At 46.9% G+C, this 141,836-nt stretch overlaps 2 protein-coding genes, 3 long non-coding RNA genes and 1 pseudogene across 9 annotated transcripts; 3 read left to right on the top strand and 3 right to left on the bottom strand.

Annotated features, from left to right (window-relative positions):
• Positions 32,673-86,590, top strand: BLVRA (biliverdin reductase A). Of its 2 annotated transcripts, XM_021078651.1 has the most exons (9): positions 32,701-32,833; positions 43,152-43,209; positions 47,479-47,511; positions 61,557-61,678; positions 64,839-64,958; positions 67,371-67,468; positions 79,941-80,048; positions 82,773-82,944; positions 86,225-86,590. In XM_021078651.1, exons 3-9 carry the CDS (start codon positions 47,500-47,502, stop codon positions 86,481-86,483), a joined length of 891 nt encoding a protein of 296 aa, XP_020934310.1. In that variant the 5' UTR covers positions 32,701-32,833; positions 43,152-43,209; positions 47,479-47,499; the 3' UTR covers positions 86,484-86,590. The 2 variants fall into 2 exon arrangements, with proteins under 2 accessions (XP_003134937.1, XP_020934310.1); XM_003134889.4 differs by lacking the exon at positions 43,152-43,209 and having other exon boundaries at positions 32,673-32,833.
• Positions 56,559-82,897, bottom strand: LOC110257518. Its single transcript, XR_002340258.1, has 3 exons — positions 82,741-82,897; positions 78,371-78,470; positions 56,559-57,021 (listed from the first exon to the last, which is right to left on the bottom strand). It is a non-coding gene; the product is annotated as an uncharacterized LOC110257518 (long non-coding RNA).
• LOC110257557 lies at positions 87,882-95,841 on the bottom strand. The gene is made up of 3 exons (XR_002340342.1): positions 95,768-95,841; positions 92,330-92,411; positions 87,882-89,613 (listed from the first exon to the last, which is right to left on the bottom strand). It is a non-coding gene; the product is annotated as an uncharacterized LOC110257557 (long non-coding RNA).
• Positions 90,841-96,219, top strand: LOC106506868. Its single transcript, XR_001302486.2, has 3 exons — positions 90,841-91,875; positions 92,860-93,028; positions 95,602-96,219. It is a non-coding gene; the product is annotated as an uncharacterized LOC106506868 (long non-coding RNA).
• LOC110257529 lies at positions 123,496-129,216 on the top strand (annotated as a pseudogene).
• On the bottom strand, positions 126,812-140,321 carry POLM (DNA polymerase mu). 4 transcript variants are annotated; one of them, XM_013985828.2, is made up of 12 exons: positions 138,389-138,488; positions 138,015-138,129; positions 136,629-136,812; positions 135,862-135,960; positions 135,557-135,727; positions 134,567-134,638; positions 132,344-132,464; positions 130,673-130,805; positions 130,426-130,528; positions 130,078-130,323; positions 129,918-130,001; positions 127,257-129,673 (listed from the first exon to the last, which is right to left on the bottom strand). In XM_013985828.2, the coding sequence occupies exons 2-12, from the start codon at positions 138,023-138,025 to the stop codon at positions 129,587-129,589; spliced, it is 1,311 nt and encodes a 436-aa protein (XP_013841282.1). In that variant the 5' UTR covers positions 138,026-138,129; positions 138,389-138,488; the 3' UTR covers positions 127,257-129,586. The 4 variants fall into 4 exon arrangements, 3 of the variants coding, with proteins under 3 accessions (XP_013841282.1, XP_003134936.2, XP_020934318.1); XR_309140.3 differs by lacking the exon at positions 138,015-138,129 and having other exon boundaries at positions 126,812-129,673; positions 130,426-130,574; positions 138,389-140,321; XM_003134888.4 differs by lacking the exon at positions 138,015-138,129 and having other exon boundaries at positions 138,389-140,316.

Raw genomic sequence — 141,836 nt, 5'->3', positions numbered from 1 at the left:
GTATAATGAATAACATTTGTAGGTATCTACCAGATATTTATTCCCCCCTTTCTCCTTCATTGCAAAACCCATATTTTGTTCAGATAGCCACCATATTCCCAGCCCTAGAAAATGATACCGATTATATCTAAGCCAGTCCCATACAGAATTCCTCTAGGAATGGTTATTAGTCAAAGGATGAGTGAGTGACACAAGTTGGCTCAATCAGACTGAGGAAAAGTACTTCCATTTCATGCTTAGAAGAAAATTTCTAATACCTTCTCCTCTTGACATGGAAACATGAAGCCCAACCCTGCCACTGGGCTTATTGTTTTCTGAAAGACAGAATGAAGATTACATGAATTAGGAGTTCCCATCATGGCTCAGTGGAAACGAATCTGACTAGTATCCATGAGGATGCAGGTTTGATCCCTGGCTTTGTTCAGTGGGTTAAGGATCCGGCGCTGCAGTGAGCTGTGGTGTAGGTCGCAGATGTGGCTCAGATCCTGCATTCCTGTTGCTATGGCATATGCCAGCAGCTACAGCTCTGATTCAACCCCTAGCCTGGGAACCTGTATATGCTGTAGGTTTATGCTATGTGTAAAAAGACAAAAAAAAAAAAAAAAGATTACATGAATTAAAATAGTGACAGTTATGTTGTAAGTGCTTTAAAATGTTATTACTAAGTTGCCTTATTGTTTGAAATTGATTCTTTTAGATGTTGGAGGATTACAAACATATCATTGAAATAGTGATAGTTTTACCTAATCCTTTCCAAACTTTGATTTCACATTTTTTTCTTTCCAACTTTTATGCCTCTAATTTTTCATATCTAATTGCATTAGCTAGTATTTCTAGTAAAAAGTATTTAATATTAGTGAAGACAGTGAGTGTCATTTTCTTATTCCTACCACTAGAATTTTCCCACTAAGCATGTTGCTAGTTTTGGGGACTGAGGTTAGGTATCTCTTAGCATGTTAAGGAAGTATCCAGCTAGTGAGAGAAAATAGGGAAAATTTTGACACAGATGCTTTGAGAAAAGAGTTGAACAGGCCATCACATCTTGTCATAAAAGTATAAACTAGACTATTTACCATAAATACACTAATAAAATTAGCATTAGCTGGGTTGGAATGAATATCCTTTCGTAACTGCTAGCATCGTGGAAGTGAGTCCTGACTAGTTCGTTTACATGAAATTCCATGGTAATACCCTCAGTTTTAAAGCTGGAAAAGTTCTTTGTTACTGCTAACAAAATGTCACCTTTAATACAAAAATCTATGCTTGTTCTATACGTTTTTAATGGGAAATTGCATGGATCTACTATAGTTTTGTTATAGGAGTTGTATCTGTTCAAATATTCTGATTTTTGAAAATAGAGACATTTTATAATGATAAAGAGGTCAGGTCATCAAGAAGATATAAATCGTAAACTCTTATGCAACTTATAGCAGAGGTTTGATATACATGAAACAAAAACTGAAAGGAGAATTAGAAAAATCAACAATTATTGTGGGTAGTTTGAACATTCATGTCTCAACAATCAACAAAACAACTAGGGAGTTCCCGTCATGGTGCAGCAGAAACGAATCTGACGAGGAACCATGAGGTCATGGGTTCAAGCCCTGTCCTCGTACAGTGGGTTAAGGATCTGGCATTGCTGTGGCTGAGGCATAGGCTGGCAGCTGCAGTTCCAACTGGACCCCTAGCCTGGGAACCTCCATTTGCGACGGGTGCAGCCCTAAAAAAATAAAAATTAAATTTAAAAATAACAACTAGATAAAAGCCTCAGTAAGTGTATAGAAGACTGGAATAACATTATCAACCACCTTGATCTGTTGATATGTACAGACCATTTCACAAAAACCAAAATGCACCATTTTTTTTTTTTTTTTTTTTTTTTTAGGGCCACACCTGGGGCATATGGAAGTTCCCAGGCTAGGGGTCAAATTGGAGCTACCACTGCCAGCCTGCACCACAGCCACAGCAACACAGGATCCAAGCCTTGTCTGCAACCTACACCACAGCTCTTGTTACCACTAAACCACAACGGGAACTTCCAAATGTATCTCTTTTAAGTGTACGGAATAGTCACTTTTATGCTGGTTCATAAAACAAGTTTCAATAAATTTACAATAGATTGAAATCAATTGCAATATATTACCTAAAGATAATATAATTAAATAAGAAATCAGTAACAGAAAGCTATTTGGGTAAACTCCAAGCACTTTTAAATTAAACAGCACATTTCTAAGAACCCATAGGTCAAAGAAGAAATCACAAGGGAAACTTAAAAATTTAACTGCATAAAAATTTTAAAACATACTAAACAGTGTGGAACACAGTTAAAGCAGTGCATACAGGGAAAAATTATAGCTTTGCATGTTTATATTAGAAGAGTTTAAGTTATTTAAGCTTCCACTTAAAGAAATCAGGGAAAAAACAAAAAAATAGTAGGAAAGGAAATAAAGATAACTTTGGAAATCAATTGAATATAAAAGCTGGTTCTTTTCAAAGATTAATAAAATTAGTCAACCTCTAGCTTAACTGATCAATCAAAAGAAAGTGAGAGACACACAACTTACCAATACCAAGAATGGGAGAAATCAGTACAGATCCTATAGACATTAGTGGGAAACTAAGAGGTTCTGCTCCCAGTAATAGCTGAGTACTTCCTATTGGACCAATGCTCCCACAGGAAAGAAATGCACACTCCGAACAAAACAGAAAAGAAAAGATACAGGAGACACCCAAAGAAGACTCAGTGGAGAGAAGTCAATGTTTGTGAGAAAGAAATGGAATTCAGGGAGCTCCAGTTTTTACAGCTTTTTACTTGAGGGCAGGCCCCCATTTTTACCCTCCATCTTACTGGTTTAAAAAAAAAAAACCAGAAGACAGAGTGTGGGACAAGCTGTCCCTCCTAGCTTCCTGGGCTCTGGGAGCCAAGACACCATCAGTGGGGAAGCCACCCAGCAGGACGAACCATGTGTGATCACAGGACACCACACTGGCTAAGCCCAGTGAGGGCAAGAAGCACTGCTCTGTCTGTTCCTGGGGCCCTGTGGCCCTGAGCCAGCTGGAAAGTGAGAGAAATTTAAAAAAAAAAAAAAAAAAAGGAAATCTCAAAAAGGAGAGAGGTCAGCAAGGAAGAAGACTAAATTTTGTCTATAAAGTGCCCATACTTCCAACTGACACCCCAAACACATGTGTGCGGCAGACATTTGAGCTATCTAAGGCTCAAAAACTGAAAACAGACCTCATCTGAAGTCTGGTTAGACTGACTGAACTGAGACGAGAAAGAGACAAATCCACAATTATGGTTGTAGCTTTCAACACTCTTAGCAATTAGTAAAAACTCTCGATGGAAAAATTAGTAAAGGCAGAACACTTGAATAGCTTTATCAACCACCTTGAGCTAATTTATATTTTATAGAACACTGGGCTCAATAACTGTAGAATACATATTCTTTTTAAATGTCCATGATTTGTTTACCAACATAAACCATATACTATATGCTATGAAACAAGTCTCAATAAATTTTAAAAGACTGAAATCAGGAATTATGTTTTCTAATAACAGTGGAATTAAATTAGAAAACATATCTGGAAAACCCCTAAAGAGTTGGAGATATTTAGAGGATGAGTTAGAGCTTGAAATACTTGTTTTAAAAGAGAAGAAAGGGCAGAGTTCCCATTGTGGCTCAGTGGTAATGAACCCAACTCGTATCCATGAGGATGTGGGTTTGATTCTCCACCCCGCTCAGTGGGTTAAGGATCCAGCGTTGCCATGGCTGTGGTGCAGGCTGGTGGTTGCGGCTCTGATTCTACTCCTAACCTTGGAACGTCCGTAAGACGTAGGTGCAGCTCTAAAAAGCAAAAAAATAAAATAAAGAGAAGAAAGGTAAACAGCACCCATCTGGGTGTCCACCTTGAAGAAGCTGGAAAAAGCGTCATACACCGTCATGGAGCATGAGATGTTCCCTTTGCCTCTCGCCTTCCATCTGTAGCCAGTGAAATATCCATAACTCAACAAAGGCAGATCTGCCCAACACAGCAGGATGCCCGAGAATTTCACACGTCGGTACACCTAAAGGTGGGCGGACTAGAACCCACAGAAGAGGCCGAACCAGGGAAACAGAAAGGATGGGTCTGTGACCCCAGACCCTCAACTACAGAAGCTGAACCTGCAGCCCCGAGAACCCAGTAGCCTCAGGGGTAGGGCACACAACACCGGCCTCCCAGCCCCAGCAGTGACTTCAGCCACAGGGAAGCAGACAACAGCAACACCAGGGCCTGCCACCCTGTCCCTCCAGCCATGCAAGTGCCACATCGCACCTTCTCCACTGCCTGCGGTGGCCGTGCCCACAAACCCAGCCATCCGGAGAGAGGCCTGCAACCTGGGTCCCCCCACCCCCACCCCTACCCTCCTCCTCCTCCTCCCCTCACAGCAGCAGAGACCTTGGCTGTGGCAGAGGCACCGCCATCTCCGTGCCCCAAGAGGCTATGACAGTGACACGAGCAGCAAAGGCACCAACGACCCCAGAGGCACAAGCAGCCACAACGAAGGCAGGGAGCAATACCCTGACAGAAGTGGTGAAAGGTGTAAAGTGCTAGTTATCAAAGGTAACCTGAGGCAGCTCAGGTAGGAGCCCCCAAAAACTTGTTCTGCAGTGCCCCCTACTGGGAAACAACAAAAAAAAGGCCCCTAATCGCTAACCTGTTGAATTGCTGAGATCCCATGAAAACAAATGATAACAACAAAACTTTACCTAGAGAAGAAAAGCATTCACTACATCAAATGCACCGGCAGAGGAACAACTCAAAAAGCACTATGGAACTCCACCGTAACAGAGCTGTTTTGTTTGCACCTTTTCCAGCTGCACTCGTGGCATATGGAAGTTCCCAGGCCAGGGACTGAATCCAACGCACAGCTGCAACCATGTCAGATCCTTAACCCACTGCACCTGGCCAGGGATCCAGCAATGCCACAGAGACAAGCCAGACCATTAAGCCACTGTGCCACAGTGAGAACTCCTTTTTTCATTTTTATTTTTATTTTTAATTTTTTGGCTGCACCAGGCCAGGCCAGGATCTAACCTGTACCACAGCTGTAACCAGAGCCACAGCAGTGACAACGCCAGATCCTTAACCCACTGAGCCACAAAGGAACTCCAATCCATGGTAACATAGAAAAAGAAAATGACAGTTTCCCAAAAACCAAATTTAAGTCATGGGGTGTGGTGCGCTAACTGATAGAGAATTCAGAATAGCTGTCATGAAGAAATCCAAGCTATAAGAAACTCAGAAAGGCAGTTCAATGAGCTCAGGAATAAAATTAGTGAACAGAAGGAATGCTTTATGAAAGAAGTTGAAACTAAAAAATATCCCACCAAATACTAGAGTTTATGAAAATACGATGAAGAGCACAAGAAAGCATTCAAAATGGAGCAGATTATATGGAAGAGGGAATTAGCAAGCTCCGAGATAGAAATCTAGAAATGACACAGATTGAAAAGAAGAGAAAGTTAAGCTCTTTTTAAAAAGTGAAGAAATCCTATGAGAACTACTCAACTCCACTAGGAAGGGAAACATTAGGGTGACAGGTATGTCACAGGGAGACGGGAAGGAAAAGGGAGCAGAGAGTTTCTTTAAAGAAATAATAGCTAGGGAGTTCCCATCATGGCTCAGTGGTTAACAAATCCAACTAGGAACCATGAGGTTGCAGGTTCGATCCCTGGGCTCGCTCAGTGGGTGAAGGGTCTGGTTTGCTGTGGCTCTGGTGTAGGCCGGTGGCTACAGCTCTGATTCAGCCCCTAGCCTGGGAACCTCCATATGCCATGGGAGCAGCCAAGAAATGGCAAAAAGACAAAAAAAAAAAAAAAAAAAAAGAAAAGGAAAAAAGAAATAATAGCTAAGAATGTCTCAAACCTGGGGATGGAACTGGATATACGGTCCCATGAAACTAATAGCACCCCTAATCACCTCAATGCAAAAAGACCTTCTTCAAGGCACATGAACTGTCAAAAGTCAATGACAAAGAAAGAATTTTAAAGGCAGCCAGGGGAAAAAAGATGGCAATCCACAAACAAAACCCCCTTAGGCTACCAGCAGCTTTCTCAGCAGAAACCCTACAAGGCAGAAGGGAGAGGAATAACTTCCACAAAATATCAAAAAATTAAAACTGTCAGCCACAACTATTCTGTCCAGCAAAGTTATCATTCAGTATGAAGGATAAGTAAAGGCTTTCCCAAACAAACCCTGGGGAATTCCTTAATACTAGATCTGTCTTAGCAGAATGTTAAAAGGAGCTCTTCATCTGAAATGAAAAGGTGAAAGTACACAAAACTTTGAGTAAGGTGATAAATACACAGAAAGAATCAAAATTTTAACAGCTCTATATCAGAATAGGCTGTTAAGCAGTTACAGCAAAAAGGTTAAAAAAGAATAAGTAGTAAAAAAAAAATAATCATAGCTACTTCAACTTAGCAATGAACTCAATACAAAGGGAAAATTTGCCACCACAGAAACATAAAATGGGAAGAGGAATAGGATGGAGCGCATACAGGCCAATGAAGATAAGACGCCATCACCCGAAAAAGACTAGTTTATTTACAAGATGTTTCATATAAACGTCACGGCAACCTCAGAACATAAATCTAGAGCAGAGACACGATGCACTTAAAAAGAGAAAATTGATTTTAAAAAACCACAGAAAAAACACCAACAAAAATGGAAGACAGAGACACAGGACAAAGAAACATTGGCGACACAGAGCAACCAGAAAACAAGATACAATGGCAGTACTAAGTCCCGATTCATCAGTAATCACCCTAGATGCAAATGGACTGAATTCACCAATCAAAAGAAACAGAACGGCTGGATGGAAAAAAACAATAATAATAATACCAAGTGATATGCTGCCTCCAGGGGGTCCTCAGCTCTAAAGACTAATACAGGCTCAAAGCAAAGGAATGAAAGATGATATGCCCAGTAAATGGCAGCCAAAAGAAAGCTGGTGTAGCCATACTCATATCAGACAAAACAGACGTCATGCCAAAAAGAGGAACAAGAGACAAAAGTGGCCATCATATAATAATTAAGAGGTCAATTTCTCCACATACACATACATACAGTAGAGGGACTATATGTGCAATAACTCAGCAGTGGTAGGAAACTTCAACATTCTACTTACATCAATGGATACATCATCCAGACAGAAAATAAACAAGGAAATACCAGCCTTAAAGGAAATATGAGACTAAATGAGCTTGAGAGATTCATACAGAACATGCCATCCAATTGCAGCAGAATACACATTCTTATCAGGTGCACGTGGAACATTTTATTTTATTTATTTTTTAACATGCCTGCAGCATATGGAAGTTCTTAGGCCAGGGCTCAAACCAATGCCAGAGCAGTGACATGCTGGATCCTTAACCTCTGCGCCACAAGAGAACTCCAGAATATTCTCTCTCTCTCTCTCTTTTTTTTTTTTTTTTTTTTTTTTTTTGCCATTTCTTGGGCCGCCCCCGCGGCATATGGAGGTTCCCAGGCTAGGAGTCTAATCAGAGCTGTAGCTGCCAGCCTACACCAGAGCCACAGCAACTCGGGATCCGAGCCAAGTCTGCAACCTACACCACAGCTCACGGCAACGCTGGATCATTAACCCACTGAGCAAGGGCAGGGACCGAACCCGCAACCTCACGGTTCCTAGTCGGATTCATTAACCACTACACCACAACGGGAACTCCCAGAATATTCTTTAAAAAATAAGAAACACAGTCAAGCGTCGGTACAAAATGAACATACCAAGTCTGTTGCGTTTTTATACATGAACAACAAGCTAGCAGAAAGGGACCTTAAGAAAACAATCCCATTTATAATCTCGACAAAAAGGAAACACCTAGGAACGAATTTAACCAAAGAATTAAAAGACCCAGAGTTCCCATCGTAGCTCAGTGGTTAATGAACCTGACTGGTAACCATGAGGTTGTGGGTTCAATCCCTGGCCTTACTCAGTGGGTTAAGGATCTGGCATTGCCGTGAGCTGTGGTGTAGGTCACCGATGCTGCTCGGATCTGGCATTGCTGTGGCTGTGGCATAGGCAGGCAGCTACAGGTCTGATTTGACCCCTAGCCTGGGAATCTCCATATGCCACAGGTGTGGCCCTAAAAAGACAAAAGACAAAAAAAAAAAAAAAAAAAAAAAAAGGAATTGAAAGACCCATACACCGAAAACAGTTAGATATTGTTGAAATTGTTGAAAGAAATTAAAGATATAAAGAAATGGAAAAATATTTTGTACTCATGGACTAGAAGAATTAACACTGTTAAAATGCCCGTATTACTTAAAGCAATCTATAGACTCAATGCAATTCCTATCAAAATCCCAAAAAATCCCAAAATTTATATGGAACCACAAAAGACCTTGAATAGTCAAAACAATACTGAGAAAAAAGAGCCAAGCTGGAGGCATCATACTCCTTGATTTCAAATTATATTACAAAGCTAAAGTAATCATAACAGCATGGCATTAGCAGAAAAACAGACACAGAGATCAGTGGAACAAAACTGAGGCCCTAGAAATAAGCTTACACATACATACATATATATATGTATATATATGGACAATTAATTTACAAGAAAGGAGCAAAGAATACACAATGCGGAAAGAATAGTCTCTTTAATAAATGGTGTTCAGAAACTAGAAAAAGAATGGAACTAGATCGCTATCTCATACCACACACAAAAATCAATTCAAAAAGGGTAAAAAACCTCGAGTGTAAGAACGAAAACCTAAAACTCCTAGAAGAAAACACAAGCAGTACATACTCTGACGTAGGTCTTAAAAATATCTTTCTAGATATGTCTCCTCAGGCAAGGGAAACAAAAGCAAAAATCAACAAATGGGACTACATCAAATAAAAAGCTTCTACACAGTCAAGGAAACCACTGACAAAACGAAAAGACAACCTACTGAAGAGAAAAAGACATTTGCAGATCATATCTGATAAGGGGATAATATCCAAAATATAGAAAGAACTCCACATAAGAAAAAACCAACAACCAAGCAGCCAGATTAAAAAATGGGCAGATAAAAAATAAACAATAAATAAACTAAAAATAGGCAGATAAATGAATAGAAATTTTTCAAAGAAGACAAAAAGATGGCTAACAGGAACATGCAAAGATGCTCAGCATCACTAATCATCAGCAAATTCTGCAAATCAAAACCACAGCAAAATCACCTCCCGCCCATCCTAAGAGCTCTTAACAAAAGGACAAGAAACAACAGTTATTGGAGAGGATGTGGAGAAGAGGAAACACTCATACACTGTTGGTGGGGATGTAAACTGGTGCAGCCACCGTGGAAGGCACTACACAGATTCCTCAAAAAATTAAGAACAGAACTATCATTAGATCCAGCTATCTCACTTCTGGGTATTTATCCAAAGAGTATAAAAACGCTGATTTGAAAAGATATGTGCATCCTGCGTGCATCACAATATTATTTACAATAACCAAGACATGGAAACAACTTAAGTGCCCATATGCAGACAACGGGATTTTAAAAAGATGCTTTATACCCACACACACAAAATATGGACCGCTACTCAGCCATAAAAAGATGAAATCTTGCCGTTTTCAACAACATGGTTGGAGCTTGAGGGTATTATGCTAAGTGAAATAAGATGGAAAAAGACAAGTGCTGTATCATTTCACTCATATGTGGAATATAAGAAATAATAAATAACCAAAATATAACAAACACATAGATACAGAGAATAAAGTTGTGTTTATGGGGGGGGGACTGGGGACATGGTGAAATGGGTAAAGGAAGTCAATGTTAAGAGGACAGATGAGGAGTTCCCATCGTGGCGCAGTGGTTAACGAATCCGACTAGGAACCATGAGGTTGCGGGTTCGGTCCCTGCCCTTGCTCAGTGGGTTAAGGATCTGGCGTTGCCGTGAGCTGTGGTGTAGGTTGCAGACGCGGCTCGGATCCCGCGTTGCTGTGGCTCTGGCGTAGGCCGGTGGCTACAGCTCCGATTCAACCCCTAGCCTGGGAACCTCCATATGCCGTGGGAGCGGCCCAAGAAATAGCAAAAAGACAAAAAAAAAAAAAAAGAGGACAGATGACATCTAAACTTTCAGTGGTGAGCACACTGTCACATAAACAGAAGCTGAAATATATATTGTACACATGAAACATATAATGTTATAAACCAACTGAAATAAAACTTCAAAAAAAAAAAGAAACTAAAATAGAGCAAGGAAAGCCAAATAAAATAGAATGAAGGAAATTAAGGTAAAAGCAGAAATCAACGAAATAAAAAACAACTAACAGTATATTTACAAAACCAAAGACTAGATTTTTGATATATCAACAAAATCCAGACACTGCTAGCTAGACTGATCAAGAAATAAAGACAACACAAATTTACAATGCCTGGCATGAAAGAGGGGTTATCACTACAGAGCCTATAAACATCTGAAATTCTGAAGATGGGATGCACTTTTCAAGATATCCTGAGATGCGGAAAGAGGTCAGCTGCAGGATGTGGGCCAGTGCAAGGAAGGAATATGGCCCTGGGCGAGACAGCTCTTCAACAGCAGCCGTTGCAGGAAGGGAGCTCCTGGCAGGTGGGGTACTGGGTTCTTCAGTCCAGGTTGCCCTGGCAACCACCACCCACTTTTGAGGGGCAGTCGGGTTACATTCAAGATACATCCAGTTGCTGAACAGAAGAACAAGGAAAACGTTAATTAGGCAAAGCCGCCTGGAAGATGGCCTACCAAAAAAAACAAACAAACAAACAAACAAACAAACAAAAAAAAAACAGGTAGAATTTAGACAGAAGAAGGGAAGGACCTTTCCACCTGAGGACATACTATGACACAAAGCACAGAGTTCAGAAAAGGAGCGTCTAATTTCTAAAATTATATAAACTGAGTTTATAAACTCGGGGTTCCATACCTGGCCTCGCTCGGTGGGTTAAGGATCTGGTGTGGCTGTGGTGTAGGTCGGCAGCTGCAGCTCTGATTCAACCCCTAGCCTGGGAGCTTCCATATGTCACAGGTGTGGCCCTAAAGAGCAAAAAAAAAAAAAAAAACTTACCTCCAAAAAATAAAATTATATAAACGTGATGTAGATTAGCAAGTATGCACGTTGTCTTCTTTAAAACTTTTATTTCGAAATAACTTAGATTCACAGGAAGTTTGAACAAAAAAGTGCAAAGGGGGGGTCCTGTACACCCTTCGCCCAGTTTTCTGGGATGGTGAACATCTTTTGGACTGTGCTGGAAACTGACATTGGCATAATCCACAGAGTTTACTCAGACTTCAGTTTTCTAGGCCCTCATCTGCATGTGTATGTTTGTGTGTGTGTGCATGTGTGTGTGTGTGTGTGTGTGTGAAGTAATCTTCTCACATATCTAGGTTCGTGTCACCACCATCCCAGTGAAGACACAGAACAATTACAGCACAAGGATCCCTGGTGCTACCTTTTCATAGCCTCAGTCGAGGTCTTTTTGTTGTTATTTTACCATTTCTAGGGCCCCTCCCTTGGCATATGGAGGTTCCCAGGCTAGGGGTCTAATCGGAGCTGTGGCTGCCAGCAACTCGGGATCTGAGCCACATCTGCGACCTACACCACAGCTCACAGCAACGCCAGACCCTTAACCCACTGAGCAAGGCCAGGGATCGAACCCACAACCTCATGGTTCCACGTCGGATTCGTTAACCACTGAGCCATGACAGGAACTCCAGCCTCAGTCAGTTTCTGTCCTGTCCCACACCCTCTCTGTAACCTCTAGCAACCACTAACCTGATCTCTATAATTTTGTGGCAAGCATGCTGCCTTTTCACTTAAAATATAGCTTTCTTCACACCCAATGTTATTTTGTGAGAAATTTAGCAGCATCTTCTTCACTTGGAACTTTTAAAACTTCTCATGCATCATTTCATTTTACTAGTCAAGTTTTCCAAGACAATTTTTACCAAGGTGGTTGCAAACTTTCTATTCTCCAGTTTTCCTTACCTCCTACTCTGGAAGATATTTTACCCAGTACTTTACAAATTACCCATGACCATCAGGTGTGAGTGGTCTTGCTTTATTAGCTGTAAATGGTTTTCACCTTTGTTTTAAAACCGGTATATCTTCATTGAGTCTTTCTGCGACTCCTAAAGCACAGGTGTTCTTATTCCTCGCTATTTATCACGAAGGCTTTCTCTGAAAGTCGTCCCTCTTTCTCTAAGATGGTTTTCTACACATACCCTGCCCTCTTTTAACTGCTTTTATGGACAGGCATGTTTTTAACGCTATTACAAATCAATACTGATTGAGTATCCTGGTCAGAATAAGGTACCAGCCCCAAACAGTTGCCACCTTGCAAGGGAGATGCAACCCATACTAAAAGCTTAAATTCAGCCAGGGCACACCAGTGCGACCCTACAGGCTGCCAGATACCAAAATACTTCGCGACTCGTTAATAAATATCTCATGCCATAGACCCTGTACCCCCTACCCCACAACAACTACCTTAAGTACAACCAGGTCCCATCTCTGAGACCCACTAGATACCCCCATGATCCCAGCAACCAAAGGCCTGAAGTTACAGACAGGGTCTGTTTTGGTGTTTTGAACGTCACTCCAACCTTTACCACCACAAACAATAAAGTATGAGAAAATGCCACATTGGTGATTCAAGCAGAGTGTTATGAAAACTCAGAAGATGGAGTTCTCACTGAGGTGAGACATAGAGACAAGAGAGCATCCAGGAAAAGTTTACAGACTCCCCAGCTATTCCTTGACAACACTAATAACACCATTCGAGGTGCTTGCTACGTCATAGGCTCCATGCCAAACACCTTCCGCTAACATTTCCTGCGTTTATTCCTCATAAACCTGCAAAGCACACGTAATTACAACCCACTTTACAGATGAGCAGGGCTGTTCTTTAGCCAGTTCACAACGGTCCAGCTGAACCTCGTGTTCAAATCTATCTCTCTGGATGCGTCACAGCGGGTTTTGGTTTTTGTTTTTTCTTTTTACAGCTGCACCTGGAGCACATGGAAGTTCCCAGCCTGGGGGTCCTATCAGAGCTGCAGTGGCAGGCCTATACCACAGCCATGGCAACACTGGATCTGAGCTGCATCTGTGACCTACACTGCAGCTTGCAGTAATGCAGGATCCTAAAACCCACTGAGTGAGGCCAGGGATAAAACCCACATCCTCACAGACACTGTGTCGGGTTCTTAACCTGCTGAGCCACAATGGGAACTCCCAGGTCACAGTGTTTGTTGTGGTCAGTCAGCACCTGGACTCTACCAGTTATTAAGAATGTTGGAAGTTCCTGTTGTGGCTCAGCAGAAACAAATGTGACTAGTATCTATGAGGATTCAGGTTCGATTCCTGGCCCTGCTCAGTGGGTTAAGGATCCGGCATTGCCATAAGCTGTGGTGTAGGTCACAAATGCAGCTCGGATCCTGTTATGGCTATGGCCGTGGTGTAGGCCAGCGGTTACAGCTTGGATTCAACCCCTAGCCTGAGAACCTCCATGTGCTGTAGGTGTGGCCCTAGAAAGACCAAAGAAAAAAAAAAGAAAGAAAAAAGAAAAAGAATGTTGAACATCAGCCCCTACAAATAAGAAAACTGACACTAAGAATAAATCAGCTGCACAAGATCACATAATAAAGAACAGAATTGGGATTTCAATTCGAGACTAAAGAAGTTTTTACAATTCCAGAATAAAGACAGCATTAAAAAAAAAAAAAAAAAAAAAAAAAAAAAAAAAAAAAAAAAACAGGAGTTCCCGTCGTGGCGCAGTGGTTAACGAATCCGACTAGGAACCATGAGGTTGCGGGTTCGATCCCTGCCCTTGCTCAGTGGGTTAACGATCCGGCGTTGCCGTGAGCTGTGGTGTAGGTCGCAGACGCGGCTCGGATCCCGCGTTGCTGTGGCTCTGGCGTAGGCCGGCGGCTACAGCTCCGATTCGACCCCTAGCCTGGGAACCTCCATATGCCGCGGGAGCGGCCCAAGAAATAGCAACAACAACAAGACAAAAGACAAAAAAACAAACAAACAAACAAACAAACAAAACAAAACAAAAAAAACCATAAGTTTGCCTTCTTTGAATCTTCTGGGAAAATGACAGTGATACCACGTTTAGAATCTCCCCATAAACACAGAGGAAATGGGGTAGGAAGCCAAAAACCTGCAGGCAACATCCGCAGCGGACAAGGTGACTGGGGATCCCCACAAACTCTCAAATGGGAGTAGACAGGAATCAACCTCCAACAGTAACAAAACTCACGTGGTTTCGGCAGCGAAGGGGGAAGGCCTTCCGAAGCCGGAGCGCCCAGATCGCCACAGGCTTTCTTGGAAAGGCTCACAAGGCCAGTCTGCGAACAGCCACAACTCCACGGAGCTTCGCAGACGCTAAGTCCCACGGAAGAGCGGGAGAGCAGGAGCAGGGGGAGCCCTGGGAGCCTCAGCTCCAAGCGACCTTCTAACAGCGCAAATCCCACCTTAAGGAGAAACTGCTGGAGGCCCAATGCAGCAGAGCCAATCAAGCAGGTCAGAAACGAGCAAAAGGAAGCAGAAAGTAGGAGCACTTCGTGAAAACAACAGAAGAGGGCGCTCGAGATCTGAGCGGTTAGGAAAGCTCTCCTTCCCTTACCTCCTCCGCTCGTGCAGAAACATCTCACTGAAGCATGAGCAAGCAAGATCACACAACCGCATCTCAAAAGTTACTTCGAGAAAAAAAAGGAATAAGCCGAGTAACGTCCCTACAATGAAGGTGCGCTAAAAAAAAAACCCACAAATGGATGAAACATCATCTTTTATTCTAAAATAAGCCAAAAAAAATCAAATATTAGCCAAAAGTTTCTGAATCTGATTTAGAACAGGAACGACAGAAATACGCAACAGATTCAAGACACTCACAACACCCAGGACTTGCAGAAAAACCACACTTAGGTGTGTCATAATCAAAGTAATAAAAACCTGGAGGTCCAGTCCTGGCACAGCAGAAACGAATCCGACTAGGAACCATGCAGTTGCAGCTTCGATCCCTGGCCTCGCTCAGTGGGTTAAGGATCCAGTGTTGCCGTGAGCTGTGGTGTAGGTCGCAGACACGGCTCGGATCCCACGTTGTGGTGGCTGTGATGTAGGCCAGAGGCTCCAGCTCAGATTGGACCCCTAGCCTGGGAACCTCCATATGTCACGGGTGCAGCCCTAAAAAACAAGACGAAAGAAAAAAACCAAAGTACTAACAATCAAAAGGGAAGAGGAAATGAAAAACAGGGAGCGGAAAAATGGGTCACAAGTATAAGAACGGCTGTTTTCTCAGGCGGGAAGGAAAGGAAACACCCCTTGTATGGCAAAAGGGAAGACACGGTCAACCTACGATTCTAGATTCATATTTTGAAACCTCCTGCACCCTTGGTGAAAGGAAATGCAAACTGAATGTATAAGATTAAAAGGAATGGCAATGAAATACTACATATTGAAATCTATGGGATGCATGTAAAGTAGTGATCAGAGGAAAATTCGTAGTGTTAAACACTGTTAATCAAAAATGTTTGGGAGTTCCCATCGTGGCACAGCGGAAACAAATCCGACCAGGAACCATGAGGTTGCTCCAATTCAACCTGTAGCCTGCGAACTTCTGTATGACGCAGGTGCAGCCCTTTAAAAAAAAAAAAAAAAAAAAAAGGCCAAAAAAACTTAAAATGGATTAAATTTCCAGATCAAAAACAAGGAAAAAACAAAGCAATATAAGGAAATGGGAAAAATTAGAGCAAAAATTCATGAGGAAGAGAATAGAAAAGCAGCAGACATAAATCAAAATCCTATCTTTTAACAGCTCTATTGAAATGTAATTAACTATGTAAGTCGCTCATTTAAAGTGTACTATTTGGTGGCTTTTATATATTCACAGAGTTGTGAAACCATGACCACAACCGATTTTAGAAAATTTCATCACCCCGAAAAGAAACTCCACCTCCCTTAACAGCCACTTCCCAATATCCCCAGCTACCCTCCCAGCCCTAGGCAACCAGTCATCTACTTTCTGTCTCCATAGCTGTGCCTATTTGTGCCATGTCACAGCAGAATCAGACTGTTGTCTAGGTGACTGGCTCTCTTCACTTAGCATAACACGTTCCGTGTTCTTCATTTCAATGCAATGATTTATATAGTCTACAGATTAAAAAATTATTAGAGAGGCTGAAATAAAATCATGCATATGGATTTTAACAGTGACATTCTTTATAATGAAAATTAGAAAATTGCCAAAATGTTTAATGGCCAGAAAATGGTTTTTTTATTTTTTATTTTTTTGTCTTTTTAGGGCCGCAGCCGTGGCATATGAAGGTTTCCAGCCTAGGGGTCGAATCGGAGCTGTTGCCACCAGCCTAGGCCACAGCCACAGCAACGGCGGATCCCTAACCTTCTGAGTGAGGCCAGGAATCAAACCCGAAACCTCATGGTTCCCAGTCGGATTCGTTTCTGCTGCACCACGAGGGGAACTCCTTGGCCAGAAAATGATTAAATTGATCTAGTTTACCCTTAAGATAGACTATTATACTACCTCTTAAAATTCTGACAAACATAGGGAGTTGCTGTCGTAGCGCAGGGGAAACGAATCTGACTAATAACCATGAGGTTGTGGATTTGATCCCTGGCCTGGCTCAGTGAGTTAAGGATCTGGCGTTGCCCTGAGCTGTGGTGTAGGTTGCAGACGTGGCATGGATTTGGCATTGCTGTGGCAGTGGTATAGGCCGGGAGCTGTAGCTCCAATTCAACCCCTAGCCTGGGAAACTCCGTATGTCGCGGGTGCGGACCTAAAAAGACAAAAAAAAAAAAAAAAATTTGGCAAATGTGAGGAGTTCCCTGGTGGTGCAGCAGCTTAAGTACCCAGTGTTGTCACTGCTGTGGCTTGGACTTCCTCTGTAGCACAGGTTTGATCCCAGGCTTAGGAACTTCACATGCCATGGACACTTTTTTTTTACAACTATGAAAAGGAATACACTCAAAACCACTCATTTTAGCATTATTTGCATTAGTAAGACTAGGTTTTACTGAAATATTAACTGTAGACTAGTTGAATAAATTATGATACATCTATTTAATGGAGTCGTGTGCAGCTATAAAAAGAAATAATGAATATCTCTTTGCAGGGCTATGGAGTGATTTCCAGGATGTAGTGTTGAGATAAATCAAGTCAGAAGAGTATGGATAATATGCTCCACTTTGTATAGGAAATGGGGGCGGAGGAGAGATATGAATATGTATTTGCTAATATTTTAGAAAAAATAGATAAATAAAACATGACGATTTTATAGGAAGAGAGGGAGGAACAGAGGACAGGAAATAGGGATGGATACCAGATTTCTACCAGATTTTAGAGTTTTTATTTTGGAAGCAAGTATTATTTCACATAATTAAAAAAACAAGATTAAATTTTAAAGTATTTTTTCAAAAACTCATTTAGGAGTTCCCACTGTGGTACAATGGGATCAGGGGCATATCTGCAGCTTCGGGATGTAGGTTCGATTTCCCCTGGCACCATGGGTTAAAGGATCTGGTGTCACTGTAGCTGCAGTGTAGGTCCCAACAGTAGCTCAGATCTGATCCCTGGCTGGGGAACCCCACATGCCACAGGGCGACCAAAAAAGAAAACACATTTATTATTATTATTATTATTATTATTATTTGTCTCTTTTTGTCTTTTTAGGGCTGCACCAGCAGCATATGGAGGTTCCCAGGCTAGGGGTCCAATCAGAGCTGTTGCCGCTGGCCTGTGCCAGAGCCACAGCAACACCAGATCCGAGCCGCACCTTTGACCTACACCACAGCTCACGGCAGCGCCAGATCCTTGACCCGCTGAGGAACACCAGGGATCGAACCCGCAGCCTCATGGTTCCTAGTCAGATTTGTTTCTGCTGTGCTACAACGGGAACTCCCAGAAAACACATTTAAAGAAAAAATTAAACAAATGAACCTCTGTATAAAGTTAATGTCTATGTGTATGTATCAGTATAAAAATCAAATGAGTAAGCAATTACATTAGCGTTGTTGGGAAACCATTTTTTCACAATAAGAAAATGAGATGCAAAAACAAAATCAAAGAATTAAAAACTTGACATCTTTATTTTTAATAAAAATATGGCTATAAGTGCAAGCTTTGTTTATTTTTCTTTTAATTCCCAGCCCTGTTCGCTAGAAAAACTTAGAAATAAAGACAATCCACTAGCACTGAATACCTCTAGTGCTTAGACTGTGGTTGCAAAATACTATTTCTTCTTAAAAGAAATCAGGATTTTTGAAGAAACAGCTGACACCAGACACCAGAATATGAAAAATGTACCTGGGATATTTTATGATGTTTGGAAGAAAGGGAGCAAAGACTATTGGAGTTACGTTAAAAGCACACAGTCAGGAGTTCCCATGTGCTGGTGCAGCAGAAACAAACCCGATTAGTATCCATGAGGATAAGTGGGTCGGGGATCCAGCACTGGTGTAGGTTGCAGATGCAGCTCGGGTCCTGTGTTGCTGTGGCTGTGGCGGAGGCGGGTGGCTACAGCTCCAATTTGAACAAAGGTGAGACCAATTTGAAAAGGAATGACCACATAAGAAATGCAATGACTACACTGAATCAAAATGCATTAAGCGTATTCAAATCTGATGTACTTAGACAAAATGTTCCAGCTTTATTGAGATATAATTGACATGTAACATTGTATAAATTTCATGTATACGACATGATGATTTGATAGACACACATCTTGGGAAATGATTATCATAATAAATTTAGTTAACACTTCTATTATCACACACAATTAGCTTTTTTACGTGTGGTGAGAAGATTTAAGATCTGTTCTCCTAGCAACTCTCAAGTTCGGAATATAGCATTGTTAACCGTAGTTACCGTGCTGAGTATTTGATCCCCAGAACTTACTCATCTTATAATTGGAATTTTGTACCCTTTGACCCACAACACCTCATTTCCGCCACTGCCCAGCCCCTGGCAACCACTATTTTACTCTGTTTCTTTGATTTCGGCTTCTTTCCGTTTCCACGTACACATGATACCATGCGGCATTTTTCTTTCTGTGACTGACTTAATGCCTTTAAGATCTGTATATGCAGTCACAAATGGCAAGATTTCCTTCTTTTTTATGGCTGAACAATATTGATGTATATAATAATTATTTTTTTCTTTCTTTCTTTCTTTTTTTTTTTTTTTTTTTAGGGCCACACCTGCAGCCTATGGAAGTTCCCAGGCTAGGTCGAATCGGAGCTGTAGCTGCCTGCCTTCACCACAGCCACAGCCACAGCCACGCCAGATCTGAGCTCCATCTGCGACCTATACCACAGCTCACGGCAACACTGGATCCTTAACCCACTAAGCGAGGCCAGGGATTGAACCCTCATCCTCATGGATACTAGTTGGGTTCATTACCACTGAGCCATGACGGAAACTCCGTTTGCCCATTTTTGGATTGGATAATTAATTTTTTGCTATGGAGTTGTAAGAGTTCCTTATCTATGCTGGATATTAACTTATCAGATACATGGCTTAAAAATATTTCCCCGCATTCCGTGAAGGTTGCCTTTCACAGAGTGGTTTTCTTTCTTTTCTGATATAATGGAAAATATAATAATCCCTTCCCAGCTGTGTGTTCCCTCCATTGGGAATTTTAGAATATGTCGTTACGCTTCTGAGGTCCTCAAACCTCCCTGGCCTGTGTGTAAATAAGGTCACATCTGCATTCACTCTCCGTTGTTTTCTGGCTGACCACTCCGACCTACACAGCCAGGACCTTAGCCGGTGCCCCACGCTGCAGGTGACACCTCAGAGACGTTCATAAACAGGCCAGTGCAGGCTGGATACAGCAGTCTCCTGCCTCTGCCCAAGACTCTTCCAAAACGCCAACATCCTCAAAGCAATGCCCTCTAGAACTGTTTCTTTAATGTGTTTTCCCAGTACCTGGTGCCATTGCTCACACAGCATGTGCTCAATAAAAATTTGTCAAATGATGGACTCCATTACGCCCTCGGGTGGCAAAGAGAGCAAGACCCACCAAACGTTCCATTCAGTCTCCCATACTTCCCAGTCAGCCCTGGACTTCGATGGAGCCATGCAACTAATTCTAACCAGCGGGCCATATAAAGCCTTAAAATTGCACTTAGATGTCCTTGGGGAGAGGGAACTGAATCTTGGAGCCAATGTATTTTGATCTGCACTAAAATGAAGTTATTGTTTGGGCTGAATTTACAGGAGCCTTTGTTTTGGGATAGGCACAGAGTGACAGAAAACTGAGTAGTTTCAATAGAGGTTTCTTCCCAAACCTTTAACTATCCCAGGTTTCCCAGTGATTCTGCATTTCTGGTACGGGTCCAGAAGTGGAACGCTTGCGTCTTAATATCTAGTAGATCTTGGGGGAGTTCCCATCGTGGCTCAGTGGTTAACGAATCTGACTAAAAATCATGAGGTTGTGGGTTCAATCCCTGACCTTGCTCAGTTAAGGATCCGTGAGCCGTGGTGTAGGTTGCAGACACGGCTTGGATCCCGCGTTGCTGTGGCTCTGGCATAGGCTGGCGGCTACAACTCCAATTAGACCCCTAGCCTGGGAACCTCCATATGCCGTGGGAGAGGCCCTAGAAAAGGCAAAAAAGACAAAAAAAAATTTAAAAAAAATATCTAGTAGATCTTGGGAGTTCCCGTCGTGGCTCAGTGGTAACAAATCCAGTATCCATGGGGACTCGAGTTTGATCCCTGGCCTTGCTCGGTGGGTTAAGGATCAGGCATTGCTGTGAGCTATGGCATAGGACAGCGCTGCAGCTCTGATTGGACCCCTAGCCTGGGAACTTCTGTGTGCCACAGGTGTGGCCCCTAAAAATACAATGAATGAATCAATCAGGGAGGTCTTGACATTTGAATGGAACAAAAAATGCAGGGGGAAAAATACCTCTCACTTGCAAACTTTCTGCAAGAGAGCAAAATAAGGAGTTCCTGTTGTGGTTCAGAGGGATAAGAACTCAACTAGTCTCCATGAGGATTCGGGTTCCATCCCTGGCTTTGATCAGTGGGTTAAGGATGTGGCATTGCCACAAACTGTGCTGTAGGTCACAGATGATGAGACTCAGAGCTGGTGTTACCATGAATGTGGTGCAGGCCAGCTGCTGCAGCTCCCCTTCAACCCCTAGCCTGGGAACTTTTATATGGTGTGGGTGCAGCCCTACAAAGCAAAAAAAAAAAAAAAAAAAAAAAGAGAGAGAGAGAGAGCGAGAGAGCGAGAGCAAAATACATTTATAAGCAATTTTTCTGATTCTGTGAAAGAGGAGGATCCTGCAACGGTTCTGACAGGCAGGGAATAAAAATGAACCTAATGGAACAGCTCCTGTTACAAGATATTGAGATGTTACATGCACAACCTTAACCTTGGACTGGGATTTTTACAGACTCACTGGAGATGACCTTCCCTGAGGGCCTCTCTGCAGCCATCCTCCTGCCCAGGCAGAGGCACTGTGGCTCCTTCCCCAGTCCCTACAAACCGGCCATTCACCTCCAGCATCTTCCTGAGAGGATCCCTCTGCCCATCTAGGCGGCTTTATTGGACTGGACCCATGAGGTCTGTCTCTTGGGCACGTCCCACACCTGGTCCACGGGAAACACACATGCATCCTGTAAACCCACCCTCTGTGCCTGCCGACCAGCTCCTGCAGAGCAGCATGTGCTGCTGCTGGCTCTGCCTCCCCAGCTGTCTGCAGCCTGTTTTCCCCAGGCAAGAGTAGGTATCAGTCCAGAGAATGCCCCACCTCTGCTGACATACTTGACAAGCTCCCCAAGTGGTCTCTTGGAAGCCTGTAGGCACGACGTGAGGGAACAGGCTGGCCACAGCTTCCCTCAAACAGGGAGAAAGGGAATTCACGACACGGCAAGAACGCATCTGAGATTTCATCGGCAAATCGTCCCTCTCCTCTGATTCCTTCTTATATCCTTGGAGATCTGGTCCTAGAATTTCACATCTGGTGTGTCCTGATGTCTTAATCAAAAGCTATGCAAATCTATTCAATATCTGTTACTCCCTGGGGAGAAAAAAAGAGCAAAGAGAATGACAGAGAAATGAAGCTGGAGCCTTAACATAGGTCCTTATTGTTTGGTTGGTTGTTGGTTTTATTTTGTCCATTTGTTTGGTTTTGTGTCTGTTTTATTGTTTTGGCTGCCCTGCAGCATATGAAGTTCCCGAGCTGCAGGTTTGAGCTGCAGCTGCAACCTAAGCCTTAACCCACTCTGTGGGGCCAGGGATCAAACCTGTGTCCCAGAGCTCCCAAGATGCTGCTGATCCCGTCGTGCCACAGTGTGAATTCTAGCCCCTTATTGTTTAATGCTGCTTGAGTGGGGGCTTCCTGCTACTGCCCCCACCTCCACCTGCCACCAAGTCCTTCCAGTTGGAGAGGGTTACTACTTTGCATGATGGAAAGTTCTTAATCAAAAAACAAGTAGAGGAGTTCCCTTCATGGCTCAGTGGTTAACGAATCCAACTAGGAGCCATGAGGTTTCGGGTTTGATCCCTGGCCTTGCCCAGCGGGTTAAGGATCTGGCGTTGCCATGAGCTGTGGTGTAGGTAGCAGACACGGCTTGGATCTGGGGTTGCTGTGGCTGTGGCTGTGGCCGGCAGCTGTAGCTCTGATCGGACCCCTAGCCTGGGAACCTCCATATGCTGCGGGAGTGGCCCTAGAAAAGGCAAAAAGACAAAAATAAATAAATAAATAAAAGTAGAAGCTGAACATAAAATCAGACTTCGCAGGGATTAAGATAAACCAACACACTCACGACACATCATTACAGGAAAGTTAGGGTGTTGACAGCCTCATCCTTATGCTCTACACTTGAAGACATGCCTGGCTGCTCTCACAGGCTTAAGTGCCTGTGGGTGTGTTAGTCTGACTCAGGACGTGAACATCCATGGGGTTGGCCTAGCCAGCATCTCTTCTCCTAATAACAGAACCCAGCATTGCCTTTTGGGCACCACCTCCTCTCTGTGTGGTTGATTTAGGTGATCTCACATTCAGGCCCCCAAGTGTGGCTTGTGATCTATCCCGGTGCCGCCACCCCGCTTCTCAGCCTGCACCTCCAAATCCTTGTTGCGTGTAGGCAAGGACTGAGGGAGAGAGAGCGCCGAGCAGACGAACTTGACAAGACTACAGGAAGGCTAAGAAGGAGAAGACTTGAGTGACTCAGGCGGGAGAGGAAGGTATTTACGGTAAGAAGTCATCAGATTGTATATGCAAGGAGGGTCTCTTGATCTATGCATGTGGGATGAGAGCGAAAGATGAGTCAAGGATAACACCAAGTTTTTGGCCTGAAGAACTGGCAGGGTGGAGCGGATAATCACGTGGGAAGAGTAAATGTGGGGAGAAGACCAGGGGCACTGGTTTGAACAAGATGACATGGAGACTATTTCAGATATCCAAGAGGAGATACTACGCAGATTGCTGAGGAGTTCAGAAGACAGGTACGGGCTGTGGATAACAATTTAAAACCAAGATAAAAAGACTTGCCCTCTCTCCCTTCACTTAGTTAAGCGTATTTGTCAGGTCATAGAATAAAGGATGGGACCTCTCTGTGGAGGGAAATGCCAGTCAACCTAATGAGTCAGAGTTCTGATTCTGAGAAGATGGTGGAGTAGGTTGCACCATGAATATGTCTCCCCATCCAGACAACAATGACAGTGTCAGAATCTGTCTGAACTGACTCTTTTTTTTTTTTTTTTTTTTTTTTTTTTTGCCTTTTCTAGGGCCACTTCCATGGCATATGGAGGTTCCCAGGTTAGGGATCGAATCGGAGCTGTAGCCGCTGACCTACACCACAGCCACAGCCACAGCAACGCCAGATCCGCACCGCATCTGCAAGCTACACTGCAGCTCACAGCAACACCAGATCCTTAACCCACTGAGCGAGGCCAGGGATCGAACCCACAACCTCACGGTTCCTAGTTGGATTCATTAACCACTGAGCCAGGATGGGAACTCCTGAAGTAACTCTCTGGGAACTCCAGTCTGCTGAAGACTCTCAACTTCCGGGGGAAGACTGGGACAGTAAGTTGGGGTTAATTTCAGTCAATTTCAACTCTTAGCACAGTTGCAGCTACCCATCTCTCATCCCCAGCTGCATGGCAGACAGCTGTGTACATGTTTCTGGAGCAGCTTACACACAACTTACAGGAGTCAGGGGCCTGTCCTCCAGATATCTGTTCTCTGATGACTGACTGCTGCTTATGATGACAGAGCTGTAGTAAAAGAGGTGGGAAGCCATCGTTGTTCACCTGCCCTCATTGTCACAAGCCCCTCCCTCCCATCAGAAGTGCTGTCCAGGGGACTAAAAGAACCAATGTCCTTTCCCACCCACATCTTCCTTCCCCCCCCCCTTGGTAGCCATACGTTTAAGACTAGGAGATAAAAAAAACAACTGCATATAAGAAGAAAGTATAAAGTGACCACACTTGCCCAGGAACTGGCTCATAAAAGACCTGAGAAAACATTAACTTTACACCTTAGGCTGATCCTCACCACATAGACAGCCTACAATTATCAAAAAAAACAATAACAGAAATCAATAAGCCACGGGGAAGGGGGGAAACCTGATCACCAGCATTACCACATCATTAGATTCAAATGATCAGTGCTCAAGAAGAAAAAAATCGCAAGGCATACAGAAAAACAGAAAAATACAGCCCATTCAAAAGAAAGAAATCAAAAGAAATTGTTCCTGAAAAAGATCTAATGGCAGATATATTAGGCAAATCTTTAAAACAAATCTTCAAAGGAAGATGTGGAAAAAGTCAAGAAAACAATGTGTGAGCAAAATGGAAATACCAATATATAGAAAGCCTAAAATGAAATCAAAAAGAAATTCTGGAGCTGAAAAGTACAATGACTGAAATGAAAAATTCACAAGAGGAATTCAAAGGCACATTTGAGCAGGCTGAAGAAAGAACTGGTGAACTTGACAGGACAATTAAAATGAGCAAGTATGAGGAACAGAAAGAAAAAATTCAAAAGTGAACATAGCCTAAGGGACCCTCAGGATAATCAAGCATAAAATATATGCCTGTGGGAGTCCAAAAAGAAGACCAGAGAGAGAAAGGGGTAGAGAGAATATTTAAAGATTTAATGGCTGAAAACGTCCAAACTTGGATGAACAATAGGAATACAAACATCCAAGAAATTTGATGAACTCCAAGTAAGATGAACTCAAAGAGATCCATACCAAGATACATAAATTAAACTTATAAAAGCCAAAGAGATAATCTTGAAAGCAGTCAAGAGAGGAGAAAATTATCACATACAAGGAATCCTCAAAAAGATTACCAGCAAATTTCTTTCTTTCTTTTAACTGCCACACCTGTGGCATGTGGAACTTACCAGGCTAGGGATCAAACTGGAGCTGCAGCTGCCAGCCTATGCCACGGCCACAGAAACATGGGATCCTAGTCACACCTGTAACCTAAGCCACAGCTCACGGCAATGCCAGATCCTTAACCCACTGAGAAAGGCCAGGCATGGGATCGAACCCACATCCTCATAGATACTATGTCGGGTTCTTAACCTGTTGAGCCACATGGGAACTCCTGATCATCAGTAAATTTCTTTTTTTTTTTTTTTTTTTTTTTTTTTTTTTGTCTTTTTGCTATTTCTTGGGCCGATCCCTCGGCATATGGAGGTTCCCAGGCTAGGGGTCGAATCGGAGCTGTAGCCACCAGCCTACGCCAGAGCCACAGCAACGCGGGATCCGAGCCGCGTCTGCGACCTACACCACAGCTCACAGCAACGCCGGATCATTAACCCACTGAGCAAGGGCAGGGACCGAACCCGCAACCTCATGGTTCCTAGTCGGATTCGTTAACCACTGTGCCACGACGGGAACTCCAGTAAATTTCTTATCAGAAACCTTGACAGCCAAACAGGCAAAGTGCAAAAAGGCAAAAAAAAGATATCAATAAAAACATAAATCTGACCAAATTGTCTTTCAAAAGTGAGGGGGAAATCAAGACAATCTTAGATAAACACAAATGGAGGGAGTTGGTAACCATTAGATCCGGCCTGCAAGAAATGCTTAAGGAAGTCCTGCAAGGTGAAAAAGGTACATGAGACAGTAACTCAAAGCTGTATGGAGCAATAAAGATCTCGGTAAAGATAAAAGGGCAATCGTAAAAGCTACCTCTTAGGGAGGCGTTCCCATCGTGGCTCAGTGGTAAATGAATCCGACTGGGGACCATGGGGTTGCAGGTTCGATCCCTGGCCTTGCTCAGTGGGTTAAGGATCCAGCGTTGCCGTGAGCTGTGGTGTAGGTCGCAGACACGGCTCGGATCCTGAGTTGCTGTGGTTCTGGCGTAGGCCAGCAGCTATAGCTCCGATTTGACCCCTAGCCTGGGAACCTCCACATGCCGCGGGAGCGGCTCAAGAGATAGCAAAAAGACAAAAAAAAAAAAAAAAAAGCTGCCTTTTAGTAACAGTGGTTTATAACTGCACTTTGCTTTCTACATGAGTTAAGAAACTAATAAAGAAAAAATTATTATTTGGTATAAAAGCTAGTATTATTGTATCTTGGTTTGTTACTTCCAATGTTTTCTACCTAATTTAAGAGACTAATACATTTGAAATAATTACTAGTTTATGTTTTGGGGGCACACAATGAATAAAGATGTAATTTTGTGGCATCACTAACTAAAGGAGCAGTTTTCGTAAGTCAGTGAAGTGAAGCCTGTATAAATTAAAATCAGAGTGTCATAACTTTAGGATGTTAAATGCAATTCCCATGGTAGCCACAAAGAAAACAGCTGTCGGAGTTCTTTTGTAGCAGTGGGTTAGGGGTCCAGTGTGTTGTCACTGCATCAGCTTGGGTTTCTGCTGTGGTGTGGGTTTGATTCGTAGCCCAGGAACGTCCACATGACATGGGTGAAGCCCTCCTCCCCCCCCAAAAAAAAGCTGTCAAATATACATAAAAGGAAATGAGGCGTTTCCATTGTGGCTCAGTGGTTAAGCAGCCAACAGAGTGTCTGTGAGAATGTGGGTTTGATCCCTGGCCTTGCTTACTGTGTTAAGGATCTGGTGTTGCTGCAAGTTACTGCACAGGCTGCAAATGTGGCTTAGATCCAGTGTTGCTGTGGCTATGGCATAGGCCTGCAGCTTCAACTCTGATTCATTTGACCACTCACGTGGGAACCTCCATATGCTGCAAGTGTGGCCTTAAAAAAGAATTTAAAAAAAAGGAAATGAGAAAGGAATTTGAACATTTCACTATGGACTAAACACAAAAGAAGACAGTAATGCAGGAAATGAGAGACAAAAACAGCTATAAGTCATATAGAAAACACCTAGCATAATGACAGAAGAGCCTTCTTATCAGTAATTACTTTAAATGTCAATAGATTAAACCCTCTAACCAAAAGACCCAGATTGGTGAAATGGATTAAACAAACACACAAACTTGATCCAACTCTATGCTGTCTACAAGACTCATCTGGGATCCAAAGACACAAACACATTGAGAGGGAAAGGATGGGAAAATATAGCCCACGAAAGTAGTAACCAGGAGTTCCCGTCGTGGCGCAGTGGTTAACGAATCCGACTAGGAACCATAAGGTTGCGGGTTCGATCCCTGGCCTCACTCAGTGGGTTAAGGATCCGGCGTTGCCATGAGCTGTGGTGTGGGTTGCAGACGCGGCTCGGATCCAGCGTTGCTGTGGCTATGGTGTAGGCCGGCGGCTACAGCTCCAATTGGACCCCTAGCCTGGGAACCTCCACATGCCGAGGGTGCGGCCCCGGAAAAGGCAGAAAGACAAAAAAAAAAGAAAAAAGAAAAAGATAAAGAAAGAAAGAAAATAGTAACCAAAAGAGACCAGATATGGCTGTAATAATATCAGACAAGATAGACTTTGAATTAAAAAAAAGTTTATAAGGAAGGATGTTACATATTAATAAAAGATTTGGTAAATCATGAAGATGTAATGATTATAAACATTTTCACAGCCAGTTACAGAACATCAAAATATATGAAGCAAGAATCAGGGAGTTCCCATTGTGACTCCATGGTAACGAACCCAACTAGTATCCACAAAGATTCGGCTTTGATCCCTGGCCTTGCTGAGTGGATTAAGGTTCCAGCATTGCTGTGACCGATGGTATAGTTCGCAGACACGGCTCAGATCCCAAGTTGCCGTGGCTATTGTGTAGGCTGGCAACTACAGCTCTTATTCGACCCCTAGCCTGGGAACTCCATATGTAACAGCATCAAAAAGAATAAAATACTCAGGAATTAAATTAACCAAGGGGGTGAATGGTTGCACAATGAAAACTACAAAACATTGCTGAAAGAAATTAAAGAAGCCATAAATAAATGGAAACACATCAAATGTTCAAGGAATGGAAGCCTTAGTACTGTTAAAATGTCAATAATACCCAAAGCAATCTACAGATTCAAAGTAATCCATATGAAAATTCCAATGATGTTGGAATTTGTAAAAGTAGAAAAAGCCACCCTAAAATTCACATGGAGTTTCAAGGAACCCCACCCTAAAATTCATATGGAATTTCAAGGGACCCCAAATTTCCAAAACAATCCTGAAAAAGAGCTACAGTGGAGGACTTTACCCCTGATTTCCTGATTTCAAAACTATGACAAAGCTACAGTAATCAAATGAGTGTGGTTCTGGAATAAAGACAGAGATATTGACCAATGGACTAAAATAGGGAACTAAAAAATAAACCCTCAGACGTGGTCAAATGACTTCTCCCAAGGGTGTCAGGACCATACAATTGGGAAAGAACAGTCTGTTCAACAAATAGTACTGGAAAAGCTAGCTATCCACACAAAAAAGGGTAAGCTGGACTCTTATGTAACACCACATATAATAATTAACTCAAAAAGGATCAAGGATCTGAATGTAAGACCTAAAACAATAAAACTCTTTGAAGAAGGAATTCCTGTCATGGCACAGTGGTTAACGAATCCGACTAGGAACCATGAGGTTGCTGGTTTGATCCCTGGCCTTGCTCAGTGGGTTGAGGATCTGGCGTTGCTGTGTAGCAGGCCATAGGCTACAGCTCTGATTAGACCCCTAGCCTGGGAACCTCCATATGCCAAGGATGAGGCCCTAAAAGGACAAAAAACAAACAACAACAACAACAACAACGAAACCTCTCTGAAGAAAAGTTTTCATGACATTGGATTTAGCAATGATCTCTTGTATATGACACCAAAGGCACAGGTAACAAAAGGAAAATAGACAAAATGGAGTTCACTCAAGTTTAGAAATTTTGTGCATCCAAAGACACCATCAACAGAATAAGAGGACTACTCACAGAATGGGATGAGATATTTGAAAATCATCTATCCAATAAAAGATTAATATCCAGAATATATATAGAAAATTCCTAAATGCAAAAGCAAAAAGCTGAACAACCTGATATAAAATGAGAAAGATTTTTCTCCAAAGAAGAGCTATAAATGGCCAGTAAGCACAGGAAGAGATGCTTAGCATCACCAATCATTAGGGAAATGCAAATCAAAACCACAGTGAGATACCACCCTACACCTATCAGGGTGGCTACCATCTAGAAAACAGATTGAGTGTTTCCAAGGACGTGGGGAAACTGGGATCCTTGCGCACTGCTGCTGGGAATGTAAAATGATACCATTGCTGTGGCAAACAGTACAGTGTTTCCTCAAGTAATGAAAAATAGACTTACTACATCATCTAGCAATTCTGCTTCTGGACATATACCCAAAAGAATTGAAAGCAGGGTCTCAAAAGAGATATTTGTATACCCATGTTGATAGGAAACTCATTTGTATGAATTATTTGTATTATTTCTTCATAACAATTACTCATAATAACTAAACTGTGGAAGCAACTCAAGTGTCCATCGGTGGATGAATGGACAAGCAAAATGTGGATACACATACAAGGGAATGTTGTTCTGTCTCACAAAAGATGGACATTCTGCAATGTGTTACGGCATGTATGAACCTTGGGGACACTATGCCGGATGAGATAAGCCAGTCAGAAAAGGACACATGTAATTGAGCTGGACCCTTTAGGGCCTTCGCAGGCCAGGCCCGTCCCCCATGTCCTCTGCTTTAGCTCCTCTCTGCAGTGTGACATGTTTCTTGTTGGAGGTTTATAGGCACATCATAACCTGACCTCTGCAGAAAGTTATAAGAACAAAGGATTTCTGCACCAGGCAGTTTGCAAAACCACCCACCCTCCTCCCTCACTTTGCCTTTAAAAATGTCTTGCAGGAGTTCCCGCTTTGCTGCAACAGGATCCCTGGCATCCCTGGAACTCTGGGAACAGGTTCCCCAGGCATAGAGGGTTAAGGACCCAAGGTTGCCACAGCTGGGGCTAAAGTCAAGACCGAGGCTTAGATCTAATCCCTGACCCAGGAATTCCACATGCAAAGCGTTTTTCCAAAAGGAAAAAAAAGAAAAAAGAAAAAAAAATGTTTTGCAATTTTGGTTTGGGAAATTCGGGATATTTAGGGGGAACAAAACACCGATTTCCTTGCATGGCCATGCAATAAACCTTTCTCTGCTCCACTTTGGTTTGTTTTGGCCTCACTGTGCATCGGACACGCAGACTTGGGATAACACACACACCGTATGATCCTACTTACCTGAGGGAGTTGCAGTAGTCAAAATCATAAAAAAAGAAAGGGAATGGTGAATACTAGGGCTGGGGGCAGGGAATAATGGGGAGTCATTTTTTAAAAAGAGTATAGAGCTTCAGTTTCACAAGATTGTAATAGGAAAGTGTTAGAAACATCGAGAGAAGAAGGAGGCAGAGACCAGAGCAGGGAGCTCTAGAGCAGGGGAGTTTATCAAAGGACAGAGCTAGGAGGAGCCCTGAGCAGAGAGAACTCAGGATCCCCTGAGCTTAGGGAGCAGCTAGTTATATATGGCAAGGGGTAGTTTCTGTTTTTAGCAGAGCTTCCTGATAGAGTAAGAAACAGGGAAGATACAAGTTCTATTGTTACAATTTAAGGGTTTCTCCAGCTATTCTTGTCTTGCAGCTTTGTGTTTCATTGTATACACTTACCCCCTAACAGAAAGAACATAGCTCTACCTCAACTCTGTTCCCTTTACCTTTGTGCTTTGTGCCTGTGCTTAGTCATGCTGGCTCAGCAGCTTTTGTAAAAAGGATGTTACCTATGGCTTGAAATATTCAGGATAGCCTATTCTGGGGGCTCTGAACTTGAAGAACCCATTCATATAGAGATTAAAAAGTTGCGGAACAGAGACTAACAACAGAGTCTTGGAGGAGGTTTATAGGAACTTGGTGAGCCACCTACAGTGGACAGCCATAGGAAGTGTCCCTCACCAAGAAGTTTGAAACTAACCATGCTCCCTCACCTTGCGTTTAAAAGTGCTTTGCTGAGGGAGTTCCCGTCGTGGCGCAGTGGTTAATGAATCCGACTAGGAACCATGAGGTTGCCGGTTCGATCCGTGGCCTTGCTCAGTGGGTTAAGGATCTGGCGTTGCCCGTGAGCTCTGGTGTAGGTTGCAGACGTGGTTCGGATCCCGCGTTGCTGTGGCTGTGGTGTAGGCCGGAGGCTACTGTCTGATTGGACCCCTAGCCTGGGAACCTCCATATGCTGCAGGAGCGGCCAAAGAAATGGCAAAAAAGACACCCCCCTCCCCCCAAAAAAGTGCTTTGCTGAAGCCCCGCAAAGAGTTAGGGAGTTTGGGAGCACCAGTCTCCTTGCATGGCCCTGCAATAAACCTTCCTCTGCTGGAAACTCTGATCTTTCCGTTTGTTTGACCTCACTGTGCACCAGGAACACGAACTTATATTTGGTAACGAGATAAAAGCGCTTGTGGGGATGGATAGTGGTGGGTTTTGCACAATGTGAACGTATTTAATGCCGCTGAACTATACACTTAAAAATGGTTAAGATGGGAGTTCCCATCATGGCTCAGTGGTTAAGGAGAACCCGACTAGCATCCAGGAGGACGCAGGTTCCATCCCTGGCCTCGCTCAGTGGGTTAAGGATCTGGAATTGCCTGTGGGGTGGTGTAGGTTGCAGACATGGCTCGGACCCAGCGCTGCTGTGGCGTAGGCTGGCGGCTACAGCTCCGATTTGACCCCTAGCCTGGGAACCTCCACATGCTGCAGGTGCCACCCTAAAAAGACAAAAGACAAAAAAAAAAAAAAAAAAAGGTTAAGATGGAAGTTTTATGTGTATTTTCACACACACACACACACAGAGCCCTTCGCTGCCTGTTTTCCGGGGCACTGGGGCTCCTAACCCAGAAAGGATCTAGTGGGTTCCATGGGGCAGGAGTAGAGCGGAGCAAGGGGCTGCTATGCCCACCACTAAGAGGACAGAGCACACCATGACTGGCCTGCGAGGCTGCTGAAGGCCCCGAACTTGGGTCCAGGGCTCCCTCTCCCCTGTGGACGAGAGCCCTGGGCCCACTCGCCCGGCGGAGCAGAGCGCAGCGACAGGGCACGAGCTGGGCGGGATACCCGAGCGGGGAGAAGGTCCCAGCCAGCCCTTCGAGTCCCATTGCGCCAGAAGGTGCTGGGGCCACGCCCTCCCAGGAGGAGGCTTGAGGCGGGACCCCGCCCCTCACGGCCCCGCCTCCCCCTCCCCCCTCCCCTCTCCCCCGCCCCTCCCCTCGCCCCTCCCCTCGCCCCTCCCTCTGGCTCCCCGACCCCGCGCTCCCCCGAGTCCTCCCGCCCAGCGGCCAATCCCGGCTGCGCTCCGGCCTGTTCTCTGCGCGGTGGTGGCGCCGAGCGCGGAGACTGCCCGGCGAGCTCAAGCTTTGTGCTCAGCGGCAGGTAAGGGCGCGCGGGGGATCGGGGTCGCGTAGAGCTTTGCTAAAACCCTCAGGCCGAAGCGTGAAAACCGCTGCCAGCCGGGGACCCGGTGCCCGATCCGCTGTCCTGCCCGAGCTTTCGGCGCCGTCCACCTCGCCCCGCCCGGGCCCGTCGCCTGAACGGACGATCGAGAGGCTTGGCCGGCCGGGGATCGCGAGGTGCTCTCCCAGAGAAGGCCTTTCTCAAGTGGCAAAGACCGACTGTTCAAAACATTGCATCTGTATTTCACTCGTAAAGTGGTTATGGTTTTGGGTGGGTGCTACGCGTGGTGCGGCGAAGTCTCGCGGCGCTGCCCCGGCATCTCCAGCCCGGATGAGGGTTCGGCCCGGCGGGGAATCGGAGGACCGCGCAGGCTGGGGTTCTGGCCCTCGGTACAAACCCTGCACGGGTCACTTAATCTCTCCTGGCTGCACTGTCCTCTTTGGAAACTGGAAAATGTTACGAATTTCATTTGTTGTGAGGGTTACATGAATTACGTGCACTCTGAAAAAACGAAGGTTGAGCTGCCCCCAGCAACAGGATAATCTAGACAGAGAGGTATTTCTAAGTACTGATACCCTGAATTGTTCTGCAAAGACAGTTGGCAGCAAAATCACGTAGAAGAGTAAGAAATCATATAAATATATATATAACCACATATTGGGTGCAGAGATCACGTAAAGCAGGAGAGAAGTGGTGGGGGGAGTAAAGTGGGATCTTTCTGTGAAAATGGAGATGCTCCGTATTTAATTAATTTACATTTAAGTAGCCAGTGTGTCTTACAGGACAATGCAGACCTGTGTTGTTTTTGGGCTTGAGTCTCAGATTTGTCTCTGTGAAAGTAGTCTTGGTCGGTTGCTTAGTTCTTGTCATTTGAAAGCAGAGTAGATTCGTTCATTCATTCATTCTTCAAATATTAATGGACTTGAAGAAGCAGAGCCATTTCTTGAGATTAGCTATAAGGGCAATTTTCTGTATTTCATGATTAGAGCACCCTGATGTATTGCCATGTAAAAGACTGTTCAGTTGAGGAATTGGGGCTGGCAGGGACGGAGCCAGTGGATATGGCATCATTTATAGCTTTTTTTTTTTTTTAAGGGTTTTGAATAATTTTCTAAATGTTAACCAGCCTTTATGGAAAAAATTTAAAATATGTAGATACGCAAAAAGAAACAAAGTCACTAAAAAAATTCCACCACTCAGAGACATAATGAAAGTTACTATTTTTTTTTTTTTTTTTTAGGGTTGCACCTGCCGAATATGGAAGTTCCCAGGCTAGGGGTCAAATCCGAGCTGCAGCTGCAGGCCTACACCACAGCCACAGCAATGCCAGATCCTAGCTGAGTCTGCGACCTACACCACAGGTCATGGCAACACCAGATCTTTAACCCACTGAGCAAGGCCAGGGATCAAACTCACATTCTCGTGGACACTAGTCGGCGGCGGGTTCCTTACTGCTGAGCCACTTGGAGAACTGCCACAGTTACCATCTTGATGTTATATTTCCAGGCTTTTGCCCCATGTAGCCATTTTATTTTCCCTGGCACAGGCCCTAAAGTATCCAAAACCCTCCAAGGAAGGAAAATCCAGCCTGGGGGTGAGTTTCTTTTTCCTTAACCCTTGGACCTCTCAGGCCAGCACTTGGCCCCATCTGAGAAGGAACCATCTCCCCGGTCCTTCCCCCATACGTCTGCCAGTAGCCTGGCTTTGGGGCATCTGAGAGCATTTCAGAGAGGAAGAAAGTCACAGCTGTGGTTCATTCTGCACGAAGTGTGATCCCAGAGTTTCTCATCCTTAGCATGGTTGATATTTGGGGCTGGATAGCTCCTTGGCGTGGGAGGGGGCTATCCTATGCATTGTATGATGTTTAGCAGCATTCTGGCTTACTCGCCTGTTCTCATCATGACAATCAGAAATGTGGATAGGAGTTCCTGTTGTGGCGCAGTGGTTAACGAATCCGACTAGGAACCATGAGGTTGCGGGTTCGGTCCCTGCCTTTGCTCAGTGGGTTAACGATCCGGCGTTGCCGTGAGCTGTGGTGTAGGTTGCAGACGCGGCTCGGATCCCGAGTTGCTGTGGCTGTGGCATAGGCCGGTGGCTACAGCTCCGATTTTACCCCAGCCTGGGAACCTCCATATGCCATGAGAGCAGCCCAAAGAAATAGCAAAAAGACAAAAAGACAAAAAAAAAAAAAAAAAAAAAAGAAAAGAAATGTGGATAGATGGAGTTCCCGTTGTGGCTCAGCGGAAACCAATCTGACTAGGAACCATGAGGTTGCAGGTTCAATCCCTGGCTTCTCTCAGTGGGTTAGGAATCCGGTGTTGCGTGAGCTGTGATGTAGGTCACAGAAGTGGCTCGGACCTGGTGTTGCTGTGGCTGTGGCGTCGGCCCGAGGCTACAGCTCTGATTAGACCCCTAGCCTGGGAATCTCCATATGCTCTGGAGTGAGGCCCTAAAAAAGCAAAAAAAAAAAAAAAAAAAAAAAAAGACCCCAGAAATGTGTATAGAGACCACTTAGCCAACAGATATCGCTCCATTTCAAAAGAGGTTTGTGTTCCAATTTGCGTGTAGGAGAAAGACTGAGACAGGCATAAGTCAAACTAAGGGAGCTGTTTAGTCCTGACTGTACCATTTATTTTTGGTGAGATTTCGATGGGCGTCAGGATGGAAACAGGACAAAAACCACAAAAATGAAGGACATTTTGGAGGGACTCTAAAGAGGAAGGGGGTGGGATTCAGGGAAGCAGCAGGTGACATCGAGGCACCCGGGGAAGAGGGTTGGTGGTGTGCCATTCCGCGCCCTGGTCTGAAGGGGCAGGGAAAGGACTTTGGAGTGAGAGCTTAGACGTGGGGGTGGGTTGGGGCACTGGAGGAGAAGCCGCCTGCCAGGGCTGCTGTGGCCTTGGCAGAACACAGCCACTGCCAGAGCTGCAGCCCAGCAGCACGGGCAGGCAGGGGATAAGTTCACCGCCTCTCCGCTTGTTGTGAGTACTGCTCACCCACACCACAGGCCGGTAAATTGAGAGATGAGATGTTGGGGTAAGGAACAGCAACTTTTTGGGAAAACAAGAAGACCAAGACGATGGTAGACGAGTGTCCCTAAGAACCATCTTGCTTGAGTTAGAATCCAGGCTGTGAAGGGGTGGGGGTGTAGCGGATTGTTACAGCCTTTTCCCTATGGGCCAGGCCAGGTGGGGGGTATGAGAATCTTGGAGTTTTTCAAGTAGGTCTGCTCAAGCTATTCCTGTGAACCGGCAATAAGGCAAATGTTAGTCTCTGTTCTGCAACTTTTTATCTCATATGAGTGAAAAGCATTATATCTTTAAAGGTCCAGCCTGGCAGGCAGCAAGGGCTGTTGTGTATATTTCAGGCTGTAGGCAACATTCTTTTACAGAGCCAGCAGGACTAAGCAGCAGGCACTGGCGCAGGAGGCTTAGAGCTAAAGGAATAGAGTCAATATGGAGTCAGGTGTGTTCTTCTCTGTACACCTTTCCCGCCCTCTGCCTGCCTTCTCCTCTGGCCAAACGCAAACCTGGGGAAGTCAGCCAGCTCCCGAGAGAGTGGGAGGAGGGCAGATGAAGAATGAATGATCTGAAGTCTTCCTGCCCCTGTAGAATGAGAGTTTGAGGGCGTTATAGCTTCTTAAGGGTAAACATGGGAGTAATCGGAGATAGACAAAAAATGTTTTTGAAAAATAAAGTGTGTACACAGGTAGGCTTTTTTGTGGGGGGGCTCACCTGCGGCATAGGGAGGGTCCCAGGCTGGGAATCAAATTGGAGCTGCAGCTGCCAGCCACAGCCACAGCAATGCGCCAGATAGGAGTTGTGTCTGTAACCTATACCACAGCTCACGGCAATGCCAGATCCTTAACCCAGTGATCAAGGCCAAGGACTGAACCTACATCTTCATGGATACTAGCCAGGTTCGTTACCACTGAGCCACAATGGGAACTCCCTCCGGTAGGCTTCTGCTCCTTTGGCCTCTGGCTCTGTTCCACTGCAGTAAGATCAAGTCATGGTATTTTATCTACCGCAGGATTTTTTTTTTTTCTTCAGTGTTAGCAAAGTAGAATTGACAAAAACCAAAAACCAGATGTTTAAAGTTTAACTTTGATACAGATCATGAAAGTCTTCCTCCATCCAGGGAATTAACACACGTTTACTGTTTCTTTTGTTGGTGAGAACATTTAAGTTTTACTGGCTGCACATTTCAACCATACAAGACAGTGTCCTCAACTGTAGTTACTATGTTATACATTAGATCCTCAGACCTTAGTTGTTTTGTAACTAAAAATGTATATCTACCCTTTTAACAATCTGCTCCTATTTCCCCCCTACCCCTGGAAACCACTTTTCTATCCTATTTCCATGAGTTTGATTTTTTTTTCTTTTAGCTTCCCCATATGAGAATTGCTATGCAGCATTTGTCTTTCTCTGCCTGGCTTATTTCACTGAGTGTAGTGCCCTCTGGGTTCACCTCTGTTGTCACAAATGACCAGATTTCCTTCTTTTTTAAGGCTGATGAGTGTTGCGTATATAGCGGTCCCTTGGTATTCGCAGGGGGTTGGTTCCAGGAGCCTCTACGGAGACCAAAAATCCTCAGATGCTCAAGTCCCTCATATAAATGGTATATGTTGCACGGTGAATACAGTTGGCCCTGCCTATAAGTGGGTTTCGCATCCTCAGAAGTGGAGGGCTGACTGTATAAGATGACATTTTCTTTGTCCTTTCATCCCTTGATGGACCTGGGTGATTTTCATGTTGTGGCTGTGGTAAATAATGCTGCAGTAAACATGGGAGTATGTCTGTTATCTCCTAGAGAGAGTTATTTTGTTTCCTTTGGATATATACCCGGAAGTGGGATTGCGGGATCATATGGTAATTCTGTGTGTACTTTCTTGAGGCATCTCCCTGTTGTTTTTCGTGGTGGCTGTACCGTTTACATTCCCATCAACAGTGTACAAGACACAGCTTCCCTTTTCTCTGCACCCTCTCCAGCACTTGTCATTTCCTTTCTTCTTGTTAACAGCCAGCCTGACATGCGAGATGATTTCTTTTGATGGTTTTGATTTCAGTTTCCCTGATGATTAATGATGTTGAACGCTGAAAACGTTTTTTGTGTATCTGTGGATCTTTTGTATGTCTTCCTTGGAAGAAGACCTGTTAAGCCCTCTGCCCATTTTTAAATCGGAGTGTTTGTGTTTTTTTCTATTGAGTTGTGTGACTTCCTTGTATATTTTGGATATTAGCCCCTTGTCAGATAATGTAGTGTGCCCATATTTTCTCCCACTCTGTGGCTTCCTTTGCTTTCATGTAGAAGATTTTTCCTTTCATGTAGCCCCTCTAATTTATTTTTGCTTTTGTTGCCATGGCTGCATATCAATTTTAGGATTGCTTTTTCTGTTTCTGTGATGTGTGCCATTGCAATTTTGTTAGGGATTGCATTGAATTTGTAGATTGCTTTGTGGAATATGAACATTTTAACAGCATTAACTCTTCCCGTCCATGAACATAGACTATCTTTTCACTCATTTATTTATTTATTATTATTATTCTTTTTTTTTATGGCCACATCTGTGGCACATGGAAGTTCCTGGGCCAGGAATTGAATCCACACTGCAGCTGCAGCAACACCAGATCCTTTAACCCACTGTGCTGGGCCAGGGGTCAAACCCATACCTCTGCAGCGACCCAGACCACTGCACTGGGATTCTTAACCCATTGTACCACAGCAGGAACTTCTATTTGTGTCTTTTTTAAAATCTCTTCCATCATCCTGCTGAATAGCATTGAGAACTTTGTCTAGATACTCATGTTGCAACAGAAGAAAGGGTGGGGGAAAAAATGTAATTGTAATGTATACATGTAAGGATAACCTGACCCCCTTGCTGTACAGTGGGAAAATAAAAAAAAAATATATTAAAAGGCTAATTCAATAAACTAATCTGATCAAGCAAAATAAATAAATAAATAAATAAATAAAATCTCTTTCATCAATGTCTTATAATTTTCTTTGTACAAATCTTCACCTCCTTGGTTAAATTTATTCCTATTTTTTGATGCTATAAATGGGATTGCTTTCTCAGTTTCTCTGATATTTTGTTGTTGCTGTATAGAAACACAACTGATTTTTGTATATTTATTTTGTGTTGGAGTTCCCGCTATGGCACAGTGGGATCAGTGGCATCTTGGGGGCACTGAGACGTGGGTTTGATCCCTGGCGCAGAGCAGTGAGTTGGGGGTCCAGTCTTGCCGCACCTGCAGCTTGGATCTGATCCCTGGCCCAGGAACTCCACATGTCATGGGGTGGCCAAAAAGAGAAAAAAAAAAAAAACCTTGTCTCCAGAAACTTTGCTGAATTCATTTGTTAGTTCTAATAGTTTTAGGGTAGGGTCTAGGATTTTCCACTCATTTGTCTGATATAAGTATAGCTGTTCCTGCTTTCTCTTTGAAATATCTTTTGCCATCTCTTCACTTTTAGTCTCTGTGTCCTTTAACGTGAAGTAAACATAGCTGAGGCTTGTGGTTTTGTTTTTTTAATGCCTCAGCCACTCTGTGTGTTTTGATTGTATGTAATCCATTTGCATTTGAAGTAATTATTCACAGGTATTTATATAATGTTGCTATTTTGTTAATTGTTTTCTGTTTGTTTTGTGGTTTCTTTGTTCCTTCTTTCTAGCCATTGTCCTTTGCGATTATATGATTTTCTGGGGTATTCTCTGATGTATTTCTCTTTCTCCTTTGTGCATCTACTGTAGGCTTTTGCATGGTAGGTGCTATGAGGATCTATAAACTAGGAACATGTTTATAATAGTCTATTTTAAGCTGATTGCACCTTCAAACATACGCTAAAGTTCTACTTTTATACATTTCCTCCTCCACATTGTATGTTTTGGTGTCATGGTATACATCTTTTTACATTGTTTTTCCATTAGCAGGTTATTGTAGTTACAGTTATTTTTAGTGCTTTTGTCTTTAAACCTTCATGAGAGAGTTATAAGTGATTTACCCACAATCATGACATTAGAATATTCTGTCTTCAACTACATACGTACCTTTACCAGTGAATTTTTCATGTCTTTCTCTTACTGATTAGTATCCTTTCATTTAAACTCGAAAAGCTCCCTTTAACATTTCTTTTACACCCAGTATAGTAGTGATGAACTCCTTTAGCCCTTGTTTGTCTAAATAACACTTAATCTCTCCTTCATTCCTGGAGGACAGCTTTGCCAGGTGGAGTAGTCTTGGTTGGCATTTTTTTTTTTCCCCTCAGCACGTTGAATATATCATCTCATTCCTTTCTGGCCTACAAAGCTTCTGCTGAAAAAATATCCTGATAGTCTTATGGGGGCTCCTTGTATGTAGCATGTCGCTTTCAGCTTACTGCTTTTAAGCCTCAATCCTTGTCTTTAACTTTTGAAGGTGTAATTACAGTGTGTCTTAGTGTGGGTCTTTTTGGATTTATCGTCATTAGTCTGTTTTGGGCTTCATGGATCTGGCTATTTGCTTTTTCCCCTAGGTTGGGGAAGTTTTCAGCAATTATGTATTTGAATAAGCTTTCTGCCCATTTCTCTCCCTCTCCTCCTTGACACCCTATAATATACATACAGATCCACTTGTTCCTGCCCGTAAATGCCTTAGGCTATCTTTGCTTTTTTTCATTTTTTTTCTTTTTGCCTCTCTGATTTTATTAACCCCAGTGTTCTTCGAATTCACTTATCCTTTCTTTTGTTGATCTAGTCTGCTGTTGAACCTCCATGTTGAATTTTTCAGTTCAGTTATTGTATTCTTCATTTCTGTGGTTTCTCTTTGGTACTTTTCAATATTTTTATCACTTTGTTGAAATTCTTACTTTGTTCATGTATAGCTCTTCTGCCCATGATGAGTGTCTTTTTGTCTATTTTGAACTCTCTATCAGGTAAATCATTTATCACTGTTTCTCTAAGATCTGTTCTTGGAGATCTCTCTTTTCCTTTGTTTGGAACACATTCCTCTGTTGCGTCATTTGCTGAACGTCTGTGTCGGTTTCTGTACATTAGAAAAAATAGCCACACCTTCTAGTCTTGAGAGAATGGTCTCATCTAGGAGATAATCTCATCTACCAACCTTGCCTGAGCACCTGGCTATTTCTCAAACATTTATAATTGTTGAGGCTGCCTTTTTGTTCACAGTGGCTCCTAGCAGTTGAGCATGTGCCAAGACCCATCAGTGTTTCAAAGGGGAGGACTGCAGTCAGTACCTAGATCCAGGCTTTTTAGATGTCAGACCAGCACCTGGGAAAGTATTTTGTTAAGCCCCTTCCATGGAGAAACTGGCAGGTGGGCTTTTTTTTTTCTACTCCCTCTATGCTGGGTTCAGATGTACAGCCATGGGGATTGAGGGGAGGAGATGTGCCCATTAAGAACTGCTTCCTTGGTGCTACAGTCCTCTGGGACTTGTGCATGCAAGCCACATGGCTCCCAGAGCCAGGTGAGCTGGGGGCCCAACCCTAAGGCAGTAGCCACAAAATCTGGGGGCCAGACATGTGTACAGGAGCCTTCCAGGGAGGTACAGGCAATTTGCTTTTATCGTTGGGGCAGGCTGGAAGGAGAAGGTGAGGGAGCTATATGCTGGCTTCCTCAGTCTCTGGGGAAGATCCCAGGAAGTCCCCAGGTATGTGCTTATGATAGAAGCCTGACCCTCAGGCAGCAGCTTGTAAAGTATGCAGATAAGCCCCTTTACAGGAAAGGCTGGCAGATGGGCATTTTTGCCTGTACCCTCTGTGTTAAGTTCTGCAGGGATGGCTACAGTGAACTGCTTAGGAACTGCTTCCTTGCTGTGCTCTTGTGGGTTTGCTGAACACAAGCCCCATTGGCTTTTACAGCTAGGTGTTTGGAAGGGGGCTGTCCATCGAGTTTGAGTCTTAAAATTTGGGATGCAGCATCGAGACCCTTCATTCCTCTGAGAGAAGCTGGGACTTGGGGGTTTCCTTCTGATGGTATGGCCCTGTGCTTGGGGGGGTTGGTTTTTGACAGGAATATGTCTTAGCCTTTCTTATCTGTTTTGATGTGACTATTTTCTCATTCACAAGATGTGTACGTGTCACTGGCCTCATTTCTGGGCCCCTTTCGGAAGGGCTTGCCCCACTGTAGCTGTACATTCACTGTGTGTGTGGAAGGAAGGGTGCTCAGGAGGCTTCATGTTGTTATCTTGGTCAACTTTTTTTTTTTTTTTTTTTTGCCTTTTCTAGGGCCGCTCCTGAGGCACATGGAGGCTCCCAGGCTAGGGGTCCAATCGGAGCTGTAGCCGCTGGCCTACGCCAGAGCCACAGCAACGCTGGATCTGAGCCATGTCTGTGACCCACACCACAGCTCACAGCAACGCCAGATCCCCAACCCACTGATCGAGGCCAGAGATCCAACCCACATCCTCATGGATTCTGGTCAGATTCATTTCTGCTGCACCCCACAGAAACTCCCCAACCTATCTTGAAGAGCATTATTATGGAACTTTTACATGTTAAAAACGAGAGTTAACTTACACTTTCTCTGCCTGTGTGGAAGATACATAGGCCTTTGCTCCCTGCCCCCACTTGGCATTTGTGCTGTGCCCAGGTGGTCCAGCAGTTCATGGCTCCCAGCAGCACTTGGCCAGAAATCTTTCAGCAATGGGAGACCAAGGTTTTGACCTGGCCTTTCTGGGGGATCGGTGCCTAATGACATATATGGGCCAGAATGTCCTGATCTCAATCGGTATTTAAAATTGAGTTGCACACTGTTTACAATTACTTGAGTTAATAAGCTGTTCTTCTGAAGAACAGTCACACCCTTAGGGGTTTAAATACAGGATGTCTGATGATCATTCCCTGGGGAGAACGCTTTGACCCCTGATAGAACGTTTCTCCTCTCTCAGTAAAAAGCAGAAGCTTTCCAAGTGGCCCTGAGGAGGAATAGAAAGGACCGGGAGCAGGTGGGAGCGGCTCGAAAGCTGGGGTGGGGAGGACAGTGGCTTCCGAGGAGCGTGTCAAGGTGAGCCTCCCCTGGCCAGCACTGGTGTGCCTGGGCCTTGGGGGCAGCAGCTTTCCTGGCACTGATAACCTGAGCTTTGTCCTAGTTTGCGCGGGTCTGTCTGCCCTTGAGAGGACGGGAAGAGAAGCGCATAACCTCCAGTCAACCAAGCCAAACGCAAAGAAAGCTAAAACACAGGGGAACAAAAAGAAAAGTAGAAGTGGGTGAGAATTCATGGCACATCAGCACTGGAAAGAGGGAGCAGAGGTCATCTAGGTACGTCTGAGCTCACCACCCCCCACCCCCTTTCTCAAGGTGCAGGAACCAAGGGCACTCAGAGATCACGTGCCCCAGCCCCTAGGTCACACAGCTGGTGGGTACCCAAGCCAAGGCCAGAACTCTGTTCTCTCTCTCTCTCTCTCTTTTTTTTTGGCTGCCTCATGCAGCAACTTGATGTAGGATCTCAGTGCCCAGACCAGGAAGTGAACCTGGGCTGCAGCAGTGAATGTGCTGAGTCCTAACCTCTAGACCACCAGGGAGCTCCCAGAACACTGGCCTCTTGAGTCACAGACAGGCTCTTTATTTCTCAGAGGGATCGCTTGTCTATGTACCTGAGAGTTCATACTCCAACCCCGTTTAGTGGACCTGCTGCAGTAGCTCTGGGGGGACAGAACGCTATTTGAAAATGCTTTAAGCAGGTTATTTATGCAAAAGCCTTAACTTTTTTCCTTTAATTTTCTAGTGAACCACTGTAGCCTGAGCTGTGGTTTGTGATTATGCAGGAATTCAGGAACTAACTCAAGGTTTTTCTTCTTCTTCTTCTTTTTTTTTTTTTAAAGTAGCTTCTCTTAGAGAGTCGTACCATGTATTTCTGGTTGGGAAGGATGAATGGTCAAACCTAATTTAATTTATAGACTTGATGCGGTCATAGGCACAATCCCTGTGGGATCTTTTTTTTTTAACTTGATAGAGCTGTTCAAAAATTAATCTAGAAATCTGAGCAAGTAAGAATGGGGAAGAATACTGGACAAAGGAATGAGAGAATTTGATCTACCAGATAGAAAACATATTCTAAAGCCACAGTTATTTAAACAATGTATTACAGGCATGGGAACTGAGGTTTATGGCATAACAGAAAAAGTGGAAGAAGGAATACCCATATTCAGAGTAATGTAGTATGAGCCACAGAGGAAAAGGATGAAATAATCAATAGATGTTGTGGGAATAACTATTTGGAGAAATTACATCAGTGTCTTGTCTCATGCCATATACCAAAATACATTTTTTTAATGGCCGCACCCTTGGCATATGGAAGTTCCCAGGCTAGGGGTCGAATCAGAGCTCCAGCTGCAGGCCGAAGCCGTAGCCATGGCAACACCAGATCCTTAGTCCACTGAGCAAGGCCAGGGATGGAGCCTCCATCCTCACAGAGACTATGTGGGTCCTTAAATTTCCCACAGTGGGAACTTTTAAATAGAATTTTTTAAAACTGAAGTTAGTTCACGTACAATGCTGTGTTAGTTACAGGTGCACAGCAGAGTGATTCCTTTAGAGAGTGATTCAGTGATTGAGAAATAGTTACGTATCCATTTTTTTCAGATTCTTTTCCCTTATGGGTTATTAGGAAATACTGAGCAGAGTTCTGTGGGCTGCACAGTAGCACCGTAGGCCCTTGATGGTCTGTTTTATCTGTAATAATGTGTATCTGTTAATCCCACACTCCTCATTTATCCCGCCCTCCCATTGTCTGTGCCTGTGCTTCTGTTTCTGTTTTGAATATAAGTTCATATTTATCTTTTTATTTATTTTTTTTGGATTCCTCATATACGGGATATCATATGATGTTTGTCTTTCTCTGACTCACTTCACTCATGACAATCTCTGGGTCCATCCATGTTGCTGCAGACGGCAGTATTTCATGCTTCTTGATGGCTGAGTAGTATTCCATTGTGTTTATGTGCCCCATCTTCCTTATCCATTCAGTGGACATTTAGGGTGCTCCCATGTCTTGGCTATTTATGTGTATTTATACATACGTGTGTGTGTGTGTGTGTGTGTGTGTGTGTGTGTGTACATATACATGTATAACTGAATCAGTTTGTTGTATTAACACAACATTGTAAATTAACTATACTTCAATTTAAAAAATGGTTAAATATTGGGGGGAAAAAGAAAGAAATGGGAAGCAGTGAGATTGCAAAGTCAGAGGTCACTTGCTTGCATTTGGAATTTTAATAGCCGTTGCTAAACCCCAGTAATATCTGAGAGCATCTCCCTCCTGAACCTTGACTTGGGCAAAGGTCAGTCTAGCAGAGCGTCTGGGTAAAGTCGGTTCATTGTTCCAGGAGTCACCAGATTTTCCTTTTCTGGAACTCAGAGAGCGGTCTAGAGCTGGGACAGACCTTAGCGATGACATCTAGCTATTCAGCCGACACATGAGCAACCTGCTTGGCCACGGCCACCGGGCTCGTCCGTGACTGAAGCCGGGCCAAATGCCCTGTCTCCTATTTATCCTAAAAGCTGTCTGGAAAGGTCTCTGGGGCAGGCTGGTTTGGCTCTAGAACCAGAAAGCTGGAGGTCACAGCGCAAGGCCACAGCCCCATGACCGTGAGGCCCAGCCCCGCCCCCCCCCAAGCTCCCAGTCCCTCATCTGTGAAATGGAGTTCATACGAGCCTTTTCGCCAGCATGTCAAGGGTTCGGGTTCACGCAGAGAAAGGAGCTGATCCAGGTGGTCTGGAAACTGGTCGTCTTCCTCATGGTTCGTTTCCTGACCTCCCCACTCACCTGTAAGCTCCTGGGGAGAAATAAACCCACGTTCTTAACACGATCAGTAAAGCACCATAGAGGATGGGGAGGCGGCCGGGCCAGGCCCTCCGAGGAGTCCGTGCCGTCCAGCTTGTCGCCCAGCACGCACCCTTGACTTAGTTCTGGCTGGTTCTGGCTTTGCGGTCAGCATCTGGGTTACCCTTCTGAGGTTTTTTTATGCAGGAAGACTTCACGCCCACCCGGACCCCCTGGGATCTGAGAAGAAAGCTCACCCTCCTTGTCACTCATCCTCTGCTTTTTAGGGTCTGTCTTCTAGCAAGTTCCCCTTTATTTTCCAGGAACCATGAAACGGCTCCAGATGGCAAAAGGAAAGACAGCGTGTGTGCTGGCCGGTGCGGTCACGAGACCCGCCGTCTGAGCAGGAAGGAGGGAGGGGCGGGGAGAAGGGACGGGAATGACCGAGAGCGAGTTATTTTCAACACCCAGACCGGATGACCATCCCGGCTGAAGTTAGGATCGCCAAGAATCAAGCAGATGCAGGGTTCCCTGGTGGCTCAGCAGGTTAAGGATCTGGCTTGGGTTGCTGCTGTGACTCGGGTTTGATCCCTGGCCCAGGAACTTTCCGCCTGCCACCAGCGTGGCCAAAAAATAAAACGGGTGTTATGTTTGCCATTGCCAGTCTCTGTTAGTTCACTCAGCTTAACCCTTCCTGTATTTTGAAAGAGTAAGATCAAAAGCAGGGCTGGGTCCAAGGACAAGGGCTGCCATAGCCTTCCCTTCCCAGAGGCCCCGGGGGGCCCTCCTTCCCCTCCCCAGCTCCCAGGAGCGTCCTTTAGGTTGGCTTCCTGGACACCCCCCAGGTAGAAGGGCCAGAGGCTTCTGTGTCCCTTCCTCCTTCACCACTGGTCACCCACTCACCATCCTACTTAAAGTGGCAATTCTAACAGCTCTGAAAACGAATGAGAAAGTTCCTTCTTTGGGGCCTCTCTGTCCTACTCTCAGTTCTAGGGATTCTCCAAGTGGCTCTCTGACCATCCGAGCACCGTCTCCTGGAGGCCTGTAGAAGACGAACATTCCTGGGAGCTCCCTGGTGGATCAGTGGATTAAGGATTTGGTGTTCACTGCTGTGGCTTAGATTTGATCCCTGGCCTGGGAGCCTCCTCGTGCCACAGGCATGGCAAAAAGAGAGGGAGGGGGAGAGGAAGGAAGAAGGAAGGAAAAATGCACATTCTTTCCTGTCCTGTAGAAACTCAGGGAGTGTAGCCAAAAAGGCGTATTTTCAGCAGGCAGTCCCAGGAGCACATCAAAGCTGGGAACCTCATTATTCCACACTCATTCCGTATTTCTCTTCCCTCTCTCTCCTCTTTCCCTTCATCTTCCCTTTCTCTTTCCTCATTCCTGGCGACTCCTGCCCTCCAGTTGGCCCCCCTCTGCCTCCTCGACGCTGAGGCTTCAGAGTAGCCCTTGAAGTGTTCTTTGAACATATTTAAGTCCTTTGGAAACTCAGCCGGGAGAGAAGAAAGAAGTATGTACTTCTTACTGCCTTGTTTGTCCCCAAAAAAGAAGAAGCTATTGGACACCAGCTTTGGGAAGCGCATCATTCTTTGAAGTACACAGAGGCGTCTCATTCATAGCTGAGCTTCCCGTGTAGGAAGCAGACCTCGCTGGCTGGCTGTGTCCTTCCGAGAGATGTTACTGGTGTGACACTGCCCTGGGTCCCCTCACTGGAGGCCACAAGGTGGTGAAGGCATTTGGAGAATTTGGGGCCAGTGAGGCAGGACACGGGGCGGGGAGCGGGGTGGCCAAGGGCAGTGTCTGCATGGCATTTGGGGTGCGTGCCGCCAGCGTCCTGAACCTTTGCTTTTGTCTTCACAGCTTCTGCGGAAGGCGCCCAAGATGGATGCAGAGGTGAGTTCGTTAGAAGGTCCAGTTCAAGGGATGCTTTACTTGCAGGGTCCCTCATGTCTCATTTCCCTCCAGAGCTGGAAGAAACATGAGCATAAACTTGAAACCATCTCCCTTCCAACCTGCCCACACCCACATGGCTGCAGGTGATAAGGAAAGAATGAGGCCTCTCTGAGTTCTTATCTGTGTCTGTCCAGCTTCAGTTCAATTAGAACCTCTCTACTTCATTAATCCTGAAATGGCACTCGAGGTCTGGGGTGGAGCAGGACATGGGGGCTGCTGGGCCCTTGGGTTATTCTGTGGACACGTAACTCTGCTTACCAGGACCTTTCTCTGCAAGGGCGCCTGGGTCTCACCTCCACTGAACCTGTTCTTTGATCCAGCAGGATGTCCAGTCTCTCTGTCCTTTTGTTTTGTTTCCTGACCAATCAGCCCCCTTTGCTTTCAGTCCCTGCTGAGTCCAGCCGAGACCTTGGGGTCCAGCTTTTCAACCGCTCTTGTGCTCATGTCCCCAATTCCTTTTCCTCTTTGATCCCCCATGGCTGCCCCAGAGGCTGTCCCCACCGGATGGTGGTCTCGGGTGAGTGGCACAGCTCCATGCCCTTTGCAGCCAGCTGATGCCTCAAAGCCTTCAGTGGGTTGCTCAGTGCACCCACCAGGCTCCCTCCGTGGCCCCCGGCAGCTCTCTTTCCCTTTGCCCGGAAGGCCCAGGTCTTCTCGTCATCACTCCTCCCAGCTCCCTCCTCATTCTTAGCATCTGGATCACCTTTCACGTTACAGAGAGAAATTGGAACCATCAGTGCCTGCCTCCCCACTTGTCTCGCTCCTCTTTTCCTAGTGGAAGGAATGTTTATCCGTGAGAGAGCTCAGGCGGCGAGTACCAGAAACCCAATTTAATGTGGTTTAATCCTGGAGGTCCACATAGAGGGCCGGCCTCGGGGCAGGTTGCTTCGGGGGCTCTGGGATCTCATCAGGGCTCCAGGATCTAGTTCTCTCTGCTCTCATCCAAGTGTTGGCTTCCTCCTGGAGGTATAGTTACAGGGTAGCTGCCAGCGGCAGTTGGGACCACATGCTTCTCATTCACTCTGAGCAGGAGAGAGAAGTGGCTTCCTCTAGCTCCCCCAGAAGACTGGGAATCTTTCTTTTTCTTTTTCTTTTTTTTTTTTTTTGTCTTTTGTCTTTGGGGGCTGCACCCATGGCATATGGAGGTTCTCAGGCTAGGGGTCCAATCGGAGCTGTAGCCGCCAGCCTACACCACAGCCACAGCAACTTGGGATCCGAGCCTCGTCTGCGACCTACACCACAACTCACGGCAACACAGGATCCTTAACTCACTGAGTGAGGCCAGGGATCGAACCCGCATCGTCATGGTTTCTAGTCTGACTCGTTTCCGCTGTGCCACAACAGGAACTCCTGGGAACCTCTTTTCTTGAAGCCCCACCAAATCCCTCCTTCGGTCTTACTGGCCAGAACTGGGTCACATGCCCATTCCTGGACCAGTTGCTCTGTCAGGAGCCAGGATTTTGCCAACTGGCTTAGACTAGTCAGGCCCAGCTAGAGCAGCTTCCCCTCTACCTGGGGCTGGATATGGGAAGAGGGAAGGGGAGTGGACATCGGGAAGGGACCGTCGCATCCTGTCCCGGACATTTCTGGTGACAGTGTGTCGAGGGAGAAAAATGCACCACCTGAACGTTGAGAGTCGTGTTTCATTCGGCAGATGGGAGCCAGAGAGGTTAAGAGAGGAGCCTGGATACAGAGGCATTTTTTGCAAAGAAGCCAGGTAGCTGAAACCTCACGAGATGACTGTTAATTAAAGAAAAATGGACGTAGCAAGCAAATGAATTTATCACTTTTCTCTGTACGGAAAGATGCACGAGTCTGGGCTCATTGAAGTCACTCCTGTGATATGCACCTTAAACTGTCGAGGGCCAGCGGCCTGTCCTTTCCCACCTCAAGTCCCCTCAGGGGCGGCTGCCGAGGCTGCTGGCTTGATAGACTCAGAGACATGCTTTGTCTACTGCAGGGGCAGGCGACCCTCCGTCCAGACTCTGAATTGTGGCTTCTGCCGCCTGTTCAGACCTTGCGCTGCCTCTTTTACCAGCTGCCTCGATCAGCTCATCTCTGCTAGCTCTTTCCCACACACATTTCCAAATGCTTTAGTTTTTTTGCTTTCTTCAGAACAAAATCACCCATGACGTCTGTCAAGCTGCTGTAATGGTTTTTCTCATCCTCTTCAGAGGGGGCTTCTGGACAGAGGTGGCTGCAGGTGAGTCCAACCTGCTGCACGCTGCCTTCTCCTCCTACCATTACACTGAAATTCATCCGTAATAGTAGTTTTCTTAACATTTATTACCTTTAATAATGTAAATACGTAGTCCTAGGACAAAATGCCAAAGCTACGAAATGGTTTTTTCGTTTGTTTTTTTTTAGGGCCGCACCTGCGGCATGTGGAGGTTCCCAGGCTAGGGGTTGAATAGGAGCCACAGCTGCCAGCCTACACCACAGTCACACCAACACCAGATTGGAGCCGCATCTGCGACCTACCCCACAGCTCATGGCAGCGCCAGATCCTGAGCAAGGCCAGGCAGGGATCGAACCCACAACCTCATGGTTCCCAGGTGGATTCATTTCCGCTGCACCACAGGGAAACTCCACAAAAGCTACAAGATGTTAAATAGTCAAAAGTGAGGAGTTCTTGTTGTGGCTCAGCTGTAACAGACCTGACTATTATCTGTGAAGCCACAGGTTTGATCCCGGGCCCTGCTCAGTGGGTAAAGGATCTGGCGTCGCTGTGGCTGTGGTGTAGGCCAACCCCTAGCCTGGGAACTTCCATATGCCACAGATGTAGCCCTAAGAAAAAAAATTGGCCAAAAGTGAGTCTCTCTACTACCCCCTCCACACCCCTCCCCTCCCCCCACGGCCTGACCTCTGTTAACGACTTTCTGGGGCCTCTGACCCCTTATCTGACTCACTCTGATTCTCCCGGTGTTGGAAGTTTGGAAGGAAGAGTATAAACTGCATTACCATTAAGCTCAGAGCACCTGGCAAGTAACAGGTCTACCAGCGACCCCTTCTGTCCCATCGTTTAGACCTTGCCTTCGTGGGTGGCTTTTATCTCTCAGCTTTTAAAATGTTCCCAGACCTTAGATCCCCCTCTTAACCGTTCCACCTTCTCTTCTGCCTTAATCACCCTGCGACCACCTTCTGGGACCCCTTCCCTTTGCCCTTTGCCCTTTGCCCTTTCCTCTCCGATCCTAGTGCAGCCTAACGTGGTCCACACTGGCACTCGCGTGCAACCTCAGCGGCTCTCTCTGGAAGGACACCTCCCTGCCTGAATTTCCATCGCCCCTCTGTCTCACTGCTTTTGTTACCGCCCCCCCCCCCCACGTGGACTGAGGCCGTGTGCCTTGTTTATCGTGGTGTCCCCACGGCCTCTGGCCTGCCGCCTCCAACCTCCTCTGTCCTCAGCTGACCACAGAGGGATGATTCAGAGCCTGTTTAGTGACCGCGTAATGCGGTCCAGAGCTTGGGTGGGTGGGGAGAAGGTGGAGGAAGGAAGACTTGCAGGGACGTGAGGGCGGCTGGAGGCGGGGGCGGAGCAGGCGGTCAGCCGCCCTTGGCCCTTTGGGCTCCGAGGCTTTGTCGGATGCATGAATGACTCCCGGGATTTCCAGCATGTCAAGCTGGGTGCCTGGCAGAGTGCACGGAGCCCCTGGCCTTTGCCCAGAAGTTCAGAGCACGGCCAGGCAGGTGGGGTGGGTAGTTGGAGTCTCGCACAGGACACGAGGGTCCAGGTCAGGGCAGGACGGCCAGGTGGAAGGGCCCAGGTAGCATCTCCCTGGGACTGGAGCGTGAAGGAGAGAATGGCCCCCAGCGCAGGATGCGGGAGTGGGCAGCGGAAAGGTGGGCGCCCTCCCCCGCTCGGCGGCTGCGGGAGAGAGAAGAACGGGGACAGCACTGAGCTTTAGGAACCTACGCAACGGGGGTGCAGGAGCAAGAAGGAAAGAGGTGACCTGTGACAGAGGCGTCCTCGCTGTGAGGCGAGGGAAGACAAAGAAGGGGGAATTGGAGTTCCCGTCGTGGCGCAGTGGTTAACGAATCCGACGAGGAACCATGAGGTTGCGGGTTCGGTCCCTGCCCTTGCTTAGTGGGTTAACGATCCGGCGTTGCCATGAGCTGTGGTGTAGGTTGCAGATGTGGCTCGGATCCCACGTTGCTGTGGCTCTGGCGTAGGACGGTGGCTACAGCTCCGATTCAACCCCTGGCCTGGGAACCTCCATATGCCGCGGGAGCGGCCCAAGAAATAGCAACAACAACAACAACAAAAAAGACAAAAGACAAAAAAAAAAAAAAAAAAAAAAAGAAGGGGGAATTGAAAGAAGGTCCAGTGGATGTCCCATCGTGGCGCAGCGGAAACAAATCCGACTGGGAACCAGGGGGTTGTGGGTTCGATCCCTGGCTTCCCTCAGTGGGTTCGGGATCCCGAGTGGCCATGTTGCTGTGGCTGTGGTGTAGGCCGGTGGCTACAGCTACGATTCGACCCCTAGCCTGGGAACCTCCATATGCCGAGAGTGCGGCCCTAGAAAAGATGAAGACAAAAAAAAAAAAAAAAAAAAAAAAAAAAAGATTCACTTAAGTGTCAAATAGGAGGGAGGTCCAGAGCAATGCGGCTGAGGGAAAGCTCTTGAACCGGCGAGGAGCCGATCTCAGATGACCTGTGAAGAGGCAGAGAGGGGCGCCAGTGAAAACCAGCTTCAGGCTGGGCCTGGTGGGAGCAGACGGAGCTGGAGATGGGAGGAACCAGCTGATGTGCGGGCAGTGGGCAAGGCAGGGCCAGGGGCCGAGCTCCCAGAGGTGGGGCAGCCGACGATGCCCAGCACGTGGGGGGAACCCAGGAGGAGAGCTGGGAGTAAGTCCTTGGCTGTGCAAACCACAGAGCCCTCCTCTGCTGGGAGCGTCCCTTGGATTTTACCTCTATTTTAAGTGTTTGTATTTTGGATAACATACATTCGCATGACTTCAAACTCTAAAGGATTTAGCAAAAAAAGAAAAAAGATTACCTGGAGGAAGTCCTCTTCCCTCCCAGCTACTCTGTTCTCATGCCCCCAGGCAACCAAGCTCGCTAGTGTCTTGGCTGTCCTTTCAGAGAGATTCTAAACACTTTCCGCTGCCCCCCTACACCACAGCCACAGCAACGTGGGATCCAAGCTGCATCTGAGACCTATGCCACAGCTCAGGGCAACGCAGGATCCTTAGCCCACTGGGCCAGCCAGGTATTGAACCCGCATCCTCATGGATACTAGTCGGGTTTGTTCGTGCTGAGCCACGATGGGAACTACCCCCCCACACACTTTTTAGCACAAACTAGAGCACAACTCACACTGGTTCTGTTTTGCTTTTGTAACCTAACACTATGTCTTGGAGATCAGTTCCTTCCAGTACCTAAAGAACATCTGTATTCTTTTTTATAGTTGGGTATCCTTCTGTTTTAAAGGTACGCCGTTATTATATAACCAGCATGCTGTTAACAACATAGACGTTATTTTCAGTCTTTTGCTGTTACAAGTAAGGCTGCAACAAACCTGAGGCTTTCCTCTTGTGTATATGGCTTAGCGAAGAGTATTTGCATGATAAATATTTCCAAGTTGCTCTCCAGAAAGACTGCCTGTCTTTCCCTCCTTCCTGCAGCTTATGAGTATGCCAGTGTATGGCATTTTCCCGTGCCAACCAACGTGTTATCAGACTTTTTGATTCTTGTAAATGAGTGAAAAATATTAGGTTGTCTTCCTATTTGGAGTCTCTGTTCCCCCTCCCAGCATCTGCCTTCAAACATCCCACCTTGAACTTCTACAGTGATTTGACATTTTCTTCCACCCTCTTTAGCACAAAACAATTTTTCCCCTAAGTTGGCAGATCATGTGTTCTCAGTCCCAGCTTTCTCTGAATTCCATCATCAGATCTTGAGCTCCCAACACTCAGCTTCTCTGAGTCCAAGGCAGGGAGATCAAGCTCACTCTGCGACTGTAATTTGGTCCTGAATTAGGGTTTTTTTTTTTTTGTCTTTTTAGGGCCACACCTGTGGCATATTGAGGTTCGCAGGCTAGGGGTGGAACCACAGCCACAGCAATGCAGGATCCGATCCGCGTCTTTGACCTACGCCACAGCTCACGGTGGTGCCGGATCCTTAACCCCCTGAGTAAGGCCAGGGATTGAACCCGCAACCTCATGGTTCCTAGTCGGATTTGTTTCTGCTGTGCCACGATGGGAACTCCCTGAATCAGTTTTTGAGTCACTTTGCTGTTTCTTATGTCTGTCCCTTTCTGTCTTTTGAAACTGCTCCAGTTTCTTTATTCCTTAAAATGCCACTTCTATAGGGCTGGGCATATAGAGCAATTTATCAAGGATTCAAGATAGCAGAGCATAGCAGGGAACTGAAATGGAATTTTCTGGAAATCCATTGCCTGCCCCTCCGCTGGGCATGTCTTGCTGTCTCCTTTCTTGGTGTACTTCAGCCTCCTCATAATCTGCAGGTACATTCCCCTTTCTGCCCATCTTTCTCCCCCTTTCCTCTGCTTTTTTACTGGTTCTCACCTTCCAAAGTTTAGTTCCCATTGCGGAGCAGTTTAGCCATCTCTTTGACTTCTTTAGTCTCCTTATATTTGGATTTTCCAGTTAGGATTCTGTTATTTTCTACTCTAATTCCGTTGTGGTTTCGAGCAGACAGTGTATGCTCGTAGTTTCCTTTCTGAACACACCTTGAAGAAGCCTCATGTAAAGTGAACAGGTGCAGGTTAAATGGTCTGGCAAGTCATTTTTCTGAAAAATAAAGTTCTTTCCCAAAGAGGGACTGAGCACTTAGTATGTCAGCAATTCCACCTGTATCTTGTCCCTTTCAGTCAGTTTTGCAAAGAAATGTTATTTAAACCAAACTTGGAAGCACTTTCAGTCTCACACCATGCAAGCCAGGTTGTGTATACAAGTTTTTGTGTATTTTCAACTGTTGAAAAGGAAAAAGCAACTTGGCTTCTTACAGATAATGATACGGTTTCTTCTTCTTCTTCTTCTTTTTTTTTTTTTTTTTTTTTTTCAGAGCCACACCTGCGGCATATGGAGGTTCCCAGGCTAGGGGTCCAATCAGAGCCGTAGCTGCTGGCCTACACCACAGCCACAGCCATGTGGGATCCAAGCTGAGTCTGTGACCTGCACCATAGCTCAGAGCAGTGCCGGATCCTTAACCCACTGAGCAAGGCCAGGGATTGAACCCACATGCTCATGGACACAAGTCAGATCCGTTTCTGCTGAGCCACGACGAGAACTCCTGAAGCTGTTTCTTAACCTCATGGCTCTTTTAAAGCTAATAGAAACTTAGGTTCCTGGTTGTTTTCTGGAATATAGTAATTCAGTGGTTAATCTTAGGAATGCCATAAACATTGAATCTCACAAGGAAATTGCTTGTCTCCATTTTTTTGGCAAAGGAAGAAACAAATATTTGGTCGGGTGTGTGTTTTGGCTGTATATCGCAGATTTCTCTGATGACTGCCTTACTGCTTTTTGTATGGAAGGCTGTCAAAAAATAAATAAAAATAAGGAAGCTAGATTTGTGACCCAGAAGGTACTCCTGTTGTCCGCTGGGCATCGCAGCCAGTCCTTCTTCCCACAGTCTCCCTGGACTCAAGGAAGACGAGCCTGGAACTGCATTTCCCAGGGGTCCCCTTTCAGGTATGAGTTGGCCAGTTGGAGGCTGAGGGAAGAAAGGCTTATTCGGACGGCCCCATCGCAGTCAGATGTGAGCCAGGGTTTTGCAGTAGTAGGCAGTCAGGCTCCAGGGAATCACTCTCTCCCTAGCTGCAGGCTGAGAGAGGCTGCAGATGCCTCGTAGACAGCCTTGCAGCAAGGCACGCTCTGGAGAAGCACTTGCCTCAGTCAGGCAGGGGGACAGTCGGGGACGTCTTCTCTGGCTTAAGCTCCGCAGTGGTTGCAATGGTTATGCAAGCCTCTAGTTTCCTGTGCTAAACTCTACGCTTAAAACACATTAAATGGTTTCTCTTTTCCAAACTGGATCCTGACTGGTACCTTCCTTGGGGGCTTTATCAGTAAGTCGTGTGAGAACAGTGGTACAAAGTCTAGGAGACAGGAGGTGGAGGTATATACTGTTTAAGTTTCTTTCTTTTTTTTTTTTTTTTTTTTTTGCCTTTTGTCTTTTTTGTTGTTGTTGTTGTTGCTATTTCTTGGGCCGCTCCCGCGGCATATGGAGGTTCCCAGGCTAGGGGTCGAACCAGAGCTACAGCTGCCAGTCTACACCACAGCCACAGCAATGCAGGATCCGAACCGCGTCTTCGACCTACGCCACAGCTCACGGCGGTGCCGGATCCTTAACCCCCTGAGTAAGGCCAGGGATTGAACCCGCAACCTCATGGTTCCTAGTCGGATTCGTTAACCACTGCGCCACGACGGGAACTCCATGTTTAAGTTTCTTATGTGTGAAATGGTACAATGTCACGTTAAGGTCAACTGTGGCAAGTACGGTATGTATCATATACAGGCCTTAATATAACCTCTAAAAAAAAGTTACAGCTGCTAGCTACCAAATAAGATAAAATGGAATCACTAGAAATACTCATTTATCTAAAAAGAAGTCAGAAAAAGAAGGAAAGAAGAGCACATTGGCAGATAGAAGACAGACAAGATGGTAGGTTGGAGCCCAGCTGTATCAATAATCATAGACTAAGTTGTCCAAACACCGCAAGGCAGAGATTGTCAGACTGAATCAAAAGTAAGACCGGACAATATGCTGCCTACAGGAAACTCAGCTTAAATATAAAACCACACATTGGCTAAAAGGAGGGGTTGGGAAGTTCCTGTTGTGGTCAGAGGGTTAAGAACCTGACCTAGTCTCCGCGAGGATGCAGGTTCCATCGCTGGCCTCGCTCCGTCGCTTCAGGATCTGGCATGGCCACAATGGCTTAGGTCACAGATGCAGCTCAGATCTGGAGTCGCTGTGGTGTAGGCCTGCAGCTGCAGTCCCGATTTGACCCCTGGCCTGGGAACTTCCATATGCGGCAGGTGTGGCGGTAAAAAGAAAAAGGAAAAAAAAGTAAAGGTTGGAAAAAATGTCCTAAGTGTGCTCGCTCAGATCAGTGGAAACTGGTCGTGGATTGTCAATAACAGACAAATTTCAGGACGAAGAATACTACCAGGAATAAAAACGGTTATTTCGGAATGATGAAGTGGTCAATTGATCAAGATGACAAAATTACCCTAAACATGTATATACCTAACAATAGAGCTTTGAAATACATAAGTCAAAAACTGACAGGACGGTAAAGAAAAAGACACAAATCTAAATCACAGTCAAAGATTCCAGTACCTTTCAATGACTGATAGAGTAAATGGGCAGGAAATCCGTAAGGCGATAGGAGACTTGAGTGACTACCATCTTGATCTAACAGGCTTAAGGAGCAGTACATCCAACAGCGGTAGAAGACACATGTTTTTTTCTTTTTACGGTCATACCTGCAGCAGAATACACATTCTTTTAAGTGCACTCAAAACATTTACCAAGATGGACCCTCTTCTGGGTCATAAAACATGTTTTAAAAATTTTGAAGAATTCAAGTCATTTAAAGGATGTTCTCTGCCTGAAGTGAAATTAAATAGGAAACTTGTAGTAGAAGAGTATTTGGAAAATGCTAAACATTTGGACCTAAATAACATACTTCTGAAGAAGCCGTTGACCAAAGAGTTAATCAAAAGGAAAATCAGAGAGTGCTGTTAAGTGAATGAAAATGAAAGCGTGACTTTCACAATTTGTGGGATGCAGCCAAAATATTGTCATCACTCACAAGGGAAATGTGTGGCACTAAAGGTCTATTTCTGAAAGGAAAGTTTTTTAATTGATAACCTAAACTCCCATCCTAAGAAATTTTTAAAAAGCATATGAAACCCAAAATAAGCAGAAAACTTAAAAGAGCAGCTAAGGATAAGAGCGGAAATTAATGCAATAGGGAACGGAAAAAAAAAAATACTATAAAACTGCAGTAATCAAGACAGTTTCCACAAAGGTACAAAGGCATTGCAGTAGGAAAAGGATGGACTTTCTCAATAAATGATGTTGAAACAATTGGATATCATAGGCCAAAAAGAATAAGAAGAACCTTTATGGCTTCCAGAGAAAGTGAAATGGCGTGTGAGCTGGCAAAGTCCAGGTCTGTTTAAAATCCTAGGTGTAGGCAGGTGATACGGCACCTGGGTCCATGCCTTATTCCATATGTAAAAATGAATTCAAACCAGAACATGACTATAAAACACCTAAAACTATGAACCTTAAACTATAAAACCCCTCAGAGAAAACACGGGAGAAAATTTTGGGACCTTGGGTTAGCCAGAAGAATGATCCATTACAAAAATTTTGGTAAGATGGACTTCATAAAAACTAAGGCCTTTAGGAGTTCCTGATGAGGTGCAATGGGTTAAGAATCTAACTGCTGTAGAGCCAAGGGTTCAATCCCCAGCCCGGCACAGTCAGTTGAAGAATCTGGTATTGCCACAGCTGTAGTGTAGGTAGCAGTTGTGGCTCAGATTCAGTTTCTGACACAGGAACTTCTGTATACTGTGGATGTAGCCATTAAAATATATTTATAAATATAAATATATATGTGTGTGTGCATGTGTGTGAACTTTAGCTCCTCAAAAGTCATTCTTTTTGTTTGTTTGTCTTTTTTTGCCATTTCTTGGGCCACTCCCACGGCATATGGAGGTTCCCAGGCTGGGGGTCCAGTCGGAGCTGTAGCCCCTGGCGTATGCCAGAGCCATAGCAACGCAGGATCCAAGCCGCATCTGCGACCTTCACCACAGCTCACGGCAACGCCGGATCCTTAACCCACTGAGCAAGGGCAGGGACCGAACCTGCAACCTCATGGCTCCTAGTTGGATTCGTTAACCACTGCGCCACGACGGGAACTCCTCAAAAGTCATTCTTAAGAAAATGAAAAGACAAGCTACAGACTAGGATAAGTTGTTTGCAAATTCCATAGCTGACAAATGAATTGTATCAAAAATGTATAAACTAAAAACTCAAGAATTTGGACTTAAATTTCAGTGGTGAAGATACGTAGGTGACAAACACATGAAACAATGTTCAGCATCACTAGTCATTATGGAAACGCAAATAGAAACCTCACTGAGAGACCACAGCACACCTATTATAATGGCTAACATAAAAAGAGGAGAAAAATCCAGTAATACCAGGTGCCAGTGAGAATGCAAAACAGCTGGAGCTCTCATACATTGGTGGCAAGCATGCAAAACAGTACACTTTGGGAAAAAAGCAGTTTGGCAATTTATCATAAAGTTAAGCCTGCATTTGCCATATGACCCAGCAAATTCATACCCAGGTATTTAAATAAGAACTGTGTGTACACAAAAAGTAGGACATGACTGTCTATAGCAGCTTTACTGACAGTTGAATGAATTATGAACGTATTTGAACTGGAAGCATCAGAAAAGTTCTTCATCTGCCCAATGGATAAACATGCTGTTATGAACATGGAATGGACTGTACTCAGTAATAAAAAGACATTAATTTGTGGCGTTCCTGTCATGGCTCAGTGGTTGACAAACCTGACTAGTATCCATGAGGATGTGGGTTCGATCCCTGGCATCGCTCTGTGGGTTAAGGATCCGGCATTGCCGTGAGCTGTGGTGTAGGTCACAGACACAGCTCAGATCCCATGTGGCTGTGGCTGTGGTGTAGGCCAGCAGCTATGGCTACAATTTGATCCCTAGCCCAGGAACCTCCATGTGCCACGTGTGAGGTCCTGAATAGACCAAAGAAAATAATAATAATAATTTTTAAATTTTGTAATGGAAGACTAGTTGATTTATGATGTGTTAATTTCGGGGGTACAGCAGAGTGACAAGGTTATACATACATATGTTCTTTTTCATTATAGTTTATCACGGGATATTGAATATAGTTCCTCGTGCAATTCCAGTAGGACCTTGTCATTTATCCATATTTACTATATAATAGTTTGCGTCTGCTAACCCCAAACCCCCAATCCACCCCTTCCCCATGAGAAGGCTGCCCCACAGGTCTGTTCTCTAGAAGTCGGTTTCTGTTTCGTAGTTAGGTTCATTTGTGTCATATTTTAGATTCATATGTATGAATGATATCATATGGTATTTGAAAAGAAATTATTGATGCAAGCAACAACACGCATGAAAAATGCACTGTGCTAAGTAAAAGCCAGACTCAAAGGAGTACTCGCTGTATGATTTCTTTTATATGACATTCTAGAAAAGGCAAAACTATTGGGATGGGAAACAGACCAGTGGTTGCCTGGGGGTGGGGTAGGGATTGACCACAAAGGAACACGGGTGTATGGGGGGGGTGGTACAACTGTTCTCTGTCTCGACTGTGATAGGTTTATGCATGTGTGTGGGTCAGAACTCATAGAACTGTACCCTAAAATGGGTGGATTTTATATGCAAAAAAAATCTAACTGCTGCATCAGGAAGGGCTTCATAGACTGTAAATGCCCAGGTCTCAAAAGCTTTGAAGGTGTCCCCTCGTGGATGGTGGGGAGAGTTCCTTCCAGGCAAGGGGAACAGGATTTGCAAAGACTTAGAGGGAGCCAACGGTTGTGAGTATTCTGCATACTTTCAAGTCGTTTGGAAGGTCGGAAGCTGAAAGGTACATGGTGGGAGAGGTGACCAGCAAGAGAGGCTGGAGAAGCAGGCTGGAGCCACGGGGAGGCAGGTCTTGTGTGTCTGGTAAAGAACATGGACCTGGGTTTTAGTTTTTGTTTTCCTTTAGGTGGCTTCCTACAAACTGTCTGACCGTTTGGGCTGCTGTAATAAAGTATCACAGAAATTTCTCTCTCAACGTCCTGAGTCTACAAATCTGAGATCAGGCTGAAAAATCTGGCTAGGGCCCCCTTCTGGGGTGCAGAGGGCCGACTTCTCATTGTGTCCTCACGTGGCCAGAGCAGGAAGAGGAGGCATGCTCTCCCCTGACTTAGAAGGGCACCAGCCCCAATTGGGAGGGCACCTTCGTGACCTCATCGCATCCTAGTTTCCTCCCAAAGGCCCCACCTCCTACTACCCTCCTACGGGGGGATAGAGTTCCCACATATCCCTTTTGGGGGGATACATTCGGACCGTAACGGCTGGGAAAGGAAGGGCTTTAATCGGGGCAGGGACTTAGTTTTCACTTCGGCCTCTGCTCCGCACGCCTGGGGACCACTCCTGGGAAGGGTGAGGCCAGGTGGAAGTTTGTCCCATCATCAGGCAGGAGGCAAGATGAGAGCAGTGGACACAGGAAGAGGGTCAGACTCGGTGGGAGATGGCAATACCCAGATGACAAAGGGGAAGGACAGGAGCGCCTAGGGTGGACGCTCAAGTTTCTCTGCTCTGCGACATCCAAGAAGTAGTGGGTTTGCGGGACGTGGAGAGAGCATTTTTCTCAGTTTGGATTTGTAGTGAGTTGCTGTAAACTTGAAAAAGTCAACCTGAGTTTGCATTTTAATACCATAGCATCCAGCCTCCAAAGAGTGTACCCAGATAATGAGTAAGCTGCCACAGGACAGGAAGATGGTCACCAGAAAGCCATGGGGAGGCGTGTGAGCCAGGGAACAGCTCCTGATTTGCCATGTGCCCCGCCTCCCCACATCGCGCTGAGCAGCTGCAGCCTCAGAATGACCCTTTTGCACGTCCAAGGCCATCAGACTAGGGCTGGGTGTGGCTGGCGCAGGAAGATCTGTCTTCGTGGGGGCGGTGGCCGTGGAAGTCAGTCGAGAGCCAGATGCAAGGAGCCTTGTCCATGGATGGTGCAAGTTCCAGCACCCGTGGGAATGTGGGAGGAGCCCGCGTTTCCGCGAGCATCTTACCCGCTTGCTGACTGTGCGGGGCTTCTTGTGAGCTCAGGGTGGGCTCCCTGCTTGCCTGTCTGGACCCTGACAGTTCCTGCCCACCTGTCTTTGTTTTGCTCTTCTCTGCTAGACGCCTGGACTGTTTTTAACCCCCCACTGGGGTCCCTTGTTTTGCAGCCCCAGAGGAGGTTTGGCGTGGTGGTGGTGGGCGTGGGCCGAGCCGGCTCCGTGCGGATCCGGGACCTGCGGAGTCCCAACGCTTCCTCCGAGTTCCTGAACCTGATTGGCTTCGTGTCCAGGTAGCTTGGCTTTGCCGGGTGCCGTGTAATTCACAGTGGGTTAGGCCACGGGACACAGAGAGTCTCCCCAGAGCCCGGAGAGAGCGAGCCGGCTCCGGGGTTCTTCCAGGGGACTGGGCAGGGTCCGCCCCATAGATCTCAAGTTCAGAGAGTCTGGGAACCGAAGGGGCTTGATCTGCTGCTGGGATGGAGGGGACTGCAAAGGCAGTGGTGGGGGTGGGGGTAGCCCAGGGCCTGACAGTAGCAAAAGGGGCACAGCAAATGCGTGTGGGTTGGTCTGAGAGGCTCCCGGTACCATGACAGCCGTCCATGCAGGGCCCTGGGCTTCACCAGCCTTACCAATTGTTTGACTTAGATGCCAATATCAGCCCAGTTTACCAAGAAAGAAGCTGAGCCACAGAGAGGTGAAATAATTTGCCTGAGGTCACACAGCTGGAAAAATCTAAGAACTGGACTAGAGCACAGGGCTCAGGTTCCAAAGCCTTTTTTTTTTTTTTTTTTTTTTTTTTTTTTTTCTTTTTAGAGCTGTACCTGCCATATATGAAAGTTCCCAGGCTAGGGGTCAAATTGGAGCTGCAACTGCCTGCCACAGCCACATCATCTTGGGGTCTGAGCCGTGTCTGTGACCTACACCGTGGCTCATGGCCACACTGGATCCCCAACCCACTGAGCGAGCCCAGGGATCGAACCCTCATCTTCATGGATCCTAGTCAGGTTCATTACTGCTGAGCCACGATGGGAACTCCCCAAAGCCCATCTTTTCAACACCATGTGTCCTCTTTTCCTTTGAGAATTCTGAGCCCTGCTTTTAAGGGTTCATTCATCTCCTGTAACTCAACTGAACCAAACTTACCACCGCTGTCTTCTTCCCTGGCCCACCCTCAGCTCCTTCCCCAAACCCCACCACACACACACATACACACACACACACACACACCCTTACCAAACTAGCCCTGTGTAACATCCTTTATCAGTAATAATTGTGAACTAGAGGTGGGCCAAGGCCCTGTGGCGGAGCACAAGTCAGGCACATCTGCGCTTTGTAGTCTTTAGAGAAATCAGCTAAATACCCAGAGCTTAAGTCCCTGGGGATGGTCCACGGAGAACCTCATTCAAATTTTAACTTATGGGACCTGCTTTCTTCCAGCTTGTGTTTCACAACCTGGCCCTTCCTTAAGGATTTTTTTTTTTTTTTTTTTTGCTTTTTAGGGCCCTATCTGCAGCATATGGAGGTTCCCAGGCTGGGGGGGGTCTTATCAGAGCTGCAGCTGCTGGCCTATGCCAGAGCCACAGCAATGCCAGATCCATGCTTAGTCTGCAACCTACACCACAGCTCACGGCAACACCAGATCCTTAACCCACTGAGCGGGGCCAGGGATGGAACCCGCAACCTCATGGATACTTGTTGGGTTCGTTCCCACTGAGCCGCGACGGGAATGCCTTCCTTAAGGATTTCAAGTGCATTGGCGGCACTGCGGAGTCCCAGAAGTGCTGGGACTCGGCCCTGGGTCAGTCTTCGCCTCCCAGTAAGACTCGATGGGGCAGCACAGGTGGGAGACAGACATCGCAGTGGCTGGCACCGGACCTCCCCCTGCAGCCCTGCCTACAAGCTGGGGTTGCCCTTGACCTGAGCTCCAGGCTGAGGCGGGGCCTCTACATCCCCCCTGCCCAGCCCTTTGCCAGCTGGCTGAACAGGAACTCCTGACCAGGTCACATGCCGGGATGGCCAGCTCATCACGCCCCCCCCCACACCTGCTGTCACCACACTGTCTGCTCCTTACGAGCCCCATTCCTCACGACCTGATGCCGTCCCATCCCTGCCCCAGGAAGCCTTGTCCAAGACCCTGAACCAGGTGTTCTTTGAATCCCCACCCGTACCCCCAGCACAGTATCCCCTGTTAGTCTTTTTGTTTGCTTTTTAGGGCCACACCTGCGGCATATGGAAGTTCCCAGGCTAGGGGTCCAACCGGAGCTGCAGCCGCTGGCCTACACCACAGCCACAGCAACTTGGGATCCGAGCTGGGTCTGCAACCTATACCACTGCGCACGGCAGCACCGGATCCTTAACCCACTGAGTGGGGCCAGGGATTGAACCCACGTCCTCATGGATACTAGTCGGGCTCGTTAACCGCTGAGCCACGACGGGAACTCACCCCCCCCCCATTAGTCTTGTGTGGTTGTCATATGTGTGACTTGTCTTCCTCCCTGTCGCACACAGACCTCATATGTTCTTGTTCAGATTCTTTTCCTGCGTGGCTTATTACAGAATACTGAGCAGAGTTCCCTGTGCTCCACGGCAGGTCCTTGTTGCTTGTGTATCTGTTAATGGCAAACTCCTAATTTATCCACCCCCCCCCCGCCCCCGCCTTTCCCCTCTGATGGACCTAGAGATGATCATACGGAGTGGAGGAACCCACATGCCCTCTGGCGCTGCAGCAGGGGTGGGGCTCTGAGCTGGCCGAGCATCCTGCTGGCTGCCCATTTCCTCTGTGACAGCCCCCGTTGGGGGACCCCTCCTCTGCTCCACCTCTGCTCGGGGGCAGAGTGCAGATGAGCAGGGCTCTCCACACTTCTAAAGCGGGGGGTCCTTTGTACTCTGTAGGAGTCAGGAGGCTTGGGGCTCCAGTCCTGCCTCTGCTCCTGGTTAGCCGTGGAGCCCCCGCTCTCCAGGGTCCATCAGCTCAGCTGTCAGGGAGGCAGTGACAGCCCAGCTTCCACTTGACCCTCACGAGGTCACAATGCACACGAAGGCACGAGAAGTCGCCCAGCAGTTTGCGCCTCAGCGGCGTTACTGTCTCGGATTTGGATCGGGTTTGGTAGTCGTGGTGTTGGGCCAAGAGCTTGGAGCCGGCAGTGACCACACACCCTTCTCATGAGATGACGGGAGATCAGTTCTCAGTATTTTAGAAGTGAGGTCACGCGGAGACTCCCACGTCACCTGGGCTGTTCGAGGCGGTGTCGGCGTTCAATGTCAGGCCCCTGACTTCACCCCTGAGAGAATGGAGTGGTGGAGAAGGCTCTGGAAGTGGGGGGGGCGGGGGGATTCATTTCTTCATTTGCAGAAGCCGACTGTCAGGACACCCTTGGGAGCTGGGGGAAGGATGGTGCCCCCGTCTCAGCCCAGGTGCTTTGCGTTCCATTGTCTGTTCTTCTCAAACAGACGAGAGCTGGGGAGCATTGAGGAGGTGAAGCAGATTTCTTTGGAAGATGCTCTTTCCAGTCAAGAGGTCGAGGTTGCTTTTATCTGCAGTGAGAGCTCCAGCCACGAGGACTACATCAGGTGGGTGTTCCGGGCAGGTGGGCCTCGCCTTGCCCAGTCGTGGGGGCTGATAGAGATGCCCGGGGAGGCTGAGATCTTGCAGCAGGGTCTTAATCAATGGGAAGAATTACGGTGGAGTCACAACCTTTAAAAGCAGGCCTCTAGTTCCCGTCATGGCGCAGTGGAAACAAATCCGACTAGGAACCATGAGGTTCCGTGTTCGATCCCTGGCCTTGCTCAGTGGGTTTAGGATCTGGCATTGCCATGAGCTGTGGTGTAGGTCGCAGACATGGCTTGGACCCCATGTTGCTGTAGCTGTGGTATAGGTTGCAGCTGCAGCTCAGATGCGATCCCTGGCCCAGAAACTTCCATATGCCTTGGGTGTGGCCCTTCCCCCCCCCCAAGAATTGGTCGTCAACTGTTAACTTTCACTATTGGTTGTAAATATACAAGGACTTTAAAAATATAATAGAACTAATATTTATTGAGTATGCTGTCCTTTAAAACATTAGAAATCTGAAGAATTAAAGTGTTTCATTTCCTTGTAAAAAATGTATGGGGAATAGTTTGGACAGTGCCTGCCTTCTCGATACAACGCCAATGTCTTTGCTGTGCTTGGAGAACTGCCCTACTGCCTGCAGCTTCCAACATTTTAGCCTTTGCACTTTTTTCTTTATTTTAGTGCTGCACCTGTAGCATATGGAGGTTCCCAGGCTGGGGTTCGAATCAGAGCTGTAGCTACCAGCCTACACCAGAGCCACAGCCATGCAGGATCTGAGCCATGTCAGCAACCTACACCACAGCTTACGGCAATGCCAGATCCTTAACCCACCGATTGAAGCCAGGGATCAAACCTGCAACCTCACGGTTCCTACTTGGATTCGTTTCTGCTGAGCCACGACGGGAACTCCAGCCTTTGTGCTTTTAACGTCATGAAATCTCTCTGAGAATGTCTCTGAGCGGTCCTTTACTCTTCAGTGTTTTTGTCATGAGCTGAATAAGGAAATAGTGGTGGCATCAAGTGGGGGGGGGTCACATCTTAGGGCAAGAGTAGTGAAGTGCCCCCCCCCACCTTTGAATGCACAGCCCTCCAAGCATTGGGTGGAACCGAGCCTGGAAGGAGGAGCCCCACGCAGGGGCCTGGCAGCTGCCCCCTGAATCTCAGCTTCCCTTCTGATGCTTCCATTAAACTACAGCTGCCTCCCTGGGCCGTTGCCTGGGGGTCCGCTGTACCCTTTTATCAAGCCCACTGGAGGTGTGGACGGAAACACCTTTCTTTGGCACCAGAGTGTATTTCCCTAACGAAGTGATCATGTAAGTCCCCCACTACTCAGAGTTTTTTCTCTAGAAAACCTGGAGAGTGAAAGCCAGACTTCTGGGCACAGCACGCTTTCCATCAGGTTCATACCTTTTTTTTTTTTTTTTTTTTTTTTTTTTTGGTCTTTTTAGGGCCGCACCCACAGCATATGCAAGTTCCCGGGGTCGAATTGGAGCTGTAGTTGCCAGCCTACACCACAGCCACAGGAATGCCGAATCCTTAACCCACCGAGTGAGACCAGGGATCGAACCCACATCCTCATGGATCCTAGTCGGGTTCGTTACCGCTTAGCTACGAATGGAATTCCGCTCCCAGCTACTTTCATGACCTCCTTTCCCTCCATTCCCTGCAGCCTCCCTGCTCCCCACTGCCACCCTGACATTTGCACCCTATCCCAATGGACAAAGTCTCATAAAGTGGCCAAGCCTGAGCACCTGCTGCTCAGAGTGAAACCTCCTCATCCCCTGGCACCTGCCAAGTGCCCGCTCACATTTCAAGACCCAGTTCAGAGACTCGAAATCTTTCCACTTGCCTCCCTCAGGCAGAGCTGGCTGCCGTGGGTTTGGTAGTCTTTTTTTTTTTCTCAGTCTTTTTGTCTCTGAGGGCCGCACCTGTGGCACGTGGAGGTTCCCAGACTAGGGGTTGAATTGCAGCTGCAGCCACCGGCCTACACCACAGCTCACGGCAATGCTGGATCCTTAACCCACTGAGCGAGGGAGGCCAGGGATCGAACCCGCGTCTTCATGGGTGCTAGTCAAGTTCTCTAACTGCTGAGCCAGGACGGGAACTCCAAGGTCGTCTTTCTTGATAGCTGTCCTGTGGTAATAGGCAACTTCCCTGTTGCCTTGGCTGCGCTTCTCCTGCAGAGTGACTGCTAAGTTGTACCTCCTGGAATGGGTGACGGGGACCCGGGGAGTGTTCAGATGAACCCACGACTAGAGAGCCTTTCTCTTACTGCTGAGGAGAAACCAGCGTGAGGTTCGTCCTTGTCCTCTGGCCTCGACTCTCCCCCACATCCCGTCCTGATGTTTGCAGGGGCTTCTGCGCCTGTGTCTCCTTCGTGAAGCTTATTGGAAGCGCATTTTCTCTGTATGTGTCTCTTTTCTTCCCCAAAGGCAGTTCCTTAACGCTGGGAAGCATGTCCTTGTGGAATACCCCATGACACTGTCTTGGGCAGCAGCGAAGGACCTGTGGGAGCTGGCGGAGCGGAAAGGTGATGTATGGTCTGTGTGTCTAGAGGGCAGACCCTCTGACTTAAGAATTTCTGCCGCGAAGATTTCTTTGGTACCATCTTTATGCCCTTAAAGCTTAACCCCGTGTCAGATATGTCGCGGGTCCCGTGGGTTCCCAGCCCTCGACCCGCCCTTGACATTGGAGGCGCATATAAGGGGGGTGGGGGGCCAGCAGGGCAGAGGGGTGGGTGGGGATCTGCAAATCTGTTCGTCTTATCAGCTTCTTTTACTTTAATGAAAAATGCGAATTAGCGTCTGCCTATGCTCCCGTCACATCATTCGGGTTCCACGTGTGTGGTGTTTGTGTGGCTGATGGGAAAAAATGCCCAGGCCAGAGTAATTGATTGTCTCGTGTGCATGGTTTGTAGTTTTTGTTGTTTCTTAGCAGGAGCACCATTTAGTAATGCTGGGAACATGGAAACTCTGCTAAACATATGTTATTTGACCTGACTCTCTTAGAAACCCTTGGAGTAGGCCTTTTCTCCAGCTTGTGTGTTGGAATCTCAGGCTCTGAGGAGTTAAAAAATCTGTGCCAGAAATGGAGCATAACCTTCACAAATTGTGAATTCGTTATATCGTATACCTGTAACACACAGAATCCTACATCGACTCTACTTCAAAAAATGTTTTGTGTCAGGTCACAAAGCTCTAGGACCACTAAATAGGAGACAGAGACTTGATTTCAATCTTTGGGGCTCTGGAGTCCCCATTTGTTCCTCTGAGCATGCTGCCCTCCAGAGATTTTTATGTTTTTATAGTAACTGGACAAGTCCTTCTGTGGAGGCAACTAGGACTAACTAAAATGTTTAGGGATTAAAAGAACTAGTTACGAGTTCCCATTAGGGCAAGTGGAAATGAATCCTTCTAGGATCCATGAGAATGTGGGTTGATCCCTGGCCTCACTCAGTGGGTTGGTGATCTTGTGTTGCTGCGGCTGTGGTGTAGGTTGCAGATGTGATTCAGATCCTGTGTTGCAGACAAAAAAAAAAAAAAAACAAAAAACAAAAAACAAAGGAGTTCCCGTTGTGGTGCAGTGGTTAACGAATCCGACTAGGAACCATGAGGTTGCAGGTTCGGTCCCTGCCCTTGCTCAGTGGGTTAAGGATCCGGTGTTGCCGTGAGCTGTGGTGTAGGTTGCAGACTCGGCTTGGATCCCGCGTTGCTGTGGCTCTGGCGTAGGCCAGCGGCTACAGCTCCGATTAGACCCCTAGCCTGGGAACCTCCATATGCCGCAGAAGCGGCCCAAAGAAATAGCAAAAAGACAAAAAAAAAAAAAAAAAAAACAGATCCTGTGTTGCTGTGGCTGTGGTGAAGGCCAGCAGCTGCAGTTTCAGTTCCATCCCTAGCCTGGGAACCTCTGTCTGCCGCGGGTGGGGCCCTAAAAATAAAAAATAAATTAAAAAAAAGCGCTAGTTAAAGGAAGTTTAAGTCAAAATCTCAGTGTCAGCACTTGCTATATAAAATCTCTAATATATGAACCAAGTGTGGTGAACAATTATAATGAAAATCACCGCTGTCCTTCTCATCAGTGTAGACGGATCACAGTGTTGAAACTCTCAGGTGCCTTCCTCTAGTCCTGAGCTGTAATTCTGGAGGACAAAGTCCATCTCTCCCTCTGTAGCCCCAGCAGCTCACCCTAAACACTACCTAGAACTTAGTAGCTGCTGGCTGAATAAAAGAAGGGATGAATGGCTCGTGAAGTGAGCGAGAGGGTTGGGGAGCTCTGGGGCCATCACCTGTGTCCAGGGAGAGAGGACAAGATGCCGGAGATTTCTGGCTAACTGCCAGTGGAAAAATGTCCCTTCACAATGAAGAGCAGTGCTGTCCTGATCAAGCGATTGCTGATATGGTCAATATGACCTCACAGGACCTCGGGGGCGGGGGGTGAACATAGCATCAACCACATAATAGAGATTTAAGCCAAACGTTTCAGTTCACAAGAAATACAGGGATGAAGGAACAAATTAAACGCCATCCAAAAAAATTCAGTCATCTAGAATGTGGAACCCTTTTCGAGATGACAAGCAGGGTGTCTTCAGGGAGATAACGCCCCTGCACGTGGTGACTTTCGTCCAAAGAGCACACGATGGGAAGAAGGGGGACGGGAGTCCCTCTGCACCGGAGACTCTGCATTGCCTCCGCCCGATGGGTAAGGTCCATGTTAACAGTGAGGCATGTTATAGGGTGGACTTGTTGACCGAAAACAAATAGACCGCCCGCTAGTTCTCCAGCAGAGATGAGTGTATTCAGAATCAGCAGAGACTTGCAGTTCAGGGTCTGCAGCCCTGGTGAGCCCCAGGCAAGTTTCTGCCCAGCAGGGTAAGGAGAGGGCTCTTACAGAGGAGGAAAGCAAGTTGGCTGAGCTCGTAGTAGGCAAAGAGTCCATAACCTTCCACTGGCCGAGCTCTCGCCAGGACAGACGAGGAGTCGCTCCTGTTCCCAGTGGGCTCTGCGGTCACTGCAGGGCGTGGGAGCGCCCCGTTCTGGCCTCTCAACTCGATTTAATAGAGGTTTGTGTTCACTGATGGTTTGTGGCCCCTTAATGTGATGTGGGGAGAATGGCCCAGGACTTCTGTAGTTTTCCTCCTTAAAACACATGACCCCGGTCTAATCATGAGAAAAACATCAGAAAAATCCCGGGTGAGGGGCGTGCTACAGAAGGCCTGACCAGCACGCCTCACGATGGTCCAGGCCATTAGAAACCAAGGACATTTTGAGAAACTTCCTAATCCGAGAAGAGTCTCAGAAGACGTCATGCCTAAATGGAGATGAAACACACCCATAAAAACATTAGGTAAAAACTATAGAAAATTGAACAAACTATGGATTTAACTTTTTAATGAAAACCAAAATATTGTTGGGTTGCAGCCGTGGTTTACGCTCCTTAAGCAAAGAGCATCGGGATGGCTACGCGCGGAGAATGAATGGCTTCGAAAAAGAGGAGCGTCCTTCTCGGTGAAAGTGGCTTTGTTCTCTCGGCAGGTGTTCCTAACGCAGAATGTTGCGTGAGCAGCGTTGACATGAGAGTTGTCACTGTGTATGAGATGCTGTCCTTGGTCATAGCGTTGACACAAGGATGACCCTTGCGGCAGCCCTCCCCGTCCCGGGCACAGCACAGCGCGATCGAGAGAAAACTTCCGATCTTAGGTTAGAAGACGCTGAGGGGGAGCAGGGAAGAGTGGAACATGTGTTCTGGCTTTTCAAGGGGCTGCCTGAGGGACTGGTTTCTGTTTCTCCGGACCGAGAGCGCCAAAGGAAGCAGTCACGTCTATGAGACGCCAGGGTCAGGGCGCCTGAGAACAAACGGAGCTTGCAAAGCACAAGGCTGCAACCCTTCAGACAGACACCAGAGGGAGCAAGAGTCTACAGACGCTCAGGAACAGGGGGAAGCGTCCTTAACTTGGAAATGACAGGTGCAAGCCTAGAGAAGATACATCCCAGAAAAGGTTTGAGTAGCCTCCAGAATTTCTCACTTGGATGACTGGCGACGGTCTTTTCCTATACAGAGCATCTATAAAGACTGGGAGAGGTGGCTGTTTTTCACATACAGGCATATCTAGGAGATGTTGCAGGTTCAGTCCCAGACCACAGCCGTAAACTGAATATTGCAGCAAAGTGAGTCAAGCGAATTTTTGGGTTGCCCGGTGCAGATAAAAGTTATGTTTAAACTGTCCTGTAGTCTACTGAGAGCGTGATAGCATCGTGTTAAAAAAAAAAAAAAAACAATGTACATACCTTAATTTAAAAATACTTTTTTGTGGAGTTCCTATCGTGGCTCAGTGGTTAACAAATCTGACCAACCATGAGGTTGCAGGTTCAATCCCTGCCCTTGCTCAGTGGGTTAAGGATCCGGCGTTGCCGTGAGCTGTGGTGTAGGTTGCAGATGCGCATTGCTGTGGCTCTGGCATAAGCCGGCGGCTACAGCTCCGATTCAACCCCTAGCCTGGGAACCTCCATATACCACGGGTGCAGCCCTAGAAAAGACAAAAAAAAACAAACCAACAAACAAACACTTTTTTGTTAAAAAAATAACTGTCATCTTGACAATGCAATGTTGTTAAAAAAAAAAAACCTTCTATTTGTAAAAAATGCAATGTATGCATGGTCTAATAAAGTGAAGTGCAGTAAAATGAGATATGCCTATAAATGATCACAAGGAGTGCAGAGAAACGGGGAAACAGCCCACTCAGACGGAGCAAGGTAAATCTCCAGAAACCAACCCTAGAGAAATGTAGATCTATGAATTACCAAAACAACTGTCTAGAAGATTCTCAGTCAGCTAAAAGAAAACACAAGACACGTAAGTGAAGTCAGGAAAACAGTGCACGAACAAAATGAAAATGCATCAGCAAAGAGATGTCAACTATAAAAAAAGAATCAAACAGATTTTGGAGCTGAAGAATAAAATAACTGAATTTAAAAATTCACAAGAAGAATTCAGCAGCAGATTAGATCAAGCAGAAGAAAGAATTGACGAGCTTTGAAGATGGGTCATTTGAAATTTGATTCAAAGGCGCAAAAGGAAAAGAGAATGAAGAAAAGTGAAGAAAGCTTAAGGGACTTATAGGACACCATCAAGCAGATCAATATATGCATTATGCAAGTCACAGAAAGAGACAAGGGGGGAAAAAAGCTTTGAATTGGAAGAGCAAAGGAGTAGATTGGAGGCTTTACATTTCCAAATTTCAAAATATACTGCACATCTACTGTAATGGGAGCCGTGTGACACTTGACTAAACACAGCCATATAGTCTAGTGGACTCAAATAGGGAATCCAGAAACAAGCCTTTGTAGTGCCAAGACTACCCAGTAGAGGAAGGGACTGTCTCTCTAACAGACGGTGCTGGGAAAGGTGGATGTCCGCCTGCAAAGAAATGAAGCTGTACTCTTACCTCAGACTGTATTAACTTAAAAATGGATTAAAGAGACCTAAAACTATAAAATGTCTAGAGGAAAACTGGGAAAAGCTCTGGACGTTGGCTTTGGCAATGATTTTTGGGATATGATACCAAAATCACAGACAACAGAAGCCAAAATATATACAAGTGAGGTTTTGCACTAAACTAAAAAAACTTGGGGAGTTCCCGTCGTGGCGCAGTGGTTAACGAATCCGACTAGGAACCATGAGGTTGCGGGTTCGGTCCCTGTCCTTGCTCAGTGGGTTAACGATCTGGCGTTGCCGTGAGCTGGGGTGTAGGTTGCAGACGCGGCTCGGATCCCGCGTTGCTGGGGCTCTGGCGTAGGCCGGTGGCTACAGCTCCGATTCGACCCCTAGCCTGGGAACCTCCATATGCCGCGGGAGCGGCCCAAGAAATAGCAGCAACAACAACAACAAAAGACAAAAGACAAAAAAAGAAAAAACAAACAAAACTTGGGCACAAAAAAGGAGACAAGCAACAGAGTGCAAAAGGCAGGCTACAGAGTGGAGAATGTATTTGCTAATCATATATCTGGTAAGGGTTAACATCCAAAATATATATAAAGAATGCTTACCACTCAGCAACAGCAGTAAATAACCTGATTTTAAGATAGGCAAGGGGGAGTTCCTGTCGTGGCACAGTAGAAACGAATCTGACTAGGAACCATGAGGTTGCAGGTTCGATCCCTGGCCTCGCTCGGTGGGTTAAGGATCTGGCATTGCCGTGAGCTGTGGTGTAGGTCAGAGGGGTGTCTCGGATCTGGCGTGGCTGTGGCTGTGGCGTAGGCCGGAAGCTGTAGCTCCAGTTAGACCCCTAGCCTGGGAACCTCCATATTCCATGGGTGTGGCCCTAAAAACACAAAAGACAAAAAAAGAGAGAGACAAATACCATATGAGTGATCTAGAAGCGTCAAATTCTTAGAAACAGAGACTAGAATGGTGGTTGCTGGGGGCGGGGGGGAGTGTGGGGAGTTGTTTTCATGGAGCATAGAGTGTCAGTTTTGCAAAATGAAAAAGGCCTAAAGCCTCTTGACAACAGTGTGCTTGTAGTTAAACCACTGGACTGTATATCTTAAAATGGCTAATATGGTAAATTTTATGTCGTGTTTTTATTACAATGTCTTAAAAACCAAGTAAGCATAAAAGAGAGAAATCAAAGTTAAACAGAGGATTTGACCCCAAATGAAATGGTGCTGCACAGTAATTCGAAGGCTCCAAATGCAACATCATTAATGTAGCAATTTGGCAAATCAAAATATGCATCAAAGAACATTAAAACATTCAAAAAAAGTTCAGATCCTTTGCAAACCTTATTTTACAGAAGTACGTTAAAACTTTTTGTCCAGAACTGTTCATGCCAACATTTTCAGAGCAAAAGATGGCAAGCAGATACAGTATTCAAAAGCCAGAGGATGGTTAATGGTTAACTATGGTGTATTCATCTGATGGAATGCTACACAAGCTCTAAAAGTCGTGAAGGTTCCTATTATCATGAGAAAATGTACATTACACATGGCTAATGCAGGTTACAAAACTATGTTTAATATTCTCCTAAAGGATCAGATGTATAGATAGGTTATTTGGGGTCTTTTTTTTAAGGCCTCACCTGCAGCATGTGGAAGTTTCCAGGCTAGAGGATGAAGCAGAGCTACAGCGTCAGGCCTTTGCCTCAGCCACAGCAACATCGGAACTGAGCCGCGTCTACGACCCATGCTGCAGCTTGTGACAGTGCCAGATCCTTAACCCACTGAACAAAGAGAGGGATTGAACACACTTCCTCGCAGAGACTAGTCGGGTTCTTAACTTGCTGAGCCAAAATGGGAACTCCAAATAGTTTGTTTAACAGCGGTTATTTCTTGGTAGTGGCATTTTGTATGATTTTATTTACTTTCTATTTATTCTGAATGTTTGTTTTCTGTAATGAGCATAATTTGCTTTAGTAATATGAACTAAGACAGTACCGCTTTAAAAATTAAGAAGGTATCAAATTGTATATACAGTTTAATCCTCCCCAACAAAAACAAATTTTTATTTATTTATTTATTTGGGTCGCATCTGCAGCACATGGAAGTTTCCAGGCAAGGGGTCGAATTGGAGCTGCAGCTGCTGGCCTACACCACAGCCACGGCAACACCAGATCCGAGCTGTGACTGTGACCTACACCACAGCTCATGGCAATGCCGGATCCGTAACCCACTGAGCCAGGCCAGGGATCAAACCCACATCCTCAGGGATGCTAGTTGGGTTCATCACCACTGAGCCACAATGAGAACTCCAAGGACAAATTTTTAAAAGTTACACATAACTTGGACAAACCACTAGAGAAGTTTAAATATTTAATGTAAAAGAGAAAAGTTTTAAGATATATTGAAAGCTTTCCACAGAAAGAGAAAATTAACTTATGTGGTATTGTTTCTGTTGGTAGGGGGTAGAATTTTTTTTTTTTAAAGGACAGTCTTTAAACATTTTCATGTAAGAAATATCAATTTTTAAATATCACGGATTGGATGGAAATTCCTATTTTTCTTTTCATGGGCACACATAAAATGAATCACTGTTGGCTCCAGGCAGCGCATGGCCTGTTCTTCCTGTTTCTTCTCAGAATTAGTGTGTCTCAAGCCCCATCTGTCCACTCCAGCAGTCAGATGGGATAGCTTGCCAGGTTGGACACATTTAAGTAATAAGTGGAACAAACTGTTTTTAGCACTTGAATCAGTGGTTAAACTAGATACAAAGCAAGAACCCTATGACACGAGAATTTCTGAGAAATAAGTCTTCCTTCTCTTACTGAAGCAGTTCTGAAGAGTCCAACGCCAAAGCCATCAAAGAAACTGAATAATAATTCTAGTATTTGTCTAAATTACCTAAATTCTTATCTTTTTGTAAATTGAGATATAATTCCTTATGATAAATTCAGAGATTTTTAAGTGCAGAGTTAAATGAATTTTGACGGAGCATATACTCAGGTAATTATTACAACAATCAAGATATAGAACGTTTTTATTATTCCAGAAAGTTCCCTCATGCCCTTTCTTGTTGCTCATTTGTTCCTAGAGTGACACTGATTACCTGCTGCCAGACTTCCCTTCAGGTGATTCTCAGCTGGGACCTGAGACCATTCCTGTATTGTTTACATGCCAGTATAAACCTCAGGTCACATACGCAAGGGAAAAGAAGCCAATGCAACAAAATGGCCACAGTGATTAACTGGTAGAGTTCCGGGTGGCTTTATTTTTTTATTGATACTTGTCCACGTTATCTCAATTTTCTTCAGTTATATGAATTTATATTTGTACTTTAAAACTAAAAATAAATATAATTTGGTTTCTATCATATGACCACAGCCATGAAGAGTAATTCACAGCAGAATAATGACAAGAAGGAAATATACCAGTATCTTAATAGTGGTTCTTTCTAGCAAATAGAATTGTGGGTATTTTTATTTCTTCTAAACCCCTCAAATTTAAAAACACTCATTTGTTATTTCTAAGATAGATAGTATGCCCCATTTTGAAAGATGAGGTCAAAAATGGTTCTTTGAGAATTCCTTAATGTACTTGCTTATGTCCGAAAGCTGCTGAAATATATTTGAGGAAATGAATGGGTTGAGAATTCAAGCTCCTTAATTAATTGCAAGTTGCCCTTTTATTTTCTCCTAAGAAGTTATTGCTTGTTTTACAATCCATGACAGTTTCTGGCTTATCATATTTTTGTTGCTGTAACTATTTGTTTTGTTGATGTTTGTTTATTGGAAATAACCCCTAACTTACAGAAGAGTTGTAAATACAGTACAGAGATCTGTTTTTTCTTGACTTATTTGAGATTAAGTTGCCGACTTGATCCCTCAATAATTTCATCATGGTTGCGACCTTTTAGCTGGACTTACCGAGAAAAAAGGGGAAATGACTCAAATTAATAAAATTATAAATGAATGGTAAGACGTTATAACCAATACCACAGAAATACAAAGCATCATGAGAGACTACGGTGAACAATTACAAACCAACAAATTAGATAAATTAGGAGAAATGGATAAATTCCTAGAAACACATAATTTACCAAGACTGACTTGTGAAATAACAGAAAAACTGAACAGGCTAAAGGACAAGATTGAATAAGTTATCAAAAATGTCCCAACATGCAAAAGCCAGATGGCTTCACAGATGAATTCTGTCAGCCATTTAAAGGAGAATTAATAACAGTCCTTCTCAAATTCTTTCAAAAACTCGAAGAGAAAGAAATACTTTCTGGCACCTTTTGCGAGGCCAGCATTACCCTGATACCAAACCAAACAAGGACCCTAGAAGAAAAGAAAATGACGGGCTAATACCCAACGATGAACATAGATGCAAAAGTCTGCCTCAAATTCAGGAGCACATCAACAGGAGCATATACCATGATCTAGTGGGATTCACCGAGGTCGCAAAGATGGCGCAACATATGCAAATCGATAAATGTGATACACAACGTTAACAAAATCGAGGATAAGTATCCAGCTGATCATCTCAAGAGAAGCAGAGAAAGCACTTGACAAAGTTGAACATCCTTTCATGACTCACAGCAAATTAGATATAGAAGGAATATTTCTCAACATAGTTAAGACAGTATGGAGAAGCCCACGGCTAAAGTCATGTTCATTGGTGAAAAGGTAAAAGCCCTTCCTGTGAGATCAGGACAAGACAGGCTTGCCCGTAATAACCACTGTGCGCTATTGAACATCGTACTGGAAGCTGAAGCCAGAGTAATAAGGCAAGAATAATAAATAAAAGGCAACCAAATTAGAAAGGAAGAATTAAAATTATCTCTTGGCAGGTGACATGATCTTATATATAGAAAATCCTGAAGACTCCACCAAAACTGTTGGAATGAATAAATTCAGTAAAGTTACAAAATCCCATAGTAACATACTGAAATCAGTTGCATTTCTATATACTAACAACTGAAGGAGAAATTAAGAACAAAATCTCATTTGCAGCACGTTCAAAAGAAAATAAAGTACGTGGGGATATTTGACAAAGGAGATGACAGATATGTACACTGTAAACTAGAAGACACGGATGAGAGAGATTCAAGACGCAAATAATAGATAACCTGTGTCCTTGGATTGGAAGAATTGGTATTGTTAAAATGTTCATACTCTCCAAAGCAATCTACAGATTCAGAGCAGTCCATATCAAAACTCCAGCAGTATTTTTCACAGAAACAGAAAAGCTATTCTGAAATTTGTATGGAACCACAAAAGACCATAAATAACAGAAGCATCCCTGAGATGAAACACAAAGCTAGAGGCATCACACCACCTGATTTCAACCTATATTACAAAGCTGTAGGAATCAAAAAAATTGTGGGGTGTTCCCGTCGTGGCTCAGTGAAAACAAATCTGACTAGCATCCATGAGGACACAAGTTCAATCCCTGGCCTCGCTCAGTGGCTTAAGGATCCAGCATTGCCGTGAGCTGTGGTGTAGGTCACAGACATGGCTTGGATCCTGCATTGCTGTGGCTGTGGTGTAGACCAGCGACTACAGCTCTGATTTGACCCCTAGCCTGGGAAACGCCATATGCCATGGGAGCAGCCATAAAAAGACAAAAAAGTGTGTTACTGGTGTAAAAACAGGCACATCATATGTATGACTGAATCACCTTGTTGTATAGCAGAGATTATCGCAACCTTGTAAATCAACTGTACTTCAATAAAACTTAAAAAAAAAAAAAAGGCACAAAGACCAATGGGACAGATTCTAGAGCCTGGGCATAAACGTATGCATATACGGTCAACTCAGCTTTGACAGCAGCACCAAGAACTCACAGCAGAGAAAGGGTAAGTTCTCCAATCAATGACGTAGGGAAAACGGGAGCCTTATCTTACACCATTCACGAAAATTATCTCCAGATGTATCAAAGACAAAGGAAGCTGTTAAAAAAAAAAAAAAAAAAAAAAAAAAAAAAAAAAAAAAAAGACTTACCTGAAACTGTAAAACTCTCAGAAGAAAACAGGGAAACATCCTTGAATTGGTCTTGGCAGTGATTTCTCGGCTAAGCCACCAGTCGTACAGGCAGTGAAAGCTGAAATAAACATAGGTCTGTGTCAAACTCAAGAGCCTCTGCTCAGCAGAGTAAACAGAGTCCATAAAGTGACAACCTACAGAATGGGGAAAGCATTTGTAAACTGTTTATCTGATAAAGGGTTAATGTCTGAAGTATAACAAACTTACAAAATTAAGAGCCAAAAAGCAAATAATCCAATTAGAAAATGAACAGAGGAATTGAATACATGTATTTCCAAAGAAGACATACAAATGGCCAACAGATAATTGGAAATGTGCTCAGCATCACTAATCACCAGGAAAATGCAAATCAAAACCACCAGATATCGCCTCACGCCTGTTAGTTAGAATGGCTCTTATCAAAAGGACAAGAGATGGAGTTCCCATTGTGGCTCAGCGCGTTAAGGACCCAGCCTAGTCTCCATGAGGAGGTGGGTTTGAGCCCTGGCCTCACTCAGTGGGTTAAGGATCCAGCATGGCTACAAGCTGCAGCATAGGTCACAGATGCAGCTTGGATCCCGTGTGGCTGGGGCTGGGGCGTAGGCCTCAGCTGCAGCTCCGATTCAACCCCTAGCTTGGGAGCCTCCATATGCCGAAGGTGCAGCTGTAGAAAGAAAAGACGAGATATCACAGGGGTTGGCAAGGATGTGGGGAAAAGCGAACCCTTGTGCACTGTTGGCAGGAGTGTAGGTTCGTGCAACCACTTTGGAAAAGAGGGTGGAGGTTCCTCAAAAAATTAAAGATGGAACTACCGTGGGATCCGGCGATCCTAGTCCTGCCTGTGTGTCTGAAGGAACTGAAATGGGTACATCATCGAGACAGAGGCACACCCCTTGTCATGGCAGCATTGCAACCACCAAGAGAGGGAAACGACCTACGAGTCCTTCGGCAGAGGAGAGGGCCAGAGAGAATGCGGCTCATGGAGAGACCGGACTATCACTCAGCCACGGGGAGAAGGAAATCTGCCGTTTGCAGCAACACACGTGGACCTAGAGGGCGTTTTGCTAAGTGAAGAAAGTCAGACAGAGACACGCACATACTGTATGGTTTCACTTAGATGTGTAATCTGAAAAGAAAAAAGAAAAGGGGGGCCTGTTTCATAGAAGCATGAGAATGACAGTTGCCTTGGGCCGGGGGAAGGGGAACAGGGCTTATGATCAAAGGGTACGGATTTCCAGTTACACGTTTGGAGGATGTGGTTACAGCGTAGTTATTATCAGTAATAATAGAGACTCGCACACTTGAAAGCGGCTGAGAGGCCTCAAGCATGGTCATCACACACACATACAAAGTGGACTGTCCGGCGGTGACTTGTGACGTGTTTTCATCTTGGCAGTCGCTCCGCAGTGCATGTGTGTCTGATCAACACGTACACTTGAAATACATAGGTTATATGTGTCAATTATCCCTCCCTTCCCAACAGTGAAAAAATAGGAAATGAGCACAGTTGCTGACGGCTGCCTTTTTCACTCCGTCTTTGTCACAACAGGGAAAGTCCTGCATGAGGAGCACGTTGAACTCTTGATGGAGGAGTTTGCGTTCCTGAAAAAAGAAGTGGTGGGGAAGGACCTGCTGAAAGGGTCTCTCCTCTTCACAGGTCAGTCTCGGGCGGGGTGACCGCTCATGTGAAACTGGTGCGGCCAGAAGGTAACGCTTAGGTTCTTCCCTAGCCCTCCGGTGTGTGCGCTTGGACTCGTTGCTGCCAAAGACTGCGGGCCAATGTAATTTTCCCATTCATCCGCAGACAATACCTATTTTTCTGTATCACAAATGAACGTGTCGTCAGAACAGAACACAGACCCACAGACATAGAGAGCAGGCTTGTTCTTGCCAAGGCGCGGGGGGTTGGGTGAGGGAAGGACTGGGAGGCTGGGGTTAGCGGATGCAAACTGGTCTAGGGGTGGCTGTAAACGCCAAGGGCCCACACAGTGGCACAGGGAACTCTAGTCGATATCCTATGATAAACCATCATGGACCAGAATGTAAAAAGGGATGCGTGTGTGTGACTGAGCCTCGTTGCTATACAGCAGAAATTAGCACAACATTGGAAATCAACTAGACTGAAGGTTTTTTAGAAATCTTTTCTTTCCTTTGATCGCTCAGAGGGCCTTGGGACAGCTTGTGTGAGAAAAATCTCAAGCACACTTAGGCTTCCGGCCCAAACTATTAGGCAGAATTTTCTCTCGTGAAATCTTTTTTTTTTTCTTTCTCTTTTTAGGGCCACACCTGTGGCGTATGGAGGTTCCCAGGCTAGGGGTCGAATCAGAGATATAGCTGCCAGTCTACACCACAGCCACAGCAACACAGGATCCTTAACCCACTGAGTGAGGCCAGGGATCGAGCCCACAACCTAATGGTTCCTAGTCAGATTCATTTCCACTGTGCCACAGTGGGAGCTCCTCTCATGAAATCGTAAGAAATTGGAAGTTATTTTCCACAGGAGGTTGAAAATGAAACCTCTCTTTTTAAAAAGGACTGAGAGGTTCTTAGAGGAGAGAACCTTTTTGTGCTCAGTAGAGCAAACAGACTATGCATAGCCCCTTCTTCCTCTCGTGTTATAAAGACACTGGCTGTGACCAGAATATTTGAGCCACCTTGTAGTGAGCTGTTTACTCTGTGCTGGTCATTCTTTGAGCAGCTCCATCAGCAACGAAATGAACATTCTGGGGTCTCCAGCCCTGCCTGTCCTTTGAGTAGGCCCCTGAGTCTGTCTTTACCCTAAGGCATCCGGGCCACCTTTGCTGGGGGCCTTCACCCTAGAAAGGAAGTCGTGAGGGCGTCAGGTGGTAAAACCTTCATCCTTTCCCTTCCTGACTTTCCAGAAAATGTGGGGGAACCTCATTTCCAAAGCTGTCTTCATTCTTTAAAACAATGAGAGAAAATGAGAGATGTGGCAACGAGTAATAGGAAACCATTCATCTGCACAGGAACTGTGCTCAGTGGACACGACCTTATCATTTCCTGTCCATTCATATGCTCATCCTGTAAAGTGGGTCTTTCCTACCCCCATTGTACACACTAACTATTATTTTTCTTTTTTTGTCTTTTTAGGGCCCCACGTGGCGGCATGTGGAAATTCCCAGGCCAGGGGGCAGTTGAATCGGAGCTGCCTCTGCCGACCTATGCCACAGCCACGCCAGATCCAAGCCACATCTGCAGCCTACACCACAGCTCACGGCAACGCCGGATCCTAACCCACTGAGCGAGGCCAGGGATTGAACCCGAGTCTTCATGGATACTAGTCGGGTTCGTGATGGATGAGCCACGACGGGAACTCCCATACAGACTTTTTAACTCACAGAGGTGAGTAGCTTCATGAAGTTGACCCACCACCTCCGTGGCAGAGGCAGGCAGATTGGAGCTCAGGCCTCTGACTCCCTGGCTCAGATTCGTGACAGCTGCTCAGTGCTCCCGAGGGAACAAAAGCAGCTAATAACCACCCCAGAGGGGGCTGCCTTGCTTTTGTAAGGCTGATGCTTAGGTCCAAGCATCGTGTCGTTCCAACCATGTCGTCTGGGAAACGGACCATCTTTTGTTGGCTTTTATTTATATAACATGTTACCCTTTTTAGAACATCCTCATAATTATGAATTATTTTAAGTCCATATCAAAGTTGTAAGAAATCCTTCCTTTATAGAGCAATGTTAACAGGTATGAAGTTTCTAAAATCTAGGTTATGTTTCAGCTTTAGACTAGAGACAGAGGGGAGCAGTATGGAGACACGGTTTCTTACAGAGATGCCCTTTTGATGGACTGGAGGTGATGGAGGCTAAGAAGACACTTAACACCGTGTCCATTTCTTGATACTGACATAGGGTGTGATGACTGATTTTCACAGCTATCATGAGGCCTTCACCCTCTTACCATTTACAGGGCTATTTATATGGCACTTATAGGTATATAGGCTTGAGGGGCTAAAATACCTTGATTCTTCTTTTCTTTAAAGCTCTAACTGAAAAGGATATAAATGTACCTACTTGTGTGTATTCATATATGTTAACGTATATATAATATATACAGCACACACACACATTGAAGCCTGAAACTTTTTTAACCTGTGGGCAAGATGGGCTGCAGTTTCCAATAAAATACTTTCTTTTACTAACAAACAATTAATTTAATAAACAGAAAAAAGGGGAGACGCTCTTTGAAAGTCCGCATCCGAATTAGTCAAGTCGCACCCCCACGTCCTACGGCGTGGTTGCATCCCCCGATCCCGCAGCCACATCTGTTCGCTCCCTGTCTCCCCATGCAACCCCCCCACCCCCCGCCAGCTGTCAACCCCTCACCTCCAGGCCCCGCCGTGTCTGGTTCCCCACAGCTGGCCCTTTGGAAGAGGGGCGGTTTGGCTTCCCCGCCTTCAGCGGCATCTCTCGCCTGACCTGGCTGGTCTCCCTCTTTGGGGAGCTGTCCCTTGTGTCTGCGACTCTGGAAGAGCGGAAGGAGGATCAGTACATGAAGATGACGGTGTGTCTGGAGACAGAGAACAAAAGGTAGGTCGTAAGGAGCTGTAAGAAGGAAAAGGAAGGAGGGGGAGCCTGGGTGGGGGGTGCCCAGGCACCTAGACGCCCCCCTCCCCACCGCCACTGACCACAGAAGGGCCACCAGCTTCTGCCAGTGCCGGGATTTCACTTGGGTTGCCTCGTGGCATCCTCCTGGCAACCATGTAAGGTTAAGCAAAGAGAGGCTGGAGTTCCCACTGTGGTGCAACAGGATTGGTGGTGCTTGCAATGCCAAGACACAAGTTCAATCCGCAGCCTGGCACAGTGGGTTAAAGGATCCAGCATTGGAGTTCCTGTTGTGGCTCAGGCGTTAGTGAACCCGACTGGCATCCATGAGGACGTGGGTTCGGTCCCTGGCCTTGCTCAGTGGATTAAGGGTCCGGCGTTGCCATGAGCTGTGGTATAGGTCGTAGATGTGGCTTGGATCCCGTTGCTGTGGCTCTGGCGTAGACTGGCAGCTACAGTTCCGATTGGACCCCTAGCCTGGGAACCTCCACACGCCATGGGTGCGGCCCTACGAGACAGAGAGAGGGGGGAAAAAAAGGATCCAGCATTGCTACAGCTGTGGCTTAGGTTGCAACTGCAGCGCGATCTGATCTTTGGCGTGGGAGCTTCCATGTGTTGCGTGCGGGGCGGCCAAAAAGAACGAGAGGCTTATGCATTTGAGCAGCTGTCTAAGCCACACAGGGGAGCAGTATCCGATAGAGGAGCAGGAATCCAGTCTGTGACCTGAAATCCTCCCAGCGTTTCATTGTGAAAGTGTCAGATATGTGATAAAGTGAGAAGAACATTGCCGTGAGCACACATACAGCCCCCACCTAGGTCCTGTCATTAACTCTGTACTCGGCTGGCTTGTCACACGCCCAGCTGTTTTTTTAATCATCACATCATACTGTTGAACTGTTCCCACAATGTTCTGCTTACTTCTCATAACAAGACTTTTTATTATTTATTTGTTAGGGTTGCAGGTGTGGCCTATGGAGGTTCCCAGGCTAGAGGTTGAATCAGAGCTGCAGCTTCCAGCCTACACCACAGCCACAGCAATGCCAGATCTGAGCCTCGCCTTCCACCTACACTGCGGCTTGCAGCAACGCTGGATCCTTAACCCACTAAGTGGGGCTGGGGATTGAACCCACGTCCTCTTGGCTACTCATCGAGTTCCTTTCCGCTGAGCCACAACAGGATCTCCTCAAGTCTTTTTAAACCAAAGACTGTTCATAATTTTTCTTGAAAAACATCTGGGCTGTGCAAAATATTTAAAGCAGCAATAGTTTGAGAGTGTTTCTCTGTGATGCTGGTTGGTGGGGCTGTTGATAATAAAAGAAACAGGCCATTGGATTTTTACAAAAAGAGAAAAGGATTTGGATCCCTCGGGGAAGCCTGACCCGTGTGTGTCTGCGGCATCTCCTCTTTGCTAGGGAAAGGCAGGGGTCACAGATGAAGGAAGAGCAGCACCTGTGGAGAGATGGCAGTGTGGCCCCCGGCTGCGATGCTGGCTGTTTGCGGGGTAGAATTGCAGCCATGGGCAGAGCTGTCCCTGGACAGGTGAAGCCCCCTCTGTTCAGAGCTGGCGGGGAGCTCAGGGGCCTGCAGGGAAGAGGAACTGGAAGAAGTCAGATAGCGCTTCTCAGAGCAGGTGCTGTGCTCAGTCTTGGACTTTGAGTAGGAGTCAGACAGGAAACAAGTCCGCAGAGGCTGGCTCGTTATTGCAGAGGGAAGGTGAGCATCAGCTGAGGGCTTGGGACGGATGGCAAATACCATGTTATAACTGCATCCGAGGAATACTTTCCGCTTTGCAAATTGCGTGTTTAATCTCACGCCACCAGCACCACGTAGAGGTAAAGCTGTATGCTTATTATTTATTTCTTCTGATTAGAAATTGAGGTGGAGGAAACATCCTGGCATTTCGCATTCCTTCAGACTCTAAGACCCCATGTCACATGGAAGGACACGAGAGCTTCTCTTAGAGTATAAAACAGAGTAGTGAATAAGTAGTACTCATACTCATCTTTGGTCACACATTCCAGAACGTTTGTAAAGGCTGGGTACCATTAGCTTTTGAAACCCGGCACTGGGGGGAGTTCCCGTTGGGGCTCAGTGGGTTAAGAACCTGACATAATCTCCATGAGGACGTAGGTTTGATCCCCGGCCTCATTCAGTGAGTTAAGAGCCTGGGCATTGTTGGCATTGCTGTGGCTGTGGTGTAGGCTGGCAGCAACAGCTCCGATTAGACCCCTAGCCTGGGAACCTCTATATGCTGCAGTGTGCCCCTAAAAAAAAAAAAAGACCAAAAAAAAAAAAAAAGAATCTGGCATTGCTGTGGCTGTGGAGTAGGTCAGCAGCTGCTGCTCCAGTTGAACCCCTAGCCCAGGAACTTCCACATGCCATGGGTGCAGCCCTAAAAAGATATATATATATATATATATAATATACATTTTGTGTGTGTATATATATAATATACATTTTTTGTGTGTGTATATATATATTTTTTGAAAAGCAGATTTTTTTTTTTCAATCACACCTGCAACACATGGAAGTTCCTGGCCAGGCATCGACTCTGAGCCGCAGCCTCGACCTACACCAGATCCTTAACTCACTGCATCACAGTGGGAACTCTGGAAAGCAGATTTTGTTTTTCCTGTCATATTATTTGAGGAAGCTTCTTACTTTAGGTCCAAGTCTACTTAGGAGATTTCCCTGTTTTTCATTAAGCGGATAACACACCCTTTCTCTACCGGAAGGACAGAAAAGATAAACCCAGAGAAAGGGAGTTTAGAGAAGTGGAGCCCACCCTGTCCGTGGATGCTTTTGAGCACTGACGTTAAGCTGGGGGACAAATGTGAGGTGGAAAGGGGTGCTTTGTGAACAGGCAGGGGGCGTCTGGGCCTTTCTGGAATATGTGTGGGGTCAGAGACCGCTTTGAGAACAGATAAAAGAACACTAAGAATCCTTTCCCATAAAAATGCACCTACATTTGGAAACAACAGGTGCGTAGAATCTCAGGTCTGGACCCCCTAGAGGGATCCGCAAGGCTCAGGGTAGAAATTTCTGAATAATAAGCCAATATTCACAAAACTTCTGAATAACAAACCAATGTTCACACTAAAATCGTCGACCGAATCCCCAGCTGGTGGCAGAATTGGAAACAATCGCAGAGCCTTTGGGAGGCTGGGGGAGGTCCCGATGCTGCAACTGCAGGGAGGTGGGCACAGAGTAAGGACCTGTCCCGGGCACCCTGGTGAAATGAACACTGTGCCTCTTGCCTCCACAGCCCGCTGACCTGGATTGAGGAGAAGGCACCTGGCCTCAAGCGAAACAGACATTTAAGCTTCCATTTCAAGTCTGGGTCCCTGGAGAATATGCCAAATGTAGGCATCAATAAGAATATTTTCCTGAAGGATCAAAAGATATTTGTCCAGAAACTCTTGGGCCAAGTCTCTGAAAAGGAGCTGGCCGCCGAGAAGAAACGTATCTTGCACTGCCTGTGGCTGGCGGGAGAGATCCAGAAGCACTGCTGCTCGAAGAAGTAAGGGGAGGGGGCATCGCGGCTGTGCCCAGGCAGATGGAGCCTGGTTTCCGTGGAGAATTGCGCTTCCTTTCTGGTCTTACCATTAAACGTGTCTTGGGGGAAACAGGATTTGCTGATGGTCACGGGCCGTGTCGGGAGGGATGCTTGGTTGGGGATGCACGTGGTTGGCCACAGCTGAAGGCTTCAGATGCCCATTTTTTTTCTTTTTTATGGCTGCACTGGTGGCGTATGGAAGTTCCTGGGCTAGGGATCAAAATCGAGCTACAGCCAGATCCTTTAACCCACTGCAACAGGCCAGGGATCGAACCCACACCTCCACAGCCACCCCAGCCTCTGCAGTCGGATTCCTAACCCACTGCGCCACAGTGGTAATTGGCAGGTGCCAGATTTCATTTGCTCTCCCCAGCGACCCTGTAGGATGGGTATAACCAGGCTTGTCTTCCTCAGTGTATTGGAAAACTTCATTTGAAGTCACCCCGATAGTAAATAGCAGATAGGGAATAACAGCAGAACCAGCCTGGAAACCCCGCTCGTGCACTAAACCACCATGAAACCATGCTTTGAACCCTCCTCCCTACCTTAGGAATTTTATCCCCCCCACCCTGACTCTGACTGGGTGACTCTGCCAGGTGTTGGGGATCCTAAAAACGAAGTTCCCATCGTGGCTTAGCGGTAATGAACCCAACTAGCATCCATGAGGACGCAGGTTCAGTCTCTGGCCCTGCTCAGTGGGTTAAGGATCCAGCGTTGCCGTGAGCTGTGGTGTAGGTCGCAGATGCAGCTCAGATCCTGCATTGCTGTGGCTGTGGTGTAGGCCGGCAGCTGAGGCTCTGATTAGACCCCTAGCCTGGGGACCTCCGTATGCCTCAAGTGTGGCCCTAAAACGACAGAAAAAAAAAAAAAAGAAAGAAAAATAGGCCTTTTCTGATATTGGAGATAGGGTGTGTATCAAAGAAAACCAAAGCTGGCCAGTAAAGTCATCGAAGCGGATTTTATTCAGGACGATTGCAAAAGGGGGAAAGAGACCTCAGTGTAGAACTGGGCTCAATTCTGCACACAGTGTGGGCCAGGGGGAATTGATAGCCAGGGAGTGGGGGGTCCGTGGATGAAAAATTACTGAGCGGAATCCTGAGGGATGAGGGGAATTCTGGCTACTCTGACTGGACAAGGTTCCTGCTGAAGGCAGGCCGGCAGGTCGTATCACCATGACAAATCCCTCCCTTTTTTTCCTGTGTCTTTTTTGGTCCTTACCGGTCCTCTCTCAAAAGCGTAAAGAAATCACATAGGAGTTCCTGCTGTGGACCAAGGGGTTAAGAGTTCACCTGCAGCAGCTCAGGTTGCTGCTGGCCCAGCACAGCGGGTTAAAGGATCCGGTGTAGGTTGCTGCTGTGGCTCAGATTCAATCCCTGGCCCAGGAACTTCCATATGCATGGGTGTGGCCATAAAATTAAAAATTTTTAAATGGCATCTATACACTCCCACACATGGGGAACCCATGCAAAATGCTGCGAATTCAGAGACGGGCACAGGTCTTGCCAGACACTGGAAGGTGAACCAGGCTGCTTGACAGATCTGACCCTCAGCATCCTTGCCTGCGGTGCAGTTTCTCTGAACTGTGTGACCTGCTCCCTGGAAGCCCTGGCACCTGGTGAGGAGAGGAGAGCTCTCTAATGAGAAAGATGCAGTTGGGACAAGCCGAGGACCGAAACCCTGAGGCCGGGATGATCAGATGCCGAGGGCGAGGGAGGAGGCATCTGAGCAGAAACTGAGGGACCTGGTAGGATCTTCCCCAAAGTGGGGTGATGCCAAGGCCGACGGGAAGGTCAAAGGTCAAAGCTTAGTTGAGCGGAGGGTTCAGAGGCACCTGCCTAAGTGCGGCCAAGGAGAGAATGTTTGTCATGGGCTTGGCGATGACTAGCTGGTAACTGCTCCCCTCAAGCGTGGTTTGTGTTTGGTCAAGGACTCACATCCACTCATTTAATCGGAAGGCGCCGCAAAGGGAGAAGGGACAGGAGAAAAAGGCCGGGAGAAGATGGACCAATAAGCAGGCTTTCTTCTTTCTTACTCTTCCGTTACAGCGGCCCTTCCCTTGCTCTGGGGCAGCTGGGGCCACCCTGGTATCCCCTCCTACCCCCACCAGTGTGACACCCAAATATTCCTGCCTCTGAGGGCTGCACCCTACCTCCGTCACAATTTCTCACAGAAGTAGAGCAGCCACCAACTCGTGAACATAACAAAAGCAGCAGACTCACCCAGAGAACAAGCTAGTAGAGGGGGACAGAGAGGAGGGCGGGTCTGAGCTCCTTGGGGTAAGAGAGGCTGGATGGAGGGCGTGTTGTACCCCATGGGTACTTTCTAATGACTGCAAACGGGAAGTAACCTTCAAAGTTGTGTGCAAACAAAACATGACTTTGAAAAGATTTGAAGAAAGCGCAGTGACAGATCCCTACTAAAAAAAAAAGAGAAAGACGCCACCAGTATCCCCCAGCCATTTGGTCAGAGTGCCCCACAATGGTGACCCTCCTTCCCCCCCAACCCGGGGCCTAAGGCGCTCTTGACTTTCTTGGAAAATCTAGCGAGGAAAGAGCTATCTTTTGATCTGAGGTTTCAGAACAAAGCAGGCTTTCTGTCCAGCTGGAAGGAAGAAGCCCTTTCTCCCACTGTGCTGGTGGGGCCGGGGCCGGGGTTCTTCTGTCGGAGGAAGGTAATTTACATGGTGCCCTTGCCCCTCGTGGCCCCTCTCTGCTGCTCACCCACGTCTCACGTGGCACAACAACCTGCCACGTGGATAAAGCCACGGGAGACGGAGCACACGGGGGCCCACAAAGCCCAGTCACGCCCAGGATGCACCCTTGTCCACACGGGGGGGAGACTGGGCAGGTACTTCCTTTGCAACGGGTGCCCACCGGCTTTGGGGAAGAGTTTAGTTTCTCAGGACAGGTGGGCAAACCCCTTTGGCTGTCGGTCCCGACCGCATTCCCCAAGCAGCTTCCTCATAATAAAACGGAGGCTTTTTTAAACAGGTCGTCTCTCTCCTGCTCCTCTAGTTTAATTGGTCCCCAAAGCTGGGAAGGAGAAAAGGATTTCTTGCAGAAGTGCCAGCCATATGCTCTTGCCTGATGCCCTCCTGCCTGAAGGAATCAAGTGGAAAAAGGGAACATATTAGCCCATGACACTAAGTTTCCTCAAGAGAAAGCCTCTTGGGGGAAAATCCCTGGACAAGCCAGCCCTCCAGTCTCGGTGACACCGGAGGGGGAGAGACACGGGGGAGGGGACGCTAAGGAAGGAGACCCTTGGGGACTGAGGTTGAGGGTTTGAAGGGAAAAAATAGACTAACCTCTTTGCAAAAGAAACGAGTAGGAATTGGAGCAGAAAAGAAGGCAATAAACTCAAGGGAGCTAAACTCTTGATATCAACATGTGTATGCTGCCCGGCAGCCTTGGGCTGGGAACGTGTTAGGATCACAGATTCCCAGGCCTGCCCCAGACCTGCGGGCTTTGAATTGGCATTTTAATAAGGTCAGGTGGTTCCCGGGCAAGTCCAATTCTCTTGATGCTTGAGGACTGGTCAGGAAAAAACTTTATTCAAGTAAGAAATGTTGCAGGTCAACTATGAACAATGCTACGAAGAGGCTTGAGCAGCTTGTGGAGGGAGAAGATTTTCTAGGCAAAGGGAAGGCTTCCCTAAAGAAATCGCTGAAACCTGAAGGCCGGGAAGCACAGCAGGTGCAGGCAAGGCACTGGAGGGAAGGGCATTCTAGGCAGAAGGAAGGGCCTGTGCTCATCCTCAGCCAGGACTGAGGCCAGCCCTGCCCCTGGATGGAGTAGTTTCGGGCACCTTAAATTTCTTTTTGTTAATTTCAATTGACTTTTCTAAGCTTAGCTGTGTGTGTGTGTGTGTGTGTGTGTGTGTGTGTGTGTGTGTGTGTGTATCGATCTATCTTTTTAGGGCCGCACCTGCAGCATATGGAAGTTCCCAGGCTAGGGGTCGAAATCAGAGCTGCAGCTGCTGGCCTACACCACAGCCACGGCAGTGACAGATCTGACCCGCGTCTGTGACCTACACCACAGCTCACAGCAACACCGTATCCTTAACCCACTGAGCAAGGCCAAGGATCAAACCTGCATCCTCAGGGATACTAGTCAGGTTCATTACCACTGAACCACAAGGGGAACTCCTTGTCCGTATCTTAAAAGAGGGGGTAGGGCCAGATAATTTGTTTTTTTTTTTATTTTAATGGCCATACCTGAGCCATATGGACATTCTCAGGCCAGGGACTGAATCCAAGCCACAGCTTCAACCTCCATTGCAGCTGTGCCAACACCGGATCCTTTAACCCGCTGTGCCAGACCAGGGATTGAACCCACACCTCCACAGTGACCCGAGCCGCTGCAGTGAGATTCTTATCCCACTGCACCACAGTGGGAACTCCAGGACCAGATAATGTTCAGAATCCTTGCAAGGGGGACTTTGAGCAAGAAGGTAGCACGTGTCAAACTGCATCTCAGGATGAGCAGCCCTGAGGAGAAAGGGGGGCAGGGGAGAGCCCAACTTTCGCCCCAGGCCGGAGACCAGAAGAGGGGCTGTCCCCTTGGAGAGAAAGAAGCCTTCACCTGGTGACCGCTGGGTTATCGTAACAACCCGGGACCAGTACTCTGGGCCAGAAAATAGGGTTTCCTTCTTTTTATGGAAGAGACTTCAAGCTAACCTTCCTGATGAATCTTGGTCTACAGAACTGACCTTCAGAACCCAAGAAGGTTTGCTTGGAGAATGTAGAGAGAATGCAGGGGCCTCTGAAAGAATGAGGGTTTATACAGCTTTCAGGAGAAACCGTGGATACAGATGCCAAGAGGCTGCAGCTTGGGGCCAGGAAGTAAAGGGCTTTTTCCTTTATCTTGGGATCTAGAAAGCTCCGACTAGAGGTAGCAGAAAAAGTCGGGCAGGAATGCAGAGTTGCTGCAAATGAGGATGCGGCCACAGAAAAGCATGTCAGAAAGAGGCTGCTCAGTGCTCCATCCTGGAACCCCCCAGCACCCCTGGTGGATTTCTTCACACGGAGGAAAAGCTCCCATGGCAGGGCCCACCTGTGCTCTATGTGAGACCCAAAGCCAGAGACAGAGCGCCAGAGCCAAGCATTAGCCGTTCTGTACCTCCTTCTTCCACTTGGGGGCGCAAGAGATTCACCCGAACCAGTGCTGACCCACCTCCAGGGTGCACCCCGCCTAGCGAGCAGTGTCTTTTTTCACAATCGACGCATTGCCGTGGGATGCGGCCATGGGGCAGAAGACTAGCTTTCAGCAGCTCAGAGAGTAAAGGATGAAATTACAGGTATCTAGCCTCTCCTGGGACCTTGAATTACTGTTCACAGCCCGGCATTTGATTCAGATTTCCAGGTGAGGAGTTCCCGTCGTGGCACAGCGTAAACGAGTCCGACTAGGAACCATGAGGTTGTGGGTTCGATCTCTGACCTCCCTCAGTGGGTTAAGGATCCGGCGTTGCTGTGGCTGTGGTGTAGGCCAGTGGCTACAGCTCCGATTCGACTCCTAGCCTGGGAACATTCATATGCCGCAAGTGCGGCCCAAAAAAGACAAAAAGACAAAAAAAGAAAAGAATTCTAGGCGAGGACTAAATTTACAACTCAGATGCTTGTCTGGATGGGGGCAGGGGGCAGGGGGCAGGGGTCATCTCCTCCTTGAGTAAAGGGAGTACAGATTGTTCTAGGAAGGAGCTTTAGCCTCAAAGGAAGGAATGCACAGAGCAGAGGTGAGTGGACAGACTTCAAAGCCCAGGCAGAGGACAGGGAAGGGCAGCCTGCCCCCAGCAGCTGCGTACGCGTGGTGCCCCCACCTGTCAGAGTGTCTCCATGTGAAGGCTGGCATCAGGGCTGAATAAGCAACTCAAGCAGACTTCTTGGGCGAAGCCACCTTGACTGTGGGAAAAAGCAGGATGTCATCACAGCTAATGAACCACTTGGCGAGGAGGCGAGGAGAGGGATGGCAGGCAGCTTAGCGAGGGAGCCAGGCGGGGAAGGGAGAGGCGGGGGCGGTTGGCCTTCCTCCCGTGTAACAGTCGACTCGAGGGATGAAATCTGCATTTACACAAGGATAGTGCTGTCCCCACTCCTTGCTTTCTGTGTCCCAAATGGGGCGGTTCCACTCGGCAGGTCCCCTCTGCCTCAGCGCGGGGCGATTTTGTGCTAATTGAGCTGCACAGGCATCAGCTCAGGTCCTGCTGCTGCCTGTCTGCAGACTCTGCTGCTTCTCCAGACTTGTAGACCATGAATCGTTTTTCTGGGATAACAAAGCGGTGCTCCTGTTTAAATGGCTCATCAAGATATTGAAGCCTCCGTGTGTTTCCAATCTTCTACATCCACACAGGCTGAGAAGAATGGGTTCATTAAGTCCCAGAAATCCCAAGCAGAAGGAGTTACATGGTGGAAACCTCCCATCGCCGTTCCTGTCCATCCATTTCTCCCGTCTGCTGTCATGAGGCTTATCCATGCTGAAATCCGCCTCTCCATCACTTTCCCCACTTTAGAGTATACAGGTCAGTGGCATTAGTACGTGCGCCGTGCTGAGCAACCACCATCTTTATCCAGTTCCAAACCATCCCCGCAAAGAAACTACCCATCAAACAGTCACTCTCGCTTTTTCCTTGTTCCCTGGTGCTGGGCTGCACCCCATAGGCCTCTAGGCCTCATCATTGCCCAACCTCGAGGCCAAGAAAGAGCCCAGAGACTGCAGCAGAGACATCAATGCGTTCTTTGGACAGGGGATCCCACTCATCTGAAGCCAAGGGTCCTAAGGGGACACCCCGCCATGCACAGCCAAGGGCAGCAATCTCGGCACCTCGGGGGAGAAAGAGGCTCCCATTTATAGGGAGAATTGACCTCAGGTTGGCTCATCAGTTACCAGGGAAACCAGCAGCTGGGGCAGGGGGTAAGTCTGCAGGCGGCTCCTGATTAAGCCCTGTCATTGAGAGGCTTGGGTGGCATGTGAGGGAAGCAGGGCCTGGTTGAGTAGGGATGGACAGAGAGCAAGAGCACAGCCATCTTGAGTGGTCTGACCACACACTTCACCCCTAGACACCCTGCACCCCCCTTACAATCTTGGCCCACCCCCTCCCGCCATATCCCTGGGGTCAGGCTGGGGGAGGGTCCCTGCAACCAAATGCCACAAATGCAATACAGACAACAATAGCCACAGAGTATCAGGAGTAAGCTACCCAGGATGATAATGATTCACCAAGGGGGTGGGCCAGCTTTGGAACCAGGCGCTTATGGGGTGGATAATTCACAGAAGCCCAGAGGCGGGTGACAAGAGCGTCGCCCTGCAGCCCCAGCAAGGAGACTCCTCTCAAGTGAGGACACTGTTGTCGCCCAGTCCGTGAACAGCTGCCCTCCGCTCAGACGAGGGATGAAAAAAAATGACGTTTAACAGGCACGATACAGGGGAGGTTGTGACCATTCAGCAAAATACAAGCGGGGACGGCATCCTGAGCTTACCCCACCCCTGCCTGTGGTTTTGTCCTGGACTTTAGTCACCGCGCAGCCGTCCACTGTGCCCACAGCTGGCACCCAGTACTGGAGAAGCGCTATAACCCCAGACCACAGGGGTTGATAGAACGGTGCTGAGATGTGCAGGCAGAAGATAGGTGGCACCTGCAAGTCCCTTTCTAATCCTAGTCCCCAGAGGGTGGCAAACCCAAATCACTGGGAACACCCAGGGCCATCTACAATGTGCTCCCCTGGGGTAGGTCCCTTGGCAAAAATTTACCAAGGAGTTATTGTCCTGATCAATAAACAACAGCGCTTGGGGGGTCAGCCTTAACTCGGGAGGCGCTGACTAGGTGCCTGTGCGTTCACACAGCTTCGTCACAGGACGACTGCCCCTGGGATGTGCAATCTCAGGGCTTGAGTAAGACTCCCGGTCCGTGTGCTGAGAGCGGGTCTCCGTGGCAGTTGTTTTAGGTCCATTCATCCTTGCGGTGAGCCCGGCAGCCGTGCAGTTGTCAGGCAGGTGGAAACGCCTGGGTGTGTGGTTTGTATCAGCCCATCCCTGAGCTTCATGGTCAGTAGAGTGGGTTGCTTGGTCACGCTCAGGGTCCATGGGGGTCCTGTATGTCCTGCATAACTGTTCTAGTCCCCAAACCCTGGTTTTTCACATCGCTCAACCTCTTGTAATGCCTCCCACGTGTGGTAACACACTGTAGGCAGCATCCCGCTGTGGTTCCACCCACTCATTCATGACCCTGCCCCATCCCTGGGACCAGAAGCCCAAGGCTACCTTTTTTTTGTATTTTTCTAGGGTCGCACCTGCGGCATATGGAGGTTCCCAGGCTAGGGGTCAAATCGGAGCTGTAGCCACCAGCCTACACCACAGCCACAGAAACAAGGGATCGGAGCCGTGTCTGTGACTTACACCACAGCTCACGGCAACGCCGGATCTTTAACCCACTGAGCGAGGCCAGGGATCGAAGCCACAACTTCATGGTTCCTAGTTGGATTCGTTAACCACTGAGCCACGACGGGAACTCCCCAAGGCTACTCTTTTATGGCTTTGTTGTGGCCCCAGGCCCCAAACAAGCCCTGGCAGGTAAGCGGCCGCGTCCAACACACAAGCCTGTTCCTGATGTAATGTCCCTAAAGACTGTATCTCTAACTGCTCAGGTGTAGTGGTTGGGGTTACGCTTGTCTCACCAGACCTGGCAACGCCCAAAATTTGGTAGATAAACTGGGTCCTTGCATTGGTCTCTACTCACCAGTCAGAGGAGCCACGAGTGCAGGGCTACTTTTATTTTTAAATTTATTTTGATTTTTTTTTTTTTCCCAGGCCTGCACCTGCGGCCTATGGAGGTTCCCAGGCTAGGGGTTAAATCAGAGCTGCCGCTGCTGGCCTATACCAGGGCCACAGCAATGTGGGATCCAAGCTGCATCTGCGACCTACACCATAGCTCACGGCAATGCCGGATCCTCGACCCACTGCAAGAGGCCAGGGTTTGAATCCGCGTCCTCATGGATGCTAGTTGGATTTGTTTCTGCTGCACCACGAGAGAACTCCAGGGCTGCTACTTTTAAACTGCAAAGAAACTGATTCTCCCTTGCTGTCTTTATTCCCCAGCGCTGTGGAGCTGGTGGGAGTTTCCTCAGCTTCCTGACTGGCTCACCAATTGTGGGGCTGCACCCCGCAGGCCTGCAAGCCTTGTGATTGCCCAGCCTCAGGACTGAAATGAGAGCCCGGGGACAGTGACAGCGACACCAGTGGCTTAACAGATGGGGGATCTTACATGTCTGAAGCAAAGAGTCCTGGATCGCATCTCCACCACGCACGGCCAACCGCAGACAGAACGCGACAGCCAACTTCCCTGCTTAAGAAAGCAGGAGACTCCCATTTATGAGGGGAATTGACCTCAGGCTGGCTCATCAGTTACCAGGGAAACCGGTCACGCAGGCAGTTCCTGATTAAGCCCTATAATTAAGAGGGTTGGCTGGCGATGCGAGGGAAGCAGGGCCTGCGAGCAGGGATGGGCAGAGAGCAAGAGCACAGCCACCTGGAGTGGCCTGACCATATACCTGGCAGCCACTAATCTCCTTTCTCTGTGGATCCGCCTACTCTCAACACTGCATATAAATGGAACTATGCATTAGGTGGCCTTTTGTGTCTGGCCTCTTTCACTTAGCACAATGTTTAAATGCATGTCTCATGTATCCAACCATATTCAAATAAAGTGGGTTCTGGCACAGGTTCTTCCTCTGTCCTTTTAAAAAGAATACAGAGAAATGGGAGTTCCCGTTGTGGCTCGGTGGGTTAAGAACCCAACACAGCATCCATGAGGATGCTGGTTGAATCCCTGGTCTTGCTCAGAGGGCTAAAGATCTAGAATTGCCACAAGCTGTGACATAGTTCTCAGATATATCTGGGATCTGGTGTTGGTGTTGCCATTGCTGTGGCTGTGGTGTAGGCTGGCAGCTGCAGCTCCAGTTTGACCCCTTGCCTGGAAGCTTCCATATGCTGTAGGTGCAGCCCTAAAAAGAAAAAAAGAAAAAAGAAAAATACACAGAAGTGGTAGCATGTGATTTACACTGTCTGGGAAATCTTCGTGTTCCCAGAATGGCAAGGGCTTCCAGCTGGAGAAGATTCGAAGTGTCTTTGTTGAATCAGTATGTGGCCGCCTGCACGAAGCCTGCTGCCCTGTCTGACCGGGCCTGGCTGCTGTGGTTGATGATGCCACTGCCCAGTGAGGCAGCAGACCCGCCGCCAAGGCCCCCACATGCTCTGTCCCAGCAGCTCCAGGTGTCCCTGAGCACATCGGGGACAGACCTTTCAACACCCAAAGAATAAAGGGGAAAAGCACTTGCTTTGGATTCCTCTGTATTGAAAGAACAGTTTATTTGCAGTGGTAGAGGATTCCAAGCAAGAAATAACGTGGGCGCTTTGGCTCCTTAGCAACAGTTCCTTAGCAACAGTTTCTTGATTTGAACACTTTTTTTTTTTTTTTTTTTTTTTTTTTGGCTGGGTCTGCAGCATGCAGAAGTTTCTGGGCCAGGGATCGAACCCACATCATAGCAGGAACCTGAGCCACAGCAGTGACAACCCTGGATCCTGAACCCACTGAGCCACCAGGGAACTCCACTTTCAACACATTTTATAGACCAATTTCCCCGATCTTTAGAACACCCAGTGGGTGTGGGGAGGGAGGGGTGATTGCTCTTAGTTCTGGAGAGAGACCCAAGGGAGGAGTTTGAGACATCAGAAGTGAGTTGGGGAGGGAAGCGGGGGGGCGCTTTCTTTAAGCCCAGGATGAGTATCATCCACAGCAGGCGTCTCCTAGGCAACCAGTAACCTTGGACTCTGGAAATCCGGGCCTATCTAGGAACAGAGTGAAAGGCAGATGACAGATTCATGACAGATCCCTGTTTTTCATGCACAAATGAATAGGTGAACGGGTCCATGATGGGGTGTGCGGGCTGGCTAGGGAGATGGAAAAAAAATAGAATGTAAATAAAAGCTAAGAGAGCATATTCTCAATGCTGACTGTTTCCATAGGTGTGTCAGAGGAGCGTTAAACTGAGGAAGGTTGTATTTCTAAAGGGTGGTTGACACTGAAGCCCGGGAGGCGGGTGCAGTATTATCCATTTTACCCATAAACCTCCAGTTTATCCATTTTGTGGAAGGTGGTCCTTTAAGGAAAAGAATACAAGCTTATGCATGAAAAATGAGGCGTAGAAGTGGACATTTATTAAAAATGATTTTAGGGAGTTTCCTTTGTGGCTCAGCAGTTAACAAACCCAACTAGGATCCATGACAATTCGGGTTCGATCCCTGGCTTCGCTCAATGGGTTAAGGATCTGGTGTTGCCATGAGCTGTGGTGTAGGTCACAGATGCGGCTCAGATCCTGCATTGCTGTGGCTGTGGGGTAGGCCAGCAGCTGTAGCTCTAATTCGACCCCTAGCCTAGGAACTTCCATATGCCGCAAGTGTGGCCCTGAAAAGCAAAAAAAAAAAAAAAAAAAGATTTTAAAAACACAAATTCAAATTTATAAATTTTGAGAAATTTCACACCAACAAAAAATCTAGAAAAACACACCATCTTTATTAAACAACCTTCTGAGACAGTCCATATATTTTTTCTTATTTTTTTTTTTTGGCAGCATGCTTTTTTTTTTTTTTTTTTTTTTTTGTCTTTTTGCCTTATCTTGAGCTGCTCCCGCGGCTTATGGAGGTTCCCAGGCTAGGGGTCAAATCGGAGCTGTAGCTGCCGGCCTACACCACAGCCACAGCAACTCCCATACTTTTTTTTTTTTTTAAGATTGAATTTTTCTGGAGTTCCCGTCGTGGCGCAGTGGTTAACGAATCCGACTAGGAACCATGAGGTTGCGGGTTCGGTCCCTGCCCTTGCTCAGTGGGTTAACGATCCGGCGTTGCCGTGAGCTGTGGTGTAGGTTGCAGACGCGGCTCGGATCCCGAGTTGCTGTGGCTCTGGCGTAGGCCGGTGGCTACAGCTCCGATTCGACCCCTAGCCTGGGAACCTCCATATGCCGCGGGAGCGGCCCAAGAAATAGCAACAACAACAACAACAAAAAAGAGAAAAAAAAAAAAAAAAAAACAAATCCAGGGTTGCAGGTTCGATCCCTGGCCTTGCTCAGTGGGTTAAGGATCTGGCATTGCCATGAGCTGTGGTGTAGGTCACAGACTCGGCTCAGATCCTGCGTTGCTGTGGCTCTGGCGTAGGCTGGCGGCTACAGCTCCAATTTGACCCCTAGCCTGGGAACCTCCATATGCCACGGGAGCGGCCCTAGAAAAGACAAAAAAATAAATAAAGATTGAATTTTTCTTAGAGCAGTTTTAGGTTTCTGTCAATATTGGAATCACAAAGAGTGTAGCCATTTTATTTTTGTTTTATTTTTTTTAGGGCCGAACCCATGGCATAATGGACGTTCCCAGGCTAGGGGTCGAATTGGAGCTATAGCTGCCTGCCTGCCTGCCTACACCACAGCCATAGCAACGCGGGATCCCAGCCACATCTTCGACCTACATCACAGCTCATGGCAACGCAGTATCCTTAACCCACTGATCAAGGCCAGGGATTGAACCCGAGTCCTCAGGGACACTAGTTGGGTTCATAACCACTGAGCCACAATGGGAACTCCCATATTCCCTGATTTTCATTCCAGCTCCACCCTCGTGGAGGGTAGGAGGGATTTTTTGTCTTTATTTAGCTTTGCTTGGAAGTGTCATGGTGTTGGTGCATGATGGATAATTCTTACCTACAAGGCTAATTTTATTGTAATGAGGGCATAATGAGCAGCAGGTTACCTGGGAGGCTGAAGAGTCCCGCCTTTTCCCACCATTCTTTGTCAGCCTCCAGGACACTTATCACCCAAATTGTGTGGTTTCCTGTCAGTCTGGAGGTTCCTGCCTTTCTCTGCCCATGGACCCCCACTGTTTACAAGATGCATGGTTTCCTGCCACCTGGCCCGTGCCCCCCTTTCTCTGCTCACACCTAGGTATCTAGCTGCTGTGACGTTTGCAGTGTCGAGAACAGGGTCACAGCAGTGAACTGAGCTTACCACCTTTCTGTAATGCGCAGAGACATGAATTTAAGAACAATTGTAATAAAGATTGCAACTTGCCAAGTTGAGAACCATTTCTATTAGCTTTTATTTGTGGAAGTTATTGGCATCCACCACGCACACACAGAGCTGTTTAAATACACTTGGATTAAAGGAATTCTTAAGAACACTAATACTTGCTGCATCAAGAACAGTGTTCGGTCAGTGAATGGATGTTACACCCACCCTGCAGTGCCTGTACCCAAGTGTTTGGGAATGCTTATGTTAAAGATTTTTCTAAGAAACCACTTGCCTGCTGTGTTGAGGTCATGAATGGAAGCAGAACACAGTTTGGGATGCATGCGAAGTATGACAAACACTTGGGATACAGATGTTTCCAAGTACAGTTTTTCTTTTTTTTGCAGCTTGGACCACAGAGTTCTAGCAGTCAATGAGGGTGGCATGCATTTTTCAGAGCACTGGGAGAAGTATTTAAGAACACTTGTAAGAAAAATGTTTCTAAGGACGGCACTAGCTTTCTTTCTTGAGAACAACGTACACGGGTGAGTCAGAGTGGCACCATCTGCAATTCATGTAGAGAAGAGTTTAAAAACATTTGTTTGACCTTTCTAAGAGTGCCGCTTGCTGGCTGCCTGGAGAACACTGTTGTATCAGTGAATGGTATTGGCACTAGTTAAGCAATACATGCATAGAAGTGTTTAGGAAAAACGTGTCATAAAGATGCTTCTTCTTGGCTTGCTGGCATGAAAACAGTCTTATATCCATGAATGGAAATGGCCCCTTATCTACAATGCATTAGAAAATTGTTTATGATCATGGCAGTATGGATGGGTTTTGGGGGCTTTTTGGTTTGTTTGGTTTGTTTGTTTGCTATTTGAGGGCCACACCTGTGGTATATGGAGGTTCCCAGGCTAGGGATCCAATTGGAGCTGTAGCCACTGGTCTACACCACGGCTACAGCAACGTGCCATCCAAGCCATGTCTGCAACCTATACCACAGCTCACGGCAACGCCGGATCCCCAATCCACTGAGCAAGGCAAGGGATGGGACCCGCATCCTCATGGATCCTAGTCGGGTTCACTAATTGCTGAGCCATGAAGGGAACTCCTACAATACAGATGTTTTTTAAAGAAAGCTACTTGCGTGTTGCATTGAGAATGGTGTTACAACAGTGAATAGCAGTGGTACCCGTTTGGCAGTGCATGTAGAAAACTGTAAAAGAGTGCTCGTAACAGTGGACGAGCACAGAAAGCCCAGAAATAAACCCACACAATTATGGTCAATTAATCTATGACAAAGGAAGCAAGAATATGCAATGGAGAAAAAAGACAGCTTCTTCAATAAATGCTGCTGGGGAAACTGGACAGCAACACGCAAAGGAATGAAATTAGAATACTCTCTAACACCCTGCACAAAAATAAACTCAAAATGGATTAAAGACCTAAACATAAGACTGGATACTATAAAACTTAGAGGAAAACATAGGCAGAACACTCTTTGACATAAATCACAGCAATATTTTCCTTCATCCATCACCTAGAGCAATGATAATAAAAGCAAAAATAAACAAATGGGACCTAATTAAACTTAAAAGATTTTGCACAAGAAACCATAAACAAAACAAAAAAGACAACACACAGAATGGGAGAAAATATTTGCAAATGAAGTGACTGACAAGGGATTAATCTCCAAAATCTACCAACAACACATGCAGCTCAATATCAAAAAAACCAAACAACCCAATCAAAAAATGGGCAGAAGATCTAAAGACATTTCTCCATAGAAGACATACAGATGGCCAAAAATGCATGAAAAGATACTCAACATCACTAATTATGAGAGAAATGCAAATCAAAACTACAATGAGGCATCACCTCACAGTAGTCAGAATGGCCATCATCAAAAAATCTACAAACAATAAATGCTGGAGAGGGTGTGGAGAACAGGGAACCCTCCTACACTGTTGGTGAGAATGTAAGCTGGTGTAACCACTATGGAGAATGGTATGGAGGCTCTTGTGATGCAGCAATCCCACTCCTGGGCATATATCCAGAGAAAACCATAATTCAAAAAGATACTTGCATCCTAATGTTCATAGCAGCACTATTTATAATAGCCAAGACTGGGAGTAATGTAAATATCCATTAACAGAAGATTGGATAAAGAAGAAACGGTACATGTATACAATGGAATATTAGCCATAAAAAAGAATGAAATAATACTATTTGCAGCAACACGGATGGACCTAGAAATTATCATACTAAGTAAGTCAGGCAAAGACAAATATCATATGAGTTCACTAATATGTGGAATCTAACAAAAAATGATACAAAAGAACTTACAAAACAAAAATAGTCTCAAAGATTTTGAAACCAAATTCATGGTTACCAAAGGGGAAATATGGAGTGGTATGGATAAATTAGAGGGTTGGGTTGACATATACACACTACTATATATAAAATTGATATGTAACAAGGACCTACTGTATAGCACGGGGTAATCTACTCAATACTGTGTAAGAACCTATATGGGAAAAGAATCCAAAAAGGAATATATAAATAAATAAATAAATAAATATATATATGATTTACTTTGATGTACATCTGAAACTAACACAACTTCTTAAGTCAACTATATGCCAATAAAACCTATTTTTTAAATTTTTTGTTAAGGCCACCCCTGTGGCATATGGAAGTTCCCGGGTTAGGGACTGAATCAGAGCTGCAGCTGAGGCCTACGCCACAGCCAATCAACACTGGATATAAGCTGTATCTGTGACCTACGCTGCAGCTTGCGGCGCCGCTGGATCCTTAACCCACCGAGCGAGGCCAGGGACTGAAGCCACATCCTCATGGAGACTATGTCAGGTCCTCAACCCACTAAGCCGCAGTGGGAGTTCCCAATAAAATTTGTTTTAAATAAATGAAAAAAGGAATACTTGTAATAAGGCTATGTCTGCTAATACCACTTATTTCCTATGTTGAGAACAGTATTATATCATTTAATGGAATTTATACCTATTCTGCGAATCATGCACAATGTTTCATAACTATAATGAATAGATGTTACTGTGCCTGCTATCTGTTGGCTGCAGAGAAAACTGTACTATATGGAGGAATAGAAGAGAATTCTTCTTGAATGGAAGAGGCACCCATCCTGTAACACATGTTGAGAAGTGAAGGAACACAAAGTAGAAGATATTTCTAGAAAGCTACCTGATGCTGCACTGAGAACATTGTTCTATGAAAGAAAGGAACTGTCACCCATTCTGCAATTCATGATTAAGACCAATTGCAACACAAAAGATTTCTAGAACTGTTTGGTTTCTGTGTTTAGAGCACGGTTATGTCACTCAAAGGAGGTTACATCCGCTCTACGAAGCATGTGCAGAAGTGTTTAAAACCCTGTAACAAGACTGTTTCTGAAATGCTGCTGACATTCTGCACTGAGAACAGGGATACAGAAGGGGCACCACTTTGCAACGCATGTAGAGCAGTGTTTAAGAACCTTTGTGATAAAGATGTTTCTAAGAACGCTGCTTGCTGGCCCAGTGGAGAACTGCGTTTCCTCGGTGAATGGAAGTGGCACCATTTCTACAATGCCTGTCAAGAGGTGTTTAAAAATATAAGTAATAAAGATACGTCTGGAGTTCCCCTCGTGGCTCAGCAGTAACGAACCTGACTGGTATCCACGAGGCAGCCGGTTAATTCCCTGGTCTTGATCAGTGGGTTAAGGATTCTCCCTTGCCAGGAGCTGTGGTGTAGGTCTCAGACATGGCTGAGATCGGGCGTTGCTGTGGCTGTGGTCTAGGCTGGCAGCTGTAGCTCTGATTTGACCCCTGGCCTGGGAACTTCCATATGCCATGAGTATGGCTCTAAAAGATCAAAAAAAAAAAAAAGTGTCTAAAAAGAATGCTTGGCAGGTGACTTGAGAGCAATGTTATATGGGGATCTGAATTTACGCCCATTCATTAAAGCATGGACAGAACTGTTTAAGAAGAATTTTATAAAGATTGTTCCGAGACCAGCACTTGCCTTCTGCACTGACAGCAGGTGTTGTGCCGTGGAGGAGTGTTACACACATGCTGCCGTGTACGCAGAGAAACACGGGTTCGTTAAAATCCTTCCTGAGATCTGTTAAAGGGGCCTGCTTGTCCAAAGCACACTGAATCCTGTTATGGTCTTAATTTCCTCTCCAAGTGCATGTCTGGTCAACAACTGCATCGGGTTATAATTTAATCCTTGTAGAATTAGCGGGTAAAACAGTAAAAACACTGTTTTCTTTGTTTACAAGTGAATGGGAGTGGCACCCATCTGCAAAGCATTTGGAGAAGTGTTTAAAGACACTTGTTATAAGGACGTTTCTGAGAACACTACGTACTTGCTGCCTTTGGAATAGTGTTATATCATTGACTGGGAGTTCACCTGTAATTCACATAGCGCCGTGTTTGAGAAAACTTGAAATATAGATGTTTCTAAGAATGTTACTTAATGCTGCAATGAGAAACGTGACAGTCGTTTAGCGGAAGTTATACTCATTCTGCAAAGAATGTGTAGACATGATTAAGAACACGTGTGAAAGGAATTGCCATTGTGACTCAGTGGGTTGAGAACCCAACAAGTATCCATGAGGATGTGGGTTCGATCACTGGCCTTGCTCAGTTGGGGTAAGGATCCAGCATTGCCAAGAGCTGCAGTGTAGGTCAGAGATCGAGGCTCAGGTCTGGCATTGCCGTGGCTGTGGTGCAGGCTGGCAGCTGCAGCTCTGATTCAGCCCCTGACCCGAAACTTCCCTATGCTGTGGGAGCGGCTCTAAAAACACACAAAAAAGTGCTTGTTTCGACACAGACGATTAGCATGGTCCCTGCGCGAGGATGACACACAGATTTATGAAGTGTTCCATATTTTGGGGGGGTTAATAGATGCAAACTATTGCCTTTGGAGTGGATAAGCAGTGAGATCCTGCTGTTTAGCACTGGGAACTGCATCTAGTCACATATGATGGAGCATGATCATGTGAGAAAAAGAATGTATACATGTATGTGTGAATGGGTCACCTTGCTGTACAGTAGAAAATTGACAGAACACTGTAAACCAGCTATAATGGAAAAAATAAACATCATTATAAATTTAAAAAAAACAAGCGTGATAAAAATGCTTCTAAGAATGCTACTGACTTCCTGCACGGTTCATGGTGTTCTATTAGTGAATGGAAGAGGCATGCATTATGCAGCACGTGTAGACATGTGTTTAAGAGCAATTTAATAAAGATGCTTCTACGACCACTGCTTGCAGGCTCCATTAAGAACAGTGCTCCACCAGCGGCCGGGAGTTCTTCCCGTCTGCAGTGCGCATGCGAAGGTGTTTAAGAGCATCTGTGATAAAGATGCTCCTTGGAAAGTTACTCGCTTTCTGTGTCAAGGACCACGTTCTGTAGAGGGACGTCATACCCACTCTGTCACGCAGGTAAGGAAATGTTAAAAAAAAAAAAATACCCACTGGGAGTAAAGACATTTCTAAGAAGGCTAGGAGCTTGCTGTGTGAAGAGCGTTGTTTGGATGCTATGCCCATCGTGGACGGAAAGGAAAGTGTACGACAAAAAAAGCTACGAATTAAGCCTAATTCAGGGACCTCTCTGAGGACTTTAGCCCAGGAGACAGGCTCTCGGATCGCTCTGAGGAACTGCTCCGAAGAGGTCAGGGAGGAGCCAGGAACCGAGACCACGGGTACAGCGTCGAGTCCATTTCACCTGCGTTCACTAACCAAGGTCATTTTAAGACTTCCTCGTCCTCCGTGTTGCCTAAACAATAACAGGTTTGCCCGAGTTGCTTTCCAGAACCTTGGAGGCAGCTCTGCCGAGTTCCAGCTGAGCTGGTTCAGACGGCACAGGGCGCCCACAAGCGTCCACTTGGTGACCCTCCAACGTCAGAGGGCTGCACATTCCACCCTCAGATGGTGCGAAGCACCCCCGTTTGGATCAAGCAGGGGCCTGTAGTCTAGTGATGCCTATGCAGAAGGACTATCGCCCTTTCCCCAGGCTCCCCACGCCTCGGACCACCCTGTTTCTTTGTTTTGTTATCCCAGACATACCCCAAGATCCTTGCCTTCAGAGGGGCAGATCTGAAACTTTGTTCTCCCATCTCCTCCCCTGGCTGCCTTGCAAGTAAACCCTCTCTTCGCTGCTGACCTCAGCATCTCAGTGTTTGCCTTGCTGTGCGCTGGGCGAAATAAATCTACTTTGTAACATACGTGACTTTTTGGCTGGGAAAGAAACATGCAGTTGAAGATCCAAAGATGACTGCTAATCACAAAGAATAGATACCTCGAGTTAATGATTTGATGGCTTTTCGTTTGCGGGTCATAGAAATGTTCTCCTAGATGCCCATCTTACCTGTCTAGGGGCCAGTCTATCCAAAGGGAAAACGCTCCCAGTTCTTCCTCATCCTGAAATCGCCTCCAGGCGCAATGTCAGTGGGTGACCACGGTGGCTGACGGCTGGTCTCTAGAACTGGAACTGCCGGTCATATTCCTTTCTTTTTTTTCTTTTTAGGGCCGCACCTGCAGCATAGGGAAATTCCCAGGCTAGGGGTTGGCCTCCACCACGGCCACGGCAACGTGGAATCCAAGCTGCACCTGCGACCTAAACCACAGCCCATGGCAACACTGGATCCTGGACCCACTGAGCGAGGCCAGGGATGGAACCCGCATCGTCAGGGATACTTGTCAGGTTTGCAACTCGCTGACACAGTGGGAACTCCTGATATTCTTTTCTTTACACTATTCTCTGTGGCATGCACAGAAGCATTTAAGAACACTTGTGATAAACATGTTTCTAACGATTTGCTTGCGGCATGGAGAACAGTGTTCTACCAGTGAATAAAAGTGGCCCCAACTGTGCAGTGCAGGTGGAGAAGTGTTTAAGGACACCTGAAATAAAGATGTTTCTAAAATGCTACTTGCTTGCTGTACGGAGAACAATGTTATCTCTGCGAATGGAAGGGGCGCCACATTCTGTAACGAATGGAAACAAATGTTTAGGATCACTAGTTATAACGCTGGAGAGGGTGTGGACAAAAGGGAACCCTCCCACACTGTGGGTGGAAATGTAAATTGGTGCAGCCGCTATGGAGAACAGTACCAATGTTTCGAAAAGAACTAAGAGTAGGGTTAACATATGATCCAGTGATCCCACTCCTGGGCATATATCCAGAGAAAACTCTGATATTTGAAAAGACGCATGTACCCCAGTGTTCATCACAGAGCTATTTACAATAGCCAAGACATGGAAACAACCTAAATGTCCATCGATGAGAAATGGATAAAGCAGATGTGGTACATATATACAATGGAATACTACTCAGCCATACAAAAGAATTAAATAACACCCTTTTGCAGCAACATGGATGGACCTAGAGCTTATACTAAGTGAAGTCAGTCAAAGACAAATACTGTATGATATCACTTCTATGTGGAATCTAAAAGGTAATACAAATGAATTTATTTACAAAACAGACAGACCCACAGACATGGAAAACAAACTATGGCATCGAAGGGGAAGGGGAAGGAGGTAGTTCCCTGGTGATGCAGCAGGTTTAGGATCCAGCGTTGTCACTGCTGCAGCTTGGGTCACGGCAGTGGGGAGGGTTTGATCCCTGACCTGGAAACTTTTATATGCCACGGAAGTAGCCAAAAAAAGGGAGGAGGGGGAGATAAATTAGGACATTGGGAGTAACAGATACACACTACTGTATGTAAAATAGATAACAAGAATTTATGCATAGTACCGGAAACTATAGTCAATATCTTATAATAACCTATAATGGAAAAGAATCTGAAAAAGAATATATAAAAGAATATATATCTGAATCATTTTGCTGTACACCTGAAATGAACACAATATTGTAAATAAACTATCATTCCATAAAAGTAATTTTTTAAAAATCCCTAAAGATCTTTTTAGAACTCTTTGAACCTGCTGCATTGAGAATAGTTTCACATCAGGGAGTGGAAATTATACCTGTTTTGTTATGCATGTACTTTTATGTTTGAGAAGACTTGTAATAAACATTTTCTAAGAATGCACCTTCCTTGCTTCACTGAGTGCAGTGTTATCTGCTTCGCCCCCTCTAACCATGTACAGAAGTGTTTAAGTACACCTGTAGCAAAGAGACTTCCATTTTAGACACGTTATTCAGAACTGATGTCCTCCAGTCTTCTTTATCATACGTCACTTTTAAAGCAAACGAATCAATTGCCTGGAATAGTTATACCTGAAGAAAAACAAAGTTGGTATTGAGAAAACTTAATTTTACTCCCTATGAATTTGAGGAATAATACATATCAGTACTACTTTAAATTATTAAGCTAAAAAAATATTTTTCTCCTGCGCAAAATAAATATGCACTGAAAAAAATGAACTATTCTTGAGCCACCTCTCTCCTTAGAGTTTTTGGGGAGTCAGTGGTTAAGAACTTAAACATCTGGTTTCGTACATCTGACACCTGTCTGTGATTATCCCTTTGGCAGGCTGTCAACACTCCAGGTAAGCCTGGGTTGAACAGCTATGCCCTGGGAGTAAGCTGTTTTTAAGGAAAAACTATAATTACATTCATTTATAACATGGGCAACCATTTAACAAAAGCATGACTTGGAGCCTACTAAAAGGCTTATTTTTCCATAGCAAATGATGAGAGAAAGATTAGCTAAATTAAAGAAAACTGCAACCATTGCTATTTATTGCTCACCCCTGGGTAGGCATAGCAACAAAGAGAAGACAATGGATTCATGTGAGAGAGGGTTCAAGGGCGGAGGTGAAGCTTGAGTGGAGATTACCTGTTACTCAGATCTTCTGTTAGCCCTGAAATCCTATGTTTCTGGGGAATGGAAGGATGGACCCGAATCGACAAAATGCACAGTAAAGGATGTCCAACGTGAGCAGTAATCAGACAGGTGTGTGTTGTGTCACGCATCAAACACCAGTTGACCTGGCTGGTCTCCAAGCTCCTTCCAAACCTAAGAGTCTATAAATAGATGCACAGCCTCGCCCTTGATGGTTTTGCCTCTTTTTTTTTTTTTTTCTTTTTTTGTCTTTTTGCCACTTCTAAGGCCGCTCCCGCAGCATATAGAGGTTCCCAGGCTAGGGGTCGAATCGGAGCTGTAGCCACCAGCCTACACCAGAGCCACAGCAACACAGGATCCGAGCCTCGTCTGCAACCTACACCACAGCTCACGGCAACGCCAGATCCTTAACCCACTGAGCAAGGCCAGGGATCGAACCCGCCACCTCATGGTTCCTAGTCAGATTTGTTAACCACTGCGCCACAACAGGAATTCCGGTTTTGCCTCTTAGTCTGGGAACTTCCATATGCTGCAGTTCCGCCCTCACTATCTGAACACGCTCAGCAGTACATAAAGTTTTGTTCATGGAAACATATTTTACATACAGTGTGTACTCAAGATGTACAACATGCAGTGCTGATACATTTGTATACCGTTTTAAAGTCGCCACTGTAGCAATAATTAGCACCTCTGTCATGTAATTTTTCAGGGTCAAAGTGATGCTTGAAATGATGATGCTCTAGTCTCTTAGAAACTCTGATGATTACAGGCAGGGAAGTGGTCCAAGATGGACATAGGAAGATCCTGACTCACCTCCTCCCACGGACACACCAAATCCAATGCACATCTACACATGGAACGATTCCTTCAGAAAAAAATATCTGAAAACCGGCTGCACAGCTCCTACTCATTGAACGGGAAAAGGGGCATACTGAGGCAGGAAAGAGCGGCTGAGACGCAGTCTCACCATAAACCCTGCTCCTGGCATGAGGACCCGCAATCTGGAGGAAACCCACAGACCTGGGGCTTCCTCCTGAGGAGCAAAGGATTTGTACCCCACATCAGGCATCCCAACTCTTAAGACCTGCACCTGAGAGATGAGCCCTCCAAACAGCTGGCTTTGAAAACCAATGGGTTGGAGAAACCCCAAATCTAAAAGCTGGGGTAGAATGGCCCCCAAACAATCATACTAGATGTACCCCAAAGTGTAAACAAGTTGTCTAAATAAATCTACACAGGGAGTTCCCTGATGGCCTAGTGAGTTAAAGATCTGGTGTTGTCACTACTATGGCTCAGGTCACTCTGTGGTGCAAGTTCAATCCCCAGCCTGGAAATTCCGCCTGCCAAGGGTGTGGCAAAAAAAAAAAAAAAAATCTAAGCACTCCTAGGAACGGATGTTACAAGTTAAATCTTGCCAAGAGGAGTTCCTGTTGTGGCTCAGCAGAAACAAACCTGACTAGCATCCATGAAGATGCAGGTTCAATCCCTGGTCTCACTCAGTGGGTTAAGGATCTGGCATTTCCATGACCTGTGGTATAGGTCCCAGATTTGGTTTGGATCTGACGTTGCTGTGCCTGTGGTATAGGCCAGCAGCTATAGCTCTGATTCGACCCCTAGCTTGGGAATCTCCATATGAAGTGGGTGCAGCCCTAAAAAGACAAAAAAAAAAAAAAAAAAAAAAATCTTACCAAGAAACAAAAGTGCCATGCTAGGCCTTCAAAAAAATACACTAAAATGTGACTATGACCCTGAAGCTTGGGGAGAGGAACAATTGTTTTTCAAGGATAACTGCCTTAAAAGACAAGAGAAATAAAGAACTTCAACTTAAAAAAAAAAAGAAAAGAAAAGAAAATGGGGCTAGCATCTCTGAGATCCAAAGGGCTGTAGTGAAATGAGACCTGTGTGCAGGCTCAGGCATCCCAGGGCCCAGCACAGAAGTGGCATTTTGAAAAGCATCCAGACTAGGGAGTTCCTATTGTGGCTCAGTGGGTTATAAACCTGACTAGTTCCATGAGGATGAGAGTTCGATCCCTGGCTTCGTTCAGTAGGTTAAGCATCTGTCGTTTTTTTCCGTGAGCTGTGCTGTAGGTTGCAGATGTGGCTCAGATCCTGCGTGGCTGTGGATGTGGTGTAGGCCGGCAGCTGCAGCTCTGATTCGACCCCTAGCCTGGAAACTTCCATATGCTGCAGGTGCGGCCCTAAAAAAAAAAGAAAAAGAAAAAAGAAAGCATCCAAACAATATACATGAAAGAGATCCATTTGCTAATCTTTTTTTTTTTCAAGTTTTGAGACATGACTGACATACATCACTGTGTGAGTCTAAGGTGCACAGCACAATGGTTTGACCTGTACTGTGAAATGATGACCCCAATAGATTTAATTATTTCATCATCTCTCGTATAGACGATGAAAAGAAATTTTCTCTTGTGATGCGAACTCTTAGGACCTGCTCTCTCAACAGCTTTCTGGTAAATGACACAGCAGCCTAACTGTGGTATATTACAGCACATGGTATATCACCTCCCTAGTTCGATTTCCCTCATTACTGGAAGTTTGTACTTTTTGATCATCTTCCTCCAATTGCCCCTCCCCCTTCCCCACCCTGGAAACCACAGCTCTGATTTCTTTTTCCGTGAGTTTAGTGGTTTGGTTTTAGAGCCACATAAAAGTGAGTCATACCGTATTGGCTTCTCTGTCTTATTTCACTTAGTATAATGCCTTCCATGGTCCATCCATATTGTCACAAATGGTAGGATTTTCCTTTCTTTTTTTTTTCTTCTTTTTTTTTTTTTTTTTTTTTTTGGCTGCAGCCAGGGCATATGGAAGGTTCCGGACCTGGGATCAAATCCAGGCCAGAGCTGAGACCTACACCACAGCTGCAGCAATGCTGGATCCTTAACGCACCGCACCAGGCTGGGGATCAAACAGGTGCCTCCACAGAGACAAGCCAGATCATTAACCCACTGTGACACAACAGGAATTCCAGGGTTTCCTTTTTTAATGGCTGAATTGCGACACAACAGGAATTCCAGGGTTTCCTTTTTTAACGGCTGAATAATATTCCATTGTGAATGAATATGCACGCGCACGTGCGCGCGCACACACACACACACACACATAAAATCACCTTTTCTTTTTCCATTCATCACTGATGGACACTAAAAATGTTCTCATACCTTAGCTGTTATAAATACTGCCGCTATGAACATGGGAGTACAGACACATTTTCAAGTTAGTGTTTTGTTTCCTTTGGATATGTTCCCAGAAGTGAAATTGCTGGATCATACAATAGGTCTATTCTTAATTTTTTGAGAGTCTTCCATACTGCTTTTCACAGTTGCTGTACCAATATCCACTCCTACTAAGAGAGCACATGGGCTCCCTTTTCTCCGCTCCTCTCCAGCATTTGTTATTTCTTGTCTTTTTGATAATAGACCTCCTAAGGGGTTTGAGGAGATAGTTCATTGTGGTTTTAAATTGTATTTCTCTAATGACCAGTGATTTGAGCATCGTTTTATGTACCTCTTGGCCATTTACATACTTTCTTTGGGAAAGTGTCTATTCTGGCCTTTTGCCCATTTTTATTTTTTATTTTTTTGCCTTTTTAGTGCCATACCCACAGCACATGGAGGTTCCCAGGATAAAGGTCCAGTCGGAGCTACAGCTGCTGGCCTGCACCACAGCCACAGCAACACCAGATCTGAGCCATGTCTGCGACCTACACCACAGCTTGTGGTCACGCCAGATCCATGACCCACTGAGCGAGGGCAGGGATCAAACCTGCAGCCTCATGGTTCCTAGTTGGATTTGTTTCCATTGCACCACTATGGGAACTCCCTTTTTGCCCATTTTTAAATCAGTTTTTTTTTTCCATTTTTATTTTTGTTATTGAGTTCTGTGAGTTCTTTACACATTTTGGTTATTAACCCCTTATCAGGTATATTGTTTGCAAATATTTTCCCCCATTCAGGAAGTTGTCTTCACTTTGTGGATGGCTTCTTTTTCTGTGAGGAAGATTTATAGTTTGATGTAGTTTCACTTTATTTTTGTTGTTTTTGTTTAGGCTTTAGGTGTGATTTCCAAACATCGTAACCAAAACCCGGGTCAAGGAGTTTGTTTATGTTTTCTTCCAGGATTTTCATGACTTTAAGACTTACATAAGTCCTTTCAAGTTAATTTTTGTGAATGGTTTAAGTTTGGGGTCAAGTTTCATTCTTTTACATGCACATATCCCATATTCCCAATACCGCTTATTGAAAAGTCTCTTCTCCATTGCATATTCTTGGTTCCCTATCAGATATTAGTTCAGTGTATCGTTCAGTTTATTTCTGGGCTCTCAGTTATATTTCATCAGACTATTAATCTGTTTTTTATGCCAGTACCATACTGTTTTGATGACTATAGCTTTATAATATAGCTTGACATCAGGAAATGTGATGCTTCCTGCATTGTTCTTTCTCAAGATTTATTTGGCTGAGTTTTTTTGGTTCCATACAAATTTAGGACAGTTTTTCTATTTCTGCAAAACAAAAGTCATTAGACTCTTGATAGGGATTGCATTGACTCTATAGATGGCTTTTAGTAGTACTGACATATTAATAAATATTAACTTTTCTAATCCATGACAACTTTCCATTTATTTGTGTCTTCACTTGCTAATCTCAGAAGTGTCCACTGGAGGGGCTGGGGCCTGTTGGGAGACTCTCCAGGGATGGGGGCCATTTTCCTGCTCTCCCTCTACCTTGCTACATACAGCCTGCAGGTGGTGGGCACCAATTTTGTTCTCAGTAGGTGCCATCTTTGTGCTCTCCTTCTGTCTTGCTAAAACTCTATCTTCCTAAAACCAATCCTGCTAAAACTACAGCACTGTGGCTGTGGTGTAGGTCAGCAGCTGAGGCTTTGATTGGACCCCTAGCCTGGGAACCTCCATACACTGTGAGTGTGGCCCTAAAAAGCAAAAAAAGGCTCAAAACTTCTGTAACCTGGGGAAGGAAACAGACCTCAAGATTCCGCAAACCCAGAGAATTCAAAATAAGGTAAACCACAAAAGATCCACACCAAGACATATTATGCTTAAAATGTCAAATTTTAAAGATAGAGGATCTTAAAAGCAGATAGAGAAAAAAAATTTTTTTTATCTATACAAAGGAACCACCATAAGGCTATCACTAGATTTTTCATTAGAATCTTTGCAGACCAGAGGGAGTGGCATAATATACTCAAAGTGCTGAAAGCTAAAAATTTCCAACCAAGAATATTCTACACAGCAAAGTTATCATTCAAAATTGAAGAAGAGATAATCTTTCAGATTAGCAAAAGCAAAAGGAGTTCGTCACCACAAAACTGGCCTTAGAAGGAATGTTAAAGGTACATCTTTATGCTGAAAAGTTGGGGAGCTAATTAGTAACAAAAAAAAGAAAAAAGAAAAAAGAAAGAATAAATCTCATTGGCAAAAGTAAACATATAGTAAAGGTGGTAGATTAATCACGTGTAAAACTAGTGTTAAGGAGTTCCCATTGTGGCTCAGCAGTTAACTAATCTGACTAGTGTCCATGAGGACGTGGGTTCGATCCCTGGCCTTGCTCAGTGGATAAGGATCCAGTGTTGCCATAAGCTGTGCTGTAGGTTGCAGATGTGGCTCAGGTCCTGCATTGCTGTGGCTGTGGCATAGGCTGGCAGCTCTTATTAGACCCCTGGCCTGGGAACCTCCATATGCTGTGGGTATGGCCCTAAAAAGCAAAAACAAACAAGCAAACAAAAACTAGTATTAAGGTTAAAAGAAAAAAATCAGGAGTTCCCACCATGGTGCAATGGAATCAGGGGTATCTTGGGAGCACTTGGACATGGGTTCATTCCCCAGCCTGGCACAGTGGGTTAAGGATCTGGCATTGCCACAGCTTCAGCTTAGGTCACAGCTGCATCTCAGATCTGATCCTTGGCCCAGAAACTCCATGTGCTTCAGGGCAGCCAAAAAAAAAAAAAAAATCAGTGGAAATAATTGTAGCTACAATAATTAATTAAGGGATGCACAAGATAAAAAGACAAAGTGTAACATCAAAATTACTCCCATGGGGGGAGTAAAAATGGCAAGTTTTAGAATCTGTTGGAGTTTAAGTTGTTACCAACTTAAAATATATTGCTATGAATATATGTTGTTATATGTAAGGGTCAGGGTAACCACAATGCAAAAACAAATAGTAGATACACAAAAGATAAGGAGGAAGGAATCTAAGCATGCCACTACAGAAAGTCATCACACTACATAGGAAAAGAGAGCAAGAAAAAATGAAAGGAGACACTACAGAAGAGCCTGAAAACAAGTAACAAAATAACAAGTTGATATGCAAGTGGATTAAGTCCATCAATCAAAAGACAGAGAGTGGCTGAATAGATTAAAAAAAAAAAGAAGATCTATATGTAGGATGCCCATAAGACATTCACCTCAGATGTAAAGACACATACAGACCAAAAGTGAAAGGATGAAAAACGATGTTTCATGCAAACGGAAACCAAAAGAAAGCTGGGGGGGAGGTATCTATTCTTATATCAAACAAAAGACACGTTAAAACAAAGACTGTAAGAAGAAACAAAGAAGGTCATTACATAATAACAAAAGAGTCAATCCAACAAAAAGATATAACATTTTTAAATATTTATGCACCCAATGGGGGCATTTTTGTTTTTTTATTTTTTTGATTTTGTAGGGCCACATCTGTGGTATATGGAGGTTCCCAGTCCTAGAAGTCTAATCAGAGCTGTAGCTGCCACCCTATACCGCAGCCACAGCAATGCCAAATCTGAGCCGCATCTGTGACCTACACCACTGCTCATGGCAACGCCAGATCCTTAACCCACTGAGTGAGGCCAGGGATCAAACCCACAACCTCATAGTTACTAGTCGGATTCATTTCCCCTGAGTCACTACAGGAACTCCAGGGGACATTATAATTTTAAAGCTGATGTTACCAGACCTAAAGGGAGAAATAGATATAGCAATACAATAATACAAGGGGACCTTAATACCCCATTTATACCAACGGATAGACAGAAAATCCATAAGAAAACACCAACATTAAAATGACATAAGCAAACGGGCTTAATAAATATAGAAAAAATATATGAAAATTCCATCCAAAAGCAGTGGCTTGTTCTTCTCAAGTACACATGCAACATTCTCCAGGACAGATCATATCTAGGCCACAAAACCGGTCTTAATAAGTTTAGGAAGATTGAAATCACATCGAGATTTGGAGTTCCCTTCGTGGCACAGCGGAAATAAATCTGACTAGGAACCATGAGATTGTGGGTTTGATCCCTGGCCTCGCTCAGTGGGTTAAGGATCTGGCATTGCTCCAATTGGACCCCTAGCCTGGGAACCTCCCTATGCCATGGGTGCAGCCCTAAAAAGCAGAAAGTAAAATAAATAAATCATACCAAGATTCATTTAGGACCACAATGATATGGAACTAGAAGTGGTTTTTTTTTTCATTTTTTCAAGTTTTATTGAGGATAGTAGAAGTACAATGCTGTGATATTTTCTGCTGTACAACAAAGTGACTCAGTTATACATATACACACATGCATTCTTTTTCCCTTATGGATTATCGTGGAATACTGGGGAGAGTTCTCTGTGATATACAGCAGGTCCCCATTGGCCAGTCACTCCATATATTGCAGTGTGCATATGCCAATCCCAAACCCCCAGTCCATCCCTCTCTGCTACCTGTCCCCTTTGGTAACCAAAAGTTTGTTTTCAAAGTCTATGAGTCTGTGTCTGATCTACAAAGAAGTTCATTTGTATTCTTTTTTTTTTTTAAGATGCCACATATAAGTGATAACATATGACGTTTGTCTTTCACTAGCTTCATTTAGTATAATAGTCTCTAGGTCCATCCATATTGCTGCAAATGGTATTATTTCATTATTTTTTATGATTGAGTAGTATTCCATCGTGTATATGGACTACATCTTCTTAATCCATTCATCTGTTAAGGGACATTTAGGTTGTTTCCATGTCTTGGTTATTGTGGACAGTGCTGCTGTGAACATGCATGTATCTTTTTGAATCACAGTTTCTTCTGGATATATGCCCAGGAAGGGGATTGCTGGATAATAGGGTAGTTTTATATTTAATTTTCTGAGGAACCACCACACTGTTTTCTTTAGTAGTTGCACTAATTTACATTCCCACCAATGTAATAGGGTATAAGAGGGTTCCTTTTCTCCACACCCTCTCTAGAATTTGTTATTTGTAGACTTATTAATGATAGCCATTCCGACCAGCATGAGGTGGTACCTCACTGTAGCTATGATTTGCATTTCTCTAATAATTAGTGATGTTGAGCATCTTTTCGTGTGCCTGCTAGCCACTTGTATTTCTTCTTTGGAGAAATGCCTCTTTAGCTCTTCTGCCCATTTTTCAGTTGGGTTGTTTGGGTGTTGGTGGTGGTGGTGGTGAGTTGTATAAGTTGTTTGTATATTTTGGAGATTAAGCACTTGTCAGTTGCATCATTTGCAACTATTTTCTCCCGTTCCATAGGTTGTCGATACAAGTGTTTTTAGACAGTTCACTATACAGACTACAGAATGGAGATTATGTGCATTCACTGAAATCACTATTCTGAATGCTGCTTGTAAGTTGTAATAAATATGTTTGTTTGTAAGAACAAAAGTATTCTGAAACACCACAACATGCATTTTAAAAATCAGAGATCAATTCCATTCACTGAAATAACATGGTGTGACCTAAACTTGCAAGCTGTGTTCTTAGATTACAAATGATTTAAACACTTCACTACAGGCATTAGAAGGGTGATCACCTCTGCAATAGCACTGTCCTGGTGGCAGCTTGAAAGTGCAATTCTTAGAAATAGCTTAATTGCAAATATTCTTAAGATTTCAGTATTTATACGACATATAGGTATTTTTTCCATTCACTGAAAGAATACTGGATGGAACAAAACTTGCAAGTAGCATTCTTAGAAACATCTTTTTTACAGGTGTTCTTAAACCCTTCACTCAAGATATTATAGATATTATAGAATGTGTGTAATTTGTTTCACTGAAGTAGCACTGGTCTGATTGCTTTGTACAAGCAGCATTTTCAGAAGCTGCTTATTGCAAGTGTCCCTAGCCACTTCACTACCTGAATTACAAAACGGAGATGACTTGCAATCACTAAAATAGCACTGTTTTCAAGTTGTGCTGTAGCATTATCTTTATTAGAAGTGGCTTTGAACCCTTCACTACACACATCACAGAATAGAGATCACTATCATTTGCTGAAATAACACTCATCTGAATGCGATTTGCAAGCAGCAGTGTAAGAAACACATTTCTAACACATATTTTTAAACATGTCACTCCTTGAATTACACAAAGTACCTACAAGTCTTTACATTAAATATGTCCGTTGTACTGTTTGTACAGTTCGTACAGTTACAGAATGGGTATCCATTCACTGAAATATCACTGCTGAACGCAGCTTGAGACTAGCTTCTAAGAAATATCTTATTATAAGCCATGATAAACAAGCATTAAAGGACAATAAGAGCATGTAACCCTGTGAACAACTCTACATACATAAATTCAATAGCTTAGATAAAATGGACTGATTCATTTGAAAGTCACAAACTAACAAAACTCACCCAAGAGTGGACAAATCTAAATAGTCTGTGTCTATTAAAGAAACGGAATTTACAGGTTAAAATCTTTCAAGAGAGAGCTTTCCAGGCCCAGAAGTTTTCGCTGGTGAGTTCTATTTTTTTCATATGTTTTCATCTTTTTTTATTTTAAGTGAGAATTACTACTATTTTTAATATTTATTTATTTATTTACTTTTAAGGGCCGCACCTATGGCATATGGAGTCTCCCAGGCTAGGGGTCCAACAGGAGCTACAGCTGCTGGCCTATGCCACAGCCACAGCAACGCAGTATCCGAGGCTCATCTGTGACCTGCACCAGAGTTCATGGAATGCCCTGATCCTTAACCCACTGAGCGAGGCCAGGGATTGAACCCACAACCTTGTGTTTCCTAGTCGGATTCATTTCTGCTGTGCCCTGATGGGATCTCCTGGTGAATTCTATTAAACATTTAAAGAAGAAAAAATAATTCTACACAATATATCTTCCAAAAAACAAAAGATGAGGGAACACTTCCCAGCAATAACAATACCAAAGCCAGATGAAGGCAGTACAAGAAAACTAGAGACCAATATCCTTCATTAGCAAAGACACACATATCCTCAACAAAATACTAGCAAGACAAACGCAGGAGCATATAAAAAATAACACTACACCAAGACTAAGTGGTATGTACCCCAGGAATGCAAAGCTGGTTTAATATTCCAAAAACCAACCAATGCTAACTGCTAAAGAAGAAAATAACCATGACCATGTTACTTGATGCAGAAAAAGCATCTGACAAAACCCAACACCCATTTGTTATGAAAACTCTCAGAAAACTAGTAACAGAAGTAAATTTCCTTAACCTGATCAATGGTACTTACAAAAACTCTACCTATAACATTATAGTTAATGGTGAAACACGGAAATTTAAAGTGGGAAACAAAGATGTCCACTCTCATTATGCCTAAGCAACATAGTTCTAGCCAGTGCAGTAAGACAAGAAAAAAAAAAAAAAAAGGCAACCAGATCATCAGATCACGAAAGGAGAAATGAATTTATTCTTATTCACAGACAATGTGATTGTTTATGTGGAAGATTAAATGGAATCTACCAAAAATCTTTTAAAACTAAAAGTGAGTTCTGCAAGGTTTCAAGGTCATCACATGAAAAATCAATTGATTTTTATGTGCTAGCAAGAAACAACTGGAAAAGGAAACACAATTTTATAATAGCTCCAGATAATGAAATATGTATGTATAAAGGTAATAAAACAAGTACTGGGTTTATATGTTGAAAACCTACTAAACTAGCAAGAAACCAAAGAAAGCCAAAGATGTTTCCCCAAATTGTCCTAAAGGTTCAGTGCAATTCCAATCAAGATCTCAAAAAATTACTTAATAAATAAAAACAAGCTGATTCTAAAATTTCTTTGGAAAGTCAAAGGAAACAGAATAGTCAAAACAATTTTAAAAAGAACAAAGTTAGAGGGCTCACACTATCTGACATTAAGCATTACTCTAAAATTCAAGTTAATCAACTTTAAATAGTACCTTTTTTTCTTTTTAGGGGCACACCTGCGGCATATGGAAGTTTCTGGGCTAGGGGTCGAGCTGGAGCTGGAGCCTAAGCCACAGCCACAGCCGTGCCAGATCCGAGCCACATCTGTGACCTACGCCACAGCTCGCAGCAACACCAGTTCCTTAACCCACTGGGCGAGGCCAGGGATCAAGCCTGCATCGTCAGGACACTATGTGAGGATCTTAACTACTGAGCCATAAGAGGAACTCCTAAATGGTATTTTTGAAGGAATAAACACAGAGGTAAATGGAATAGAGTCCAGAGATGGTTCCACATAAAAATAGAAAATTGATTTTTCACAAAGGCCCAAAGGCAATGAAGTAGAAAAAGGATGGTTTTTTCAACAAACGGTGCCAGAAAAAATTGGACATCCATACACAAATCAATGAACTTCGACCTAAACCTCACGCTTTAAACAAAAATTAATTTGAAATGAATTATAGGCCTAAATGTAACCTCTAGAAGAAAATAGTCAAATGTAAACATTTGCTTAGAAGAAAATAGACAAAAATGTTTGCAACTGGGGTCACTTGGGGCCAGAGACGTGGCCCAAAAGCATGAGGAAAAAAAAAAAAAACTGGTAAACTGGACTTCATCAAAATTTAAAAGATCTGCTCTGAAAAATACACTGGTAAGAGAAGGAAAAGATAATCTACAAACTGGGAGAAAATATTTACCAATCATATAACTAACAAAGGACTTACATACAGTATGCATAAAGAACTCAAAATTCAACAGTAAGAAAACCAGCAATTCAATTTTTTTAAAGTAAGCCAAAAATCTGAGCAGACACTTTACCAGAGAGAATATATAGATGGTTAGTTAGCCAGTGAAAAGCCGGTCAACACTGTAGATACTCAGGGAATGCAAATTAAAACCACAGTGAGCCACTGCTATACACCATAGAGTAGTTAAATACTGAGAATATAAGTGTTGGCAAGGATACAGAGCACCTGGTGACTGGTGAATGTCTAATTCACACGTGTGGCTTTCCTCACTAGCGCACTGCAAAGTGATACGGGCCCAAGGGAAAACAACATGGCACTCGCTTATAAAGTTAAACATACACTTACCATATAACATGGTAATGCTATATCTTATTACTTACCCAAGAGAAATGAAAAGCTATGTTCACACAAAAACCTGTATACACTTGTTCTATTCATAACCACTAAAACCTGGAAACAATTCAAATGTTCAATAGGTGAATGGGAAACTGTGGACTATCCATGGCACAGAATATTATGCAAAAAGAAAGAAGAACAGATGAATCTCAAAGGCATTACGCTGAATAAGAGAGACCAGACTCAAAAGGTTACGTATGGTCTGGCTCCACTTATATGACACTTGGAGAAGGCAAAACTCTAGGGACACTGAAATATCAGATGCATGGATTTGTAATGGGAGAGCTTATGATCACAATAAAACAGATGAGCAGCTGTCCTGATTTTGATGGAGATGAATGGGCCTAAAGGTGTGATAAACCTGTGCACCAGAAGAGTCCATTCTACTGTGTGTTAATTTTAAAAATACAGTTTTTATGTGGCGATTGGCCAGGAAAGTCCACACCTGACAAAGAAATTTTCGAGTGGGAAGAGTAACTTTGGTGGATGGTACAGCAAAGCCAAATGCCCTAAGGCGAGAGCACACCTGGAGATTTGAGGAGCAGAGGATACCATGCAGCCAGCCCCACTCAGGAGGAGGGTGAGGGTATCTGGGACAGTTCAAGTGGGAGAGCAGTGACGAAGGTATGCACCCGGCTTATCACAGGGCAGTAGGGTTTGGGGCGGGGTTCAGGGTGGGCAGTGTAGGAGCTAAGGCCAGTGGGGGCATGGGTGAAAACAGAAATGCTAGGGCCCTGGGGGCCATGGTGAGGACTTTGGCTTTACTGAGGTGTGGGGAACTGCTGGATGGCTTTGAGCCAGGAGTGACAGATACCATGTGACCTGCTTTTCAGACTTTTGAAACCAGACTTAAAGGCAAAAAGGCAGAGACAGGCAGTCTGGTTGGGAGATGTGGGCCTAACCCAGCAGGAGGTGGTAGGTCAGCACTGGAGGTCCTCTTTCTCCCACCTCCCTACTCCTCGGCTACCTCTGGCTCCAGATGCCCCTGGAACACCCTTTAGTGCCCCCGCAAAGACTCCTAGCAGGCAAGACCCAGACTCCACCTCTGAGCTCAGAGACCCCAGGGCTAGAAGTCGAATTGGACATATTGTGCAAAGCCCTTGCCATCTACCCAGGCTCAGTAACAAGCCCAGAAACAAAGCTCCATTCAGTTCTTACTCACAGGAGAGGAGCCAGAGACCTCTGGCCCAGGACCACAGAGCTAGGAGAGCTCTGTAAAAAGTTAATAAACAAAACACTCAATTAAGAGTGGGGAGACCAGAAGGGGGAGCTCTTATGCCCTGCAGCCACAGCAGAGCCCAACAGGAAGAAGAAACATTCTCTATCCTGGCAACAACTCAGCCAATGAAAAAAACGTGGACTCTGTGTCCTACGGTCCCCCTGCCCCCTGCTTCCCTTGCCACGTGGGGACTTGCATGTGGCTCGCCATGATGGCAGACTGTGAATTGCAGTTCTCTGCTGATCTCAAATAAACCCATTTTTGTGGAAGAAATAACTGGCAGTTTTTTTATTCCAACACTTTGGTGACTTGCACAGGGATCCAGAGGAGACCCCCAACAGGCTGGTAAGTGAACAGGTGCAGTGCGCATGAAAGGCCACTGCTGCTCACTGATTTCCTCATTGATCCTGGAATTCAAAAGTATTTCTTTCTCCTGGGTCTGAGCCTCCACCCTCTGCATTTTGAATCTCTCCAAGCTTTAGCTGGCATCTCCCAAGCTTTAGCTGGGATCTATTTTTTATCCTTTCTGGTTAAGGCCCTGTTCTGTACTTGAGTACTCATTTGGAATTTCAGTCTCATTTTGAAATCAGACTGCTCCAATTGGAGCCGGCTAGCCTTCAGCCCATTCCTTTGGGAACAGAGGCTATATTTCATTGGAACTGTGCCAGTTCAGCCTTCAGGCCATTCCTTTGGAATAGGGGTTGTTCTATGGGAACACTGCTGAGATGCCATCTGCTGGCTCTGCTAGGACCAACCTGTTCCTTTAGAACTGGCTGGTGTTAGGCCAGCAGGCTGTTTGAGATATTTGAACTGTTTGAGCTATAAGCTGTTTAAGCTGTAAGCTGCTTGAGCTGTTTAGGCTTTTTAAAAATTCTCTTAGAGAAAGACCTCTGAGAAATGAGATCCCAGTTACCTAAATATTTTGAGGGCACCTCCCCACCACAGGGACTCTGGCCGATATTATGTTGAAAAACTGCAGTCATTCCTTCTGAGAATTTCTAACCAAATGGACCAGCCTAACCAAAGGCAATTTAGCATGTCAATGGCCATGATGGGGAATTTTTTAACTGTTCAAACCTATTTTTCTTAAGACCAAAGTGGACAACCAGAGCCCTAAAATTTCCCTAACTGAATGGAATGCCTATTTGGATTGGTAGCTTGAGGCTTCCAAACATGATCAGCAGCCTAAAATTGATTTTATGCAAAATAAGACTTGGAGACTGGGGCAAACAAATGACTTAAAAGATGATGTGGTTCCCAGAGCCTCAGGCTCTTCCTCCTCAGCTTGTCTCCGGTTCGCCTCCCACACCATCCTGTCTTTCCCTGAGCCCCACGTGCTGATGCCCACCTCTGGGCCATCTCCCTCTTCTACCCCACCCCACCTACACCTGCTCTAGAGCCCCCAGTTCCCCTACACTAATCCTCTCTCTGAATTTCCTTTTTTCTCTCAAACTCTCCCCACTTTTCCTCTGAACCTATCAGAGCCTGTCTCTTTAAATTTAAGCCTTCTGAGGATCCTAAAGAAACTAAAACCTTAATTTTGTATATCCCCTGGATGAAAGCTGAACTGTGAGCCACAGACAAAGATTTTTCCAAAGTAACCAAAGATCCTCACAGATGTGCTGAGGAATTTAATACAGTCATTCAAACTCAGAAACTGGTTTGTCTGACTTCTATCAGCTAGTTCCTATGCTTGATGGTGAAGGCCAGGCCAGCACTGGATGAAAACCACTAACTGGGGAAATCCTGAAAGGCCTCCAGCCTGTTAACTTAATATAGGATCAGGCTCAGGCAACTGCTAGGCAACTTCATGGGGCAATTCCTACAGCTTTTCCAAAGCCTGTTGATTGGAACAAAATACAGGTTTCCACACAAAAACTTAATGAATGTGCCCATGATTATTATAACCGATTTCAGATTTTTAAAGAAAATTCTGGTCTTCCTTCAGGTGTTAATTCTACCCAGACAGCTTTTAACTCTATGTGTATGAGGAGGCGGAAGCAAGACCCTTCCCTTCTAGCAAAAAAGGACCAGGATGAAATGGGAAACTCCGCCCACCCCAGGTTTAATTAATCTGGCAAAACAGCTCTCACACTCCAGGCGAGGCACCTAAAAGGGAAATGGCTCTTCCCTTTCGGGGCCACCGCTGAAGCGCCAGTGGCCAAAATGAGGTTCAATCCCTTGTGACCTCTGATTGAAGCAAGAACCGTAAAAGGCATTTCAATGCACCTCCCACATTCGCAGGAAGATTATGTCTTTCCAAAGAGCTGAGACACAAGTACAACGTCTGATCCATGCCCATCCGAAAGGACGATGACGTTCAGGTTGTACGAGGGCACTACGAAGGGCAGCAGGCTGGCAAAGTCCAGGCTGACTGGAGAAACCGCGTCATCTACACTGAATGAGTGCAGTGGGAGAAGGCTCATGGCACAACCGTCCATGTGGGCATTCACCCCCGCGGGGTGGTTGGTGACCACCAGACTAAAACTGGACAAGGATCACAAAAAGACAAATGCCACATCTCGCCAAGCAGGAAAGGAAAAGGCAAATATAAGGAAGAAACAATTGAAAAGATGCAGGAATAAAATAATCTTGTATAGAACTTTCATTAAAAACTTAAAATGAAAATAATAGGTGGGGGGGGGGGTGGCTAAAATTCTTTCTCTTCTAATCCAGCCAATGAAGGCTCCTAAATGAAACCCAAACCCTCCTAGCTTCTGCTGTTATTGCAAAGAGCCAGGACTTTGGGAAAGAGGTTGTGATAAACTGAAGCGCTTCAGGCACCTTCAGCCTTCCAACCAGCCTTGCCAATGTCTTCTCAGTTCTCCATGATGGGGCTCCAAGGACCTACAGGGGTTCTTCAATCCTCCCTCTTCACTGGCTTAGAGAAACATTTCTCCAGATTGGGGGCGAATCACCTCTAGTCCTAGCTGACACTGCAGCCACTCTCAAGGCTCAGCCTCACTACTACAAAGCAGCCCCTGGCTCAGGGTAACCAGTTCAGAGAGGGGGGCTCTCCCGGGAACTTTAAGAGGCTCCTGTCTCTGAACCTGTTCCATTCTATTTAGGCCCTTCGAGATGTCACACGCTCTTTTCTCCTCAGTTCCTCAACCTCTCTCCATGCCTCAGGCTGAGACTTCTCAGAGAAGTATGGTGCCAGAATTTCTTTCTCCCAAACGGGAGAAATAATTCCAGAATTTTCAGTAGTCAAAGTAACCTGGCAGATGAATTCAGTGACCTTTTGACATCTCTGATTTGCTCCATCTCTGATGATACTACAGCTGATTCTGGAAACAGATCATTTGTCCCTAAATCAGTTACCACCCTCCTTATAGAAGAAAATCAATGGATATGGGCACAATTCATTGTGCACTTCCCATCAACATACAAACAGATTCCTCGAAAGCTTTTCCCAGAATTAATCAACGTATAAGAAGCCATTCATCCAAGACATAAAGCCCATAACTCAGATTACAAGGTTCAAGGCCTCACTATCCCTTGGACTAGCGCCCGTATACTCCCGTCACACAGGGGACAAAACTGAAAGGTCCGGGACCTCCAAGCAACAAACACCTGCTGCTTCTCTTGACGCTAACAGCCATTCCCACAGGAAGTAGATTCTTTGCAGTGACGGACTTGTGCAGTGCATTCCTTAGTATTCCAGTTGAGGAGACTAGCCAGTGCCTTTCCGCCCTCACTTGAGAAGGAGAACTTCTCCTGGACAGTTAGTGCCTCAGGGTTTTACTGAGTCCTTACTTCTCACAAATCCGAAGGCCGATCTGGATGATGTACAGCTCCCTGGAGGCTACACTTTGTTGTAAGGTGTGAATGACTTGCTTCTCAAACCTCCTCAGAGGGAGTCGTCATGCACCTGCTTAAGCCTCTAGCCTTAAAGGGCCCTAAGGAGTGAGGATAAGTTGCGGTCTGCCCATACCCAGGTTCATTATTAAGGGTATCTGATATCAGCACCAGGGCTACACCTAGATCCGAACCTCACGGCGTCCGAGGTTTCCTGTGCTGAGGTTTTCTCGGGCTAGTTGGTTATTGCCAAAATTAGCTTCCAAATTTCTCTCTTATGGCCAAGCTTTATATATTTTATTGAACAACTCTGGCCCAATTTTATGGGAAGAACCAAATGTCAAAGTTTTTTGTTTTTTCCCCATACCTGCAGCATGTAGAAGTTCCCAGGCCACGGATTGAATGTACACCACAGCAAGGACAACGCCTTTTCCTCAACCCACTAGGCCACCAGGGAACTCCTGATGACATAGCTTTTAAAGACTTAAAGGAGTTTAACGAACTCACCTGCCCTTGGGCATCCCAGTGATCAGATTCCCTTTGTGTGTATGAAAAGGCAGGGAATGCTCTGAGGAGACTCACCCCAACACGGGGACCACCATCGGCCCATGGGGTATTACGGCCAGCAACAGCAATGGGACTCTGTAGCACAGAATACCTCTCCTGCCTTCAGCCATCACGGCCACTGCCCCTGCAGTTAAGGCCACTGAGAACAGCATTGTGGGATCGCCTTCAATCACTTCCGCACCTCATGCAATAGCCCTCCTGCATTCTCATCACACTCAACACTTCTGTCAGCTGCCTCACCTCCTGGGAGCCCTTTTGCTAGTGACTCTTCACCTAATTCTTTTACGCTGTGAGGACTTGAACCTTGCTACCCCACTAAGGCCCTTGCAGCTGCTTAACCCTGCAGGACCACCTCCTGACGTCTGGTGATCTCTAGGAAACTCATGTTCATTGATGATTCTTATGTAAAAGAGAACAACGGCAGATACTTATGGATCTATTACTGCAACTTCTTTTGATGTTACTGAGGCGGCATCTCTACCTATGGCTTTTTTTGGCCCAAGGGGTTGAATGATATGCTCTTACACAGGCTTATACTTTAGCCAAGGGCAAAACTGCCAATACTTATGTTGATTGTAGACATGTTTTCGGAATAGCTCATTACTTTGGAATGTTGTGGAAGCAACACGGCTTCCCCACTTCCAGCAGAAATAAAATTTAAAATGGCCCCAATGTTCAGGATTATTGGATGCAATACTCTCACCTACCCTTGAGTTACTTCTAAGATTCCAGGGCATTCTAAACTTGACTCTCTGGAAGATAAGGTAAATCACCTTGCTGAACTTTCTGCAAGAATCACGCCCTTAAAGGAACCAACAGCAGCTAAAGGAATGTTCTGTCATGGTCCAAAGGGAGATTTCCCCCAAAGGATAACTTTAAAAAACTGGCTAGAGAAGCACAAAAACCGGCCTCAGGAAAGGAAAAACAAGCTTGGAAATCCAGTACTTACTGGTTTGATAAAGAAAGCGCGCTGTGGTTCAGACCAAGTAACAATCTAGTCCCACCAGAAATTCTACAATCCCCCTCCTCTCTAGGGGACATGCAAGAAACCCCTGGTCTACAGACAAAACGACAGCCTTCGTGAGTCAGTACCGGCGCAGGAACATTAGCAAACAAAAAGCACCTCCCTCACTGTCCCACTTGTCTGAAGTACAAACCAGGGAAGCCTGCTTGTACTGCTCCCAGACACGTTAAACTCCTTAAAGGAGAATCCGAGGTCTGGCGGGTGGATTCACGCACTTCTCTGCAGCGTGAACGTAAGCGTGTGTGAGTCCGTGTTCTCACAATGGACCGGAGCTTCCCACGGCCGATCGGCTACCACCTCTTCTGTGGCTCGAGTCCTTCTGGAAACGATGTTCCCCACTGAGGGACTCCCCTCAGACTTGGCAGTGACAGAGGAAGCCACGTGGCCAGCCAAGCGCTTTAACAAGTTCGCGCTGCGTGGCCAGGCTTATCCTCTCCCTGTGCTCACCCCCCCCCCCGCCCAGTCCGGATTTGGTCAAACACACCAGCGGCACCATTAAGACTCAATCGGCCAAACATGCAGAGGGCCTCCAACGACCTTGATCAAAAGCACTGCTGTCAGTCCTTATTTTTTGTCTTTTTGTGTTATTAGGGCCGCACCCACGGCATATGGAGATTCCCAGGCTAGGGGTCGAATCGGAGCTGTCGCCGCCGGCCTACACCACAGACACAGCAACGTGGGATCCAAGCTGCGTCTGAGACCTACACCACAGCTCACGGCAATGCCAGACCCTTAACCCACTGAGCGAGGCCAGGGATCGAACCTGTATCCTCATGGATGCTAGTTGGTTTTGTTAACCGCTGAGCCACGATGCGAACTCCTGCTGTTGGGCCTTCTAACGAAATCTTAGATGCTCCTATTTTGGAACTTAGAAGCTTTCACCCTTTGAGACAGTCACAGGATGCCCGGTGTTCTTGGCTCCTCCCTCTTTTGACTTACAACGGATTCCGAGATACTCCCATACTGCAAAGGCCTGCTAACCACCATTCGGTAGAGCGATCTTTCCATAGGAACCCTTGGGAGAGGAGGGGCCGTAAGCATCACACCTTTGCTACCTGGAGATGTCATCTGCTGGAAGTGACCCCTCCAGAGGAACTCTCCTTGCTGGAAAGGCGCCTATGAGGTGCTTCTAACCAACCCTTGTGGCACAGAACTCCAAGGGATACACGTTTGGACTCACATGACACACTTAAAAGAAAGCACCCAACCTCGTCTGGTCCCGCAACTCATCTGCAGGGAAGTAAAGACTTCCCTGAACTGAAGCCGATGACATGTGATGATATAGCTGCTTCCAAAAGGTATCTGGACCAGGCCTGGTGGACGCTTGTCACCAAACCTTTGAGGACATAATATGCTTTAGATGCTAACAGCTAGGATCTTGGTAACCCAGGACTTGCGATTAAAAAGTACCTGAGCACTCTCCCTCCTACCCCCTCCCTCCTACTTAAATATGTCAACAGATTTCCAATCTGTGCACAGGAAAGGGCCCTCCTTGTGCTGAGGGACAAAAGGACCCTGAAGCTGGAAAACCTAACTCAGATCAGTGGTGCTTTCAGAAAAAGATCTTGATCAAAAGGGGAAAATGTAAAAAAGTTAATAAACAGAAACCTCAGTTCAATATAGTTGGGAACCCAGAAGGGGGAGCTCTCGTACCCTGTAATGACACCAGAGGCCCTCAGGAAGAAAGCTGTCCTCTCTCTCCTGGTAGCAACGCAAGCCAATGAAAAGCCAGGGACTGGTGTTTACTATGGCCACCCCCCACCCCCAATTCCTTTTCCTCCTCCATAAGTTTTCTCTCCATTTTTTGCTGGGCACTTGTCTATGACTTGCCGTGGCTGCAGACCCATTCTCTGCTGACTCTGAATAAACCCATTTTTGCTGGAGAAATAACTGAAGTCTGTTTGTTTTAGGTCAACATTCCTGACCCTGACTGACACCCTACAGCTCACGGACGGCCACCTGCCCAGGCAGGACCGACCTCTGGGCAGAACCAGACACCATGCTCCCCAGTCAGCCTCATCAGCAGCACAGTCAGAAAATACGGCTTAGTTTGTTCCATATGCTCATTTCATTTCATCTTGAACACGGTGTGGGGGGAGGAGGGGTGGTCCACACAGACGAGGCTCCCACGTGGGAGAACTTGAGGCAGCGGTGCATCTTCTGCCCGGAAACATTCGGGGGCCAAAGACACCCATGGGATCTGGCTCAAATGCCTCCCCCATTTCCAAAGAATGGAAGTGGGGGCCACCTGATAGGATCAGGCATTTCTCTGCTCTGGGGGAAGGTACTCCAGGCCCAGGAGTCCGAAGATGTCCTCCTCTGAAGCCACGTGGAAAGGCATTTTCTGTAACAGAGTGGAGCATTAGTGCCTGGGCCATGCCCACTGCCGCAGGCGCTTTTCAGAGAAACGTGTGAGGAGGCGGCTGGGAGGGCACGCAGAGCCCAGCCCCGGGGGTGGGGGCGGGGGCGGTGGTGCCTCCTGAGGGCCCTGGGGGTTCCCAGCTGGAGGGGTTTGGGGCCCATTCAGACCGTGCACCAGCGAGAAAGCCGTTTTCTCCCTCCTCAGGCCTCCCACGCCAGCAACACACCTGCTCCGAGTCAAACAGACCATGGCTGTTCAGCCAGAGCCCCCTCTCCTTCCGGCTGAAGCGGCGCAGCTCCCGCTCGAAATGCTGGGGCAAGAGTGACTGTATCAGAGGGGCCGCCAAGCCCACGCCCCCGGGCCGGTCCCGGCCGCACGCCCCCTACCTTGGAGCCAGTCCAGCCGAGCAGGGCGAAGGGGAACTGGCTGATGGGGGTGACCACCAGGTCCACTCGCACAGCCTTCCAGGGGGGGCAGGGCTCCCGGGGCCCCCCTACGGCAGCCTCTGGGGGGCGTGGCAGGCGGAAAATGCAGAGACTCATCTCAAAGGCATCCATGGCGTGGGGCTTCTGGGCCAGGTGGGTGGGGTCTCCCTGTTGGCCGCGCTGGTGCTGGTGGTACAGGACGAGGCCCTGGGGGAGAGAAGGCGTGGCTGCGCACTGCTGCGTGGGGCCGGGGGACCAAGCACTGGGGTCCCGGCGGGACCTCAGGAAGGGGAGCGGGAAGCCCCTCACCTGCTTCTCCAGACAGCATATCACGCTGGGCAGCAGCCCTGCCTCCAGGCCCTCCTGGGGGTGGGTGATGAGGAAGTCCACGTCGTGGCCCTGCAACTTCCCCCTGAGGGGGCCAGTCTGACTCACAGCCTCTGTGGTCTCCCGGACCCCTTCAGTGAGGGAAGGCCCGCCTCAGTCGCCCCAGCTCGCAGGCCTTCCCTGGGGAGGGCCTGGAGCCGAGCCAGAGGGCACGTCGAGCCCCCCTTACCTCCGGAAGCCGCCGGCCAGCGTTACGGTGGCCCCCGGCAGGACCTGCCCCACAGCTGCCTCCACCACCTGCTGCAGGGCCTCCACTTCTGACCGCAGGATCAGGGCGCTCAGGTCCTGGTAGTGCTGCAGGCCTGTGGGCAGCACAGCTCTCCTGACGCCCCCAGCCCAGGCCTCTCCCCTCCCGCCATCCCTTCTCCCTTTATACACCAAACATTTATTTTGAAATAATTGCAGATCCACATAGAGGTGGAGGAAATGACAGGAGTCCCCTGCGTCCTCTGCCCAGGTCCCCCCCCACCCCGCCCCCGGGAACATCTCACAGAATTACTGTATGTCGCACCAGAACAGGATGTTGGCACAGTCGAGACACAGACTATAGCTTTTAATCGTCTACGACATGGGACTAAGAGGACAAAGGGAAGTGATGTGGAGATGGCCCTGCCACTTAAAAGCTTCTCAGAGTCCCCGTCGTGGCTCAGCGGGTTAGGGATCCGGCGTTGCCATGAGCTGTGGTGTAGGTCACAGATGCAGCTTGGATCCCACGTGGCTGTGGCTGTGGCAGAGGCCAGCAGTGGCTACAGCTCCCATTCAACCCTTAGCCTGGGAACCTCCATATGCTGCAGGTGTGGCCCTAAATAGACAAAAAGACAAAAAGATGAAAAAAAACAAAACACACCTCTCTTTAGCCCAAATCTGTCTCCTCACCTAAGAGGAACCACTGTACCTTCCACGTGCAGTTAGGAGAAGTTTACATGTGGCAGTAACAGCCCCCGAGCAGGGCAAGCTCTCAGGAAGCACTGCCGGCCACTCCTCGGGGAGAAGCCACCAAGCAGAACCAACAGATGTCACCACGTAACGCTCCACTGGACGCCGGGCTCTGTGCGTCTCGCTTTCTGTTGACTGACCGGGCAATTCTCCCAGGACGCCCAGGTGGCCTCTCCCCGAGCCCCTGGGAAGAGGTCCAAAGGGGCAAAGGTGCTGGGCTGGGGGCTCCTTCGGCAGCGCCCCAACCTAGGCCACCGGACGGAAGAGAGTCCGCCCCACACGTGCTTCCCACCGGCCTCACCCTGAGAACCCCACTCTGCAGAGAACACACCGGAGGCGCAGAGAAGGCAAGACTCAGGGCCACCGTCCCACAGTCAACAAGTGGCAGAGAGAGGACTCAAACCCAGGCCCAACAGACTCTCAAGGTCATGCTCTTTCCACTGCAACACCTCGCACCGGCGCCACCACCCACCGGCGGCTGCTCACTGAGCCTCTCCCCACCGAGCGCAGGTCCCCATGCCATCAGCCCGTGGGGCCAAGACGCCGAGCAGCACACCACCAAGGGTGCCCGGGCCCGGGCTGTTCTGAGATGCCCTCTCCCCATGGAATCAGGAGGAAGGGGTCCACCCCGGGTCCAGGTCCAAGTCTAACCAGAAGACCTTGAATGTCATGGCAGCTCTGGGGACCATGCTCATTCACAGAGAAGGGGCCGCAATGTGTCTTGACTCCACGGGGTCGGGAAGCCCGCCAAGCAAAGATGCCTGTCTGACTGCAGGCTCCCGTCACCTTCACCCCGTTCCCTGACGCACAGGCAGCCATCAGCATGACATGCGTCAGAGCCAAGGGCTTTCAGGGCCAGGGATTTGGGGAGGCCCAGGGCCCAGCCCTTTCTCAGAAGGCTCACCTGCTTTCTGCTGCTTGGTCAGTCTCTGGGGCTGCTCTCGGAGGTCGTCCAGCGTCCGCAGCCCCTCCTGGTACCACTGATCGGCAGTCCGTACCCCGACCCCGAAGATCTGGGTGAAGAGCTGTTCGGAGGACGAGCACAGCGTGGTTAAGGGCAAAGCTCCGACAGCAAGAGGCAGGTGTCGCTGGTGACCTGTGCAAGGCCCATCCGAGGACAGCACCACTGCAGCCTTTCGCACTGGCCGCATTAAGTCATCACGTGGCCTGGCAGGCATCACCCCCGCTCACCTTTTTCAAGTTTAAGTGACCTGCTCAAGGCCACACAGTGAGTACGCCGGCAGGGTCCAAACCCCGAGCCTGGCCTACGCGGCCCACCCTCACAGAGGACGGCTGGGGAAGCCCATGTGCTCCTCCCCGGGCCTCGGTCTCTTCCTCGAGGAGGGCCTCGTGCCAGAGCCCGTTCAGGTCTAGCCTGTGATCCCAACATCACCAGGCGTCCTCCTAACAGCCTGTCCTTTCACAGGAAGCCAAACCGCTCCCCGCAACTGCAGCTGGAACTTATTACGTGACTCTGCCTCTTAACTGACAGCAAAAGGGGCAGTTAACAACCAGGGGGTTGTAGCAGCAGACTTTGGAAGGAGCAGCTGTGGCTGGCGGGGGCTCTGCTCCGGGCTGAAACATACCAGTGCCCCTGCCTGGCCAGAGGTCAGCACAGATGTCCAGGCCTGCGGACACTGTGCTCCCGAAGCCGGCCTCTTGTGGGGTGGCCGCCTGCCCTCACAGGGGTCCCCGGCTCACAGGGTGGGCCCTGACCCCACCCTGAGCACCTCACTTGTTTCTGCCCTGACTAGAGCTCGCTGGTCAGGGGTGGCACCTGCCCTAGGCCAGCCACTCAGGGCCCCTCCCCAGGAACTTCTAGAACTGAACTGAGGGGCAGGCCCTTGCAGTGGTGGAGGCTGTGACACATGGTACGACACCTTTGTGGCCATGTCACCACCAGCGGAGGCCACCAACCTGCAGAGAGGAGGAAGACCGGGCGGGCAGCACTTTCGTCCCTGAGCCTCGCTTCCTGCAGGCTGGCGGCAGCCCTGCCCTTTTGGGCTGTGCTGCCATCCTCTCCTAGATGCCCTGAACCAAGAGCACAAACTGGGTCACTGTCACCAACGGACTCCTGATGGAAAAATGCTGAGAATAACCTAAGCAAATTGTTTATAACGATACACCTTTTTTTCTCTTTTTTGGCCACATCCACAGCATATGGAAGTTCTGGGTCAGGGATCAAAGCCAAGCCGCAGCTGTGACCAACACTGTAGCTGTGGCAATGCCGGATCCTTAACCTGCTATGTGGGGCTTGGAATCGAACCTGCACCACCATAGAGCAATAACGGATCCTTAACCTGCTGCGCCACAGCAGGAAGTCCTATAACAATACGCTTCTAATTGCTCACATACTTCTCTCCCGGCCTGGACGCCTCCTGGGACCAGAGAACCCAGGAGGAGGGAGCAGAGGGGAGGGGGCAGATGGCTCCGCCCTCTCAGCGCTTCTCCACTTGCTGACTCGGGTGTCGCCCCTGGAGTCCTGAGCCCCACATGGCTCCTCTCCCTCTCTGAAGCCCCCTGCCTCATTCTGGGAGGCCTTCCATGGCACCTACGCCTGCGAGGGATGCCCCACCGCTCTGGTCAGTTACTGAGCTGACACTCTCCAGTCACAAAGCGGGGTGTCTGAGGAGCACAATCGAGGCGAGAACACTGGCAGCTCCATATCAGACCAGACATGAGTGGGAACAGCGGGAAGGTGCACCGTGGACACAGGCAGGAAGAGAAATCAGCACATGAGACCGTGAAGGTGGAGACGGGACAAGGATGAGCTGCCCCCCGGACTCGACTGGCCCCGGGCCCCAAGGAAAAGGTTCTGTTTTGCGCAGTAGGCTCTGTTTAAGAGGTCAGAGCATGTCACACACTTGAGAATGTGCGTCAATAGGTCAATGAGAACAGATGGTGCTGAATGATCTAGAAAATTCCCCGTGCTCAAAAGGAGTTTCTCCTCGCCCGCCTCCATCTGGCTGCCTTGTGCCCATCAGGTGTCGGCTTGGCTGCCAGCGCCTCAGTGAGACCTTCTCTGATCCCTGCCGCCCCTGCTCAGCTCCCAGACAAGGCAGGAACCAGGCTGTGGCTGGGGGCAGGACCTTGGAGCTGGGCACCTGCCAGGGGCTCCCCCGCCTACCTTCATGGTCTGGTACCTCTCGGAGAGCCGGACTCTCTCCACCTCCTCGCACACTCCGTGTTCCAGCAGCTCCTGTGCGAGGGAGAAGGGAAGAGCTCTCAGGCCTGACGGGAAAGAGAAGAGCTGAGGGCCCAAGGCCTGGGCAGAGCCCCACACCCAGCAGGGGGGCTTTGTGGGACCAGGGTCCAGCAGGACTTGGAAGTAAAGGCTGTGCCCAGGGAGCCTCCATGGCCCCCCGGCCAGGAAACACAGGCCATTGCTTAGATAATAAGTCCCAGCATAGAGAAACAACTGCTTTTAAAACATAGCTGAATTCAACGTAACTTTATTTAAAAGCATCAGTGGGAGTTCCCGTGGTGGCTCAGTGGGTTAAGAGCCTGACCAGTACCCATGTCTTGTGGGTTCCATCCCTGGCCTTGCTCAGTCAGTTGCCATAAGCTATGGTGTAGGATGCAGACATGACTTAGATCCAGTGCTGCTGTGGTGTAGGCCTGCAGCTGGAGCTCCAATTCCATCTCTAGCCTGGGAACTTCCATATGCCGTGGATGTGGCTCTAAAAAATATATATAAAATAAAAGCATAAATGAATTCAAGAGTATCTTTTTGTCATGATGTATTGGCCCAGTGATAAGTGGACACTGGCCCTCACGTTTTGGGGGCCTTGAACTCTTCATAGTTTAAAAAGAGCTGCTCGTGCTCAGCATTCTCTTCCACTGTCCTGGACAGTCTGGGCTGATGCCAGTGAAGCAAGCCACCAGCCTGCCAGGCTCCTGCCAGCTCCCTTGGCTGAGTCCTCTCAGCCACCCTAAGGCAGGCAGTGTGGCCCCAATTCACACACGAGGAAGCTGAGTGAAGAGGGCGGCTTGCCGCAGCCTGGGTGCTGTCTGCCACCACGCCTGGGCTCTGAGCCACCCACTCTGACCAAGCTCGGAGGCCACCCCACCCTGACTCATGTTCAGGACTCCGCCCGCCAAGTTCAGTGGCGCCTACCTGGATGACCCTGCGGGAGTGCTCTCCGAAGTGGGGCAGCCCCTGCAGCTGGCTCAGGGCCGTGACGGGGCTGGGAAGGGCCTTGAGCACCGAGGCTGCTCTGCAGAAGGAGACGTGGCGGCCCTTACTGCCGTCGAAGTCTGCTGCCTCCGCCAGCGTCTCCAGAGCCTCCTGCAGGGAGAAGCCCTTGGTGAGGGGCCAGGATGGCAGGGTGCCTCCCCCAACCCTCTGAGCTGGGACAGGGGAGGGCCTGGCCCCATTTCAGGGAGGTGGGGGACCCCACCGCCCCCCGCACCCCGGCTCACCGAGAGGCTGGCATTGTGGTGCGTGAGGGGTGTGGGACGCTGGCAGGCATAGGGCAGCATCCACACTGGACTTGGCAGCTCCTCCCTGGGCACAGCCACCTAGGGATGGGTGATGTACAGGCTGCTTTGAAGCTACAGGGTTGGCAGGGGACCAAGCAGCCCCAGGCCCCTGCCTCCCCTGGGTGATCACCTAGGGGTCTCCGGACAGAAGGAGCCGACTCTGAGCGGGCAAAACCGCCAGAGGCACGGGGCAGAGGCAGCCAGAGCAGGCCAAGGACAGGGTCTTCAGGCCAGAGCAGCAGTAGTGGCACCACCTGCCACCCCACCTGCTGTATATCCTCCACCTACCAAAATCCTCTCAATCAAGTGGGCTCCAAGCGCCTGTCACCCCCGCCTCACAGATACCGAGGCCTCGTGGCTTCCAGGCAGAGCTGGGATTTGAAAGTGTGCAACCCGGCTCCGAGCCCACCCGAGTCCCCAGGGAAGCACAGAGGTGGGCAGAGGCCATGAACCTCACAGCACCCTCCCACTGGCCCTTGGGTCACCTCACTGGGGTCCCAGTCTCAACCACCTGGTGAGCAAGAAAGGCCTAAAGAGGTGAAAAATGGGTAGGTCTCAAGAGTTTGCTCCCTTTTTGAGAGTAGAAGAGGGAACCGCCTGGCTTCCCTGGGCCCCCGGTGGTCCGGGCAGAGCCCTCACTGCCCACCTCATCTGAAGGACGCTGCTGTCCTGTCACCTGTCCCAGCTGGTGGCCCCACCCAGCTCACCTCCAGGCGGTGCCGGCGCTCCACAGGGACAGGCTGGCCAGCCGCCATGCTCTCCGTGAACCAGCTTACGTCTAACAGCGCCGGGTGGCTGCAACCCGGGGGAAGGGACGGCGTCCTGTGCTCCTGCCAGGAGATGGCCTCCTCTGCTGAGGTCCCCTCCATCACCACGTGTGTCACCTCGGGGCTGGACAGAAGAAAGAGGAGGGGGTGAGGCCCAGAGCCCTTTCCCAGGCCTGCCCTTCTTCCTGCTTCGCTCATGGCTCCCAGCCTTTGTTCTGCCTGTCCCTCTGCCTGTGAGAGCACCTGTTACTCTACAGAGGTCACCGCTTCAGAAAGACTTCCCAGCCGCTCCTCGGGCAGACATCTCCATCACTCCTGCATCTGCTGAGCTGCGGTGCTCCGCTCTAGCTACAATCACAAGCCCAACCCTGTCTTGTGCTAACTTGTCTGTCTCCCTCTCTCTACCCCGCAGAGAAAGGAGAGGCCAGGGAACCACAGGGTCTTCATCTAAGTGCAGGGGACAAAACTGCTCGGCTCTGTGAGGTTCAAATAATGCTGTGAACCTCAGCTCTGCCGCATAGTTGCTGCCTGCTCTTGGGCACATAATTTCTCTCTGCACTCTGATTTCCTCCTCTGCAGAGCGGGGGTAACAACGTATCTACTTTGTAGGCTTTGCTGTAAAGATTAAATGAGTTAATAAGCAAAAGGGCTTAGCTAGTACCCAGTACACTCAGACTGCTAATATTATTTTCTCCTGAGTGGTTCTTCCACACCTCTGGGAATGGGGAAATTAAAAAAAAAAAAAAATTAAAAAAAACTTCAGGGACTGGCTCCTGATCCATTTGCTCTTTAAACCTCAAAACCATGAGAACCCCTTTCCCTTACTCTCAGTATTGTTTCTATAGCAGCTTTTTTTTCCCCCCTTTTACAGCCACACCTGTGGCATATGGAAGTTCCCAAACTAGAGGCTGAAATGGAGCTGCAACTGAGGCCTCTACCACAGCCACACCAGATCCAAGCTGCATCTGTGACACATGTGGCACCTTGCAGATCCTTAACCCACAGAGCAGGGCCAGGGATCAAAGCCACTTCCCCAAGGAGATAGTGTTAGGTCCTTAACCCACTGTGCCACAATGGGAACTCCAGTAACTGCTTTTTTTTTTTTTTTTTTTTTTTTTTTACCTACTCTTGGAGCCTGGCTCAAGTCACTTTCTCAAGTCTGAGGCGAGAAGTCAGTTTAGCTAACAGGGCAAGACGAATTCATCCAGAGCCGGACAGTGCACCACCACTACACCGCATAGCCCTGGACGATGTGTCTGGCATACGTTCTCTCCGTGTCCTACAGAACACTCCTGGCCTAACTGCTAGCACAAAGAGGAAACTGACAGAAAGGCCATACGACCAAGAAGTGCCAGGGCTAACTTGGAATCCAAAAATCTCAGGTGCCCCTCTGCCCCGGGGCCAGCTGCGTGCAAGTCAATTCAGGCTTCAAAATCCCCAGCTGTAAAGAAACAAAGTCAAAGTGGCTGGTCAGCTGCAAAGTACCGAGCACGGGCATTTTGGGCTCAGGTCATCACGCCACGCTGCAGCGCCCTCGGGTCCACCGGGCGCGAAGGCACGGTGATGCCGAATCGACACGGGCGAGCCACGGCCCCCAGTGAGGCGAGACCGTGCGCGCCGCACCCGCCCCGCGCCCCCAGGGCAGATGGGCCCCGGGCAGGTGGCCCCGCCGGGCCGCGAGCCTCGCCGGGACCGCGCACCTGTAGGCGTCCAGGACTCGGAAGCCCTTGGAGAGCGCCAGGCGTGTGAGGAAGGCCCGGCGGCTGCGGCCCATGCGTGGCTCGGCCAAGTAGATCGCGACCCCGGGGAAGCGCGCGGCGGAGGAGGGGGCGGCCTCAGGCGGCCCGACCCGCGCTCGCCGCCGTCTGGGGAGCATCCCGGCCCTGGCCTCGGCGCCCCGCGACACGGAGAAGCCGGCAGGAGAGCAGAAGGAGAGCCGGCGGAAGGCGGAAGCAAGCGGCGGAAGCCGGCTGAAGAGCGAAGTGGCGCCCGGCTCCTCTCGGGGAGGCAAGCCCCGCCCCATGCAAATTAGGTCCGGAAGGCTCCCGCCCCCAGAGTCTCTCGGAGGGAGGAGGAGGTCCAGGGCTCCCACCCGACTGGGTGTTCCGGCCTCCCGGCTCCAGAGGCCCCGCCTCTATGCAAATAGAACCGGAGCACACGCCTTTTATTTAAATTACCTTCGCCGAAAGCCCCGCCCCATTCTTGAGACCACCCGGGAAGAGAGCGGGAGGGGGGAGGGGGCGAGAGTAAAGGGTCTGAGCCCGGAGGGAGGAGGCTAGAGGTTGGGGAAACCTCCAGGCGGGCGTCGGGGTTCGTCCTCGGAGGGCAGCAGGGGAAATTGCAAGGCGGTGTCGGGGGTTTGGTGGTCGATCTTGGGCGGGTAGGAGAGGGATCCGTTCTCAGCCGAGGGGCGTATCGGCCCCAGGCCCTGCTGTTCGCCCCCTCCGACTGGGTCGCGCTGCACCAGGGCTCTTGGGCCGGTGGGCCGCAGAAACCTGGCGGCGCGGGGTCCCTGAACCCGGGCCCCGGCGGACACGCGAGCTTGGAGTGAGCTGGGGGAGCGGCCGCTTCAAGCCCCGGGAAGGGTTTTAAAGTCTTTTCAGTCGAATGGCGTTGGGACGACTGGCCGGCCATTTGGAAAAGTAGAAGTTGGCTCCCTCCCTCAGTGCCTAATACTGAAATAAAATCCAGATGGATCAAACATTCAACTCTAAAAACGAAACAACAAATGTACTGCGGCGTCGGTGAATGTTTTTATAGTCTTAAGTATCACAATAAACCTGGAGACCCAAAGGAGAAGGACGATACACTTGACTACACACAAATTTAAAATGTATTTTAAAATTAAAAGGCAAATGGGGGAAGAGCGTAACACATTTTGAATTTAAATCCAATTCCTGTAATTATGAAATTGTCCTAAGATAAATGAGGGAAAGGCAAAGAGCAAGAACACCAGTAGGCATTTCACAGATGAAATACTGCCCCACCTGTCCAATCCCTAGGGAAGGGCCAGTTCAAATGAGAGTATCTTCACCTGTCACATTACCGGGTGTTTACAAAATTGACCTCACCTTTTAAAGGTGTGAGGGAATTGGCAGTTTGTAGGAGGGGCTTTTGGAAAGCCAATTTGACCACCGTATCCAGCAAAATGACAACAAAAACCTCACCAGCAGTTGCTTTTCCAAGAACTGGTACTGTGCTGAGTCCCTAGATCAGGTTGGGAAAGCTGACATCTAGACCATACTGAGGGTTCCCATGTTTCTTTCTAGGTTTTGCAATCACCTTGTTAGACCATGTCACCCCTGGTCCCACCACTTGCCCAAATCTTCTCCCCTGGGGTCCTGCTCTTGTCGGTGGACAGGTGGCTGAGGGAGGCAGATGGGCCTCCGCATCAGTTCCCAACCGGCCCTCCTGGGCCCAGGACACCACTTCAAAGCCAGGAGCCCTGGATGTGGCACCTCTCTCACTTCCTGTGCTCATTTCTCCTGCCATCGGAGAAGGAAGAGCGCCCAGGGTCCCTGGAAGGGGTTCTCGGAACTGAGTTCCCAGTCTGTGGCTTCTGCCTCTCCTCAGGGGGCTGCTGTCTATCCCCTGAAGCCATTCCTGTCCCTCTTTTTTTTTTAAGGGCCACACCTGTGACATATGGCGGTTCCCAGGCTAGAGGTTGAATCGGAGCTGTAGCTGCCAGCCTATGCCACAGCTGCGACAACTCGGGATCCGAGCCTCATCTTCGACCTACACCACAGCTCACAGCAATGCCAGATCCTTAACCCACTGAGCAAGGCCAGGGATGGAACCTGTGTCCTCATGGATACGAGTCGGATTTGCTTCTGCTGAGCCACGACGGGACTGCCACCACTTCTGTTCCTCTTCATCCGGGGCACCTGGTTTCTCTCCTGGGGAGAGACCCATCACACCTGAAGGACCCATCACATCTGAATCCTTAAAACACTGGGCAACTTGCAAAAATGAGGATGTGGGGAGAATGGGATAACGCAGGCCCTTTCTGCCTGCCACCATGTTCCGATGGGGAAGTGCCACAGCAGCTAGTATAGAATCATAGCTCTGCGTGTGCACGGGCCATAGAACCCGATGACCACCGCCCCTTGAGTAACGCCTCAGCAAATTGCTGGCTTTGTTCTGTACCAGTAAAAAAGGTGGCAGGGACTTCACCACGGCTCTCGAAGCCAATAAAAGGATGTCTGACCTACCTACAGTGCCTCGGTGCTTCTTCGGGTTGCCGGAATCCAGATCAAACCCGTGTGGTCTTGAGAGACTGCAGAACAGAGGAAAACAGGGCTTTCCACAGGCCCAGGGAGGTCTTTGAGGGAGGAGGGAGATCCTCAGTGCCCACTGAGTGGAGGCCTGGGCACCAGTGGGCAAGGCCACGGCACTGATGGTAGGCATGCTCCTCCCCTCCCCTCCCTGGACCACCAGGTCACTGCCCGGCCAGCTGGGAAGCGAGACCTCAGCCCTCTATTTCCAATAAACCTGGCTTGGGGTTCCCAGATGTCTAAGTCCCCAGCCTCCCGCTGCCCACACTGAAGCCAACCCCCGCCTCCACAAAAATCAGAGGCTGTAGGGAGTTCTCACTGCGGCTCAGCAATAAGGAACCTGACTAGTATCCATGAAGACATGGGTTTGAACCCTGGCCTTGCTCAGTGGCTTAAGGACTGCAGTGTAGTTCGCAGATGCAGCTTGGACCCTGCACGGCTGTGGCTGTGGTGTAGGCCGGCAGCTGCAGCTCCTATTCGACGCATAGCCTGGGAACTTCCATATGCCACAGGTGCGGCCCTAAAAAACAAGCAAGAATCAGAGGCTGTGCAGAGGTGACCTCCTGGCTGGGCCCCTTCGGCTGCCCTGCGGGTGGCAGTCCGCCCCCCTGCTCCGCACTGTGGCTCTCTCAGGCTGTGTTTGGATTAGCTGTACCCAGATGTATGAGCTTGCATTTTTCCAAGATGAATCTCATCTAAGGATTTCCTGTTCCTACTTCCAGTTCAGAGAGGCCTCTGGGAGTGATTTTTCAGTCCTCGTGACCTTCATAAAACCTCCCCACGGAGCAGCTTCTTTGAAGTTCACTTCAGGGCTCTTGGCACCTGTCCTTGGCCTGTGGGGCCAGGATTCTGCCCTGGCTCTGAAGCCCACCCC

Source organism: Sus scrofa, chromosome 18, assembly GCF_000003025.6.
Source record: "Sus scrofa isolate TJ Tabasco breed Duroc chromosome 18, Sscrofa11.1, whole genome shotgun sequence".
In the NCBI taxonomy this organism is placed as follows: domain Eukaryota; kingdom Metazoa; phylum Chordata; class Mammalia; order Artiodactyla; family Suidae; genus Sus; species Sus scrofa.
Note: the sequence above shows the minus strand (reverse complement) of the source record. Positions and strands in the feature narration are given on the sequence as shown.

What these genes read in the sequence shown, in the direction of transcription:
- POLM (XM_003134888.4), bottom strand. Translation starts at nt 138,711, where the DNA reads ATGGGGCGGGGCTTGCCTCCCCGAGAGGAGCCGGGCGCCACTTCGCTC. An exon ending in ACCACAATGCCAGCCTCTCG is followed by an intron (nt 135,728 to 135,861) that starts GTGAGCCGGGGT and finishes TTCTCCCTGCAG; the next exon opens with GAGGCTCTGGAGACGCTGGC. An exon ending in AGAGGTACCAGACCATGAAG is followed by an intron (nt 132,465 to 134,566) that starts GTAGGCGGGGGA and finishes TCCTCCGAACAG; the next exon opens with CTCTTCACCCAGATCTTCGG.
- BLVRA (XM_003134889.4), top strand. An exon ending in AGGGTCTCTCCTCTTCACAG is followed by an intron (nt 80,049 to 82,772) that starts GTCAGTCTCGGG and finishes GGTTCCCCACAG; the next exon opens with CTGGCCCTTTGGAAGAGGGG. An exon ending in CTGGAGACAGAGAACAAAAG is followed by an intron (nt 82,945 to 86,224) that starts GTAGGTCGTAAG and finishes TTGCCTCCACAG; the next exon opens with CCCGCTGACCTGGATTGAGG.